This window comes from Ictalurus punctatus, chromosome 11 (assembly GCF_001660625.3).
Source record: "Ictalurus punctatus breed USDA103 chromosome 11, Coco_2.0, whole genome shotgun sequence".
Taxonomy (NCBI): Eukaryota; Metazoa; Chordata; class Actinopteri; order Siluriformes; family Ictaluridae; genus Ictalurus; species Ictalurus punctatus.
In genome coordinates, this window is record NC_030426.2 from 24418958 (window position 1) to 24552553 (window position 133596).

General features: G+C 42.0%; 6 protein-coding genes across 14 annotated transcripts; 3 read left to right on the top strand and 3 right to left on the bottom strand.

The window, feature by feature from the left end:
• Positions 1 to 1200: 1200 nt before the first annotated feature.
• Positions 1201 to 11775, bottom strand: LOC108271648 (GTPase IMAP family member 8). Of its 2 annotated transcripts, XM_017479352.3 has the most exons (5): positions 11715 to 11775; positions 10862 to 10909; positions 7684 to 7731; positions 2766 to 3386; positions 1201 to 2659 (listed from the first exon to the last, which is right to left on the bottom strand). In XM_017479352.3, exons 1-5 carry the CDS (start codon positions 11728 to 11730, stop codon positions 1521 to 1523), a joined length of 1872 nt encoding a protein of 623 aa, XP_017334841.2. In that variant the 5' UTR covers positions 11731 to 11775; the 3' UTR covers positions 1201 to 1520. The 2 variants fall into 2 exon arrangements, with proteins under 2 accessions (XP_017334841.2, XP_047014344.1); XM_047158388.2 differs by lacking the exon at positions 10862 to 10909 and having other exon boundaries at positions 11715 to 11745.
• A 7552-nt stretch (positions 11776 to 19327) lies between these two features.
• slc25a12 (solute carrier family 25 member 12) lies at positions 19328 to 39300 on the top strand. 2 transcript variants are annotated; one of them, XM_017479342.3, is made up of 18 exons: positions 19328 to 19394; positions 20123 to 20176; positions 24348 to 24493; positions 28571 to 28686; positions 29702 to 29841; positions 30661 to 30807; positions 31394 to 31532; positions 31721 to 31814; positions 31976 to 32060; positions 32332 to 32413; positions 32559 to 32717; positions 33188 to 33240; positions 34124 to 34204; positions 35757 to 35897; positions 36036 to 36174; positions 36422 to 36580; positions 36994 to 37084; positions 37279 to 39300. In XM_017479342.3, the coding sequence occupies exons 1-18, from the start codon at positions 19383 to 19385 to the stop codon at positions 37472 to 37474; spliced, it is 2034 nt and encodes a 677-aa protein (XP_017334831.1). In that variant the 5' UTR covers positions 19328 to 19382; the 3' UTR covers positions 37475 to 39300. The 2 variants fall into 2 exon arrangements, with proteins under 2 accessions (XP_017334831.1, XP_047014333.1); XM_047158377.2 differs by lacking the exon at positions 19328 to 19394 and adding an exon at positions 19428 to 19617.
• A 744-nt stretch (positions 39301 to 40044) lies between these two features.
• dync1i2b (dynein, cytoplasmic 1, intermediate chain 2b) lies at positions 40045 to 54094 on the bottom strand. 6 transcript variants are annotated; one of them, XM_053683719.1, is made up of 18 exons: positions 53940 to 54090; positions 53272 to 53374; positions 52616 to 52733; positions 52409 to 52523; positions 51497 to 51587; positions 50465 to 50524; positions 48741 to 48856; positions 48554 to 48646; positions 48304 to 48466; positions 46706 to 46805; positions 45576 to 45701; positions 44166 to 44312; positions 43928 to 44041; positions 43616 to 43749; positions 43238 to 43382; positions 42987 to 43127; positions 42641 to 42766; positions 40045 to 42004 (listed from the first exon to the last, which is right to left on the bottom strand). In XM_053683719.1, exons 3-18 carry the CDS (start codon positions 52721 to 52723, stop codon positions 41891 to 41893), a joined length of 1893 nt encoding a protein of 630 aa, XP_053539694.1. In that variant the 5' UTR covers positions 52724 to 52733; positions 53272 to 53374; positions 53940 to 54090; the 3' UTR covers positions 40045 to 41890. The 6 variants fall into 6 exon arrangements, with proteins under 6 accessions (XP_053539694.1, XP_017334836.1, XP_053539692.1 ...); XM_017479347.3 differs by lacking the exon at positions 53272 to 53374 and having other exon boundaries at positions 53940 to 54094; XM_053683717.1 differs by lacking the exons at positions 53272 to 53374; positions 53940 to 54090 and adding an exon at positions 53028 to 53119 and having other exon boundaries at positions 51497 to 51554.
• Positions 54095 to 59829: 5735 nt separating this feature from the next.
• Positions 59830 to 82284, top strand: tlk1b (tousled-like kinase 1b). Of its 2 annotated transcripts, none has more exons than XM_053683722.1 (22): positions 59830 to 60250; positions 67647 to 67789; positions 68117 to 68188; positions 68319 to 68357; positions 68483 to 68555; positions 69086 to 69129; positions 69446 to 69535; positions 69637 to 69723; positions 71271 to 71363; positions 71577 to 71687; positions 71783 to 71919; positions 72436 to 72624; positions 72731 to 72797; positions 73323 to 73420; positions 74280 to 74361; positions 75065 to 75156; positions 75273 to 75362; positions 75961 to 76130; positions 77082 to 77217; positions 77332 to 77443; positions 79431 to 79538; positions 79657 to 82284. In XM_053683722.1, exons 2-22 carry the CDS (start codon positions 67673 to 67675, stop codon positions 79819 to 79821), a joined length of 2172 nt encoding a protein of 723 aa, XP_053539697.1. In that variant the 5' UTR covers positions 59830 to 60250; positions 67647 to 67672; the 3' UTR covers positions 79822 to 82284. The 2 variants fall into 2 exon arrangements, with proteins under 2 accessions (XP_053539697.1, XP_053539696.1); XM_053683721.1 differs by having other exon boundaries at positions 67671 to 67789.
• Positions 82285 to 83804: 1520 nt separating this feature from the next.
• On the bottom strand, positions 83805 to 93730 carry gorasp2 (golgi reassembly stacking protein 2). The gene is made up of 10 exons (XM_017479370.3): positions 93533 to 93730; positions 92759 to 92839; positions 91805 to 92008; positions 89440 to 89526; positions 89177 to 89307; positions 88813 to 88945; positions 88541 to 88661; positions 88370 to 88456; positions 86493 to 86624; positions 83805 to 85136 (listed from the first exon to the last, which is right to left on the bottom strand). Exons 1-10 carry the CDS (start codon positions 93593 to 93595, stop codon positions 84826 to 84828), a joined length of 1350 nt encoding a protein of 449 aa, XP_017334859.1. The 5' UTR covers positions 93596 to 93730; the 3' UTR covers positions 83805 to 84825.
• An 8287-nt stretch (positions 93731 to 102017) lies between these two features.
• On the top strand, positions 102018 to 105069 carry LOC108271664 (putative uncharacterized protein DDB_G0282133). The gene is made up of 4 exons (XM_017479382.3): positions 102018 to 102351; positions 103186 to 103290; positions 103535 to 103566; positions 103679 to 105069. The coding sequence occupies exons 1-4, from the start codon at positions 102222 to 102224 to the stop codon at positions 104096 to 104098; spliced, it is 687 nt and encodes a 228-aa protein (XP_017334871.2). The 5' UTR covers positions 102018 to 102221; the 3' UTR covers positions 104099 to 105069.
• Positions 105070 to 133596: the final 28527 nt, after the last annotated feature.

Here is a 133596-nt window from a genome sequence, read left to right on the forward strand (position 1 = left end):
GCATTTGTGAAGATTTTTTTGGTTCATGCATTGTAGGGATAATACCAAAAATCTAAAAGGTGCGCGTCATACCTGACACCTAGATGAACATTTAAAAGTTGGGTTTGTGACTGTACATCATTCCCTTCAAATACTATTGAGCTTTAAATAATGGGATAGTTTGTATATGGGCCCATTCTGTAGTGAAATTCATATCAAATGTACATGTGATTTAATAGTTTATTTTGTTAAATATCAGAAATCTAAGAGGTGTGCATCATACCTGACACCTAGATGAACATTTTACAGTTGGTTATATGACTGTAAGTCATTCCCTTCAAATGCTGTTGAAGTTAGAATCGTGTTTAACAATGTCGTATGTAACTTTAGAGACGGTCCCTTAATTTCCGCATATCCGCGAATATCGAACGTCCAAAGTCAAGCCAACCTTATGCCAGTCCTGTAAATTACCTGTAACAGGAAGGTGCCTTCCCTCCCCACAGAGCGAGATGAGTATAAACAAGGGGCGGGGTTAGCTCCAAATGGGTGGGACTTTAGCTACAAGTGGGCTGTACAAACCTCCAGAGGACTTTGATTGGTTACTGTAGTGTCTGTCATGTAGTTTTTTTCCCCTGAGGCAATACGGCGACCTGCCAGAGTTAAAAGGGTAAACTTGCAATTTTTAAATGTTAAATATTGACCTACTGAAATCCCAGATTATGTTGAATCAACAAAATAAATGTATTTTATTTGTTTTATGTTGTTGTTTTTTTTTTAATCCGTTTTATAATGTGCTTTCTGTGCATCCACCAGGTTATGTTGACCTTTCTTGGCCAAAATCCACAGCAGTTCCTATGTGTACAAGGCAAGAAGAAGAAAAGGGCATGATATGATGTTCATATATACAGTAATTATAAATTCCGAAAAAGTTGGGACAGTTTGGAAAAACCGTCAGCTGAAGAAATGCATAATGGATGAATGGGGGAAAATTCCACTCTTAACCAACTGGTGTCTTCACTCAGCAGCCACATGCTTAATAAGTGTTATTAAAAGAAAAGGTTTTGTTAACAGCGGTAAACAGTCAACTGTCCCAACTTTTTTGGAGTGTGTTGCAGTCATCCGATTTGAAATGAGTGTATATTTTAAAAAATAAATTAAATTCACAAAGTAGAAGATCAAATAATGTGTTAATAATGTGTTATCAATATAGTACCGCGTGAATTGAATTTACAAATGATTCTTTTTGTTTGTTTTTTATTGCATTTTAAATACTGTCCCAACTTTTTTGGAATTGGGGTTATACTTAGGAAAGACACTGTGACCTCTCCCATGAACATACAGTACAATCAGTTCTAATTAGCTTTAAATGTAGACAGTATAATCAGACAGTAGTTCAATAATCAGAAGTTCTTCGTTAAATGTGATAAAGGAAAACTGAATGAAAACTGAAAGTAATCAATGTAGTTTTGAAAATGAAGATTAAAAAAAATCTTTTTATCCTGTATTGTGTAAATGTAAACATAAAAAAAATCATCAAGCTTTTAGAGGATAATGCATATTTTTTGTGTATCATTTTGGTGCTTGTCAACCAATTCTTTTATCTCTTTTTTATGCTGAGCTTCCACTTCATCAATTTCCTCAGCTTTTCTTCTAGCCTCATCATCATTTTTGGTCTCTGTTTCTTTCTTTTTCTTCTCACAATCATTTCTCATTTCCACATGATCTCTGTCTTCTTTTTCTTTTCTTTCTTTGTCTTCTTTCTCTCCCTTTTGGATTGCCTCTGGTCTTTTTAATTTCATCTTCCATTTTAGCCTCATTAGAGTCAAAGTGTCTTTTCTTTTTAGATTTTTCATTTCATACAGTATGCGTTTATGCCCTGCAGGTTGTAGTTTTGCCTCTTTTTCTCTACTTTGATTCTCTTTCAATTGTTTCTCTTCTTCTTCTTGTTTTTCTTCTCTGTTCTCATGTCCCTGCTTCAGTGCTTCTTCATTGTCCATAGTCTTCATCTGTTCATGTTCTCCTACATATTTTGCCCCCAGGGCCTCTTTTTCAGTTTGCTTCTCTTTTAGCATCTCCTTTTTCTTCTGCTGTATTTCAAACATCTCATTAGTAAAATAATTGTCCCTGTTGGACTTTATCATTTCTTCAATCATTTGGAGAAGCTCACTGACTTGGGTGGTATCTTCCGTATTGTTATCAAACAAGTGAACTCTTCCACCACAGTCCCTGATTAGCCTGCTCACATGTTTATTATTATTGGTTTTGATATGATCTTCGAGTGTTTTATCTTTCAAGTGATCCCCTCCAGTAAACAGCACTATGCTGTACTTTGCAGCTTCAGCACCAAACATCATCCTAATCAGATTTACAGTTTGCTTCTCTTCCTCACTAAACCTTTGCAGACTCAGCACAATGATGAAGGCATGGGGTCCTGGTGCCGCCATTGAGATGCATTTCTTAATTTCTTCTACAACCTCTTCATTTGATAATGTTGAGTCAAAGAGTCCTGGAGTGTCCACAACAGCTACTGATTTGCCCTGCACTTCTCCAATTCCCTTCTTGCAGATTCTTGTCACAGAATTCAAGCTCAGCTCACTCTCAAATTCTTTTCTTCCTAGAATGGTGTTTCCTGTTGCACTCTTCCCATGTCCTGTTTTCCCAACCAGCAATATTCTCAAAGCTGAAAATGACACAGTAGCTTATTAATTCAGTGTCAGACTGAATATTTAATTCTGATGAAAAATCTAGATGTAAAAATATAAGTAATCTACCAATGTACAACTCACATGTTTTCCATTGTTTTGCTTCAAGTTCATTGACTCTCTTTTTCATTTCAGCCAGTTCTTCATCTAGTGGCTGTTTAACTCCATCATTCTGTGCCTTAATAAACATTGGGAGAGAATAAATCTTGTTCATATTTGTCACTCGGTCTAACAGTTCTGACACCTGCTTACATCTCCTTTTTTCTTCTTTCTCCAAGATCATATATCTGTCCCCAAACAATCTAAGATGTTCTTCCATCTCTGAACTTTGCTTTACAATGTTAACTGCAGCATCTTCATTTAAGTTCTTGTTGGTAAAAAGAACTATACTATGATCACAGACCCTTGAACTAAAGGTCCTTTGAATCTTCTCTATTTCTCTTTTGTTATCATCAGTGAGAGGACCAACAGGAATGATGAACAGAAAAGCATGGACAGGATTATCAACAGAAATACAGTGAAGAATCTCATTCATCACTTCCTCGTCTGAGAGATAAATGTTGTGTAGAGCTGGCATCACCGCCAGCCTGAGAACGCGTCCACAGACTAATCCAGTCTCCACATTTCTCTGGTCCAATATGAGATCTGATATGGAGGCCTTTAGTTCTTCATTGCTTCCACACAGCACCAAGTTCAACACTGGCACTGAAATGGAAAGGAGATAATAAAAAAATGAATATACTGTATTTAGAAATCTCTTTCCATTCAACAGTTAGCATTTATGACTAATGTGCTGTAGAACTTCAGGTTGAATAGTTTTGTCTGCACTGATGTGATACTGCCACTATTATGATTTAAATCCATAATCAGCAATGTCAATTATTTTTAAATAATAATAATAATAATAATAATAATAATAATAATAATAATAATAATACAAGCATGGAAATATCACAGGACTGTACTTTTCTCCTCAAATTCACTGACAGTGAAACATATTGAAAAAGGTAGGTGGTTCTTTTCATCAAATTCAATGAAATCATTGAATCAATGAATTGCAAATAGAATTTAGGCAAAAACCCAAATACTGAAATACATCAAGTACATCAGTAGAAATCTATGGCTATAGGTTGTTAGTGATTAGAGTTGTTAGTTGTTAGAGATTAGTGGACATGATAGTAAAGAAACCAGTCCAAAAACCATGGAGATCAGGGCAAAAGAAAAACATATGGCCAAGATGACAGGGAGAGCCATGGCATTTATCACACTTGTCCTCTACTTCTGGATATATTACAGAAAGTCTTGACTTAGACAAATGGACTCTATGTAAAACTTTGAACTGGATGAGTCCAAGATGAGCAGAAGAAGTGGTAGACTGTATCCTACCTAAAGCACGTTCCCAACACTCTTCACTTATCTGTACTCCTAACTCCATTTCCCACGCATTCTTAATTTTGGTGCTCGCCTCGCTACCTAATGCCAGAATAAAATCATAAATTCTAGAAATCATTCCTCTCTGATGTGAATTGTTTGAAAACAAGCTTTCCCAAGCCTTCAGGAGGCGCAGAGGGGAAATCAGGAAAACATCTAGAAACAAAATTTCGAATTTGAAAATAACGAAACAGATGGATCACAGGGAAGTGACATGTAGATGACAGATTGGCAAAGCTATCAAAGACACCATCGGCATACAGATTTTTTTAATTGTTTAAAACCCTTGTCATACCACACTGAAAATGTAGAGTCCAAACACGATGGAGGAAATAAGTGGTTGTTGCTTAAAGGACCCAAAGAGGATGCACCTACAAACTTAAAGTGCCGTCTAAATTGATACCAAAATATTAAGTGTGTTAAGGATAACTTGATTATCAGTATATAGAGAGAGTTTTGTAGGTAGAGAGGAATAAAGTAAAGTAGGTATAGAGGATTCCCTACAAGATGATCGTTCCAATTTACACCAAGAAGATCCAGGAGATTTAACACAGTAGCAGAGTTTATGGATGTGCATAGCCCAGTAATAGAATTGAAATTTGGGTAATACAAGTCCTCCAATAAGTCTACATTTCTGCAGTAAAGATTTACGAACCTTTGGTGGCTTCCCACCCCAAATAGAAGAACTAATTATTTTTATCCAGTGAATCGAAGAATTGTTTTGGGCAGAAAAAGAAGAACTTGCTGAAATAAGAAAAGAAACTTCAGTAATATATTTATTTTGATGACATTGATCCTGCCAATTGGAGAAAGGGGGAGGTTACCCAAACTTTAAATGTTGGATTTAATCTTTGAAATAACGGGAGTGAAATTAGCTGATACAAGATTAGATAAAGAACATGTCACGTTGATACCTAGGTATTTAAACCCTGACTGACTAAATCGAAAAGGTCGATCTGACTGTTGGAGAGAAAATGCTGCAGGAAACAGGAAAACAGTCGCTTTTCTCCAAATTTAACTTATAACCCGTTTCTCCAAATTTAACTTATAACCCAAGACAAAACTGAAGGTTTCCAGAGCACCTAAGACAGCAGGCATAGAGGCAATAGGGTCAGTTACATACAATAACAAATCAGCATATAGCGACAATTTGTATTCGACACCGTATCGGACTATTCCTTTAAACAAGTGGGAAGATCTTAATACGATAGACAGAGGCTCGATAGCGACAGCAAAAAGCAGAGGGGATAAAGGACAGCCTCGGCAACACCCTCGTCCAAGAGCAAAATTATGATGAGATGCCATCATAAATGAGATGCCATTACTTTCCCAACACCTTTACATCTGCATTAAGCAGAGACAGCGGTCTACAAGAACCACAGGAGATTGGATCCTTACCCTCCTTAAGAAGGAGAGCTGTAGTGGCTTGTGACAGAGTCAGAAGCAAGGATTCGTTGAACACAGATAAAAGCACTGGTGCTAATTTTCCAATAAACGTTTAAAAAAAATTCAATTGGAAACCCATCCGGGCCAGGAGCTTTGTTAGATTGCATAGTTTTAACTGAATTTAAAATTTCTTCAAGAGAGAGTGGGGAATCCAGTTGCTTGGCAATATTCGAATCAATAACAGGGTTACAAAGGTTTTGAAGAAATGCCTTCACTTTAGTATTGTCTGCAGGAAATTCGGATTTTTAATGTGAAAAGTAAAATCATTTAAAGTTAGCATTAATTTCCATGGGATCTGTAATGACAATATTATAAGTGTTTTTAATACTAGGTATGAGACGGGAAGCGGCCTTTTCGACGTAGCTGATGTGCCAGTAAACGACTCGGCTTGTCGCCATGTTCATAGTATGAACCACAAGTACGTAACAACAAGCGTTCCGCCTCTTTAGTCGAAATAAGATAAAATTCTGCCTGGAAGTCGAGACTGTTTTCTAACAATGTCTTTGCAGAGTATTAGTGTTATCACTGTACCAAGCGATTATACCCGGTTCCTCGTTTTGTTTCATGGTTCTTGATCTCGATTCTAGCCTTCCCCTGTTTATGCCTGTTTGCCAATCACCTGACCCTTTGCCTGTTTCTTGACCTCGCTATTGTCTCATGTTTTGGATTTGTCTGCCTGTCTCTCTCTAATAAGTCTTTAACTGCACTCGCATCCGTCGTAACCTCCATTACGTCAATTGCGTGACACACAGGTGGGAAAATAACAGAGAAGTACGGCCATTTTTTCGCCAGATGAGAAATCGCCTCTGTCTCTCTAATCTACACGCTGTAATATTTTTTGTATCAATGTGTTAAGTGTAAGTTTAATAAATATTCTTCATGTGTTTATTTTGCAGCTGTATCTGTGTGATGTTCCCTTATTATCCCAGGTATGCTATAGTGTTATTTTCTGTTGTGTGAGTGTGTAATATATTTTGTTAATTTACTGTTTATTTATTAAAATGCAAAATTGCTGGCAAAGCGTATACTGTAGCAGAGAGTTTTAAAGAGTTTTATCTGTTTGATGTTCCCTTATTTTCCCAGTAAAATCGCCGCATGATTGAATTCACCCGGTCGTTCCGTGTGTTCCTTCCCGAATAAACACCATGAAAGAACAGAGAGTAGTTACGTCACCACCCATCACTACACACATTTCAGTAGTGTCATATTGTTGGAAGGGTTCTTTTAATTTAATAAATACCTCAGTGTGCTCTGAACCCATGTTTGATGTATAATAATAAATACAAAAGTAGAGTATATTCTTTAACTTCTACATGGACAATTAAAACCTCTTCTCTTCTCAACCTCTTTTACTGCCAAAGTGTTTACGTCTGTTGTTTTTGAACACAAAATAGTGACCCCTGACCTACTATTAGAGCCATGGTTAAACACATCTTGTCCCCACTCTGCTTCACTATCACTGTCTGTGTTTGTCTCCTAAAAAGGTTAAACCGATTTCCTTTACTATCTCTCTTTTATTCCTAATCCTGCCCTCATTCATATTTAAGGAGCTCACTCTAAGATTCTCCATGAGAAGATAGGAAATAAGGAAGAACAGGCCCAAGAGAGAAACCCAAGATGCAGAAGACACCCGAAGTGACATGTTTAGTGATATTATCCGTATTTTAGTCAGCATTTTTCTCAGATGAAACTTTTTTCTCTCATGCATGATCATCAGATCATCATTATGCTCTAAGCTCATCACTGAAGCTTCAAATGTTTTGACATCGGGGGGAACAAATCTCTTATAACACAACACACAATACACAAGACATAAACTGTAGGCCAGAAGTTTGGAAGCAGATTTTTGAGACTCCATTCATAAGGACTGTTGCTCAACTTAAATTTCCAATCTGGAGTTTTGGTGGGACGTGCTTTTCTCACTCGCATATTGGCTTTATTGGTGAGAGATCCAGTGATTTAGTGAGTTCGGACCCTTCCTCCTTGAGCGAATGGGAATAAAGTATAGCATTTTTTTTTCTTCAGTGTTGGTTTTTCTTCAGATTGGTTTAATTGTGAAATTTGCAAACACTGCTTGCTTCCATACTTTTGGTCTGTATTTTAAAATTGATGTAACCACACTTACAGTTGAGAGGTTGACCCATACTATTACTCCTCCTGTGCTCTGGTGGATCTGTACAAAAATCAAACAGGCACAGCTTGCTCAAAATATAAGCTGTCTAACTCTCTGTATAACCAGAGTCAGAATTACAGTGAGGGAAAGAAGTATTTGATCCCCTGCTGATTTTGTACGTTTGCCCACTGACAAAGAAATGATCATTCTATAATTTTAATGGTAGATTTATTTGAACAGTGAGAGACAGAATAACAACAAGAAAATCCAGAAAAACGCATGTCAAAAATTTTATAAATTAATTTGCATTTTAATGAGGGAAATAAGTATTTGACCCCCTCTCAATCAGAAAGATTTCTGGCTCCCAGGTGTCTTTTATACAGGTAAAGAGCTGAGATTAGGAGCACACTCTTAAAGGGAGTGCTCCTAATCTCAGTTTGTTACCTGTATAAAAGACACCTGTCCACAGAAGCAATCAATCAATCAGATTCCAAACTGGCCAAGACCAAAGAGCTCTCCAAGGATGTCAGGGACAAGATTGTAGACCTACACAAGTCTGGAATGGGCTACAAGACCATTGCCAAGCAGCTTGGTGAGAAGGTGACAACAGTTGGTGCGATTATTCGCAAATGGAAGAAACACAAAAGAACTCAATCTCCCTCGGCCTGGGGTACCATGCAAGATCTCACCTCGTGGAGTTGCAACGATCATGAGAACAGTGAGAAATCAGCCCAGAACTACACGGGAGGTTCTTGTCAATGATCTCAAGGCAGCTGGGACCATAATCACCAAGAAAACAACTGGTAACACACTACGCCATGAAGGACTGAAATCCTGCAGCGCGCGCAAGGTCCGCTGCTCAAGAAAGCACATATACATGCCCGTCTGAAGTTTGCCAATGAATATCTGAATGATTCAGAGGACAACTGGGTGAAAGTGTTGTGGTCAGATGAGACCAAAATGGAGCTCTTTGGCATCAACTCAACTCGCCGTGTTTGGAGGAGGAGGAATGCTGCCTGTGACCCCTGGAACACCATCCCCACCATCAAACATGGAGGTGGAAACATTATGCTTTGGGGGTGTTTTTCTGCTAAGGGGACAGGACAACTTCACCGCATCAAAGGGACGATGGACGGGGCCATGTACCGTCAAATCTTGGGTGAGAACCTCCTTCCCTCAGCCAGGGCATTGAAAATGGGTCGTGGATGGATATTCCAGCATGACAATGACCCAAAACACACGGCCAAGGCAACTAAGGAGTGGCTCAAGAAGAAGCACATTAAGGTCCTGGAGTGGCCTAGCCCGTCTCCAGACCTTAATCCCATGGAAAATCTGTGGAGGGAGCTGAAGGTTCGAGTTGCCAAACGTCAGCCTCAAAACCTTAATGACTTGGAGAAGATCTGCAAAGAGGAGTGGGACAAAATCCCTCCTGAGATGTGTGCAAACCTGGTGGCCAACTACAAGAAACGTCTGACCTCTGTGATTGCCAACAAGGGTTTTGCCACCAAGTACGAAGTCATGTTTTGCAGAGGGGTCAAATACATATTTCTCTCATTAAAATGCAAATCAATTTATAACATTTTTGACATGCATTTTTCTGGATTTTCTTGTTGTTATTCTGTCTCTCACTGTTCAAATAAATCCACCATTAAAATTATAGACTGATCATTTCTTTGTCAGTGGGCAAACGTACAAAATCAGCAGGGGATCAAATACTTTTTTCCCTCACTGTATATAGCTTTGGGGGAGGGGGGGGGTGTTTCAGTGGACTTTTTGTTTATATAACATAATGTTTAAGCTAAACCAGCTGATTAGCTACATATTACTTAAAAATGGCATTAAGTCATGCCTATACCAGAAAACCTAACTTTGCCCATTTTTTAGCTCTTGATACCTATTTTGTTACATAAACTATATAGTCAATTATTTTATAAAAGAATTAACTAAGCAACATAAAAGGCAAAAAATTTGTCTGTTTTATGAAGATTCTCCCTCTGCCCTTGGACACTTTACAGTTGGTCATGTTACACAATTAGCATTTCAGTGCAATTATTTCCGTGCCACATATATAGCTTTCCTCTATTCTCACTATGTTGTAGCATATAGTGTACTTTGTTATTGTACTTACTTTATGCTCTTGCCTGTGTGTGTGTGTGTGTGTGTGTGTGTGTGTGTGTGTGTGTGTGTGTGTGTGTGTGTGTGTTCTGCTCTGTACTCTACCCTCACCTCAAGCATTTCAATGCATACTCTGCAAATGATAAATAAACTTGCCTTGACTTGGCTGTAGTGTAAGAGTTTTATTGGTTTAAAACACGACACATTAATACAGAATTCAATTATTGTGATATCAAGGATTTACAAAGAAAGCTGTGTTGCACTGTGTTTGGATTTTTTTACTGTGCTGTGCTCTTGGAGACACGCACTGTGTTGTGATTGGCTGTTGGAATTGTAATTTACCTGGGGCAGATTACATAAGTACAGAGACTGCCCAAACACTGTGTACTATACTGAATGATGGCAAAACCATATAATACAAGTTCAATATAGTGCACAAAGTGCATCTGATGCTGTGGTGAAACCAGTGTCTTAAAAATGTAAATGTTCATATGACAGTAAGAGTAATGTACTTTCGTTATTAATCCCCATGTAGTGAATCACCCCACAACTTTGAAATGAAACCTGCACCATAACTCTCGTTAAACCAGTTGCTCTTCATTAAATCATACTTGGTGTTAGCAAATATGATGCTAGCAAGGGGGTTGTTTTTGTTTGTTTGTTCTGAAATATTGATGTAATGCTGAGCTAACTCTAACCCTATAATAAAGCCTACTATTAAATTAAAGCACCACATTTCATGAGAAGATAATCAATAAAATAACACAACACACAACACACAACACACAAGACATAAACGATAGGCCAGAAGTTTGGAAGCAGATTTTTGAGACTCCATTCATAAGGACTGTTGCTCAACTTAACATTCCAATCATTCCACAGAGTTTTGGTGGAACATGTTTTTTTCACTCGCATAGTCCATCCAGTGATTTAGTGAGTTCTGACCCTTCCTCCTTGAGCGAATGGGAAGTATAGCATTTTTTTTTCTTCAAATTGGTTTAATTGTGAAATTTGCAAACACTGCTTGCTTCCATATTTTTGGTCTGTATTTTAAAATTGATGCAACCACACTTACAGTTGAGAGGTAGGGTCATACTATTATTCCTCCTGTGCAATGGTGGATCTGTACAAAAATCAAACAGGCACAGTTTGCTCAGTATATTAACTGTCTAACTCTCTGTCTAACCAGAGTCTGAATTATATAGTTTTGGGGGGAGGGGTGTCCATCCAACCATCCATCCATCCATCCATCCATCTTCTTTACCGCTTATCCTTTTCAGGGTCACGGGGAACCTGGAGCCTATCCCAGGGAGCATCGGGGTACACCCTGGACAGGGTGCCAATGGGGAGGGGGGTGTTTCAGTGAACTTCTTATTTATATGACATAATGTTTAAGCTAGCCCAGCTGATTAGCTACATATTACTTAAAAATGGTCTTAAGTCATTCCTATACCAGAAAAGTTCATTTTGCCCATTTTTAGCTCTTGGGACCTATTTTGTTACATAAACTATACAGACAATTATTTTATAAAAGAATGAACTAAGCAACATAAAAGGCAAAAAATTAGTCTGTTTTATGAAGATTCTCCCTCTGCCCTTGGACACTTTACAGTTGATCATATAGAGATATTGATGTAATGCTGAGCTAGAAGAGTGTTGGTGTTTTGTTTTTTTTAAGACAAAAAAAGAGGATGGGGACAATAGTTGTCAACATTTGCCATCAATAAATAGTCTAAATCTCATCCACCTAAGACTCTTTCCTTTTTACTTAGCACAAAATTACTCTGAAAATCTGTGACAAGTCTCTAAGAAGACTCCTCCCGACACATCACTCAGTTACAGGAGACTTCCGTTGTATCTAGCAACCAAATGCAGATTTATACTGTGTCAAATTACTTAGTTTCATTAAATACAACTTTGATCCTTACCTTTGTTCGATGCCATTTCCTCTCAATCACACAATCTCAAAAATGAAAACAGAAAGTTACCCTTAATAACATGCCTACCTCAACCACAAGACACACCTTACATGCTCAGTGTGTAATTATGCCAGGAATTTACTGTAACAAGTTTATAGTTTGTAAATGTTCATTTCTCTAAGGTTTCTAAAGCAAACTCTCCAACACATGATATATTTCAGAAATCCTCAATGTGCTGACTATTATACACTGCATTAACATTAAAACCACCTGCTTAATATTGTGTAGGTCCCTCTCGTACCACCAAAACAGCTCTGACCCATTGAGGCATGGACTCCACAAGACCTCTGAAGGTGTGCTGTGGTATCTGGCACTGAGACGTTAGAGCAGAACCTTTAAGTCCTGTAAGTTGTGAGGTGGGGCCTCTATGGATCGGACTTGTTTGTCCGGCACATCCAACACATGCTCGATCGGATTGAGATCTGGGGAATTTGGAGGTCGAGTCAACACCTTGAACTCTTTGTCATGTTCCTCAAACCGTTCCTGAACCATTTTTGCAGTGTGTCAGGGCGCATTATCCTGCTGGAAGAGGCCACTGCCGTTAGGGAATACCATTGCCATGAAGGGGTGTACTTGGTCTGCAAAAATGTTTAGGTAGGTGATGTCAAAGTAACATCCACATGAATGCCCGGACCCAGTAGAACATTGCACAGAGCCTCACACTGCCTCCTCTGCCTTGCCTTCTTCCCATAGTGCATCCTTTTGCACCATCTCTTCCCCAAGTAAGCAACACACATGCACCTGACCATCCACATGATGTAAAAGAAAACAATGGCCAAGTGATGCTGACGTAATTATAGCTCAGATTCTGTGTAAAGAACTATTCTTTGTGACTGTATATAGTTCCCAAGTTGGAAAAGACGTTCAGTTCCCACTTTAAATGAACTTGGATGAAAATGCTGACGCTGTAAAACGAGGCCAGACGTACACACATGACAGGATGACTGAAAGTAAGCGTTTTAAAATTTTTACTGTAAGTTCATTCTTATGTGGCACTTTAAAAAATCATTTGGCGCCTGTTTATTTTTTTTTCTTATAGGAGCCAATGTCTCCTTAATAGATTTTTTTTTTTTTTTTTTTATCTGGAGCTCTGCTTTTGACATAACACAATATAGACAGCTGCATTATTATAGTTCTGGTTCTCTCTTGCCAGTTGTGACTCAAATGAGCAACAAATAAATTTATTTTATTAAAACAATTCCGAACATTGAACATGTGTTTAAGCTCTAAAATCAGCTCTAAATAAAAGTATTTTAGATCATACTGCTTTTCTCTTGACTTTATTTACATATGTGACCTTGAAATCATCCAAAAATACTTTGGAATTGTAATACTTTATTATTTTACTTTATTACTTTATCTATATTATTTAAGATTATGTTACTAATAAAAAATTTTTTTTTAAAAATATGAAGTAATTTGCAACTGTAACAGAATACATTTTTAAAGTAACAATCCCGACCCTGGTGATAAATCTATTAGGCCAGGGGTACCCAAACTTTTCCAGGGCAAGGCCCCCCAAATAGCATTAACATTTGGCCGAGGCCCCCCTTTTGCAAGATGTCTTTAAAAACACATTAAAAATACAGACTTCTGAATATATCCCCCTTTTTTTTTTATTAATAATTACATGTTACATCTTTACATTATATTACATTAGGAACTGATTATTTTTTTTTGTGTGTGTGTGTGTGTGTGTGTGTGTGTGTGTGTGTGTGTGTGTGTGTGAGTGTGTGGTTGTCTGAGAGTGAGAAAGAGAAAACATACATTTATTTATTTTTCACACCAAATTGTTGAGGCCCCCCGGGCGCCCCCTGGCGGCCCCCACTTTGAAAACCACTGTATTAGACAATCTATTATTACTGTAGGCATGTGAGAGGGCTGTGTGTCACTGCGCCCCAAACGACTCCAAATAAGCTATAATAATAATAAACTTTATTTAATGGGGTGTATCCTATGCAGAAGTGTTTCTTGTATTAAAAAAATAAATAAAACCTAATGCACATGTAAATTCCCCTCCTTCTTTACATCTGCCACGATTTCAAACAAAAAGTCCTTTGATGATGTGATGGAATTTTGTGTGAAATATAATTAAATAATAATATGCTTACAATGAGTATTGTAATTAATTGTTTGGATATGCAAAGCTGCAATAATTTATATATTGTTCATTAATTCATTGTTGAATAACCCAGACATTTCACATACTATTAGTGCATTTTGCTTTATTAAGAATGTTGATATTAACCAAACTCCAACAACATAATGGTCCCTGAAGCGCAGTGAGATCATCCAGCTGAGCACAGCCATCACTGAGAGAGCGAGGATATTCCATTTGACTTGCTTCGGTTCCTCTCTCCTCGCATCTCATCCTTCTCTTACATCCTGAGGGGGTGGAGCTAAAATGCAAGGAAAGGAAGCGAGGAAAGGAAATGAGGATGCACAAATAAGAAATGAGAAGCACCCAGCCTCTGCATTGCCACACTTTTCTCTTCACTGTCTCTTAACTACAATCAGGGAATTTGACTGCCATCTAGTGGTGCATTAATGTAAAGACATCACATTGTGTATTCTCAGATGTTGTTCTGCTCACCACGTTTGAGGTATCACATCTTTCATGTCAGGTGGTTCTCCTCTGACCTCTCTCTTCAACACTGTGTTTCTACTTACTGAACTAGTGCTCAACTTTTTTTTTTTTTTCTCACCATTCTGTGGAAACTGTAGAACCTGTTGTGCATGAATTTGCAGGTGTAAAGGTCTTCCTAATAAAGACTAATATTAGTGTACTGTTTTTTAACTGCTGCAGGCAGTGTGCAGGCACACACAGTAAGGGCGCACGGTGGTTAGCACGTTCGCCTCACACCTCCATGGTCGGGGGCTCGATTCCCACTGTGGCCCTGTGTGTGCGGAGTTTGCATGTTCTCCCCGTGCTGCGGGGGTTTCCTCCGGGTACTCCAGTTTCCTCCCCCAGTCCAAAGACATGCATGGTAGGCTGATTGGCATGTCCAAAGTGTGTGAATGTGTATGTGATTGTGCCCTGCGATGGATTGGCACCCTTGTGCCCCGCCTTGTGCCCGATGCTCCCTGGGATAGGCTCCAGGTTTCCCCCTGACCCTGAAAAATATTAAGCGGTATAGAAGGTGGATGGATGGATGTTCTCAAGTACAATATTCTTGTTGTCTGTAATTGAATTGAAAGATTTGAAAAAGATCTAGTCTCTGTTATTCTACTAGGGGAGCAAAATGAGGGCATAAACTTCAAGAGCAGCTACAAGATACTCTGAAAGAAACCCAAAAGCTTTCGCCGCTGATCGCACTCGTGTTCCGACTGAGAAAACGCTCGAATATCAGCAAGGGAACAAAAGCTCATGGCTGCATCCAACAATTGGAAAATGGAGGTCCGTAATGCCCGTGAACAACTCGTCAAATTTAGCTGAAACTCAACTAGTCGTTCTTGTGGACACATTAGAGGACGTTATAAACGTTATAAAGATTTACGATGAAAGGAGTCTCGAGACCCTTTACACCTTCAGCTGATATAAGGTGACGGGTAGACGCGTGTCAAACCGTGACTGCAGACATCATCAAGATTGTCCGTGAGAGGATTGCTGCCATTGACGAGTTTGACACTGAGAGAGAGAGAAACCGCCTGCGTGCGCTGCTTGAGTGTAGCTACGCACATTGCATCTATGGGTCTCTCAAATGAGTCGTGAACCTAACAAACACTCCTCCGCGTCTTCTCGCTTAGCAACAAAACGTGCAGACGCAGGGTTTGTCAGAGGTCATGGCAAGGGAAGCTGCCAATGAAGTTCTGCTGGAAGAAAGGAAACAAAGGGATATGGCAGTTAGAATAACAACACAAAAGAGCTCTTGAAACACAAATATCGGAACTAGGAAGGTTACAGACTGAAAGGGACATTAAAGCAGCTCGAGCCAGACTACATGTTTATACACAAGAGTCAGAAAGAGAAAATAATGCCTCACCCTTTGTTAATCCACCACTCTACAATGTTAAAATGGAACCAAAGGTAGAATCAATTACAGCTGAACAAAACCCTTACACTGCAAACACATCAACAGCCGTGGGTGTGTCCTCTCTGACACAAGCCTTTCAAGAGAGCATAGCCCTAAGTAGACTCTCAGCGCCAGAGCCGTCCGTGTTCACTGGTGACTCAATGCAGTTTATAGAGTGGAGATCCTCCTTCATGACATTTATTGATAAAGAGGAGTGTCTCTGCAGCTGACAAACTCTTCTATCTGAACAAATACAGTTGTGCCCAAAAGTTTGCATACCCCTTGCAGAATCTGCTAAATATTAATATTGATAACAAAATAAGAGGAAAAATCCTCCAGAATGGGCAGGACCTGGAGGATTTTTTTTTTCTTCTGAAGAACAGTGGGCATTTTAACTGCTCAGGACAAACAAGGGACTCGTGAACAACTCTCACAACACATAAAAATAGTTGTAGATCATCCAGGTAAAAACACACAGTATTAAGAATCAAGCGTGTGTAAACTTTTGAACGGGGTCATTTTTACAGATTCAGCTATTATCTTGTCTTGTGGACTATATGTAAACATCTGTTATGTGAAATAGCTTATTCAGGACAAAACTAAATATAAAACAGCATGGGATTTTTATGATCCCTCTTATTTTGTTAAGAGTGTTCATATTTAGCAGATTCTGCAAGGGGTATGCAAACTTTTGGGCACAACTATATGTTGATGGTGCAGCATGTAAAGCTCTAGAGGGCGCCTTCTATGGAAAGGATGAAGCGACTTATCAAAGTGTTTGAAGTAGGCTAGGGGTGCAAAACCTGCCCGCCTGGTGATTCCATTTTCTTCTCCAAACATGGTGTGTAGTATGACAGACAAAAAACCAGACTACACTCTCCCAGCATTTCACAGGCATGTCCAAAAGAGTTGTAGCAAACTTTAAACAAGCTTTGACATGCCTTTTCTTTAGTAATGGAGTCTTGTGGGTGAGCGTGAGCAGTGGAGTGCATTGCCTATTGTTTTCTCTGTGACGATGGCACCTGCTGCCTCCAGTGTTTCTGGAGCTCTTTCCGAGTGGCCCTTGGCTCTTGGGCTACTCTTCTGACTACTCTTCTGACTACCTGGCCAGAGATCTTGCAAGGAGCTCCTGTGTGTGGCCGGTTGATGACAAAGTGATGTTGCTTCCACTTGCGGATAATGGCCCCAATGATGCTTACTAGAAGATTCAGAAGTTTTGAAGTATGTCTGTATTCCATCAATATGTTTCGCAACAATAAGGTTGCAAAGGTCCTGGGAGAGCTCTTTGCTTTCATCCATCATGAGATGTTTCTTGTGTGACACCTTGGTAACGAAAAGCCTTTTTATAGACCATCAATTTCCTAACCCAACTGATATTAATTTGCACAGATAGCGGGTGTAATTACTTACGGATTACAGCTGGTTCCTTGCCTTACCTTGCTTTGGAGAACTGCTTTTTCTTAGTGTGTTCAATACTTTTTACCCGTGTCATTCCACTTTATTACACATAACTTTATTTATGGACTTTAATGTTGTGAATTCTTTATATTTCCAGATTTCTTGAGTTAATACTGATGTCTGGTGAAAATTTCATGTGAATAACTCATAGGAGATATATTTACTGAAAAAAATGTTGACACGTCCAATACTTATTTCCCCCGCTGTAAGTTCGCTTCTACTCCATCTTGTACTTTTTCTTCACTTTGTTTACACGCTAAATTTCCCATCACCTCATTCTCCTGATCGCTATCATCTCAGTTTTCTTCCTGCGAGACATGCATAATTCCCTGTGGTTCATCCGGTAAAGAGGCTCCGCTTTCAGCTCTAACGGACGACGGTTCCTCTGCTTTAGCAACTGGCCGGCTCTCGTCTACTCTCTCCGGGCACGACCGAATCACATGCCCTACAGCTCCACACCCAAAACATTTCATCGTTTCTGATGTTACATGCACAGTATAATCAAAATCATCAACTTTAAACTTAAACACCAAGTTCAGTTCTTTGTCTCTCTTTTTTTTAAGAATCGTTTGATCTTGTCTCCTAAAAGACACATGTTTAAGATGAGGACACTTGCAGCTGATGGGAATCATCTTTATCCGAGACTCAGATTTTCCATGTCTCTCCAGCTATTTTTCCAAAAGCTAATTTTTTTAGTAACGGGGTATATTCGAAATAATTACCTTTTTAGCAGGATTTACTAGGGACAAAACTGGTGTGTAGGTACCTTAAATCAGTGGTTTTCAAAGTGGGGGCCGCCAGGGGGCGCCCAGGGGGCCTCAACAATTTGGTGTGAAAAATAAATTCTCACTCTCAGACAACCAGACACATACACGCAATCAAGCCCTAATGTAATGTAATGTAAAGATGTAAGATGTAATTATTAATTTAAAAAAAGGGGGATATATTCAGAAGTCTGTATTTTTAATGTGTTTTAAAGACATCTTGCAAAAGGGGGGCCTTGGTCAAATGTTAATGCCATTTGGGGGGCCTCGCCCTGGAAAAGTTTGGGAACCCCTGCCTTAAATCACTATTCCACTCACAAGTATCTGATTTACTTTGTCTACTTTGTCTAGAATAATCACAACGGCATTATTCATTCTGGAAGCAGATTTAACACTTTCATATCCAATAATCTGACCAAAATGAGCTAAATCAAGTGTGTGAGATATTGTCTTCTGAAGTCATGTTTGCTCTCCTGTCTGTGAAACCATTACTACAGTCGACATGTGTGTGCTCTCGTGGTGTGGCAGAATCATCTAGTGTGTGCATTCGGATGATTATAATCTTAAAAATCGGTTGTCCTTATTATAAAAAAAAAAAACTGTCCTTATTATGTCTGTGGTCTCCTACGGTTTTAAAATCGGTTAAGATGTTTAAAAAATCATCTAGAGTGTGCCAGGCATTACTAGAGGGATTGACAGATGCCAAACTGGAGATTAACAGAGATTAACAGAGATTAACAACTATAAGAATTTCTACATCAACAATATTCGTTCTTAATGTCCATGTGACATGATGTAACATATAAGGCTAAGTCAAAATCAGCCAAGTAAAGCAGTAAGTGGATTCGTGCTTGGAAATGTACTTATGAATTAAACTCTTCTGTTGAGTCTTCGGGTTCGAGTCGTTCGTTCATCACGTTAGGAGCGACTCGTTTCCGGCGAACAGACGTGACAAATTAGCCTAGTTTATTTTTTATTCCAAATGTGATCAACGTTTGCGTAAATTCTAGATGTGTTCGGGGAATTTAACATGTAACATTTTCATTAATATTCTGCTGAAATGAACGAAATGACTCGGAAAACGATTCGTTCATTTTGGTGAACAAGATAAAAAAGATCCGAGTCAGAAAAACGATCCAGAGTAAACTTACCCAGGTACATCGCATAACCTGCGTTCAGTATCGAAAGTATCGATACTTCAGGATCGATCCGCACACCCCTAGCTTTAGCGTTATACGTGACATCACTAGCATCGAGGCTTTTGATTGGTTCCTGGTCCAACAAGCGAGTTTTTTTTTTTTTTTTTTTTTACAGTGCTGGACGCGGAGCGCACTGCGCATGCGTCAATTTGCCAGTTCTGCCCGAGTGACGCCAGAAGCAGCATGGCGGCCAAGGTGACTCCGGCTTTACACACCCGCTTTATCTAGGGAAAAACCACCGCGCTTTTCGTGCAGGCTTGCAAGTTGTTTTAGAGAGGTTCTAGGTGGAGATTGAGAGTGTGAATGCTCCTCTGCTGGTGTTTGGTTTAGGTTGTGCTAGCTAGTTAGCATGTTTTCTTTTTTGCTTTGCTACTCCGTTAGCTGTTAGCACAGTAACACGGAAAATACCTACAATGAGGTAACAGTGTAACTTCAGTGCTGCCAGGCTCTTTAAATTAAGTTTTATTTATTTATTGTTTCGCAGTAAACATGGAGCGTATTCTTTTCTTTTCTTATTTTTTTTTAAGTGTTACAGCAAACATCTCGATTAAACTCTCGTTAACTGGTTTTAGTGGAAATAAATATTGGCACCACCACCACCAGTGCTGTTATTATGGTAGAAAGATGTCTAGTGTGTGATTAGTTTTCTTTGCCATGTTAGATGTTAATCAAGTTACAGCTCCTTAACTATTCAGTTCAAGGTGCTTTATGAAGCTCATTCAGGTGCAGGAAGTGCCCTTGGTGTGTGTGTGTGTGTGTGTGTGTGTGTGTGTGTGTGTGTGAGTGAGAGTTACTGTTAGGATTCCTAGCTTGAAGGTTGAGTGCATGAGGCCTAAGAACTAAGGTGATCACTGAGTCCTTAGAGAGTGTATATTGTTTGACACCAGTTACAGTCTGTGAGGAAATGTCTTTCCTTTTTTCAGGTGCAGTCAACCAAAAGGGCCGACCCCAACGAGCTCAAGCTCATCTTCCAAAAGGTAAGGCTCCACACGTCAACCCCGCATCGCTATGGTTTCCGTTCGATGACGTACACGACGTATCGTCTCTTCCGAATCGAATTGAAAGCGAGAACCGATTCAGGACGTCTAAACGACAGCGATGGACACAAACGACAAACCGAGCGTCAGTTAACAACCTTGCACAGGATCAACGTTTCCATTTGTTAACTGTGAAAGCAAATATATCGGTGTAAAAAAAAAAAAAAAGGTCCAGAATCTTAAATAGTGTCGTGTTAGTGTTTAAAGTTGTAGCGATAATTAAAACACGCTCGTACGGACGACAGGGCTCAGCTGATTCTGAAACAGGTAGCGTGCAGCATTGAAGTTCATGCCCTTAAACAGAGCACTCCTTAGACCAGTATAGACCGGTCTTCTTCGGACAGAGGTTGCTATGGCTACGGAAGCATCCGGGAGGTTTTTCCGCCTCGGTAGAGTCCAAATCCGAGTCATGATCAGCCTCTGAGCCGGTACGAGCCTCTGATCTGATTTGCTATAAATTAGCTAAGTGGGATTGGATTAGGACTAATTATTGCAGTGGTATCTTTTCTCTAACACTTTACCCTAGCAGTCACAAACTTCGATACGTAGCCGCTGGTCTGATGTTGAGATTTTGCGCTCACGCTTTCAAATTGTAATTATATAATAGCAGACACGAACGTTATTCATGTGATTTCGGATTAAAATGCTGCACCGCTGTGTTCCTGGCAGTCAGTTAGCAAACCTTTTATATCATGATTCATGTTGCGTGTCTTAGAAGTATCGTGATATGATACTTTTTTGACACATCGCCCCAGCACTAGGTCGGATAATGGAGTGGGTCTTACCGCTCGCTTTCACACAGCACAATAGAATGAACTCTGCTACAGTGCGAGGATTATTATTATTTTTTTTTTTTCATTTTTATTCAGTGTTAAAGGACAACGAATTTAACTGCAGGGGAAATTCCTACAGGAGCGGGCGGGAGTGGGATTATTACAAAAATAAATACATATGAAGTGATCTTAAAGTGTTATTAAAGTTTCCTAAGTATAGTCTTGTGTTTTTGACTTTATCTAGTGTGAATTATATTTAGCTTGTTTTGTTTATTGCTTTTACTCGTTGTAGCACGGCATACCACTGTGCTATATGAGGCTTAGGAGTCTTGTTCTTTGACTATGCTCCGTTTTGAACTCGTGACCTTTTTCTCACAGGCACAGAAGTTTCACCACTGGCCACTATTTTTGCATTATACACCCCCGATCTTTCACACACGGACATGCAAACACACACTTAGATACAGCATCAGGTATGTGGGTGTTCGTGTGTGTGTATATATATACACACAAACACAACATAGAAGCCATAATTGTACTCCCTGTGCAGTGTTTGAAGGTTACAGTCCAAAATCACACATGGAGTGCATTATGTTGTATGTGGAGTATAAAGATAAATCCCAGATGTGTCTCCTTATGAAACACTGTAGTGCCCTAGGCTGTGTAGTGCACTCCTATGAAATGCACTAGATATTAACCGGAGAGCTGCTGAATATGAAGTGAAAGTTAGTACTCCCTACATTGTGTCTAACGCAGGTTGATGGATAGTTTTTAAAATTGATACTGACGCTCGGATTAAAATATTGCTGAGCTTTATTACAAAATAAACAGTACTGACTGTACCCTGAAAATGTCCTGTACTTCTTTTTAAATGGAATAAATGCTCATATATTAACTATTAATAAATATTAACCTTCCTATGATGTTGGGGGTAAAAAAACAAAAGCTGCATCCATTATGTTATGGGTCAAAATGACTTCCACAGTTTAGATACACACAAAAACAGCAAAGAAACCTTTATCACGGCTTGTCCGAGACAAGTGATGATAAGAAATATTTTGCATATAATTTCATGACCCTAAATGAGGAAAATCAATAAAGTTTCAAAGAGAAAGAATTTAACCCGTGTTTTTCCGACATCTGAAATGTGTAAATGGGACAAATTGACCTGTAACATAATAGGAGTGTTAAAGCAATTAAGATTATAAATCCGAACCAAACCAAAAAGTAACACCCCAAATAACAAATAAAAATAGAGACGTCCAAAACTAATCAAAAAACACTTCAAATAACACTGCAAAATTTGTCAAGTCATGTACGTTTTTATTTCGCCACTAGAGGGCGCTCTGTACTGTAGAATGGCAGTTATACTATATTTATGTAAGATGTTTATAGAGTGTAGAAGTTTAGCTTATACCCTAATATAGTGCTTTTATGTGGGGAAATGAAAGCTAAATACTGATGAAGGATAAATAAAGTTCAATCCCAAAGCCTCTCTGACTGATACATGGGCTGTCTTAATTTAAAAAAAAAAAAAAAAATTACCTTACATTTACCAGAGCGTTACTGTCACAGTGCGATTATATTATTTTAATTCTTTGTATTATTTTCTAAACATGTTTAATTTCTTAATATTTTCTGCACATTTTTTTATGCAATATTTTTTTTACTTTTTATTATCGTTGTCTTTCACTGCGCTTATTTGCTGCATTTTAATTATAATTTTAGTTGTATCTTTATTTATTTATATTTTTACTTTAAACTGTCAATTACTTTGAGATGAATTCTAAATAAATGATGTTAATGATTTTGTTTTTATTATTATTTTTAATACAATTATTTAGTTTAATATAGAGTTGAATTCCAGGAAGTTCCTTGTTATCCCTCCGGTGCACTTGTAGGCGTTGTTTAGAAAGTTCAAAGCGTTGTACATTGTCCTTTTTTTTCTGGGTCAAAGTGAGTGCAAAAAGGCAAAGCCAAGCCCAAAATGGCACAATAGTCAGCTTTTTAATGATCTTAACAGCAAATCATTGCTCTACCATTTGCATGTTTACTTTTGCTGCAGTGAACTGGTAATGTTGCACGGCTTAAAATAGCAGATCAGTTAAAAAAAAAAAAAAGTTTTCAACAAATAAACATTTCAGCTGATTGAAATCCCAAGGGTTGCTATCGGCAGATATATTTATATGTTGAAGAGGTTCAGCTGACAGAAGGGTTGGGAACTCGTGTTGCCTGTCCTTGTGGTGTTGTATGTTGTGATGGCGTTGTGTTATAAGTGTCTTTTGCCAGTGTGTGGCAGAAAAGATTCAAATACAAGGTGTCTTGGTTTCTATGTGTAGGGGAAACATTTTTCAAAGTGTTAACCACGAACATGCCGGCGTTAACTTGTCTGAATGTTGCTCATTTAATGCGCGGCTTCAAACAACGAATACATTGTCGTCGGCGGCGTCTTTGAGATTCAGTGAGCGAGTAAAACCTCTCACAAGTCCTGAAACGGAAATACTGAGGTTTCTGGTGTTTCAGAGGAAGAGTAGAAGACGAAGAATAACTGTAACGAATCCTTGATGAACTAGAAGTATCTGTGTTTATCTCAAGCATTATTTGATGGCTTCACCGTCACCATTTTTGCACACGCACTCTGAACACTCATTAAGAGGTCTTGTTTGGGTCAGACTTTTGAAGTAGGGGCATGCAAACTTTTGCACCCAACCGTAAATTAGTGCATAAACCCCAGCATTGTGGATGTGACGTGTGTGTGTGTGTGTGTGTGGAACCGAGTAGGGCTGAGGCAAGAAAGAACGTCAGTGATGGCATTATATAATCAATAACACATGTATCTCCTGTCTGTGATGTCTGAGGAATTAAATAAAGTTGTGTATAAAAGGAGATTCAGCTGGTGGGGGGGTGGGTGTGTATGGAGCTGTGATTTCCATGCAACGCTTTTGCAGCACAATAACAACAAGCAGCAGAAAGGTCACGCCTTTTCTCTCAGCTGTTCTTTCACACACACACATAGATATGAGAGGATTTATTGGCTTCCTCTTTCTCACACTCTAAGCACTCGAGCGTTTTAATCTGACAGCGGTGTTGTTAGGACTAGTTTTACTCCAGACTACAGCATGTTGAGGCAGCGTTTTAGTCTGTACAGGGGCAGGACTCGTCTCAGGCTGTGGGTCATGAAGGCAGCAGCTTGAATAAATTCCTCATGAAGTGATTTGAATATAAAGAAAAGGCAGGTTATCTTTTTTTTTTCTCCTTTATTCCTATCGCTTTATTTAATAACACTTTATGCTTATATTGTTCGTGTGTGTGTGTGTGTGTGTGTGTGTGTGTGTCAGTATGCCAGCATCGTGGATAAGGATGGCGAGCGCTTTATGACCCCCAGCGACTTTGTGCAGAAGTATTTGGGCCTCCACACACAGATCCATCACAACCCCAAAACTGTGCAGCTGCTCGCCGGGGTGGCAGACACCACCAAGGACGGGTAAGACCAACACACCTCCATCTCAACTCTCTCATCCTGTCTGTGGTCTCACCTCCATCTCATCTCTCCTCTCATCCGGTCTGTGGTTCAATGCAATTCAGTTTTATTTATATAGCGCTTTTTAATGTCCTCATCTGGGTAACAACGGATAGTTGTTTATGGTTTTTATATGAAGTCTGTTTGTTGAACCGGTTCACTGTTCAAAGGAAACCCGAGTGCAAAACTGTACTTGGTAATTGTAGTCCCAGGGCCACAGTAGCAACCGTAGTCCCAGCAACCACAGCGAGAATGTCCATGTGGAATTGGAGTTGATTAGAGAACGGATCACGCAGGTCCGGAGAGCAGAAAGGATCAGGATCACTGGCATCTCCATAAAATCATGTGTGGCTCGACAGAAGGGGAGGGGGAGGTAATGAGAGGGGGAGATTGTTAGGTAAGACTGTGCTTAGCGTAACAGAAAGTCTAGTCAGGGTAGGCTTGAGTAAACAAATACGTTTTAAGCCTGGACTTAAACACTGAGACTGTGTCTGAGTCCCGAACACTAATTGGAAGACTGTTCCATAACTGTGGGGCTCTATAAGAGAAAGCTCTTCCCCCTGCTGTAGGCTTCGCTATTCGAGGTACCGTCAAATAGCCTGCATCTTTTGATCTAAGTAGGCGTGGCGGATCATATAAAACCAAAAGTTTGCTTAGATACTGTGGTGCGAGACCGTTTAGTGCTTTATAGGTTAATAATAGTATTTTATAATCAACGTGTGATTTCACTGGGAGCCAATGCAGTGTGGATAAGATCGGGGTGATGTGGTCATATCTTCTGGTTCTAGTTAGGACTCTAGTAGCTCCATTCTGGACTAACTGGAGTTTGTTCATGCTCCTGCTGGAACATCCAGACAGTAAGGCATCACAATAATCCTACATATAGGTGACAAAAGCATGAACAAATGTTTCTGCATCGTGTAGTGATGTTATTTCTCATCTTAGCAATATTTCTGAGATGAAAGAAGGCTATCCTAGTAATATTATCTACATGAGCATCAAATGAAAGACTGAAGTCAATAATCACTCTAAGGTTACTGCTGCACATGATGAAACAAAGTCCATCCAAAGTTACTATGAGCTTACTTCTAGCTGCATGTGGCCCTAGTACAAGTACTTCTGTCTTATAAGAATTAAGTAAGAGGAAATTAATAAGCATCCACCCTGTAATGTCCTTTACACATTCCTCAACTTTATTAAACTGCTGTCTGTCCTCTGACTTCGCTGAAACATACAGCTGTGTATCATTAGCATAACAGTGGAAGCTAATTCCATATTTACAAATAAACTGACCCAGAGGTAGCATATATAAAGTAAAAAGCAGTGGGCCTAAAACAGAACCTTGTGGAACACCAAATTTAACCTCGGTATGCGTGGAGAAGTCGCCATTTACATCTACGAACCGATAACGATCGATCAAATACGACCCGAGCGAGGAGAGGGCTGTTCCCTTAATGCCAACAACATTTTCTAATCTATCAAGAGAATTGTATGATCTATAGTATCAAAAGCCGCACTAAGGTTAAGTAACACAAGCAGTGAGACACAACCCTGATCAGAGGTCAGTAGTAGGTCATTTACTACTTTAACCAGCACTGTCTCTGTGCTATGATGAGGTCTAAATCCTGACTGATACATTTCATGAATGTTATTCCTATGTAAGTACGAGCATAGCTGCTGTGTTACAACCTTTTCTAATCTCTTGGAGATAAAGGGGAGATTTTATATGGGCCTATAGCTGGACAGTTGAGAGGGGTCACGGTCAGGTTTTTTAATCAGGGGTTTGATAACTGCTAGTTTAAATGATTTAGGTACATAGCCAGTGCTAAGGGAAGAATTGATTATATTTAGAAGTGGTTCAATTACTCCAGGACGAATCTGTTTAAAGAAACATGTAGGTACAGGATCCTCTCTCTGGTCTCCACCTCCGTCTCATCTCTCCTCTCATCAGGCTGAAATAATAGGTTATTATTGTTTAACAAATATTTTATATCGGCACATGATTATTAGTCATGTCACGGTGTGTGTGTGTGTGTGTGTGTGAGAGAGAGAGTGAGTGTGTGTGAGATTCCCCTTTTCTGCAGCTTCACGTTACACTGATTCTTGCAGGGTGTTGCAGCAACATGTAATATTGTCAAACTGTGCAAAAGTAATGTCTCTCTGAGCTCCTTCCTGCCTCCTCCAGCCCACTAAACTTTCTACGTTTACTTTCCCACATCTAAATGATACGTTGTACTGATCTCTCCTCGGTATCATGCACCCTCTTAAACCACGAATCTCCACGTTAGTGCCCTAGATACAGAACAGAAGTTCCCACATTGAGAAGCATTCATTTTCATACAACAGTGACTGAACAATAATTAAATAGGCTAACCTAGCAAGCTAGTATATCTCTGGCTAATATTTGTGATTCTCTGAATGGACAGCACATGAGCAACCTTAGTGACGGTCCTAGTCCTAACGTTCAAGAGCAGGGAAAAGGTTTGCACATGGAACGTCTCGCACTTCCTGATTTTGCCGCGTGACTGCACATTCCGAGTTCCGTCTACTTTGCTTGGAAATACGTTTCCGCTGTGTTAACAGCCAGCTGTTCATTTTAGCGTCAAGAGTGTCTTCAGGGATATATATCACACGTATGGTAGAAACGGTAGAGTTTAAACACCTGAAACACCCGACTTCCTCCTCACAAGCCACAGCTGTATGAACCTGGAATGGTTCAAACTGTAACAGGTGTCATAAACTCTCCTATATTAACCGACATCGTGGAAGCCCCGCCCTCTTCCCTGTATCTAAGATTAGTAATTTCTCACCTTGTGTCTATTTCCCAGTCAGGCAAGAGACAGCTCGGCTATCTTAACAAATAACCAGTACACGGTGATAAACTCCTCAAAGAAAGACGTTTAAATAGTGTTTTTCTGAACGTTTTGTCATACGTCTAAGTAGTATGGCTGGGCGGTACTTCGATATAATCTCAATATCTTGAGAAATGATTACGCGATACGCTTTTCTGAGATATCATTGGTATGGTGATGCATTTTTTTTATTATACGTTTTTTAACGAGTTTCTTTAACTTAATGTTTCGTCTTTGTAAGCATTAAAGAAATGTAAAGGTTTTGTTGTTTATTTTACTCCTGTTAGCTAAATTCTATATGATGAGACACATCATATGACTTAAAACTCATTTTGATCAAGATGCCAGATAAAACCTAATAATCCTGAGATCACAAAATGGCTGCATGATGTCCCCCAAATCGCACGTGACTGCATGTGACCGCCCCGTGTAGTGCGTGTTATCGAGTGAACAGAATTAGCTAGCTTTCTAATTGCGTTTCAGTTTTTCCATGACGAACAGCTGCTTCCCAACGGCTGTAATTAATCATATACGGTATCGTTGTGTTGAATACGTACAATAATGTACTTATGGATATTGAGGAGACGACTCGGGTAAGCAGAGTGTTTTAGGTAGAGACTAAATCTGTCCCTTTTACACTAGTGATAGGGCTGGGAAATATGACGATATAATATCGGTTGCTAGCTTATTGCGCAACACGCTTGTCTTATTGCGCAATACGCTTGATCGTTTACATACGATATTGCCAAAGCATGAATATAGATAAGAAAGGAAAATAATTATAATAAAGTAAAATAAAAATGATAATAGGAATAATAATAAAAAAAAGTAAATAAAGTATAAATAAAAATGAAAAATAAAGTGACAAAATACAAGGTGCCCGTGTAGGACAAAGTATAAAGGTTACAATAATTATGTACGTTAAGGCCATAAAATAAATTACAGTAAGGTGAACGAGAAATAAGTAAATAAGATGCATTTTGAGTGTGAAATGTAATCTCCCTTTCTTGTTCTCTCTCATTCTCTTTCTGTCTCTTTCTCTCTCTCTTTCTCGTGTTCTCTCTCTTTTTTTTTTTTCTAACCCTATTCTAGCAGTCAGCACCAAGTGCCATATATCATTTAATTTTCAGTCCAGCTCATTTAAAGTCCCAATTTTAATGAATTTTTTTTTCTCTCTCTCAACACGAAGGCTGATTTCGTTCCAGGAGTTTCTGGCCTTTGAGTCTATCCTCTGTGTGCCAGATGCTCTTTTCATCGTGGCCTTCCAGCTGTTCGATAAAACCGGGACCGGAGACATCTCTTTCGGTAAGCTTGTACATTTTATGGCTCATGTCGCCAAGTACCAGCACAACGCCTGGCTCTGTTCGCTATTGGGCGTTTCTGTGATAAGTTATTTCTATAACGACACCCTGCCTATAACCGCACTGCCAAAAACCCTGCCTTTGGGCAGATGAACAATCCGACGTGCTGTTTCTATTTCTTTGAACTACTTGATGTTTATATAAAGCTTTCAGTCTTATGTATGTAAATTATGCTGAGTAAGTCCTGTAGCTGATCAGGATCGTGTCTCTCAGACTTGACTGTTTTGTTATATCGTGTGTCGTCTCGCTTCGACACCATGCTCTGTTTCCAGTCACGGGTTGCGTCGCTATACTTGAGCAACTTCTGGTGTTCTTACACACACTGAACAGATCAGAAGTTACAGAGCTGATGTTTTTACTTTCATGCAGTAGGAAGCAGGTTGTTTCCTAACACCGTTTAATTTCACGTGGTCCATCCCCCTCCTCACATTTCCAGCGCACGCAAAAGAATTCAGCCAACCACTAAACTCTAATCATTGATCATTTCACGTTAATGAATGGACTGTGTTTTCAGCAGAGAAATTAGGTTCCCGTTCCATCTGAACACTGTTATTTCTTTCTTCAAACAGAAAAATTGTTTTAAGGGTTTGTAAATGAATAGATTGTTTATCACTGGGAGACTTGCACCAGGTGAATTTAGTAAAAATGTTGACTGTAAATCGTTAGTGGTCCTGTGTACAGCTCCGATATACAGCTGTGCTCCGAAATAACATTTATTTAAATGATCTAATACTGTTATGCTTTCTTACGCTCCATTTATTTCTCTCTCTCTCTCATTCTTTGTCTGTCTCTCACTTCCTTCTTTTCTGTCTCTCTCTTACTCTCCTCTCTCACTCTCTCTCCATCTTTATCTCTGTCTCTCACTCTTTGTCTGTGTGTCTCTCTCCTTCTGTTTCTTCCTCTCTCTGTCTATCTTTGTCTCACCCCCCCCCCCCCCCCCCCCCTCCATCTGTCTGTAGAAAATGTGCGTGATATATTCAGCCAGACGACGGTGCATCACCACATCCCCTTCAACTGGGACTGTGAGTTCATCCGCCTTCACTTTGGCCACGACCGAACCAAACACCTCAGCTACCTGGAGTTCACCCAGTTCCTGCAGGTAGCACATGCGCGCACACACACACACACACACACACACACACACACACGCACACACACACGTGTGCACGCAGACACCACAGAGAACCGCTCACCTGATCTCATCACTCCCATCAGGCAGTGTGACACACCCGGTCATCACCTGGTCCATCGTGTCCTAAATCACATCCTACTGTCCTACATAACCTTTCATAATACCACGGCATACTTTAGCATAGAAGCGTCTGTGACATTTCTCTCTCTCCTACTCTCTCCTACTCTCTCTCTCTCTCTCTCTCTCTCTCTCTCTCTCTCTCTCTCTCTCTCTCCATCTATCTCTGTCTCTCTTTCACTGCATCTGTTATCTGTCAAATCAATTCAACACGCTAGATTGTTAAATTAATTTATTGTTATTAAGCCGTGTTCTCTTTCCCTCTCTGTTGTTTTTGTCCTCTGATCTTTTTGTCGGTTTGTCGTCCCCCCGCTCTCTCTCTCGCATTCCTTCTTCTGTCTCTGTCCTTCAGGTCTGTCTGTCTTTTTCTGTCACTCTCTCTTTCATTTTCTGTTGTTCTGTCTTTATTTTTCTGTCTCTGCCCCCCCCCTCTCTTCCTGTTACTCTTTTTGTTGTCAGTCTTCCTCCAAGTCTGTGTCTATCTCTACCTATTTCTCTTTCTGTCCCCCCCCCCCCCCCCCCCCGTCTCTCTCTCTGTCTTTAATCCTTCACTGTCGTCAGTGAAGAAGCATCACTGTTTCTGCTAAGTTCTTCTCTAACTAGCTAGCAGCGAGCCCACACCTGATTCGTCTGGCGTTGTTATTTTTTGTCCCTTTGTTGTTGCTGTAGGAGCTGCAGTTGGAGCACGCCCGGCAGGCGTTTGCACAGAAGGACAAAGCCAAAACCGGGATGATCTCTGCTATTGACTTCAGTGACATCATGTCCACCATCAGACACCACATGCTGACCGGTTTTGTTGAGGAAAATCTGGTCTCAGTAAGTGTGTGTGTGTTTATATATGAATGTGTATTTTTAGGGCTGTTCTCTGTAATCCGGGTCAATCCATTGAAAGTCATCTTTACAAGAACCAAACACTAAAAAAAAAAATCTACTCATTGTCATTACCCAGGAGACTTCCACAGTGCCTTTTTCTGCCTGTAGCGTTTTTTGTGCCTGTATGAAAAAAGTGGCCCAATTGAGACACACAGTTACCATAACAACGCTCTAACTAACTGAGTCCAGTTGTTGAGTCTTGCTCTTTAGATTAGATTTTTCTTTTTTTTTTTAATGTCACTTGTGTTCTTGTACAAATCCAATGTTCCTCTATGTTCGAACAAAGTGTTCACGGTTGATCGAACTGCGTTACAAATTAATATTTTAAATGATGTTCTAAGAACCTGTATTTCCCTTAATATCATCATCCATCTCTGACTGAAATATCTCATAATCCTTAAAAACTAAATAAATAAATAAAGAATGAGTGTGTCTAAACTTTTGAGCGGTAGTGTAAGTACATGTATTTGTGTACATATTTTTGTTTTTTTAAAAGGTTTTTATTTCTGTGATTGTTTGCCGTCTCCAGGCAGCCGGTAGCGGCACCTCTCACATGGTCAGCTTCTCCTACTTCAACGCCTTCAACTCGCTCCTCAACAACATGGAACTCATCCGCAAAATCTACAGCACGCTCGCCGGCAGCCGCAAAGACACGCTCGTGACTAAAGGTACAGCAGCGTGATGGACGGCGTGTTCGCTGTGTCATAAACATGTCTTGTATATAAATAGTATTTGAGCCTTCGTCTTTTGTGACATGATTTTAGATGCTCTTTATTATTTTGTGTGTGGAGAATGATGTTGGGATTTTGGTGTGAACTAGCCTGAACATTCTTTGTCTCTGTCTCCCTCTCTCTAGAGGAGTTTGTCCATGCTGCAAACAAGTTTGGTCAGATCACTCCTATGGAGATCGATATTCTGTATCAGCTCTCTGGCCTGCACTCCCAAACTGGGTAATATAACTTTGTATATTTACAATAGATTTGGATAGTGGCTTAATTGACTTGTTTTATTATTTATTTATTTATTTTTTGCCCCAAACCCAAGCAGAGACTGTTTGTGGGAACGGGACCTACATTTCTCATCATGTGCTGCACTTTTGTCCCCCCCCCAGGCGTCTGAACCTGGCTGATATTGAGCGGATAGCTCCTCTGGAGGAGGGCGCGTTGCCTTATCACCTAGCAGAGGCGCAGAAACAGGTGAGCTTACCGTGTGACCGGACAGTGCCGTTAAACCTCCTACTACATATCATCACTGTCTGTAAATGAGCTTCCCTGTAGTGTGTGTATCTAATGTGTATACACAGATGTTAGTATGCATTTGTTTGTATAATGTGTACTATAATAACATGATGATTGCTGCATTTTGGTCAGGACGCACTGTTTTTGTTGTGTTTTTGTTTTCTTTAACCTGGAGGAATATAGACAGACGCGTTAATTAGATCTGTCTCTGTCCACCTGTCTGTCTCAGATGCACGGCGATGTGTCTCGTCCCATCTGGCTCCAAGCTGCTGAGTCAGCGTATCGCTTCACCCTGGGCTCTTTAGCTGGAGGTGAAATATTACACACACACACACACACACACACACACACACACACACCATTCAGCTCATATATTGTTTTTTGGTAAAAAAAATTTTTTTGTATCTTACACATGCTGATGTCAGATGAATAATATGAGCTTTTGCCTTCGTGTAGCGACGGGAGCGACAGCGGTGTACCCTATAGACCTGGTGAAGACACGGATGCAGAACCAGCGCTCCACCGGCTCCTTTGTAGGAGAGCTCATGTACAAGAACAGCTTCGACTGCGCCAAGAAAGTCCTGCGTTACGAGGGCTTCTTCGGCTTCTACAGAGGTAACACGTTGTGTGTGTGTGTGTGTGTGTGTGTGTGTGAAAGCTCACTCCTAAAAAGTTCAGTACACACTGCACAGATCTGTAGTATGGACAGAACTCGACTTTTTTTTTTTCTCTTTCAGTGTGGCGTGTGCTGAAGTTCAGGTCGATCAGCCAGTCGATTTATATAAAATCACCACTTGCCCTCTCTCTACACATCTTTAACCTGACGTTGTTCTTAGCATTAAATACCGGGTTTTAATTACATAGCGTGGAGGTGCGGCAACACCAGCTAAGATATCCAGCTGCCTGTAAAGTTAGCTGCATTAGAGTCTCATAGCAGAAACATAATAGCTGGAATCACAGAGACCAGGAAGCTCTGGTATGTGAAAAATGACCCTAGTTCAACTTTGTGAATATGGAAAGAGTTGGTTAATCTGTGCTTGTCCTATTTTTTTTTTTGTGTGTGTGTGTGTGTTCATCCTCTTTAGGTCTTGTTCCTCAGCTCATTGGTGTGGCTCCAGAGAAAGCTATCAAACTCACTGTAAGTGCTTTTCCTGTTCATATAGAATCTTTAAACCTTCCTGTTTGTGTACAATCTTAGAATAATAAAAATAAAGGATGAGTGTGTCTAAACTTTTGACCGGTAGTGTATATGAATTATTTCTATGTGATTAATGAATAGAAATCGCACACATTTTAGGTCAGTTGTCTTGTTTGGTCTTTGCTCGTTACAGTGGTCTTGTGACGTTAGTAAATCTGGGCTGAAATCAGCAGAATTATGTCACAAATCCAAACTTCAAAAGATGTTAAAACTCCATTTCACAACAGAAAAGCTATATAAAAAATCGAACCAGGTCAAATAAAGAAGACAAAGATGCAAATGGTATTCTGTGGAGTCTTCATGTCTGAGGTCGTACAATGGATTGCAGCTTAAGTGCTGAAATAGACTGTGCCAGTAGGGGGCGCTGAAGCAGCAGTTCAGGGACAGTACACACATTTCAGCAAATAAACAAAGCAGTCCGGAAAACGCAGGAATCGCTGTATTTGTAAAAGTATTAGGTAGATATTTTCTTGTGTGCTGCCTTTATAATGACTTCTCTTTCACTTGCTCTCGGAGGAAAAGGTGCACTAAATTGTGTACCGTTCCTTCTTGCTGGGGTTTTACCTTTTTAGTATGTGTCTTTTACCTTGAGAAGCGCATGTAGTATAGCTTTAAAGCTTTACTCTGAGAGGTTATGTACTTTAAAGGTGCAGCATGTCCACATTTCCAGGTGACGGATGCATTTGAGAGTTATAAAAGATGAGGGTATCATCCGAATGACGAGGAGAAGTACAGTTTGTGTTTTTTTGTCCTATGGTGTGTTTCCCAGTGATGAAATGAAATGAATAGACTGAGTTCGATTGTTTTTGTTTTTCTCTTTCAGATGAACGACTTTGTGAGGGATAAATTCTCCGAAAAAGACGGTTCGATCCCTCTGCCTGCTGAGATCCTGGCCGGTGGATGTGTGAGTATCAGGACATGAGGGTGTGCAGATATACAGTGCGCTCAGTTATACGTTACACCTCAGCGTTTAGTCACGGGTGCATGAAAGTACCAGAGGGGTGGAGCTGGACCTGATCCAACTCCTTGTCTGCAATTCAAACCGACACGATGCGGCTCATCAGGAAACAACACACTTATAAAGGATGAAACACGACGAGTTGTCTCCACTCCCTGATCTTTTGGCTTGACTCCGCCCAGGAAGGTGGAGCTAGATCAGGTCCGACTTCATCCCTTGGACGTTTTTGTTCTGCACCGAGATGTGGGTGGGTGTTCGGGCTCCTGAGACTCATCGGATCAGGATGGCTGTCTAGTAAGGGTTAAAATTTTGGACAGAATTTGAAAGCAACTTATTTTTAAAGGCGGCGCAAACGAAGCCTGTTTTAGAGAGGAGATTTTTATACAGGATAAGATTTACTGAAAATGTCTGCGAAGTAACGTTGCTGGAGGACGCTGTAGCAATTATTATCCGTTCACTTCACACCGGAGTTTCCATATATCTTTAATATAAACTTTTGTCCTTTTTATAATAAGTGCTTGTTGTACGGCTTGTGCTTGATCCATTAGTAAGTCACATGACCATAAGTATATACAGGCTGTCTATATGCCAAGAATTCAGTAACCTTTTTCTAAACTCCTGGAAGTGTTGCGTCTCTAACGCGTCATTTTTTTTTTTTTTTTTTTTTTTTTTTTTTTTTTTTTTAAGTCGAGTATTTTTCTGAATATTTTCTGCACCTGTGATTAAAATCCCAGAGATACTCAAGTATTAATTAATTAATTAATTACTCCACTTCTGTAAATGTAAAACCATTAAGTCCATTCAGGGCCATGTTGAATATTTTCTTTACAGCTGTTCAGATGGGATGCGTAATATTGCTGGAGGACGTCTGTAGTAATAACGATCGATTAGCTTAGAGGTGACCGACTAATCGGCCTCGAGGCAGCTGTGAACCGGCTTCTACAAAATGGCGCCATCCGAGGTGCTCGTGCTGTGTTGAGAGCTGTCCGTGGTGCTGAACTATCGGTGCACTGGTACACTTGTATGTGGCATCACATCATGGCAAGGCAAATGCTGGAACATCTGCACACATTTACAACTTAAATTGCAATTGAATATTAATTAATAACTAAAAGTGATGCGTTAGTATCTGTGCTTTTACCATATCGCACAAACCATGACAGGAAGTTATTTGCCTTCGATTAGAAAATTACAAGGCAACATAATTTCATCGTTAACTTATATACTCGTATTTATTTACTCGTCACTGATAACGTTTTAGCCGATACGGATTCTATATATCGTGCTGTTTTGAGTTTGGTCTTACACAGCTTTTAAAGCGCTTTATATTTACTATACATGTCATATTCAGCCATAGAAACGGCTTTTCTTGTTTCGTTTCTGTTTACTTCGAGGATTCGCTTAATGTTTAAAAAAAATTAAAAATTATCTATAAATGGCATGACACAAAATAATGTTTGATATTTTATAACGACCCGTGTTCTTCCCACACCCATAGGCTGGTGCTTCTCAGGTGATTTTCACCAATCCTCTTGAGATCGTGAAGATCCGTCTCCAGGTCGCCGGTGAGATCACCACGGGCCCCCGAGTGAGCGCGCTCAGCGTGATGCGAGACCTCGGCTTCTTCGGGCTCTACAAGGTAACACACAGCCTGCGTATCTCGAAAGCACGATAGCATCCGAAGGGTCAAGAGTGCAAGGCCAAGTTTCAACACTCTTAAAACCTCCACTCTGATTTCAACGTCTAATTACTGATTTAAGTGCGCGTGTGTGTGTAGGGTGCAAAGGCTTGTTTCCTGCGTGATATTCCCTTTTCTGCGATCTACTTCCCTGTGTACGCTCACACTAAAACAGCGTTCGCTGATGAGGACGGAAGACTCGGCGCGCTGCAGCTGCTCACCGCCGGCGCCATCGCAGGTAAACACTCCACCTTTTTTTTTTTTTTTTTTTTTTTACATGGTTATTTCATTCTTAAATAGAAAAGTGCAGAATGCTATCGTGTAAAATGTTTGGGCGGGGGGGGGGGGGGGGGGGGGTAATGAATGAGTGTCTAAACTTTCGACCAGTAGTGTATATTAAACCGCAGCAGTCTTGAATTCTCAAAGCCGATCGGACACGCCTCTAACGCTGTTTCCTGAATATTCTTGACTCTTCGATTGAACAGGAGTCCCGGCTGCCTCGCTGGTCACCCCCGCTGACGTCATAAAAACGCGACTGCAGGTGGCGGCTCGTGCAGGTCAGACCACCTACAACGGGGTTGTGGACTGCTTCCGCAAGATCATGAGAGAGGAGGGCTTCAGAGCTTTCTGGAAAGGAGCTGGAGGTAAAAAAAAAATTAAAAATAATAATAATAAAAATGTCTGGTCTAACTGTAGAGCCCTGTTTATAGATAGTTATTACTAATAATAAGTGGTAAAGAATTAAAACAGCACCTCAGTGTGATAAAATGGCTGCAGGTCAATTACTCTGAGTAAGAGCTGGAGATTTACAGTGACTGTACTTCTGTGATGTCCTTTTTCCATCCCTGTGTTTAGTTAAAAGCCCTGTATGAATTAAACGTTGTTCTAATTAGGCAAATCGAACAGTGTCATGAAGCAGCTTTAAAAATAGAAATCCGATTATAGATTTAGATTTGAGGAGTCTTTACGATTTGAGGTACAAATCTACAGTATCCACGTGAGAGTGCTCCACACCGAACACCTCAAACACTTGTTTATAATCTCTTTCTCCCGCTAGCTCGTGTTTTCCGCTCATCGCCTCAGTTCGCTGTGACCCTGGTTACCTACGAGCTCCTGCAGAGATGGTTCTATGTCGACTTCGGTGGACAGTAAGTACCAGTCTCACGAGTCCTCGTCATCTTGAGGATATTAAACATGCAAACGCATCATCAGTACTAAGTCGCCTGGGATTTAGGTTTCACACGTTTTAAACTCCGTCCCATCTGGACTCTGTTAACCCGGACACCGTTCTTAGCAAAGCGGTGCGGAATATGACCTCTTGACCTTCCTTCTGTCTCCACAGCCGTCCGTCCGGTTCGGAGCCGACGCCGAAGTCCCGTATCTCCGAGCTCCCACCGGTGAACGCCGAGCACGTCGGAGGATACCGGCTCGCCGCCGCTACGTTCGCCGGCGTCGAGAGCAAATTCGGACTCCACCTGCCCAAATTCAAATCGTCCGGCGTGGTCAGCATCCAGCCCGCTAAAGAGGCGGCTTCTTAAGCAGGCCCCGCCCACTCCGGTCCTGTCCTTCTGCGGCTGTGTGTGTGTGCGTGTCCATCATCCAGCCTGCTTTGCTCCTGTTTTTAGTTTCAGTCTGTTGTCGTCGTCGTCGTCGTGTGGTGGAGGGAGACGGTGGGTTTTATTTACTGATAGTTCATCAGTGCCTCCTCAGTTTCGACTGAATGTTTCAGTTAACACATTATAATGAGCTGCGTGAGCCTCTTTATTTTTTATTTTTTTTTAATTAATCTGACTGTTTAAGCCAGGACGTTTTTCGCCGTAAGCGCAGCGCGAACTCTGGTAACTTGGGACAGTTGTGGTTGCCAGATCCTCTTCAATTCCTTACCGTATATATTTTATTGATAAAAATGACCGCTGCGTGTGTATGTAAATACTTCTACATTAGTTACTGATCGCTCTGAGATGATTTAGAGGCGTACGGCAGCTTTTAAACCACCGTCCGATCTGGCAACCCTGTCGATCAGACGAACGCATTTTAAACGGAAGGTACGAAAGTAAACGTACCGAGCGTGAAATTGACACGTCCTGTGAGAAATCAGCAACGTAGTTCTGTTCAGATAAAATCCCATCTAAATTTAAAGACTGAAATAACTGCTATTTTTGACCTTAACACTACAACGCTTTTTCTCGCTCTGTTACATTCCATACCCGCTACCGTTACGATAAATATACCTCCTCTTACTAAATACGAGACCAATAGAGGACCGAGTCGGCTGTTACAGATCGAATACTATTTTGGTGAAGATGTCGAAAAAGGGGTACGAGAGGACGTCTGTTTATTTATTTATTTTTTTATTTGTTTCCAGGTAATAACGAGCACCTAATCTTCTCATTAAGTGAGTGATGCGTAAAAATAATCCCATCACTTTCTTTCACAGCACAAATAAAAACGGACGCAGCAGTGGATCAGATCAGAAAATCTGATTCCAGTCCAATAATTCAGATTAATGGTTATACCACATCAACAAATTTTAAAGAAGTATGGCTGTAATGCTCCCTTTAATCCGAGAGTAAACAATCGTCCAATACGTATTTAGCGTGTGAAGTTTGTTTAGCTTAAAGTCGAACAAAACGTGTGCATGTCCACCACGATGCCTGACGGGGCAAATCTGTGAACGTTTTTATTTATTTTTTTTGACAGAACACTCCTAAATTTACCTTAAAGTATCGAGGCACGTCGACAGGCAGCTATCATCTACACGCTCGCTCTGATGAGATTTAACGCCATCGCCGTGCGTCGCTCCTCTTTACGGTCCTGTTCTCAATCATTTCACGACTTTAGCATTTCAGTACGACTTATTACAATCACGCACAAATAAATTAGTTTTATGATCGATTTTCTCCTCCTGTCCCACTTGACCTGAGTTTCCTGTGTTCGTGTGTGTGTTGCAGCTAATCCTCTCTCTCCATCATCATTATTATTATTATTATTATTATTATTTTGCTGGTGTTTAGGAAGCCCCTCCTCCTCCTTCTGTGTAATTAAAGCATGCTCTCTGTAGAGCCCTTCCTCCTCCTCCCATAATGCTTTGCGTAGCTTGCACAGGCCCTGTACATAGTTGTACATCTCTTTTGCACAGAGGAGCGCGGTGCAGTCGTCTTCATCTGGGCCTCTCACTGACGCGTGTACAGAGGTTCCCCAGCTCCTCTCACTGATCAAAATCAGACAAGAGGCAAATAAAAATAAAGAATAAAATCAGTTATAAGATGGAATAATCCACCTGATGTTTAGGAGATAATTTAAATGCATTTCATTCTTGTATTGTATTTTATGGCAATAAATCATGTACTGTTAAAATTTTAAACCCGGACTGAGCTTTATTTCAATCCATCTTTTATTTGCAATCCATCCCAATTCATTTTTTTTTTAAATTCTGGTTAATTGAGAAAGATAAACACTTACGAGCTGGTCATTTTTACTCAAATGTCCTCCTTTCCTTCTCGTATTGTTTCGAGTAGATACATGAAACTTGTACATAGACAAATTGTTTGAACGTACAGAGTACACACACGTACGTACACACACACACGTGCATGACAGCGCTTCATAGAGTTTAAGTAGAAGCATCATAGAGTAAATGAGGAGTTTTACAATCTCTGGTCATCACTGGGGCAGTTGTAGGATTTTATTTATTTGTTTGTTTGTTTTTCCTCACCATGAGGGGACACCAAAGTTAGCGGGTCTATACATTTCGGAATAAAATGATAAATATACAGCCTGTGTGTTTGAGATTTTTCACCAGTTCTTCCAAATAATCTGTTATAATGTCCAGAGTGTCCTAAACCTCTCTATACATACAGTAGAGGACTGGGACCGCTGCACCTCGCTCGCCACACCCAGCGTTAAAGCCCCTTTTCCCAGTTACGTATTAATGCCTATCGACAAATTGGAGATAAATGAATTGTTGCTGTATGGCAACACCATGCAGAAAAGGGTTCATTTCAGTAGAAAGTGTGTGAACAATCCTTCAAGAGAAAAACTTTACACTGCACTTGTGAATTTATTCAAGTATTTTAATATAGTACAAGAAAGTGTTTTTTTTTAAAAAAAAAAAAAAAACAAACAGTGCAGCATGTTAAACTATACAGGATATAAATACGGCCTATTAGCACGTCCACACCGTGTTAGAATTACAGTAATGTCAGAAATCTCCGTTTTGGAGAGTAAACAAACCTTAACGCTTAAAGCTCTTGTAATCCCTTTAGAGCTTTTTAGCCTGTATCAGTTAGATCTGTCTTAAAAACCACATAGAGAACGCTAAAACACGGTTTAATTAGCGTAACCTCTAACAGTCGTTTCTCTCGTATCCGTTACTCATCTGTCGTAATCGTTAACGTAATTCTGACATTACGTGAGCACGCTACAGGCTAACTCGCCACCAGCCCTTTCGTTTCCTCTATTAATGTATCAACTGTTAAAAGGGAATGCATATAAATATATCAAAATTAGTGGTTAAAAGGAAGCATTAATTAACACGTACACACAAGTATAAACCTTTCAGATCAAAATCATCAATGCTAGTCTTTTCAAAAGGAGCACTAATAATTTAGATTAATAATAATAAAAAAAAAGCTAGAAATTACATATTAACTGCACGGCTCGGTCTCAAATCACGATAATCTTACACTTGACTCTCTAGCACCTGTGTGGGCGTGTAGTTTAACGTTTAGCGTTAAACAGAAATGACTGACCGCTGTGTTACCTCACATCACATCCCAGAGCAGAACAGAACAGAAGAAAACAACTTCCACAGGAACCATTTTGTAACACAAAATGGCCGCCGTAAAGAGTTTTAGCGTGTCGGCCATTTTGAAAAACTGCAGCTGCTACGTATAGAGCACGTCTTCATTTCATTTCTCTGTCGTTTTTAGACATTCGCTGAACATTACTGTGTTAAAGTGTTCCCCAAAGTGAAGATCCAGTGTGTGTGTGTGTGCTTTTCCCTGCAGTGTGCTTTACAACAAACATCAGAAATCCAATGTTATGCTAGGCTAGTTCATAAAAACACTAATACACCTCATAAGAGGGGATTTTCATACAAAAATGGAGCTCAAACAGGCTGAGGAGGATTTCAAATAAATAAATACAGTATCTTCCGGATTATAAGTACCCCCTAAATTCAGTTTAAAAAAGAAATCCATATGCATGTCATTCTTTTGTGTAAATCATATTAACTAGCATTAACTAGCTAGCACACACCAAAATACTTAAGTTAGACCTCTGTTACTTGAAATGTAATTGTGTAAAAAACGCGATGCCTGGTAAGAAATTACAAAATTTTAAAATGTTAGCCTCCTCAGCAACACGTCAGCCATCTTAGCTAACATTACCTCGCTAACGAAACGCTGCAGCTTCCTCGTTTCCGGCTTCTGTTTGTTCCGTGCCTGCGGCTACAATGACGCTAATTTACATAATGCTAATTTAAGGGGTTTTATATTAGCGTCGATCCAACGTCGGTGTTAATTTAACACACGAGACAGCAAATTACCGTAAATATACAAAACAAATGAGCGTATCGTTATTAAACAAAAGCAGAAATTACAACAATTCCTGCTAGAGGGGGAAAAAAAATACGTCTTACAGTCTGGAAAAGAGAGCAGTTAGCCAGTGCGCTGCTTAATATCATGGGTTCTAGTGGATCAGCGTGAGCTTTAGCTCTCGTGATCTTCCCTACTTTCTAAAGACACGTCTCTTGTTTAGATATGATCGAACTAGCCTGGCTTTTTCCATCCTAGCGTTCACGTCTCTGCTCATAACGACGTTGTCCGCGCCAGAGATTAAAGTGGGAGTGTTTCAGTGCGGTGAAGGGAAGCGCGAGATTGTCACACGGTGGAGTTTTTAGCCCCGCTCTACAGAAATATAAGACCTGATTCTGAGCGCGAAGATTGCTGTGATCAGGCAGCAAGGCGCTGGGTTGCCAGATCCTCCGCCTCCTCCTGGTTCTCGCCGAGTTCGCTGAGGGTTTTTAGGAAGCGGGTCCATTCGTCCTGCCGCGGCACGGCGATCTGCTGCAGGAGGAAATCGGTTCAGTTGATATTAATTAATACATCGACAATAAATCCGAGGACATCGGGAAACATCGAGGGTTTAAGCGACCTCGATTTCTTCTTTCACACAATAACGGGCTGTCAAAGACTGTGATCGGGGATTAGCAAAATAATAACTGCTTGTGTTGTATTTTTGTGAATTAAACTATCATTTTACACAAAAAAGCAGCATGACGTCTCAGACGGCTCGGATCCAGAACCGTTCTGGTTTTTTTCCACCATTTAAAAAAAAAAAAAAAAAAACACTGGTTATGATGAGCAACGAAATGCTGCTGTATCCAGAACTAAAAACCGATGACATCACCACTTTACAATTTCCTCTTTTACTATTAATCTCACAAGAATTTCTAATAAGCTTTATGTTCTACCCTATGTAGTGAGCGTATATAGCGAATCGCAAGCCGCTGGGAATTTGGACCTATACCGTACATGCTTATATATTTAAATGCATGACGTGAATGCTCCTTAAACGTCTGTGTAAAATAACAGGAACGGTTTATTTTAAACAGCGTTGAGTTTTAGACCCGGCATGTGAAATCTACACTAAGGTTTGAGCAGCTAAGTGTGTGTGTGTGTGTGTGTGTGCGTGTGTCTCACCTCTCCTACGTCGTAGATGTGTACACGACCCTCAGAATCACCGACGGCAACCTCTCTGCCGGAACTGGCCCAGCGCACGCGGTTTAGCGCCGGGTTCCCCTCGATCGTCACTGAAGCCGAGGGAACCTGACAGAACACACACACACACACACACACACACACACACACACAATACAAAACCTGATATTAAGAACTACACGTGTGTGTGTGTGTGTGTGTGGTCGTGGTTCTCTACATCTTGGTGGCGTTTTTATACTAAGGCTAGGAATATCTGACAGTTTTGACCTTGTGGAGACATTTGGCTGGTCCCCATGAGGAAGGTCCTCAGAAGTGTGTGTGTGTGTACCTCAGTCTCGTTGTTGAGATTCCACAAGTCAAGGTGTCCGACTCCATCGACGCAGGCAAACAGCGCAGGGTGAGCAGGAGACCACATGACGTCATACACGTAGTCGGAGTTATCCTCGAACGAGTACAGCGGCTTAGTGTTCTACAAAGACACACAGACCCAGAGACAAGGAGACATCCTTTTAAAGCACAGTGGAATAGACCACACCTATTCGCTGAGTGTGTGTGTGTGTGTGTGTGTGTGTGTTTTACCCTGGTGCTCCACAGCTTGACGGTCCAGTCGAAGGATGATGTCACAAACAGGTGAGAGAAATCGACAGGTCCGGTGGCTGTGTGACAGTCGAGCCCCGTAACTGGACCATGATGACCTTCGAACATCTCGCTGATCCCTGCTTTACTACACACACACACACACACACACACTATTACATCTCCAGGGCTGGATTAAGTCTTTACACTGTTTATGAATTTAACACTAAGATTTATTAGTCGTTACGCTGTTATTACACAGTAATTACACTGTAATGACTGTTAGTGTGAGCATTACAGGTATTTAATATATACCGTGGTGCAAATTGGCATCACGGTCCAGCTTGTCACACACACACACACACACACACACACACACACCTGCCGTGTCTGCATGCGGTATAGACGGTGCCGTCCTCACTGCCCACCACGAAGTTATTAACATCACCCAGAGGAAACGCCATGGATGTCACCGCAACTGGTTTAGACTGTTTAAACACCAGCTCCAGACTGTCCTGCACACACACACACACACACACACACACACACACACACACACACAACTTACATTCAATACTTTAATGATAATAATTTATAGTGCTTATAAATGCATATCATAGATCTAGGCTTTGTTCATGCATATTCTATCTATCTGTGTGTGTGTGTGTGTGTGTGTGTGTGTGTGTGTGTTACATGAGGTGTGGAGAGCATGTCCAGGCTCCAGGAGCACATTTTGCCGTCAGTAGAGATGCTGATGAGGTTGTGAGCGTTCTGAGTCCCGACTACACTCACACAGTACACCGGGTGCTGTAGGGGGAAGGGGAAGGAGAAGGAGAAGGAGAAGGAGGGGGCGGGGTGTGACGGTTTCATCTAATTTGAATGCTAGATGAAGATGTTGAGGATGGAAGCGTGAGAATAGAGTAGCGAGTACCGTGTGTGCGGAGGCAGAGAGGGGTGTCCTCTGTACGGGTGTCCGCTTGTTACTGCGATTGTCCCACAGGACGATCTGTCCCGAGTACGTCCCACCCACGACCAGGTTCGGATGAAACTGTGCGAAAGCTGCTGACATCACCGCCGACTGAGAGAGAGAGATTTGGAATAGAATAGAATAGAATGGAATAGATTGTTTTGAATAGAGGCGTAAAAGAATACAATACGACAAAATAGAATTTGAATAAAAGATATTTTTTAAAGAATTAGAATCGATTCCATTTTTAACAGAATAATGAAATAGAACGGAGTGAATAGAATTAGAATAGAATTATAATACAATTGTTTTGATGGGAGATAAATGAAATAGAGCAGAAGAGAGAGAGAGAGAGAGAGAGATTTGGAGTGGAAAATAATAGAATAGATTGTTTTGAATAGAGGCTTAAAAGAATAACAATGAAATAGAATTGAATCAAATCATCAAACAGATTCCATTTTGAATACAAGAATAGAATTGAACAGAATCAGAATCATTTTTTTCACAGAAGAGGACGTAATATATTTTTAATGGGCGTCTTAAAGAATAGAACCGAACAGAATAGAATTGTTTTGATGGAATTAAATAGAAGAGTGATATAGAATTAGAATACAATTACAATAAAAGAGCTTTAATAGAGTTTAGACGTCTTTTTAATGGAAGAACACAAACAGATGTTTAAAAGAATAACAGAACAGACACAACGCAACTTTTACAGAATAGATTTTTACGGGGATTGGAAGAATAGAACCGAATAGAATTAGAATACGAGTTATTACGTAAATAAAATAAATTATAAAGTAAATAAGATAAATAAAGTAGTTTGAATCGAATATTTTTTTTAAACAGAGGTTTAAAAGAATAGAACAGGACAAAATAGAATTAGAGTAGATTATTTTTGAATAAAATAGAATAGTTTTTTTTTTAAAGTAGAAACTTCAAAGAATGCAACATGGAATTACAACACGGTAGAATAAAAACCATAGAATTAGAAGTAGAATAAAATTGTTTTCGTAGATTAATCGAAGAGTCTTGAATTAGAATACAATTCAGATGAAAGAGTTTTGATGGAACGGAATGAAATAATAAATAATAAACCGTTGAAATCAAGAGACTTAAACAGAACAGAGTAGAATAATTACTCATAGAGTAGAGCTCTGAATAGAACTAGAATAGAATTAGAATACAGTTAGAATGTAGTTTCAACAGAGGTTTAATGCAATAGAAGTTTCATAGAATAGAATAGAATAGAATCGAATCTTAGCAGTAGTAACGGTAGTGTGATCACAGTAGTGGAGGTGGTAAGTGATGACATCACACACACACACACACACACACACACACACACACACACACACACACACACACACACACCTGACAGTGGAAGACGTACTCCGCTGTTGTTTTCTTGTACTTCATATTCCACACCAGCGCCACACCGTCCGGCTCATGAGGAGCTTCTTCATTACTGCTGTAGGACGCCACCAACAATTCCGGGTACTGAGAGAGAGAGAGAGTGAGAGAGAGAGAGAGAGTGAGAGAGAATGAGAGAGAGAGTGAGAGAGAGTGAGAGAGAGAGAGAGACAGAGTGAGAGAGAATGAGAGAGTGCGAGACAGAGCGAGTGAGAGAGAGAGTGAGAGAATGAGAGAGCGAGAGAGAGAGAGAGTAAGAGAGAGAGAGAGTGCGAGACAGAGAGAGTGACAGAGAGAGAGTGAGAGAGAGTGAGAGAGAGTGAGAGAGAGAGACAGAGTGAGAGAGAGTGAGAGAGAGTGAGAGAGAGTGAGAGAGAGTGAGAGAGAGAGTGAGAGAGAGAGAGAGAGTGAGAGAGAGAGTGAGAGAGAGAGTGCGAGACAGAGAGAGTGCGAGACAGAGAGAGTGAGAGACAGAGAGTGAGAGATAGAGAGTGAGAGATAGAGAGTGAGAGATAGAGAGTGAGAGAGAGTGAGTGCGAGACCGAGAGAGTGAGAGAGAGAGAGTGAGAGATAGAGAGTGAGAGATAGAGAGTGAGAGAGAGTGAGTGCGAGACCGAGAGAGTGAGAGAGAGAGTATGAGACAGAGAGTGAGAGTGAAAGAGCGATTGAGAGAGGGAGTGCAACAAAGAGAGTGAAAGAGCGAGAGAGAGAGAGAGAGAGACAGAGATAGAGAGAGTGAGAGAGAGACAGTGAAAGAGCGAGAGAGTGTGAGAGAGAGAGAGAGAGAGCGAGAGACAGAGATAGAGAGAGTGAGAGAGAGAGACAGTGAAAGAGCGAGAGAGTGTGAGAGAGAGAGAGAGAGAGCGAGAGACAGAGATAGAGAGAGTGAGAGAGAGAGACAGTGAAAGAGCGAGAGAGTGTGAGAGAGAGAGAGAGAGAGCGAGAGACAGAGATAGAGAGAGTGAGAGAGAGAGACAGTGAAAGAGCGAGAGAGTGTGAGAGAGAGAGAGAGAGAGAGAATGATTGACTGATTGTTTAACAAATAATGAATGAATGACGGAGGTGTGTGTGACTGTGATCAGTGAACAGACCTGAGGTGACCAGTCCAGACATGTGACCACTCTGTGTTTGGACCAGCGCTCGTCTATAAACTGCCTGTTCAGAGACAGCTTGGTCCCAGCCTGGGTCTCTCTGCAACACACGCACACACACACACACACACACACACACACACACACAGTGATACATAAGCACACATCCTACACAGGTGAGTTCACTATCAACAACAGTCCCTAGACAGAAGTCCTACATCAAGCGTGTGAAAATGTAACACACTGTCCATCAGTCAGCTCTCCTACTCCGTCTCATGGCTAGGTAAGAAATAATCCGCTTGGGCTTGCGCTGTCGCAGGACAGTAATCCACAACGCTGCAGCCTGATGTGAAACGCAGTTACTGTCACCACCTTGGAGTTGATCCTTTTCCTATAACGCAATGTCTTTCATTCATCTTACACCACAGTAATTTGCCAACGATTTCACTTTTGTCGTTTATTAATTGCAGTGGAACGTCAACAAAACAAGTTAGTTCCTGTTACCGCGTACGTTATAACAGCTATAAATAGTTGTCCTCTTCCCAGCCTGTCTTTTTCTATTATCAGACACTATTGTTCTGACCAATCAGAATTGAGAGCTCGACATCACTATCGTATACGTAATATGAGACCATGAGTCGTCAACTGTTTATAGAAACTTCACATTTTTAATCAAATTTAAACTCAATCGCTTTACTATTTAACTATTACGATACGTTCTGCAGTAGCAGTCATGCTGTTAGGTATTAAAAACGATCAGTACGTTCACACGGACGGCGGTAATCTAATTATTGACCTTATTCTGAATAAGACAATATTCTGATTAAGGTGTTTACATGAGTCGCTGTTAGAATACTCCTTCCATGTTCCTGTTTTACGTGTTATAGAACGTAGAGCGATTAACAGCACACGTCATTACGTCACCGCGTCACGCCGTCCGACGTTCCCTCCAGAATTTCACGTATCGACGTACAGTTGGTCTTCGTTATGGAACCGTATACAGTTTTGGGTGTTTTTATTTTTAATTTTACGAAAGCTTCAAGTCGTTAATTATTAGTCGTGCTGTACGTGCTAATAGACGACTGCTTGAAGCCGTGGGCTGCGTCCCAAACCACGTACTTACCGTCTATATAGTAGCCGAGATACATGTATTTCTCCTACTATATAGTAGGTAAGTACGCGGTTTGGGACGCAGCCGTGCTCTCTTGTTTGCCGTCAAACGGTCGAGCGCTGCCGTGTGTGTACGCGTCCTGTCGCACAATGCGGTGAAAACTCCCACATGATGTTAATAGCGTGATTAAGGTGTGTACACGTCTGTAACGCACGTCAATAATGTGACTAAAACAGGAATGCTCCACACGTCTTAATTTGATCTGTCTTTACATCGAGTATGACTTTAATCGGATTAAGCTAATCAGTAATCTCTGTTTACATGCGAGTTTCTTAATCAGAGTATCGTCTTAATCGGGTTCATATCAGATTATTGTTGTCTGTGTAAACGTACTGATTGTACAGGGTGTAAAGTATTGCTTTTCTAAAACAGATCTGGCAACCCTGTCAAACAGTGTTTGCTCTTAAGTGTGTTTCGTAAGCCTCACCCCTCTTTGTCCTGGAGGTCTCGTCCGCTGTAGTCGAAGCAGACGTCCACCTGCTCGGAGAGAGCGCGCTCCATGATGCGAGAGCTGTGATCGAAAAACGTCTGGAAGTCATCCGAGTGCAGGATCTGCTGCTTCTCCTCCTCCGTCAGCTCGTGAGGTGGCGCTAGAGAGCCGGAACAAGACGAGGATGAGAGAAACGAACAACGCAGGCCCAACACACGCACATACTAGCGAAGACAGAATCCTTTACCTTCCTCTTCCTCAGAGTGAGGTTCGTTTTCTTTCGGAGACTCGAGAGCGGTCGAATCCACCGCCAGATCCTCCTCCTCGTTTTCCTCTTCCGCTGTAGAACGGCACAGAGGTCATTACGACATAAACACCGCGTGCAGGATGAGTCCATTTTGACTGCCGTGTAGGGGGAGGGGTGTGAGACCTACCGTCTTTAGGCTGAGTGGTGACGGGTGTCTGAGTCTCTTTAGAGTACGACACGAGCTCTCGAGGAGGAAAGTCCACCTGGGTCACTTTAGCCATGCCGAGCCTGAGAGGACCTCGTCTGAGAACGAACACACACACACACACACACACACACACACACACACACACACGATTACACTAAAATACTGTAGATTACACAAACTATAAAAAAGGCTAGTATACTGCGGAAATCTGTTCATTTACTCGTTGTTTTCATAGCGACGCACGCACGACACCAAAACAACATCTAGCAAGCAAACATTTTAGCGTCTCTGAATTGTTTGAGGTGGAGAGGAACGTCAGGTTCAATCCTGCTGGTTCAAATTTGACAGGTTTCAACTTATCCTCCTTACGTATGATCGCCTTTCTGACATTATGTCGATACTTCATCGCATAAATCGGTAACTTATTCATGTTTTTACTTCTTTTTATGCCTAATATGGAGGTTTCATCAGTTAATAAGGGAGCGTATCTGTGTTCCCCAGATTTATACGGCGCGTAATGAACACACGGTGATTTCATCTGGAGTTAGGCTTCAGTATAAGTGAGAGCTGGGACATGTTCATCATACTTAATGTTGTGTTCCTTTTATGAACGTTTCCTGTGTTTTATAGGCTACGGTACGGCATTTCTTCAGTTTAGTGAACACATTTCACTAGTGTTCCTGAACTGTATGAATGCAAACGAGTTCATTTTCAAAGTTCATAACTTTCAGAAGGGTGGAGGAAGGATGCGTGTCTTTGGTGTTTAAAGTTAAAAGGTAATAAACTTAATAGGGCCCTACATAAAAGCTTTGGGAAGGTTCACTTAACGTGTGTTAACAGACTATTGAACTGGGGGAACGTAGGACCCTGGGAACATATGAAGGACCCATTAAACAAGCTAGCAGTTGGCTCCTGTGGTAAATGCTAGCTAGCTACAGTAGTTAGCACTGGTAGTGAACTAAACGGCTGACTGTTAACTGTTACTGATTCACTTCCTGCTTATTCAAATTACAAGCTCACACAAGTCACTTAACCTTTAGCGACCTGCATCGAGGCTCGTGAACGGTGTTTGTTTTGGTAGCTAATTTGGAATGATTCGTTTTAGTCTAGATTTAGCTTACAAAAAATATCATCGTTATTAGCCAAGTCATTAACTAAACTTCAACAGTTTCGGTCAAAGAAAGCAAGTGAGTTCTTTCTAGGAGTTTCCATGAGCAAATTTTAAACTCTGCACACACTTTATAAAATTCATTATATTTTAAATTCTATTCATAAACCATTTAATGGCAATATTATATTATTTTGCTTCTGTCCAGTCGATTGTTCGTGACATATTCATCTCTACTGGTTGAGGAAGAGTCACTACGTTACCAGATTTTACGCAGATATTTCGGTGAATTAGACCTCTATTGCTGCGAAACTGAAGAAGCAAGACATCAGACATGCTTTAGCTGATCAACTATACATGGAAAATGAACAGGAAACATTTGAACATCTTTTCTGGCTGAAGAATACTGATGTGACAGTAGCGCTTCCTGCAGTGCAACACAGAGACACATCTCGCTGCTTATGGTGTTATGTTGTACTGTGATGAGTGAGGATTAACAGATGTGTGTGATGAAGAGTCTGCTGATTGGCAGGTGTGTTTTAGGAAAGCAGAGAGTGAGGAACAGAGAATTACACAGACAAACAGAGATCAGTACCCATGCTGAGAGTCTGAATGCAGCAGGAGAGTAGAGGGGTCAGAATCCCAGTGCAGAGTCCTGTTACACACACACACACACACACACACACACAGAAAACACACAATACACACACACACAGACATAAGCATGCAGTCAAAAAGGAAATGTGTTAGTAGAACATACAGTGTTTAGTACAAACACACAGACGTTATTTTAGTCACACAGTCAGTAACATGCACTTAGCTATTATGTTATGAATTAGTGTTTACAGGTTAATAAACATGACAGTTGTTAATGCGTATCTCTTTTTTACAGAGACAATGCACAATCAAAAATCTCATGTAGAAAAAGATCCTTTAAAGCAGCCAGCGACAAAACAATGTGATTCAGGATTGTACAATCCGATGAAAGAAAAGTGCTGAGGAGTGTGAGGCCACGCCTCCTTCACTGGGACTGACAGGTATAGAGGCCACTCGTCCTTCACTGGGACTGACAGGTATAGAGGCCACTCGTCCTTCACTGGGACTGACAGGTATAGAGGCCACTCGTCCTTCACTGGGACTGGCAGGTACAGAGGCCAGGTTGCACATGCGCATTTAATTCTTTTGTACTATTATTTGTTCCACAAGGTGGCAGCAGTGACCCAGGGCCATTGATTCTCAAGGTAGTCGAAGAAAAAACGGAATAAACGGAAGAAGCGGAAACGAGTGCAGGTTAGAAAGTATATGGAAAGGATTTGTATATGGTTGTTAATCGTGGCGAGAGATTGTCCAAGCCCTGTTCTTCGTGGTGTTGTGATTCTTCTTTGTTGCCATCCTTCACACCAAAAAGACCTGCTTTACTGCTCTGTACTGACTCTTGTAGGCCAGGAGGGGTAGTGCAAGTTGTCGTAATGCGCATGCGTCGACCGCCTGTGTACGTGTACATGTCAGACAGTATCAGTGTTACGGAGTGTACCTGATAATAATGCTATGAGTATAGTGTTGAGTGTTACGGAGTGTTCCTGAACGATAATGATATGAGTATAATGTTGAGTGTTATGGAGTGTACCTGACTCCGGTGGCACCGTCTGCGGAGTCCTGGCTGCCGGTTTCACTCGGAGTGCCCACTGATTTGGCAGAGGGAGACATGGGAGGGGGGACTAAATAATGAAACAGACACGTATCCTCTGTTACTATTCGCAGAGGCTGAACTACACACACGCACACACGCACGCGCGCAATGATTTGGAGTGCAAAAGAAAACACAAAGCCAGACATTCATAAAAAACAACAAAGGAGGCACAGGAGAGAAACAATATGGCAAGGTCCAGGATGTGAAAGAAAAGACAAAGAATTGGGGAATAAAAAGAGAGAAGACAAAAAGAAGCACTGGTTAAAAGTCATGCGGGATAAACATGAGGTTAACATGAGCTCATTCCACACAGAAGTCCACAGCACTCAAACACAGAGTAGCAGTGATGGGGTTACATGCTAACAACACTTTAAATCTTTAGACTATATGTATAAACTTTTATGAAATCACAACTACTACTACTAGTACTACTACTACTACTACTACTACTAATAATAATAATAATAATAATAATAAGACAAGCTTTCATAGAGGTGTCCATGTTTTTTTCCCACTTTAAAAAAAAAGGCGTAATTCCGAACTCCGAACAACTCTCCACTTCCGAGTTAACTCAAACACAGCATATGACCAAGGATGCAATAATGCCCCTTTCTTCATCCCTAACATGACACTGATATCCGAGCTCTAAATATTGGCCAAAGCTGATCTGCTGGCCAGAGCTGACGTTCTCACCACAGACCCGAGCTCACTCTCTGCAAGCTTCAATGTATCATATGTAATAATCCAATCCAAGACCAATTGAGCACTTCTCTAGTGGCAGTTCCAGTGAGATCCCTGAGCCTCAGGTCATGATGCTACATTTCCCAGAATGCTCTCGTGGAGTCGTACCCATGGCAGGATCGGTGATGCCCATGCTCTGCAGCAGAGCCTCCGTCTCCCTCCTCTTCCTCTCCAGATCAGAGTCATCGTTTGGCGGAGAGGCGCCTTCTCCACGCCCTTCAGTCTACGGCAAGAACAGGAAGGTCAGTGTCAGTGTATGTCACTCACGCACACACACACACACACACACGCACAAACACGTAAAGAATAGCTCACTTCTTTTTTCTTGCGTTCCTCCTCTTTTCTCTTCTTCTCTTCCCTGATCTGAGCGAGGCGCTGTTTCTTCCTCTCCAGCTCTGCCTTCAGCTCGCTTTTTTCCGACATTATGTCCAGACTAAGAACACACACACACACACACACACACACACACACACACATACATACACAGCTTATTATTTCAGTATCAACAAGCAGCATTTCGTAAATGTACATATGCAGTATGGACCACACGGCAGAGCAGACAGAGGACGTCTGACTTGGCATTTATCACAATTATTTGTTTTTATAAACAATTATGTACAATTATGTACTTAGCATTTTGCGCTGAAGTTTCTATTTCTCTGCACAGCCCCAAAACAATACTACAAATTATTTAATTAACGTTAAATTATCTTTTCACTCCTCTAACCATAAACTTGCATAGCCTTGTAAGCGACTTCCGCCCCTTCCAAAATGGCGGATGTTTTGCCGCATCCCAGTAGCTAGCAACAGCTGAATCTACTCTTTTCCTTCTAAAAAATGTATATAACATAAGCGGGATATAGATTACCACTCCAACCAAGATTATAGTGCAAGCCTAAAATCGTTGAGAAAACGTTTTAAAGTGGGCTGTGAAAATCAAAAAGTGGAATAAAACCAACGGAGAAATTTACTTCCGGGATTCTTGCGGCGTGACGTAGTCACGTCAGCGTTGCTGGGCTGCGTGCAGCCGGTCCGCGCCCTGCTGATGATGTAAACCGGCTGACACAATGGACACTGGGACGTGGCAACAAACAAATACTATTTTATAAAACCGTTTTGTTTGTGTTTTTTCTTGACATGAAACAACGTGAACCAATTTTAAGGTGGATAAAAAGTATCCATAATAGTCTATTTTCAGCCTGGCAGCGGTGTCCACATCATTCAGTTCATCACAATAACACACATTAATCTCTAATATTAATCCTAAAATGCATACACAGACAGATATACTCTTGATAATGTTATAAGATGTTTACACGTTATAAACACACCCACCGCCTATATTTCACTTTAATATAGGCGAGTGTCCACACTTAAACAAAACAAAAAACAACTTCTTTGAGTAAATACAGATATTTCATTTGAATGCAACACAAATAATATCAGTTTAGTTGAATAAAACACAAAGTACAAATTATTTCAGGTGCAACGAGACCGGTAATATAATCTCTAAAGGATTATGTCAACAACAGGAAGCGTTCACATCCATCTTTTACACCCCGGACACCATCCCGGATTAAAACTCCATTTACTGCATCTCTGAAATGCTCCGCGTTGCTATAGTAACGATTAGACTTACTAGAGAAGAGTCGTTATAATCGCGTACAGAGTCCTGTTTTGGAGGATTGTTCTTCAGGGATTATAATTTATTTATCCTCTTTCCCTGGTTTTGTAACAGGATCCTGGACTGCTATGGCCGCTGGGTGGATTTTTTACAACAGAGCATTAGCGCATGTCAGACATTAGAGGTCGCTGTTTCACGTTTCCCCAGGACCGGAGTCCTGAGGAATGACTTAGCATCATGGCTAATGTTTTCTTTTAAATTAACATGTGCAGTACATTATGGCCAAAAGCAGCGCATGAGGACACCTGACACCATCACACCTATACATGGTTCTTCCCAAACTGTTCCCGCAATTGTATATAATGCCTTTGTATAGAATAGAATATAGAATAATAGAATTCTATATTCGATAGAATTGTATAGAATGCCAAAGAAATACTATAGAATTTTATAGAACGCCAAAGTACACAATTGTATAGAATGCCTTTGTTTGCTGTAGCTTTACAGTTTCCTTTCACTGGAGCTAAAGTTGCTATCAAAATGATTCAACCCGCATTGTAAATCAGGTTTATTGTCAAAATGTGCAGACTTTCAGCTGTTTGCGATGAACAAATCAAACAAAAGCATTGAAATAGTTCAACACAATGAATGCTTCAAGTGGTTTCCTCAAATTCAACTGAAAATGCAAGTTATAATGATTTCTCCAGTTCCAAAATTATTCAACATGGCAAGCGTCTTTAGTACTTAGTAGAGCACCCTTTTGCTTTTATGACCTGGTGCAAAAACCTGCTGCAGGTCATTGGAATCCTGTATGATAAGAAGATGCCAGTCCACCTCAAGGCCAAAGGTTTACAATGTTGGCCGATGACGACGAACCACGAGCAGGCGCTCTGCGTCATGGAAATGAAGATGTTGCGATGGTCGCTCGGAATCTCGCAACTCGATCGGGTCATGAGCGAAGATGTAAGGAAGACATTGGGAGTGGCGCCCATCGCGAACGAGATGCGTGAAGCGTGACTGCGATGGTTCAGTCATGTTATGCATAGTGACGAACACTCCATCTCCAAGACTGCACTCAGATTCGACCCTGGAGAACACCAACCATGCAGGAGATCCAAAAAGTGCTGGATGGACTGCATCAAAGAAGATATGAAAGCGGTGAACATTACTCTTGATGATATCCTGGACCGAAAGAAATGGAGAGCACTGTTCAAGCATGCGGACCCAGCACCAAGGTGGGATAGTCGCTAGCAAAGAGAGAGCACTTCCTGAAATGTTTTATTCCACTTATACCACAGCAACTTGCCAACAATTCACTTTTTTAATTTTGTTATTAGGAACATCCATCCATCCATTTTCTATACCGCTTATCCTTTTCAGGGTCACGGGGAACAAGGAGACTATTCCAGGGAGCATGGGGTACAAGGCGGGGTACACCCTAGACAGGGTGCCAATCCATCACAGGGTACAATCACATACACATTCACATACCCATTCATACACTACGGACACTTTAGACATGCCAATCAGCCTACCATGCATGTCTTTGGACTGGGGGAGGAAACCGGAGTACCCGGAGGAAACCCCCACAGCACGGGGAGAACATGCAAACTCCGCACACACAGAGTGGAGGTGTGTTATAGAGGAGTTAGAGAGGAGTTAGTACAATGAGAAAATACAGCAGGAAATACAATATGTACAAGTCAAGTTTTTAATTTAATACTTATTTTAGCGCTGAGCAAAGAGTGCTTAGTCTTTATTTGAAGAAAAAAATAAAAGTTTTAGGTCAAGAACGTTTATTTTGTTGATAAATCCGATAGCACATGAAGGCAGCATTATTGTCATTATCTAAATACTGTACAACAATATTGATCTGCTGTAGATGAAAATGTGTGTTAAGCATCATTAATATTGAGATGAGATCATTGTGATGTGTGTGTATATATATAAATTAATGTGTGTGTGTGTGTGTGTGTGTGTGTGTGTGTGTGTGTGTGTGCATGTGTATACATGAGAGGACTTTCAGTGGCAGTTTATTTATTTATTTTTAATAAATGAGTTTTCAGTGTTATAGAAATGCAGCAATGTTTGAGCATCTCTGTGTGTGTGTGTGTGTGTGAGAGAGAGAGAGAGAGAGAGAGAGAGAGAGAGAGAGAGAGAGAGGGAGGGAGTTGGCACTGTGACCTATAACACACTATATAGCATTATGCGGATGAGATCAAATGGCTGCTGAAGTTACCATGGAAAGTTGTGTACTGTGTATGATTTCAATTCAGGTTAAGTATGCAGGTGTGTGTGTGTGTGTGTATGTGTATGTTTGTGTGTGTGTGTGTGTGTGTGTGTGTGTGTGTGTGTGTGTGTGTGTACGTGTGTCTGTGCATCCAGCTGTTAAGTGTGCTGCTAAAGTTGTCTTTCTGTTAACCACACAGAGCCCAAAATACAACAAATAACAGTTGTAAACACACACACACACACACACACACACACACACACACACCTGCATACTCTCTCTCTTTCATGTACATACTATATATACAGGTGAAGTTTAATTCTGATATGAATAAAGTTAAATATATATATATATATATATATATATATATATATATATATATATATATATATATATATATTCATATAATACAGAATTTTTGAGACTTTCTCTTTATTATAATACATTAATAACTTAGTAATGCACAAGATTAAGTTGTTTGTATATTATGAATATATTTGGGGTTTTGAGCTTGGAGTTTATTATCAGATAAACTTATCAGAGCTGGAAATATGAGATGACACATGTTTTCTAGAGATATTTATCACCCCATGAGTTGCTCTTTAGACTGCACAGACCTGTCAGGACTCGATCAGTCGTGATTCAATTCAGTTTTATTCGTAAAGCTCTTTTATCAACAGACGAGTCACAACGCACCTTCACAGAAATCCAAGTGTAGATTTAAAACCCCTAAAGAACAATGCAGAGGTGACAGCGATGACAGTGGTGAGGAAAAGCTCTCTGAGACGACACGAGGAAGAAACCATGAGAGACTCAAAAGGGAACCGATTCTCGTCTGGGTGACACTGAATAGTGGGATTATAATCCTTACAGCATACAGCTGTAGAAGAGTAAAGACAAACAGTACTAAGTGTGTTTGGCATGAGCATCATTCTTATAATTCCCAAGAGCTTTGTCGAGGAGGAAAAGCAGCGAGGGATGGAAAAAATAGTTTTCCACTCTGCACCATCCTCCATATATTGAGGTTCTGGAAATTTCCATTAACTCACAGTCTAAGATAAGAAGCTGCGATTCCCAGGTGTTGAATTAGTAGTGAACTGAGCTGTGAAGGAATAGACAACGAAGACGTATAAATACATACAAATCCTTCTGTGTGAAATTGATCTAGTTGTTAAACATGCACTGTTCATTGTACATAATAATGTTTTAAACGTGTGTGATAATAATAATAATAATAATAATAATAATAATAATAATAATAAGAATAAAAGTTCTCAGGTTTGACTCTCAGTCTAAGGATGAATGGATGCATAAAATATGATTAGACTACCGGTGTGGGTGACATAAAACATACTACACCTCTCATTTTAACAGTTTCAAATAACTTTGTTACTCCTTCAGGACTTAAACGCAGGAAATGTAATGAAATGTACAGTTTTGCTCTTACTCCAGATTTAGTCAATCGGCTGAGACATGTTCGGCGTCTGAGGATTGTTTCTTTAGTTTTGCCCCGGAGCTTTCTGTAGTCACTGAAAAACTGGATGTGGTTTGAAGCAGATATTCATGAAAAAGATTTGGGCTGAGATAGACATCATTACTTGTTAGTCTTCTAGCGCTGGTGCAAAACTAAAAAACAAAAACAAAACTAAGGAGAAAAGGGTTTTTTTTGAAAAATGTGATGTAAATGTATAGATTTGTTTTTGCTGAACCACTCCTTTAACTAAAACATAGCTATTGTATGTCTGTCCATCACATACTGTTACTGTAAATCACACACACAGGCAGAGAGAGAAAGAGAGAATGCAGAGTGAGAGAGTGAGAGAGAGAGAGAGAGAGAGACGTAGCTTCCAGATTTGATTGAATAGAAAAATATGACAGATGTGTTGTTTTTCTACACATCTGGACTAAATGAATCGCACAATAGCCATCTGTGCACATCTCTATGCACGTAATCAACAGAACATTCCTGAAATACACATCCGCTCTGCTGTAACTTTACCGTCAATTAAAATATGCGTATGCTCTTTTATATAAAAAGAGATTGAATGTTTTAATGTTTACTCATCATATCAGTTACGTATACAACAGAATATTCTTTAGCAGAATGAATACGGAGGAATGCGATCGTTAACCGTGTCCAAGATTTATTCTGTAATGAAACTTTTTTAGTTCAAACTTCTTGCAGCAAAATGCTGGTATGTTTTCACTTTGGTTATCTGTTTTCTACACAGTGGGATTCAACCCTCGCTTCATCTCTGTCTAAAGAGTGTGATGCAGCGGCGCTTTAGTCCTTTAGGATGTTCAGCTCTCTCACATCATCATCTGTACACTCTGTTCAAACAGATCAAAGTTGAAACATTCACCGGCATCGACGCCATTGTGCTCGTTATCACTTAGATCACTGACTGGACAAGCTCCCGAAACTCTGCCATAACCCAGAGCAATTGCGAATGCAATGTATAGCTACATGTATAGCTACATTGCATTCTGGGATGTTGAGTCAAGCACCGGCTCTTCTGCTTCTATGCTGGATTTCTCATCCGTATAAATGGTGAGAGAGAAAAGAAGCTCTTGCTCTTTTGTTTTTTTTTTTGAAACCAACAGCAAAATCTGACTGTTTTCCCTTATGTTTGAACTCACTGAAAAATGTTCTGCTATTAAACATCACTGTAACTCTTCTAACTGCTAACTACTCACTAACAAAAATACAACACCAGCCAAGTGATTATCACCGGATTTTTACTAAGCAAATCAAAAATGTTTTGGTGTAAACATATATAATGTGTTTCCTTCAATATCATTACTTAAAAACTTTTACTCTTTGGTTTTTAATGTTTGCGAAAGATTTTGACACAATATACGGTATGTACTTACGCTTAAGTGTAAGTAATTTAGCGTTAGTAATTAGTAATTTATGATCCCTGTTCTTTTCAATTAAACAAAAACAAACAAACAAACAAGCAAAACAGTAAGAGGGGACATATATGTTGAGTGACATTTATAGGAAGCCAGTTTTTGTCTGGATAATTTTTTTTTGAGAAATGATTGGTTTTCCATTTCTGCTCATCAACAAATAAACACCTAATAAACAAACAAACAAAACAGGATGTAGGTTGGGCCATTGATGAGTGACATCTAATAGGCAGTCAGGTTTTGATACATTTTTGTGACATGATCAATTTTCCTTTCCTGCTCTTTATCAACAAACAAACAAACAAACAAAACCAGAAGTAGGCGGGACCATCAATGTTTTCCCTGAATCCCAAATATAGGCTAGTTGATCAGCCATGACATTTGTGACTGAGGCTAAAAAGTCACCTAAAAAGTGGCTTAAAAACTCCCAGTTTAACTGCATCACACACTCACACACTTAAGACACCTTTTAGATCTTTAATACGATTTTATTCTGCTGGGTCTTTCAGATTTTCCTTGCATGAAAACCCGGAAGTGGGCGGGAACATTCATTTTGAGTGACGTTTATAATTGGCAGGCTGTTAGCCGATTTTTGTGTCTGGATAAATCTATTTTTTTGATAAACGACCGGTTTTTCATTTCTTCTCTTCATCGGTAAATCCGAAAATACGTAAATAAACAAACAAAGTAAATCAAACCGGAAGTCATCAGAGTCCACGGGCGCTCCATACACAGTGCGCATGCGTGAATCAAGCTGCCGCGCATGCGCAGTGCTAATGGAGCAGGGACTCGGCTCGGGTTGTGACAGTGGGGTTTATTTGAGAGTGCATGAACCTGTGGCTATAGCGGATGTGTGCAGTGTCAAAGCGATGCGTTATAACCGAGACATAAACGCTTCATAGCGCACTGCGGAAGGGAAAGCAAGGAAAAGAGATGTGAGCAGTCATCATTCGGAATAGCGACGCAGGAGATGTCGGAGGTTGGATTGGTTTGGGATTGACTGTCTGGTTTGTTTGTTTTTTTTTCTCCCCACCCCGCACTTCTGGGCTTAATGAGTGTCCAAAGTGAGAGGATCCTCACTGGAAGTTTGGACGCAGCGCCATCTTTGGTCCCAGTTCTCCATCTGCGACCCCGGGCCTGGCTTTAAACACACACATCTCAACCCCCGGGATCCGTGACAGAGGTAATCTCAGCGTATTTGTGGTATTTAAAGTTCATTTTCCCTCGAAAGTGTCCTTAATTCTCGGATTTGGTCGAGGGAATAATTTATTTAAAATTTTGACCCCAGACGTGAAAAGGCCGCGGACTATGTGCTCCAATCTCCCCCGATGGCGCACGCGCTGGTGCATTTTATTCTTCATGGTTGTCGCGAGCTGGTTTTTTTTTCGCTTCAAAACCCGAGTTTCGCTTTCAGAAGTTTTTTCACCCTCATTAGTGCTTTAAAATGATTTTATTTATCGATTACTGACAGCTTAACATGTTCTATATTGCGATGTCAAGCTGGTTAGCCTAGCCCGGTGTCAGTAATGCCCTTAAACCAGCATAATTAACACATAATTAGCAGCCGAGCTAGTTAGGCAGTGTGACGTCATTTTAACGGGCATTTTTTTCACGTATTGCTGTGGAGATTAAACGGAGCTCGTGCGTTTTTAAACATTACACAACGCGAGTAAATATTACACAAATGAATAAAAAAAATAGCCAAGGTTTAAACAAGGGGGTTAATCTTTTTCTTGCTTTGCATTGTCATGCCTCAGCACGTCCATCACACTGTTTCACCACAACTCAGGGCTCAGAGGCTTCTTAAAGTTCAAAACAACAACAGAATTAATCTTTGACAGCTTGTTGTAGATGTTTATTACGGTTAGAGATCCGAGTATGATAGTATATCTTCAATAAATACGTACAATATAATAAAAGAATAGTTTTGGAGATGAAAAATGGTTCTTTTTTTTTTTGATGTTTTTGACGACTCATCCTGTACTAGTCTTGCGTTCGTCCAATTAAACGCTCTCTAGAACATAGAAGTCCCGCCCTCTGGGGTGGGAGCTTGCCCTCCGTGACTGTGGGTCGTTCGGATCGTTTTACTGACTTGGATCTTTGAATGTTGTTCAGCAAAACGAACAAATCTTTATTTATTTCGTTTCGTTCATTTTGAACTGATTTTTAATTAAAATGTTACAATTTCATTAGCCAGGTTTCCCCCAACACTACTATTGCTACTACTTATGCAACCTGTGATCATATATAAGGAATAAGGAAAAAAATTATAATGTATCCAAGGACAAATTATGAGAAACAGAAATGATTGATTCACCACGCAACCAGGTCTTCAGGTGCGAGTCGTTCGTTCTTATGTCATGTGACGGACGCATACGCTGAAGCTCTGAAAAGTTTAAATCATTAACTAACTCTTTATTACTAGATTTTGCTGTTATAGTATAGCCTTTGTCCATTACGTGTTTTCTAGCTAAGCTCCAGTGACGCATAGGCCTGTCATGATAACTACTAATAATTGCCATAAACAATATTATTGTCATTTTAAGATCATTTTACACTGCCCTCCACTAATATTGGCACCCTTGGTAAATCTGAGCAAAGAAGGCTGTGAAAAGTTGTCTTTATTGTTTAACCTTTTGATCTTTTTTAGTACACCTGGGTGACTAGGAACAGGAAATTGTTCAACCATGTCTTCCTGTTTCACGGGGGTATAAATATGAGGTAACACACAGACCAAATTCCCTTAGTCATTCATAACAATGGGTAAGAGTAAGGAACATAGCTGTGATGCGCGGCAAAAGGTTGTTGAGCTTCACAAAATGGGGCGTGGCTATAAGAAAATAGCACAAGCATTGAAAATGCCCATTTCCACCATCAGGGCAATAATTAAGACGTTCCAGTCAACTGGAAATGTTATGAATCAGCCTGGAATTGGACGTGTGTCTGTATCGTCTCAACGCACTGTGAAGAGGACGGTTCGAGTGGACAAAAAATCTCCAAGGATCACAGCTGGAGAATTGCAGAAATTAGTTACATCTTGGGGTCAGAAAGTCTCCAAAACTACAATCTGAAGTCACCTACATCACCACAAGTTGTTTGGAAGGGTTTCAAGAAAAAAGCCTCTTCTCTCATCCAAAAACAAACTCGAGCGTCTTCAGATTGCCAGACACTACTGGAACTTCAAATGGGATCGGGTTCTATGGTCAGATGAAACCAAAATAGAGCTTTTTGGTAATAAACACCAGAGGTTGTTTTGGTGCACACAGAGAGGTAGCCGTATGGATCCAAAACATACATCAAAATAAACACAAAAATGGTTTACTGACCACAAAATCAAGGTCCTGCCATGACCATCCCAGTCCCCTGACCTGAACCCCAAAGAAAACCTGTGGGGTGAACTGAAGAGGAGAGTCCACCAGCGTGGACCTCGAAATGTGAAGGATCTGGAGAGATTCTGTATGGAGGAACGCTCTCAGATCCCTTACCATGTATTCTCCAACCTTTTGAGAAACCTGTGTTGTGTTTTGCAAGTGTTTGATATCCATAAGAGCGGAGTATTTTTGTGAATTTTTTTGAACAAAAGATCAAAAGTTTAAACAATAAAGACAAATTCTCACAGCCTTCTTTGCTCATATTTACCACGGGTGCCAATATTAATGGAGGGCAGTGTATGCCGCTGATGTAATGATACTGTAACAGCATACTAATAATAATAACTGCAAGTACAGACTTTCAAAGCACAGTGAACTTTTAATACTTAAGGATATTCAGATATTGGGATTGGAATGTCAGAAAATATTTTTTTTGTCTTCTGACGGTGAATATCATTTAAATTTAGTCAATATTTCATCGTGTCACAATTATTCATTTTACACACAGTATTTGTGTTCGAACGTGCGTTTTCATCATCTTAAATTCGACAAATATAGAGCAGATGAGAGGACAGAAGCAGCGTGAACGGGAAAAATGTTGCTGATATTCGCTCTTATGTAAACACAATGGGCGATATCGAGGTCAGGAAAAAAATGCTCGAGGTCACGTCCGTATATCGTACGATAAACCGATCACTTAATTATCGTGAAAGGCTCGAAGACGCAGATAATTATTTGATCCGTCGTTGGACGTATCGAGACGCTTTTGTGTTCACGCTGCAAACGTTAACGTGATTGGACCACCAGATGTCTTCGAGACACACTGGACGCCGTTCAACACCTGTACTTAGCGCCGCTCATGTCTGATTGGACCGCGCAGATGACCCTGTGGCTCTCCATCGTCCTCGGCGTTACTGATATTCGACCACGAATAGCGTTAGAGCGCGTACGGGATATGTGGAGCTGATACGGATGACAACGTGCCAAAGATTACTCACCGAAGTGAAGTATTCGCCCATGAAGCAGAAGTGTGCAGGTCAGGACAAGACGCTTACGCCCGCTTTAATTTTTTCTCTCTCCTGAATTGTGTAATAATATCCCTGCTTGGATTGCGTTTAGATGACGGACTTATAAATCGTGACTAAAACATGTCTTTTCGTCATGTCTAGACAGTTGGAAGACTTGAGCCACGTGTTACGACGCTGGAAGCCGTTTTACGTTCGGGGTGCTGGAGGTTTGAGCAGCATGCGTGCGACGTGCTCGATGACGTGACGATCTAAATCATTTTACTTTGAACACCGAGCGCGTGATGATTAAAGCGATACGTTGCAAAGTCACAGCTTTGTACAAAGCGGTACAGAAAACGGACGGAGGGGTTTGGTCTCTAACGGTTCGGTCGGTTCGACTTTTACATGTCCCCACCCATGTTCACGAAGCTCCGCCCCCAGGATCTTTACTGGCCTGTAGAGTGTCTATAAAATAATTTCTCTCAATAGGCGCGTACAAACACGGACAAACCTTCCAGACAGGAAGTGTGTTTTCCAAACGGGTTTTTTTTTTCTGTGACATAACTAACTATTGCATTTAAAAAAAAAAACATACTCTGAATATCATCCAGGTTATTTGTACAACCTTTAAATCGGTTCATTTAAAAAAAAAAAAAGGCAGTCCCTCCAGGATCTCGCGGATTTTGCGATCGCAGGAAATGACGTGAAATGAAGGAAACGCCGCAAAACTCTGAGGAGCTTGGTATTTTCCAGCATTACCCCGGATTTTCCCTCAGATTCGGGCCGAGACGCGTCACGTGACGTCATCACGACGCGCATTCAACTGAAGCCCTGTTCGATTCACGAGTACGGCTAAAAGGTCTCGTTTACCGACAGACTTAACTGTGAAAGAGCGTGCAAAACTATTTCGTGCGCTTTACGATTTCGAGTGTTTTTGGCCGTGACATTCACAAACAACTCTGCGGGAAAACCTGTAAAGACTGAATATTATTATCTATGTTGTTGTTTTTTATTTATTTTTACGATTATTATTATTATTATTATTATTTTAGCAGTCGGAGCTAAAGGAAGCCGTTAAGACAGTGGGAGCTCAGTGGTTAAGGCACTGAGCTACTGTGAGGGAAAGGAAGTCCTCCTCGCCGTGACGTCGCCAGAAACTCGGGCGATTTAAAAAAAAAAAAAAAAAGAAAAGAAAATAATTTAGTTTTTTTTTTTGTATAAAAGCAGCACTAAAAACCTCAGAAAGAAGTTCACGAGTTTACAGCTCACTCTTGGCTGAATGCGTGCTAATTTTATTCGTCTTTATTAAATTCATAATTAACTGCGGAACGTTCTAAACTCGGACGACGTTTCCTCTTTATCCTTAAAGGCACGTTTGGGGTAATGAGGCTAATGTCGCAAAACCTACATTACACACTCGCCTCAGACGCCGTTTGGATCATTAACGAGGCAAAACTCCAGCCTTGCTGGAATGAAAAATAAAGAAACAAAACTCCGTCAGAAATATTCCACTGTATCTGGATGAGTTTTATGGTGACAGTTTTTCCTTCCGTCGATGATTTGTTTATTCCGCAAAAATATTTTCAGTCCCTTTCACGTTACGTTCATGAAGAACGTCTTTTCCCCGACCCTGAGTGTGACGTGGACGCAGTGACCCGGCGTCAAAGAGGAGCGTGCGACTGTTTTTAGCTCTGTGACGTCCTTCCCTCTGTCCGTGTTTATACGTGAACCGTGTGTCATGCAGCGTCACAAACCACACGAAGACGTCTGAGTCGGCCAGCAGCTCCACTGCGTGGTCGAGAGCCAGCGGGAGGGTTTAGGACGGGGTTCTTACATCACAGAGCACGATCAGGTTATCGATAACGTAACGGATCTAACAGACTGGCGTTCGTGCTGCAGCGCGTTCTCCAGCGTGACAAAATGGCCGCAGTGTGCTGACTGACTGATGAACGAACAGGACTGGTTCTGTGTAAACGTGTGTTCAGTCGGACATCTTACACCCCGACGCCTCCTGTTTTTCACCCAGACACTCGTGTGTGTGTGTGTGTGTGTGTGTGTGTGTGTGTGTGTGTGTGTGTGTGTGTGTCTCTGTCTCTCTCTCTCTCACGCACACACACACACACACAGCAGCCATGGCCCAACTTCATGCCAAAAAGTGCTCGCAGCCGAATTGCTCCCAAGATGGAGGAAGGGTGGCAGTGTGGCACACATGAAGGTCAAAAAGAGAGAGAGAGAGACTGATGGATAGAGTGCTGGAGACAGACAGATGGGGGAGAGAGGGAGAGACAGATGTGGGAGAGAGACAGATGGGGGAGAGAGAGAGACAGAGGGCGGAGAGAGAGAGACAGAAGGGGAGACAGAGAGAGAGACAGATCGGGAGACAGAAAGAGAGACGGATGGGGAGAGAGAGATGGGGAGACAGAGAGAGACAGATGGGGGAGAGAGAGAGATGGGGAGACAGAGAGACAGACAGATGAGGCAGAGAGAGAGACAGATGGGGCAGAGAGAGACAGAGAGAGGGACAGACATACAGAGAGAGATAGATACAGTGAGAGACAGACAGATACAGAGAGAGACATACAGGGAGAGAAACAGATACAGCGACAGACAGACACAAAGAGATACAGATACAGCGAGAGAGACAGACAGAGAGCGAGAGAGAGACAGACATGCAGACAGCGATAGACAGATACAGAGACAGACCGAGAGAGATACAGACAGATTCAGGAAGAGAGAGACAGACAGACAGAGAGAGACAGACCGAAAGACAGCGACAGACAGATTCAGAGACCGAGAGAGAAAGACAGAGACAGACAGCGAGAGAGACACAAATACAGATACTGAGAGACAGACAGACAGAGACACAGAGAGAAAGACAGATACAGAGAGAGACAGACATACAGAGAGAGATATAGAGAGAGAGATACAGATACAGAGAGAGACAGACATACAGAGAGAGATATAGAGAGAGACATACAGATACAGAGAGAGACAGCTAGAGAGAGAGATACAGATACAGCAAGAGAGACAGACAAAGAGAGAGACAAATACAGATACAGAGAGAGGGACAGATACAGAGAGAGACAGACAGATACAGAGAGGGAAAGAGAGAGACAAATACAGATACAGACAGACAGACAGAGAAAGATACAGATACAGAGAGAGACAGATGGACAGAGACAGACAGACAACGACAGACAGATTCAGAGACAGAGAGAGACCGACAGAGAGAGAGAGAGAGAAATACAGAGACAGACAGACAGATTCAGAGACACAGAGAGAGAGACAGACAGACTGATTTAGACACAGACCGGGAGAGAGACAGACAGCGACAAAGAGAGAGAGACAAATGAAGATACAGAGACAGACAGACATACAGAGAGAGATACAGATTCAGAGAGACAGACAGATTCTGACACAAACAGAGAGAGAGACAGACATACAGATACAGAGAAAGAGACAGACAGATTGAGACACAGTGAGAGACAGACAGAGAGAGACAGACAGAAACAGAGAGAGACAGACAGACACTGAGAGAGATACAGACAGAAAAGAGAGAGACAGACAGACAAAGACAGACAGTAACAGAGCGAGAGACTGAGAGATTCAGACAGATACAGACAAAGAGCGAGACAGACAGATGCAGACACAGAGAGAGCGACAGCATAGGGCAGTGGTAGCTCAGTGGTTAAGGTGTGGGATTACTGATGGGCAGGTTGTGAGTTCAAATCCCAGGACTGCCGAGCTGCTGCCCTTGAGCAAGGCCCTTAACCCTCAACTGCTCAGATGTGAGATAAATGTAAGTCGCTCTGGATAAGTGCATCTGCCAAATACCGTGAATGTAATGAGACAGAGAGTGAGACAGACAGGGGACACAATGACTGAAACGCTCTGTGGCAATTTTTATTTATTTAAAAGAGACAATTAGCCAAACATGCTAATGCAGTTAATGTCCCTGACACACCCGTCTGACTGTCTGCTGCTGTTCTGTGTGTGTGTGTGTATGTGTGTGTGTGTGTGTGTGTGTGTGTGTTAAAAGGTCTATCCATTTGATCCTCTTACTCTTACAGTAACCCTGTATCAGGTACACAGTGTGTGTAGTCCGTGTGCTGCGTGAATGAACACGGAGCAACACTCACTGTCAGTGTCACTGTGTGTTCTAATAGGTTTCATGTTTGTGTATTAGTTAAATGTGTAATAGTGTGTGTGTGTTTGTGTGTGTTAGGGATGGAGGAGCTGCAGTCTCTGGACCCACGCAGACAGGAGCTGCTCGAGGCTCGGTTCATGGGGGCGGTAAGCGGCAGCACCGGGGGCAGCACAGGCAGCGCCAGCGGAGGAGCCAAGGTGTGTGAGGACCTGTGTTGTAGCTCACACACACACACACACATACACACACACACACACACCCACGATGATCAAAGGCCATGTCCCAAACTGTCCTGTTTGCAGTACCAGTACACTGTGTGTTTTAGCTAGAAGCTATGGCGAACTTTTATGGTTACCATGACAATTGGCTAGTCCCTGGGGTTATGTCCGAACAGTCATACTGCTACCATAGTTTAGCACAGATAATGCATTTAATAATTACATAAAACATGATTTGTGTTATTACCTGCACTGATGTGTGTGTGTGTGTGTGTGTGTGTGTGTGTGTGTGTGTGTGTGTTTTAGGGCTTGATCAATAATGAATGCTCCAACCACAGCTTTGGCAGTCTGGGATCATCAAGTGACAAGGAGTCTGAGGTAACCGCACGTACACACACACACACACACACACACACACACACACACACATACACACACACACACACACACACAGAGCATTTGTTAGTGATTAACAAAATCTTGACCTCGTTCCTTCTCTTCACTGCAGAACTCCGATCTGAAGAGAGGCGGCTCTCCGGCGTATTCCGTAAGCCAACCTTCTCAGCTGTTTAAAAATAATAGCACCCACTAATCCCCCTGCACAGACACCATGGCTGTCACGCAGTATATCACGCAGTATATTTGATATATTTTGTTTTGTTTTGTTTTTAGACACCCGAGAAGAAGCACTCCGAGACGACTAGGAGGAAGAGGAAAGCCGACAACCAATCAGAGAGCAGCCAAGGTGTGGCCTACTTCCTGTTTTTTTTTTTCCCCCTACAAATGTCCTATTCTACTTCCAGAGCCACCTGTAGTGTATACTATCTATGTAGCATAGTGATATTCATTTGGAAACTAGCTAGCTAAACTAGAAGCCGCACGGAAGCTGACAAACCATGACGACTGACCGCTACATGTGGCAACGTCCCAAACCGCAATAATAAAAAAAGCCGTCAATCACTGTCAATTACTGTCGATGACGTGTACGCCATCAGATGGCCGCCGCACACGTCCGATACCATAAACATATCTTACACTATACACTACACCAGCTGTATCACGATACCACGTAATACTGTGTTCATTCATCGTTCAAATCTACGAAGCAAACCAAATTTACACACACACTACCGGTCAAAAGTTTATGGACACTTGACTGAAATGTTTCCCATGAGCTTTAAAAACAGGGACGTTTTGGTGGCTCTGATGTTAGCGGTCTTATTCGTCTCCGCTAGAGACGCCGTAACACCATGTCTTTCTTTTGAACCTTTCCAGGGAAGTCATCCGGTCGAGGAGCGAAGATCAGCGATTACTTCGACGTAAGTGTCGTTAAACGTGTGCGTCGGTCTAATTAGGGTTAAGGTTCCAGTGTTGGGGTCTACGACTCACACCCTCGCATCCAACACACAGCCTAGTGTTCAAGAGGTTTTATCGAACCTTCGTATTTATTTATTTAATTATTTAATTATTTATTTACGCTACACTGTAGCTTCCGTCTTCTTATAGAAAGACACTGCTAACACTGTAGCTGCTCTCTAGGTTACGCTCGGTAGACTTGTATTTCCTAGTTGCCCAGCAACAGTGTTTAATCAAATACATTTTGGAAAAATAATCCGGGAAATCCTCACGCCGCAGTTTCAGGCAGGAAACGGCTCCAGCCCTGTCAGAGGAATGCCGCCTGGTCTTCGTGCCCCTCACGGCTCTCATTCTGCCCCCGGCTCCATCGTAAGTGTCTGAACGAGTCTGTTCATGAGTTATCATGAGTTATGTGATTCATCCTCATTTATTTATTTATTTATTAATGATTTTTTTCGTCTGCGTGTCAGGTGCGACAGAACAGTTCCTCGCCCACCAGCCTGTGTTTCACCGATCACATGATGCAGCCAAAACAGCTCGGTATCAGAAGTGTGCAGGTAACACACACTCCATCGCCTCAATATTTCCCATCCCACACAGAAGAGGATTAGGTTCCCTTTCGAGTCTCTGAGGTTCCTCGGAGAGTACCCCCCCCCCTCCACCCCTTCGCCCACTCCCCCCACCCCCTCGCCCACTCTGTCGCCTCTGGATTGTTCATTAGGGATCCAAATCTACATCCGGACTTCTGTTAAGCTGCTTTGTGGACCGCGTCGGCTGTTACAAGTGCTGTACAAATTCCAACGGTCGTTAGCGTCGGCTCGTGTTCGTTTCAGCGGTGTTTGCTCACCGGTGTGTTCTCGCCGAGAAAATACAGCTCCTGGGTTTCTGCCACGTTTGAGCTCACGAACCAACATCCAAACGTTTCCCGAGACATCGGTTCTGCACAGTCCCACTGTCGTCTCATTGGTCAGAGCGCGCCTGTTTGTGTTCTGGAATTCGTCTTGTAGCGGTCATCCGTCAAGACGGACGGACAGCAGCTCCACGAGCTCGTCGCAGCTTTCTTTTTAGCCGTAGATATTATAATTAATCAGTTTAAACAGGAAATCGCATCATATTTTGCACTCCCTACAATTTGCACACCTCGTTTGCACGTGTAGTTTTTCTTCTCTGTTTAATATATTATAATTGTCAATTTTTCCTTTTGAGTTTTTTAATTTTTACAATTATATATAATTGTAATTTTTGTATTCTAAGTTGTACATTTTTTCCTAAAATTTTCTTTATATATATATATATATATATATATATATATATATATATATATATATATATATATATATATATTTTCTGTATATTATATTCTTATTATATTTTTGTCTTTATTATTTGTCCTTTTTTTATTCTCTCTTACATATCATTGCGGTTGTAAAAAAACCCCCAAAAACATTTCACTGCGTGTCATACCGTGTATGGTTATGTATGTGATAAATAAGATTCGATTCGATTCGATTTGAAATGGACGTTTTCACAGCGCCGTCTCCTCGAGACGCTCGCCGAACACCTCGTAAACCCCGGGCGCCGTCGTGCGTTTTCGAAAGTCGTTCAGAAATGCGTTCGTCGGACCAAAAGCTTTCTCAACGAGGTGCTTTTTTTTTTTACCTCGTCTTCGGTCCGGGTTAAACGGCAATTCGTGCTGTTAGCAAAGCAAACGCGCTTCCCATCACGCAATCACTGTACAAGGTTCGGATCGCTTTCTCACCGCAAGCGAACCACGAATCCAGGGTTCGTTTCGGTGCGGATCTGAGCGCTCGTGTAGCGAGGCACAAAACGTACCAGGTTCCGAAACAAGCGCGAGCCAGACGTGGACACGCCCTAAGTCGACAGCAAAAAGGCAAATTTGAGTAAAAACACCGCCAAAAAAAACGATTTGTCAATCAGTATCGTCGGCTTATTCGATTTGCAGCTTTACAGAAATCCGGATATAGATATAAATTCATAGATATATATATATACAGTAGACATAGATCACAACTCTTAATACATCCCTATATCTCCAGTGACAGCGCTATGTGCATGCACAGACCTTTTGTGTGTGTGTTTCCAGACTGATCTGACTCTGTTAAAGCTCGCTGCCCTTGAGAGCAATAAGAATCTGGACCTGGAGAAAAAGGAGGGCAGAATAGATGATCTGCTCAGGGTAAGAATGCAAAAGGAGCGACTACATCTGCCTCGATGTCGTAGTTGTGTCATCGTTTGGCCGAGTAAATTGATTTACACGCCTCTACATTCTGTATTCCGGTCTATTCCTAATAATCGTTTGTTGCCGTGTTAAGCCTGGTGCGCAGAATGAAACCGTCGGTTGTGTCAGTGGCGTCCTCCCAGAAATCCGCTGTCTGTGTGGTCTCCTCAGGCTAACTGTGACCTGCGGAGACAGATCGAGGAACAGCAGAAGCTGCTGGAACGGTATAAAGAGCGGCTGAACAAGTGCACCACCATGAGCAAGAAACTGCTCATCGAGAAGGTAAGACCGTTAACACATGAACCGTCGATTTGTTTGCACACGATCAGGGTTCGTTCGCTGTAATCGTGTGTGTGTGTGTGTGTGTGTTCGATCAGAGCACCCAGGAGAAGCAGTCGTGTCGGGAGAAGAGCATGCAGGATCGTCTACGGCTCGGCCACTTCACCACGGTGCGACACGGAGCATCCTACACGGAGCAGTGGACCGACGGATACGCCTTCCAGAACCTGGTCAAGTAAGAAGCACGCGAAGAATAATTATGGAAGAACTGAAAGCGGGCTGTTGAATTATTAGAAAATATCGCGCACCCCGATGTGGAAATGTGGCAGTGCAACCCGTGAATAAAACCGTCTAATAAATAATAATAATAATAATAAAGAAGAGCGATCACAACAGTTATATGAAACGCAAGGGCGAGGCAGATCACTCGCTGTTCCTAATATTGTGGCAGGCTGAGACATATTGTACTGCTATTACACAGCAGTCTTTATCTTCTCCTAGCAGGAGGGGCAGTTTTTCCACTGTTTGGTGTGAAAATTGTCAAATGTTTGGTGGTGTGTGTGTTATCTCTATAACCGCACACCTCAGAACGTCTCAGCCAATCAGAATGGAGAATTCAGCAGCGCTGTGGTGTCATTTTATAATAATCAGCACTGGTATTGGTAACAGTTCTGCAGTATTAATTTAAGCAAGTGTCACCAATGGAAATTTGGTGTATAATGGGAAAGTGTGTGTGTGTGTGTGTGTGTAGGCAGCAGGAGTGGGTGAACCAACAGAGGGAAGATATCGAAAGGCAGCGGAAGCTTCTCGCAAAGCGCAAACCTCCGAACACGGCGCCGTCTCAGAGCCTGGCGCCTTACAACGAGTCCAAACCCAGAAAGACCAAAGCCGTGAACGGAGCGGACAACGACCCCTTCCTCAAACCCAGCCTACCTTCACTGTACGCAGCGCTCAGCGTGTCACGGGGAAACGACGTGGGAGTACGAGCGCACAGAGCGCCGAACGTTGTTCTAACGCCCTTTCACCCTTTTTCTTTTCTTTCACAGGTTAACTTTAGCAGAGTATCACGAACAGGAGGAGATCTTCAAACTCCGACTGGGCCATCTCAAAAAGGTCTCTCTCTCTCACTCACACACACACACAACCACACACTCTCACTCACACACTCTCACTCACACACACACTCACACTCTCTCACACACACTCTCTCACACACTCACACACACTCTCACACTCACTCTCACACACACGCATATAGGTGTAGTTCTGGGGACTTACCATTACCATGAATTTACATTCACGGCATTCGGCAGATACCCCTTGTACACAGAGACTTACAACCCCAGTTCCAAAAAAGTTGGGACGCTGTGTGAAATCTCATAAACCTGTATGTTATTCACTATAGTGCATAGAAAACATATAAAATGTTTAAACCGAGGAAATGTACCATTTAAAAAAAAAAAAAAAAAAAAAAACGGTCATTTTGAATTCAATGGCGGCAACATGTCTCAAATTTGGAGATGGGGCAACAAAAGGCTGGAAATGTAAGTGTTGGTAAAAAGAAATAGCTGGAGGTTGATTGGCAACTGTTTACATGTGTGTTTAACCCCATGCGGGTGTGTGTGTGTGTGTGTGTAGGAGGAAGCGGAGATTCAGGCCGAGCTGGAGCGTCTGGAGCGAGTGAGGAATCTGCACATCCGTGAACTGAAGAGGATCAGTAACGAGGACAGCTCCCAGTCAGTCCTCTCTCTCTCTCTCTCTCTCTCTCTCTCTTTTTTTCTAACCCTATTCTAGCAGTCATATATCATTTAATTTTCAATCTATCTCATTTAAAGTCCCAATTTTAATGAATTTTTTTGTCTGAGAATGGATGGATGAATTATCAAGAACTGTTTAGAAAAAAAATTTTTTTGTTTGTTTGTTTTTTTTTTTTTTTTTTTTTTTACTGTGAACTCAAACAAAACCTCCTGAAGTTTGGATTATCTTTAGAGAGTTATACCTGGATGTTTTAGACTTCCGAATTAAATTTTGTCTTCATCTAACATTCCCTTAGCAAGTTCTAGCCATTGATTACGATGTAATTCTAGGCGTTTTTCAATGGGGAAAAAGATATTTTATTTACTGACGATGTAGACGTGTCCTTAAAAGAGATGAGGAATTTCCCTCCCCCCTGCCCAAAAGAAACATGTTGATTGGTGGATTAGATGATGGTTTGAACCAGTCTGGGCATGGAGAGGGGGTGGGACTAAACAGCAACAGCCATTTCCTGTTTGGTTCAGGAACAAACTGCATGGGTTTCCTTGACAAATTAACGCTGCAGAACGTGATAGCGTAACCACGACGTATCCTCGTTCGCTACCGAGCGTCCGAACGTCCACCTGAGACTGAAAAGCTGAGAATCTGCACTTTACGGGACTTTTTTAAAGTATTAGGAAATGAGACTTAACCAGCAAGGGTTTGGACACACCTTTATACAGACTGGACGTTTTTACGGCAGCTTTTATTAAACTGGCTCCTCACATCATCTTCATCATCATCATCATCTCTGTAGAAAGAAAGTCTACAAAGTTTGTGTGTTTTGTTCGTTTCTTCTAGGTTTAAAGATCACCCAACTCTCAACGACCGATACCTGCTCCTGCACCTGCTGGGCCGCGGAGGATTCAGCGAGGTTTATAAGGTAATTCACGTCATCGGAATCCGAATCGTTTTTTTTTTTTTTTAAACTCTCATAGGCTAGTGAGATTGGGATCTACTACTCGAGGATGATGATGACGACGACGACGACGACGACGCTCCGTACCGCTCCTGAGAGCTCATCTCGAAAAAAATTGTCGTATTAGACTCGCATTTTAACCTCACATATTAATTAAGAACTAATATACTAGCTTAAGTAAGTAAGTAAGTAAGTGATTTCCACTATAACACTATAATTACACAGAGAACCGCATCCAGAACGCTCTCCAAAATTCACACCACTGAAGTCTCTACTTCCTGGTCAGGGAGCTGTCCATCCAAATCTCACTATCCAATGGGAGTCAAACGCTTTTAAGCCCCGCCCACACGAGAGGTTTGTGCCAGAACAGCGAACGTAAACTTGCTAACGAAAAGCGTAAATGAAAACTCAGGGGGGAAATCTTTCTTCCTTTTTCTATAATGTTTTATGATTTATGATTAATTATAATTAATTTCCTGTTAAATACATAAAAAAACTGTTAAAATAAATCTTCTCACCTGATCCAAACACCTTTTATCCATCCGCCCGCCCATCCACTCGTCTGCCTGCTATTGATAAAAAAAAAAATTCACAAATGGTCACATGACTCACTCGCATACTCAAACCGATGGATTTTTTTTTCTTTCTTTCTTTTTGTTTGTTTCAGGCCTTCGACCTGTTTGAGCAACGTTACGCAGCAGTGAAGATCCACCAACTCAACAAGAACTGGAGAGAGGAGAAGAAGGAGAACTACCACAAGTACGTACCCTTTCAGAACCGCCGTCTCTGCTGCACACACCGGCGGTGTTGATGACGCAGGCCCCGCTGCTGCAACCGGTACGTTCTTAACCTTCGCGTTTGTGCTCTTTCCTCAGACATGCGTGCAGAGAATACCGAATCCACAAGCAGCTGGACCATCCCAGAATAGTCAAACTGTACGACTACTTCTCCCTGGACACGGACACGTGAGTCACAGGAGCATTTCCTAAAACGATCGGTGGAGGAAACTGTGCTTTAGAGTCCGTGCCAAATCCAGCAAGCGTTACAAAAATCCAGACACGTCCAGGTTTACTGTGGGAACGATCGGAACCGAGTACCAAACTATTAAAGAACCAGCTGTTTTAAAAAAAAATATCCCATAATGTCTGTTCTGCCTCTGAAACAGCACTGTAGTGCCCTCTACTGGTGCTGTAGTTTAGTTTAGTGTTTGTCCCACTGGTGTTGCTTTTAATCCCTCTGTCAGACCTGGAACACGCGTCTCTAAAGTCTGTCCTTATCCTTCCTTTATAAGCAGCTTTTGAGTCCGGTGTTTCGATCTCAACAATTTTTTTTTGTTGCTATGGGATTTTCTGTATTACGTTAACACCAAGATAACAACAGTGCTCATTTACAACACGGGGCTCCTGCCGGAGTAGGACACCAGGTATCCGGGAACCTTTAGATATAGACTAGCTATAGATTGTAGTGTAAATAGTACAGTGGAGTAAAGTAAGAACAGACACAAGCTAGAGTAAAGATATAACACGAGCTGAGTTGTGTCCTGATGTGCGGCGATGGTTCCAGGTTCTGCACGGTGCTGGAGTTCTGCGAGGGGAACGATCTGGACTTCTACCTGAAGCAGCACAAGCTGATGTCTGAGAAGGAAGCTCGTTCCATCGTCATGCAGATCGCCAACGCCCTCCGATACCTCAACGAGATCAAACCGCCAATCATTCACTACGACCTCAAACCAGGTGAAGCACATGCTACTGTCAGGGACCAGGCGAGCTCCGATACGCGCTCTTCTCTCTGACACCATCGTACCTTTTTATTTTATCACCCATGTCTGTCTATAGAAAGACTTTTCCTAGATGTTTGGGCCAAATGAGTAGGTCTGTCACAGACCGTGCGTTCAGGTCCTCCTAGGAAGTTCGTATTTTACGAGTCGGGAAGTGGTAATTACGATGTCAGGTCCGTTCGAGTCAACTTCTGTCGGAGCACGACGGCGGCGTACCTTCCCTTAATTAATTATTAAAACGATACAACAAGGTTTTTAAAACAATTTCTAGAAAATTAAGAACAAACAATGCGCATTGCGTTTTTAACTATGTTTTTGAATCAATTCACAAAGCCGGCGTAAACTTTGACGTTTCGTGTCATATCGGAATCGAATAATCCTGCCGTATTTTTCTGCAGGAAATTAGCTTGTTTTATTCTAAATCTAAATAACTGAAATCAGCTTCTGAGGCGAGCAAGTAAACGTTCAGTCCCCCCCAGGACACGGAAATTCCTCGAAGAAAATCCAGAGTTTCCCCCCACTCGTAATTCCGACTTTGCGGTAGCGTCCGTGCGCGTTCAGCTGGTAAATACGATCTTTCCGACGCAACTCGAGCGCACCATCACCATGATTTTTCCTGTTCGTGCTCTAAATCAAAAACGTGATGGCGTCGTATGTCTCGAAACTAGTTCAATGTCTGTTTAAAATGTATTTATTTGTTTATTTTTTAATAAATGTCCAGTTTTCCTCTTTTTTCCCCTCCATGTTGTTTTTTTTTTTTTTTATTCCAATACAGAAGTGAGTTCTCGCTTGTTTTGATGCCAGTATAAAATCCACACTAAGTCCATATACGTAATTAATAAACGAAGGCAGTGGAATGGAAACGTTTAAAGCTGTCTGGCGTGTAACAAGCGAAACGTGCTCCCAGGTAACATCCTGCTGGTGGACGGTACCGCGTGCGGAGAGATAAAGATCACCGACTTCGGCCTGTCGAAGATCATGGATGACGATAACTACGGTGTGGACGGTATGGACCTGACCTCGCAGGGAGCCGGGACCTACTGGTGAGCCATCAGGATGGTTTTCACTCCGAAATGAACCTAACTCTAAAGAGCTGTGGAATGAAAGGATTTCGCCGTTTAACCACGTTTGCGTTTTTTTGTTTTCGACGTGTTTAGGTATTTACCACCGGAGTGCTTCGTCGTCGGAAAAGAGCCGCCAAAGATCTCAAATAAAGTGGACGTCTGGTCTGTGGGCGTCATCTTCTTCCAGTGTCTCTATGGACGCAAGGTAATAAACACACACACACACACACACACACACACACACACACACACACTAAATGCTCAACTCCAAACACGTCAGAAAGGTCAGTTAAGGGTAAAGGAGACATGCAGAAGATGCAGATTTGCTTCCAGTACTTTAACTTTGTCTAGGTGAACCTTTACCTTTGAAGTCTTGAGCCAATAGAAAGCAAGAGGGCGGGACTGTGGTCTTGATTTTCGGTTTTAAAAAAATAAAGTAAAAATAAACATCGAGTTACCGTTGCTCGGTGTTTACACGCGTTAGGGTTTTTCTGATAAAATGACATTTTTGTTCTTTTTGGGTTTTTTTCTTCTCCTTTCTGCCTTCGCAATGTTGAGAGCTCTTTCCGTAACCTCCTCTAACCTCTCACCTTCAACCTCTCACCTCTTAACGTTTCACACGAATACTGCTGCTTTTAAAAAGCGTTGCCGTCTGTAGCGCTTTTTAAAAGTTGAGGAAGTTATATAATATATATATATTAATATATGTTAATATATATATATATATTATTATTAAAGAAAACCAAGCCCTGAGCAGTCTGGTTACAGTCTGAGAGGCAAGTGAGAAAATCCAACATGGAGGACGGACGCTGCGTTCGACTTTGTCCGCACACTGATTGATCGATCGAACGCGAATACTTGTATGAACTGTACATAAAAATAAGAAGTGCTGCCATGTTGATTTCATCCAGTTCCTGAACTCGGGGTCCTGCGTGTGTGACTCGGAATTCCGAGTCAAGGTCGGAAACGACGAGTCGGAGTTTACATACACCACCAGTCAAAAGTTTGTGGACACACGACTGAAAAGTTTCTCATGATCGTTAAAAACCTTTTGATCTGAAGATGTATGATTGAAATGTTTCAAATCGGTGTCGTAGACAAAAATATAATCGTTCCAGCGTATTCGTTTCTTTCATTAGAAAACCCGGAGCGAAATATTTCCCAAAAAGCAGGTGGTAAGAGTCCGGCGTCGGTGTGAACTCCTTTAATGCTTAAAGGAGTTAAAAAGCATCTCGGGGAAATTCCTCAAGAAATCGCTCGAGAAAACGCCACGAATACATTTCTGGAAATTCTAGGCGAAAAGGGCGTCGACTCTGAAGATGCTGAAATATTAAATTATTTTGATCTATTTTGGATTTTTTTAATCACAACATAATCCCCATCGTTCCATCTGTGTTACTCCAGAGTTTTGATAACTTTTGATATTATTATTATTCTAAAATGTGGAAAAATAAATGTAAATAAAGAAGGAGTGTGTCTAAACTTGGCAGTCGTGTATTCGGCGCTCTGTATTCACGTGACGTGTTCCGATTGGTTCCTGACTTTTCGGACATCCTGTAGATCCGGGACGTTTAGCCGGTACGGTTGGCTGAAGTCGTAACAGTGTTGTTCGGGATAGAAGTCGCTCCGGTTAGCACTTTTTCTGTAGGGAAGAAAAATAAATACGCCCAATCGGTCCGTCCGGGATTCCGCGATCCTCGTTTCGATCGCAGAGTCAAGCGAATTCCGCAGTATTCCGAGGAGCCCGCGTTTTCTTTTCCTAAATCACCGCAGATTTTGCGCGGATTCGGGGCCGAGACGCGTCACGCGACGTCATCGCACCGGTCAAAGCTGCCTTCGAGTCGAGTCGAGCACGAGTGCAGCGGAAAGGTCTCGTTCAGCGACAGACATCGCTGCGATAGAGCGCTCCAAACGATTTTACGAGATTGCGATTCCGCCAGTTCGAGTATTTTTCTGGAAAGTCTCATCGCAGGTGTTTGGGGGGGAGCCGCCGCAAAATCGCGCGTTTTTGGCCGCAACACAATCGCAGAAATACTCGCTGCTGTTTCTCACACGCTTTTATATCGTATCTTATCTTCTCTGGTGTGAAAAAAGTTATTTGAGTGTCATATAATACAATATTCTTTTTTTTGCCATGTTTACCCCTGTGTGCGTGTGTGTGTGTGTGTGTGTGCGTGCGCGCTATTCTGCAGCCGTTTGGCCATAACCAGTCTCAGCAGGACATCCTCCAGGAGAACACCATCCTCAAAGCCACTGACGTCCAGTTCCCTCCCAAACCTGTGGTCAGCAACGAAGCCAAGGTATACACACACACACACACACACCACCGTCCACTCACGGCAGCTCCTCGCCTCGCTCTTCTCCGTCGAGTAATTTGTTGACTCCTCCCTCTCCCTCTTTCTCGTTGTGTCTGCGTAGGCGTTTATTCGGCGCTGTCTGGCGTACAGGAAGGAGGACCGCTACGACGTCCACCAGCTCTGTAGCGACTCGTACCTGCTCCCTCACATCCGGCGAACCAATTCGTCCGGAAACCTGCAGGCCATGCCCACTAGCCCCGCCTCCTCCTCGATCATCTCATACTGATCTCATGTTGATCTGTCTGGCTTGAAAAGTGATTGAGTTTGTTTTGTTTTGTTTGTTTGTTTGTTTTGAGCGAGTGCCCTTGTGTGTAGGTGGGGGAAAGTGTGGGAGGGGTTTACGGGTCAGGACGTGGGCCTAAACACACACCGGGCTGAAGTTGCCATGGCGAAAGTGCACTTGATGATGGGATGCTGAGCACAGGTGGGAGAGTGGGGAGGAAAAAAAAAACTTGAATACTAATGCCACAAGGTGGCTGGGTTAAACATGAGTGTACAGGAGGTGTGCGTGTGTGTGTGCGTGTGCGTGCGTGCGTGTGTGTGTGTGTGTTGGGGGAGGGCATTACACTTCACACTTTTCATTATTTCTTTGTCTTATGTCCCCTGCTGTGTGTGTGTGTGAGTGTGTGTGAGTGTGAGAGTGTATCAGGTGCTGTTGGGGTATGTCGTGTGTGTGTGTGTGTGTGAGAGAGCAGGTCCAGGGTAAACTTGATTTCTTCAAATAGATATTTCTGGATCAACATTTTTTTTCCCAACCAATCATCGACCTCTGATGTCATCAGCGTGCGCCTCGGAAAACTCACATCGGATTTTTTTTAAACATTCTTTTTAACGCCGCACTATTTTGAAGGACCGGTGTCCGAGACCACAGTACCCATAATGCACTGCGTCATTTTGGTTCGATTAGTCCACACCTTCGCTGAGGAATACAGCGGGTTACTATGGAAACGGCTCTAACGTCGAATGCGAGTGTTTTTTTTATGAAGTAATCGTGCGTGTTTACGGAGACGGTCCTCACTGTAGAAAAACAAGGCCAGGGGGCGGAGCCGTCCGGATTTCTGATCCCGTACGCCTAACCCTAACCTACACGACACCGTACGAGACATTAAACGCACTCACACAGCCTGAAACACGTCGCACTCGCTGGATGTTTGGCTCGACTCCGCACAGGTAGTCGGCGCCGGATCAGGTCCGACTCCACCTTGTGGACTCTGTGACTCTGTCTTTAATGCAGCAAGGCGTTCATTTCGCGCTCTCAGTGCCATCTAGAAGACGAGGCACGATCTTACCGAAGCTGTTCTCACGGAGGCTTATCCGGTTTTCCAGCACTGAAACGATACAGTAAAGAGCTTTTGTGCCCGTGTGCCATCGGACCTACACCATCTACACCTCATAACCTTCTGGTTCTAGCTCTCTACAACGTTTGAAGGATTGCAGCGAGCTTCAATTATCACTCTTTTAGTAACGTTAAAGTGTTTGCGTACGACGAACCGAGCTAAAATTTTCCTCAACTTCCGCAATCGCCCGTAACGTACGAAGCCGGTTCCAGACACAGCTCGTTTGCATATAGCGACGCCCACAAACTCCATACAAGGTGAAGTGCACAGAGAGCTGGGAGCATGAAATGAGCAATCAGGGTAAAGGGTGAAAGGCAGATGTGGAGCTTATTTCGACTCACTATTGTGCCAAAAAAAGGAATCTGATTTATTTGGGAGTGTCGGCTTGTTTTCTTTAGTCTTTGTATTCGTTCATTAATTTAACGCCACATGATACGACAGGGCTGGATTTCACAACACGTTCCCGATTGTACTCTTCGTCCCTGATCCCAGCGAACTAGCACGAGGACGTGATTTTGATCGAGACGCCAAAGCTCTTCTCTAAATCGCTCTGGATAAATGTCTGTGAAACGCCGTAAACCAAGCGATTTAAGGTCGACCGTTATACTCCACGTATAAAAGGGCAATCACGATACAAGTCGAGGTTTACTTCAGTGTGGAAGTTAACACGCACAGGAGCGTAAATGCTTACACACACACACACACACACACACACTGTCTAGATGATCATGATGGAAAACGGAGTATTTCTTTAGCTTTATGAACACAGGAGTGGGAGGAGTATGTCTCTCATGCTGATGACATCACATGGCAGTGATTGGTGGAAATAAACTTCATGTTTAATAACGAATCATGTTCACGGCCGGTCCAGGATCGGTGTTGGACTGTCCCACATCGCCCCCTGAAGCAATGTTCACGTTGCTGCTACTCAGTGTTGCTTTTTAGTTTTCAGTTAGGCTTGTGTATTTGTTTTTGTATACTGTACAATTTAAAAAGAGATGTCATATATGAGAAGTTTATTTGCCAGGAATTTGCAGCATGTTCATTCAGTACCTTTTTGTCAGGTGTGTGTGTGTGTGTGTGTTGAGGGGGGTGTGTGTGTGTGTGTGTGTGTAACAACTTCTAAGCTAACAGACAGAAAGTGGGCCTGACCCCGCCCCCAAATCACAGATCACGCCGTGCGACCAACCAGGAGCCGGAATCAGCAGTGCTCCGTCTGCTTTCTTCTTCCCCTCCTCCTCCCCGTCTCTCCCTCTCTCAGCCCTTCGTCTGTGATCGGTCTCTGAAATGCTGCTGCCGTTGTAGGGAATGTAGCCAAAAGAGAAATAAAAATTCCTAAAGCTATTTTAATACACCTGCTTTGGATGCTGTTATTGGCCGATGGAAATCCGAGACCACACCCATGCAAAGCTGCCTGGGTAAAAAGGCAAAACAGTTTCTCACCGGAAAGACTCGAGTTTCAAGGTGCAATGGGTAAAATTAGTCTTAATAAGATGGTGGATTAGACATTTGAGTTATTTCTCTTCTTTTTTATTCATCAAACCCCTGTCCCATGTTCACCAAACTCCGCCCCCAGGGTCTACCGTGGCCCTTAAAAAGCAAAAAGTGTAGCCTCTACTAAATGATTAACCCTTTCATGCATACTGTCCACACACACACACACACACGATATACAGTACAACTCATCTTTCAAATATTTTAGAAAAAAAATATCAAATGTAAATCATCTCCAAATCACTCGAGAGCGTTATTTAATTTAACATAAACGTCTGTAGCTGCGTAGGATTATTTACCATTCTCCATCTGTATTAACCTGGTATTAAAACCACATTAAATAACTAAATAAAAATCCTAATCAAATTTTAATTGAAATATTTTTTGTTCAAGACAGCTTAGATTAAAAAAAAAAAGTTTTATTTTGATAATTAGTTCTAAACTGTAAATTATGTATTTCTGAAAGTTTAATTTTAGAATTGAATGTTATTGCTGATTTTCTCTATTTTTTTAAATATTTATAATTTATTATGCTCATAAATAAATTCATGCATGAAAGGGTTAATCTACTGCTGAGGCCATGGTTGAAACTATTATTTTATCCCCCCCCCTGTTCTATACATCTTTCAGGTTATTTTACAACTAAGGAATAAAAATAAATTGATAAATAAACAATCACTTATTGCTACTTTAAGCAATCGCCGCTGATGTATACTACCAGTCAAAATTGTAGACATGCATTCTTTATTAGTCCCTGCCAACATTTTATAAATAATAATAAAATCATCAAAGCTCTGGAGTAACACAAATGGAACGATGGGGATTATGTTGTGATTAAAAAATCCTAAATAAATCAAAATAATTTCATATTTTATCTTCTTCAAAGTCGACGTCCTTTTCACCTAGAATTTCCAGAAATGTATTTGTGGCGTTTTCTCGAGCGATTTCTTGAGGAATTTCCCCGAGATGCTTTTTAAACAGTATTAAAAGGAGTTCACACCGACACCGGACTCTTATCGGCTGCTTTTCGGAAAATATTTCGCTTTTGAGTCGTCCGTTTAAAAAAAAGATTATTTTATAAATAAAATGTTCGTTTTAGTCTAATGAAAGAAATTGATACGTCGGCACGATTATATTTTTGCCTACGACACCGATTTCACACGTTTAATCACACACCTTCAGATCAAAGGGTTTTTAACAATCGTGAGAAACAGTTCAGTCGGGTGTCCACGAACTTTTGAGCGGTGGTGTGTATTTATACATAAAATGCTCCGTCCTACACGGTGCCATTGTTTTGCAGTGCCAGTAAGACTGGTGCATGGGATTGTGGGATATCTATTCTACAAGGTTCAGCAACACAGCACACACACACGCACACTACTGTAAAACCTCAGGTACTTTATTGCTTGTGTGCTTTTGTCACAAGTTTTCAATTCTGCACAAGCTCAAATAATTCCCCTTCTTCACTGTTCTATATAGTGTGTATGAGTTTCTGTACGTGTTAATCTAATCAGCAGAAAGAGCTCACTGAGAGAGAGAGGACACAATTTCGCTCTCTTCCCCTCACACACGCACACAATCCCGCTTTAACTCAAATAAAAAGTCTAAATCACAACAAGGGAAACATACGATCCGTACATGTAATGGACAATAACGTGGACTTTAGTGATACCATAACTTTAGTAACCTTCCTGTTAGAGAAAAAAAAAACAAAAAAAAAAACAATAAAAATATAAAGAAAGAAACAAATCTCCAAAAGGAAAAAAAAAACCCAGATGGAATAGAAAGACGATCCAGAGAGGCTACGTGTGTGTATACGTGTGTATATGTATATATAAATCGTCACTACAGTGTCACTGACAAGTTCTTAAAATCCATGATTTATCACTGGATCATTTTTTAAGCTGATAAAAGCACAAGTGTATGCTTTGTATCCTTAAACCTTGTAGATTCTCGTTTTATAAACGTAGCAGGACGGTAAAAGAAAAAAAGAAAAGTAGTGCTGCATATAGAATACTGTGAAATGATGCCTAAAGCCTAATCTCACGCAGATTTATTCTAGTGGAATATAAGCAACTCTCATTTTCAACCGATTAATATTAACCCCCAGGCCTCTCTGGATGTGTCTGGATTTAAAACCCCGTCCTTTTACCCGCATGCACCCGGTCCTACTGTCCGTCCTCGTCCTTCTCGGTGTGTCTTCGTGAGCGATTCGAGTTTCGTTCTGCTCGCTGGATCTTTATAGACTGAATAAATACATTTTCTGAGACAGGATCATAGTGAGGGAGTGAGAGATATATAGCTTTTTATATGGGGGAGGGAGAGAGAGAGAGAGAGGGGGGGAGAGAGGGAGAGAGAGAGACAGGCCTGTTTTAGGATGCAGATAAAAAGCCTGGTTGTTATGACGACTCTGTGGCGACGTGGACATGCGTGCTCGTCGCCGTGATGATGGGCGTCTCTGCGGGGGTCTCGGTCACGGTGGCGGCATTCGGCGTAGCGTCAAGTATGAGCGCTGGCGTCTGATTGGGCGTCAGGGATGAGGTTGCCGGGGTGACGTGCGGAACGAGGTCAGAGGGAAGGGACATGCTAGACATTGTGGGTAGAGTAGAGGGAAGAGTGGAGGGCAAAACGCCAGGCATGCTGGGAATCGGGGCCATGCCAGGCAAGTTGAGTGGAGGGAGGGGGGCGTGAGGAGGCAAAGACGGTAAACCTGCAGAGAAGAAAACACACGAAGCAAGACAAGTTCAGGTCCAGATCGATGTACTGACGACATACAGGACATAAACACCATACGCTTTCCGCATCATCCTTTTACAAACCACTTCCCTACTGTAAGAGCTGGAGCACGCGCGCACACACATACACGCGGTTATACAGCAAGCACCAGGCGCTTGGCGTGCGGAAAGCTGCCGTTTTTGTCCAACTGAACTTTTTCAAATCAACTCCCTGATAATACAGTCAACTGATGTTTACTATAAACTTTTCTAACCTCTTAAAGTTTCACAGATTTTTCTTATAATTATCACATAACCAGCAATCGACAAAATGTACATTTATGTCTTCTCATATGTATGTTCATAATTGAAACCTTTGCGCAGTTTTACACACTTCTTGTGCCTTGGTTTACACAGCTTTACGCAGGGACTTTTAAATTGAAGTGTTGAAACTCAGCTGTGAAGCAAGATATCATTCCATCAATTTTCACTTGGGAAAGGGTGAAGGAGCTTCTCTTCAGCACACACCCTCATTGGCTATTGAAGGCTATAGGCTGGACATGGAGCCTCCTATTGGTTCGAATGACGTGTCATTCGATAGGTCACAGCCCGGCGGCCATTTTGAAATCTACCGATAAAAGCTTTTCACTCGCGCTGAACAGATGAGAAAAAACCTGACCTTCTGAGATCATTTGGAACGACGTGGCAGCAGTTCGTGCGGATTTATTGATGTAAAATCTGTATTAGACTAAATATTTTTTACATAATTGGAACTTTTGGACCTTTGCCAGCGTAACAAGACTGCTTTTGTTTGTTTTGTTTGTCAGGATGTTATGGATCAGTAGACTACTATGATGCTTCAAGTGTGAGTCATAAGTGTGTTTGTATGCTGGTAGTCTGAAAAGGCGTTGATTGTAGCTGCTGTTGTGATTGCATATTTAAATGGTTTATATCAAATCGAAATCACAAGATTCTTAGCTTTCCAACGGAATATTGCAGGAGTACACGTACTTACATACAGTTGCGTAAATGGCAAAGCTCTCCTAATAACATTGCACACAAAAAAAAGCGTTAAAATTCACTAGGAGGCTAATGTTAGCCAAGTTAAACATACACTGAGCACAAAACATTTTCTATTCTCCCTGCTAGAGAGAGAAACTGAGCACCGGTTGAACAATTGCTACCGTGAGTTAGAAGGAAGGGGGCGGGGCTTCCGATAAGACCAGAGAAATTGAAACACCTAGGTAACTGTCCAGATTCAAGATTCATAAGTCGACCGTCTCATCTGCCGTTTGTTTGGGAAGACGTTTGGTGTACCTGGTATGAAAAATGTGTAAAAGTGGGGTGTGTACCAGTGGTGGAAGAAGGAAGGCCAGGGATTCCCGTTAACGATACCCCGCTGAGGTCTGGGAGAGGGATGTTCAGGTTGGGGAGGTTAGGCAGGTTGGGCAGCGGGGGAAGGCCAGCAGGTAACGCCATTAACCCTGAAACACAACCACGTTTGAAATTCATTTACTTACAGTAAATGGGGGTCACTGCAGGTCAGAACATACACTCAAGAGGTACGACAGCAAAGCTGGCTTTTAAAAATCACCAATGGTGTGTGTGTGTGGCGTTATACACAAGAGTTTCAGTGACCACAAAATGGCGGTCACGGTATGGCGGCCTTAGCCAATGAGCTGAATGTATTTAATAATACGGAGGCAATTATTTAAAAGCTCTATGTTCAGAAAAAACTAAACTCCTTTCGTGTCCAAAGATCCATATATTGAAAGCTTTTATTGAGAGTATCTTGTGTTTTTCCATTTATTTATATGTTGGTTTTCATCACTTTCTCTCTGGAGAGTAAGAATCGTCTACAAACACAGTTCAAAATCAACTGGTGTGCCTCTGCGGAGTTTAACTAGTGATTATGAGCAGCAGGTTATAACGAAGGCCTGGAGTATTGTGGGTAATTATACACACCCCCTGCACACACATTTTAAAACAATGCCTCCAGGCAGGCGGCTCTGGAGTATCAGGTGTCTGACCGACTCGATTTACCTTTGTACCAGAGACTATCCATCTATTCAAATTGAAATTTAAGTGATTCTTAATTGATGTAATTTATTAGGTACTTATGAGTAACTGAATTTATACTGAAGCATGCTGCATTATGTTTTAACCCTTAAAGTCCTAGATGGATTTTTGGGAAATCGGACTGTGCTGTATTTCTTTGGGGTTTTTTTTTCAGCATCGAGTGTCATATATCATTTTAAACCGGAGAACTTTAATTTTCAATGTAGATCATACATAGTACTGAGTTTATTTTTTTTTTGTCTGAGAATGGATGGATGAATTATCAAGAATTATTTCGAAAAATGGCAGAAACAATTTGGTGGTTTTTTTTTTACTGTGAACTCAAACAAAACCTCCTGAAGTTTGGATTTTTTCTTTAGAGAGTTATACCTGGATATTTTAGACTTACGAATGAAATTTTGTCTTCATCCAACATTCCCTTAGCAAGTTCTAGCCATTTATTACGATGTAATTCTAGGTGTTTTTCAATTGAAAAAAAAAAGGTATTTTATTTACTGACTACTAATGTAGATGTGTACATAAAAGAGATGAGGAATTTCCCTCTCCCTCCTTTTTCCCCCGCCCAAAAGAAAACATGTTGATTGGTGGAGTAGATGACGGTTTGAACCAATCTGGGCATGGAGAGGGGGTGGGATTAAGCAGCAACAACCATTTCCTGTTTGGTTCAGGAACAAACTGCATGGGTTTCCTTGGCAAATCAATGCTGCAGAATGTGATAACGTAACCATGACGTATCCTCATTCGCTACGGAGCGTCCGAACGTCCACCTGAGACTGAAAAGCTGGACTTTTTTTAAAGCGTACAGATTGGATTAGCAGTTTTGGTCTTTGAGGGTTAAACGTGTTTTAGTATGTGTTTACAAGTTTAGACATGTATTTGAACGTGTTGGTAGTGTGATGTATTAAGTTCTATGCTAATCACCTCTTGTGGGATTAATAAAGTTGTAAACGAAGTGTCTTATTTAGTGCTGCTAATTAAGCCACGCCTTCTCTGACACAGAATACGGGACTAAACGTAACAGACTAAACCGCGATACCAAGATACCGTTACTGAATATTGGCCGGTACTGTGTAAGGAGTTTATATCAAATTCTGATTACGTTTGTTTAACTTCCAAAATCAAATCTTAGACAGTGTGTTGTGTGTGTTACCTGGTACCGTAGTGGCGGGGTTGACCGAGGGCAGAGTGCCCATGGCCGGGGTGACCTGAGTGGGCAGCAGGGGGACTGTAGGCATACCTGAAACAACAACAACAAATTAGTCAACCAAATACAGAAAGGAACAGGAGGTGCAGTATTTAGTAGAAAAGGAGGACTCGGCACCTGTCTGAAGCTCAGTGGGTATAGTGGGAGGAGCCGAACTGATTGACAGCCCAGACAGGCTATCCTCAAGTCCGGTGGGGGCGGGCGGTGTAACAGGAGGTGTTACTGCAGAGAGCTGAACCTGAGACCCGAAAGACAAAATACAGATTAGGAGAATCACGAGTGTGTATATTTTACACACACACACACAGCAGTAACGTGACCTTTCTCTACACAGCAGAGCTATTTATAAAATAAATAAAAATGGCACGTGTGAGAAACTAAGGTTGAACCTCGGTGAAGCCGTCCTTCAGCGGGCTCGCTGGCGCACAGGGAGTGTGTGTGGGGAAGCTGATCTTCTTCCCCTCCTCGAACGGCCGAGTGGGAATCCTGTGCAGGTAACCGTAGCCGATACCACAACCCAGACTGAGACAGAGAAAAAAAAGAAAGAAAAAACAAAGCATGACTTCATTGCATAGCATCTCGGACTGTGAGAGGATGTGTGTGAGAGTGACAGTGTTCCACTTCCATCCCAAACACACTGTGCACACACTCTTAACTACAGTGCAATCTTTACAACAGCTATGTTTATTACTTACACCTGATGTACTACACATCCTCTCTGGAACACACACACACACACACACACACACACACCTGCCCTCTCCACCCCAGGCGCTGTTGGGAGTTATGATGACTTCTCTGCAGCTGTCCGTATCCGTGTTATAAACATACAGCTTCAGTCCTTTACCTTCATGAGTCTCTATCAATGAGAACAAGTCCTCAGACTGAGGAGAGAACACACACACACACACGATTAAACTGAAGAGCTCATAATACTCACCAAACATCAGCTACGCAAAGTAGTTAATAGCTTCAGTGTTACAAATGGACATTTAACAACACACAAACACACACACCTCGTTCATGACAGTGTCGGCCCCGATGATGTAGTCTGTGTGCGGCCTCAGTCCTGCCAGAGCAGCTGGAGAGTTCGGTTCTATTTCCTGAGGAGGAGAGAGTGAGACATTGTTAGAGTGAGACAGGGAGCAAGCGTGGGCAAGGAGAGAACAGGAAAAGGATGAAGACAAAGAGAGAGAAAGGCAGGGAATGAATAAAAGTACCAGAGAAACAGACAGGAAAGAACAATTAAGAGAGAGAGAGATGAGACAGAAACAAGCCAGGTGAGAGACAGACAGACAGACAGCACGAGAGAGAGAGACATACAGACAGGGTGGGCAGCTAAGGGCGGGCGGGCGAGCGAGGGACACAGACGGGGCGGTGCGAGCGAGCCAAGGACACAGACGGGGCGGGGCGAGCCAAGGACACAGACGGGGCGGGGCGAGCCAAGGACACAGACGGGGCGGGGCGAGCCAAGGACACAGACGGGGCGGGGCGAGCCAAGGACACAGACGGGGCGGGGCGAGCTAAGCAGACAGACAGGGCGGGGCGAGCGACAGACAGACAGGGCGGGCGAGCGACAGACAGACAGGGCGGGCGAGCGACAGACAGACAGGGCGGGCGAGCGACAGACAGACAGGGCGGGCGAGCGACAGACAGACAGGGCGGGCGAGCGACAGACAGACAGGGCGAGCGACAGACAGACGGGCGGGGCGGGCGAGCGACAGACAGACGGGCGGGGCGGGCGAGCGACAGACAGACAGACAGACAGGGCGGGCGAGCGAGCGACAGACAGACAGACAGGGCGGGCGAGCGACAGACAGGGCGGGCGAGCGAGCGACAGACAGGGCGGGCGAGCGAGCGACAGACAGGGCGGGCGAGCGAGCGACAGACAGGGCGGGCGAGCGACAGACAGACAGGGCGGGCGAGCGACAGACAGACAGGGCGGGCGAGCGACAGACAGACAGGGCGGGCGAGCGACAGACAGACAGACAGACAGGGCGGGCGAGCGACAGACAGACAGACAGACAGGGCGGGGCGAGCGACCGACAGACAGACAGGGCGGGGCGAGCGACCGACAGACAGACAGGGCGGGGCGAGCGACCGACAGACAGACAGGGCGGGGCGAGCGACCGACAGACAGACAGGGCGGGGCGAGCGACCGACAGACAGACAGGGCGGGGCGAGCGACCGACAGACAGACAGGGCGGGGCGAGCGACCGACAGACAGACAGGGCGGGGCGAGCGACCGACAGACAGACAGGGCGGGGCGAGCGACCGACAGACAGACAGGGCGGGGCGAGCGACAGACAGACAGACAGGGCGGGCGAGCGACAGACAGACAGGGCGGGCGAGCGACAGACAGGGCGGGCGAGCGACAGACAGACAGACAGGGCGAGCGACAGACAGACAGACAGGGCGAGCGACAGACAGGGCAGGCGAGCGACAGACAGGGCAGGCGAGCGTCAGACAGGGCAGGCGAGCGACAGACAGACAGGGCGGGCGAGCGACAGACAGACAGGGCGGGCGAGCGACAGGGCAGGCGAGCGACAGACAGACAGGGCGGGCGAGCGACAGACAGACAGGGCGGGCGACAGACAGGGCAGGCGAGCGACAGACAGACAGGGCGGGCGAGCGACAGACAGACAGGGCGGGCGAGCGACAGACAGACAGGGCGGGCGAGCGACAGACAGACAGGGCGGGCGAGCGACAGACAGACAGACAGGGCGCGCGAGCGACAAACAGGGTGGGCGAGCTAGCGAGCGAGACACAGACAGACAGGGTGGGCGAGCGAGCGAGAGAGAGAGACAGACAGACAGGCAAGGTGAGCGAAAGAGAAACAGACAGTAAGCGAGAGACAGACAGGCAGGCTGAAGGGCAAACAGACAATCACGGCAGATGACTGACATACAGAAGGAAAGAGTGAGTGAGAGACAGGCCAGTTGAGAGACAGACAGGTAAGGTGAGTGATAGAAAGGCAGGGCAAGCAAGAAGCAGACAGATAGGATGAGAAGCAGACAAACCAAACAACAGGGTGCACAAGACAGACAGACAGACAGAGACAGAGCAGCTAACAGTGAGACCAAAAGACAGGGCAGGTCAGAGACAGCCAGACAGGCAGAGTGAAAGAATATGAGAAAGAATAAGAGGGACAGAAGGATAGGCAGACAGACGGCGAGACAGGCACAGCGTTTAAGTGAATGTAGTAACCCAGATGTTTACTAAAGTCCTGTTAAACCAGTCTGATGGCAGAAGTCTCCGAAAGCCCTATCCCAAACCTCACTCAGCTTCACTTCTCCTCCCACAGGACTGAGTATCTTACATCAGTGTTAAACTTACACCGTCAGAGAGTTATTCTGACTGACACACAGTTCGTTTGCTCACCAGGACATGCCACACGTTCTCGTTGGCTCCCTCGAAGCTGCAGAAGCGGATGCTGACCCCCAGGAGCCCCTGACCGCCCCACATGTTGCTGGGTGTGACCGTGGCCTCACGCAGCTCCAGAGTCTTACTGCTGTACACTAGCATCTTCACCGGCTTCTCCACGTTGGCCTTCAGCAGATCCTTCAGTGTGTCATTGTCCTTGTTCTAAAACAAACGAACAAAAACAAACCAACAACACACACACACACAGGAGTGAGTTTACACAGTCGTTACTGACACAGTGTTTATGGAGGGCAGGGGCGGCTCGGAGGTTGGAGTTCAGCACCAGCGACTGGAAGGTTGCGAGATGAAATTCCGACCTGCCGCTGATTAAAGGCTTTTAAACGCTTCATCTCTAACGTTTCCTGGGGTTTAGGAAAAAATTTATTAAATTAAACGGGTCGTGGCCAAAATTCAGCGTTCCTGCCTATAACGTACGATCACACTTCAACTACAGGAACCCATAAAAACATCAAAATGACGTGGAAAGACTTATTTACTTAAAATAAAAACGTAGACCTGAATCTATTTAACAAATACACTGATACAAACAAACAAACACTCATTCTGATTACTGATGTCTAAAACCTTGCTAGATATGTGCGATTTCCTCGCACCGTGAACGTCCCGGTTTGATCTCAGCGACGCTGACCGTGCCAGACGAGACACCGGTAATGCAAATAAGCACTCGGTACAACCGTGGGGAGCAGAAACACACCTCGAAGAGGATCGGGCTACGAGGGCTGATGATTTCCGCTCGTCAGCCAGAAAGAGGGACGTGAGGTTATAAAGTGGAGGACGGTCAAAGACATGCAGGTGTTCCTATTTAAGTAGCCATCATTCTTTTTAATACAATACCACGATGAAAGAGTCGATCTGCGTTCAAGCGGCCGGACGCGAGCTCCGTAAACGTACCAGTCTGGTGTTATTGATGGACACGATGAAGTCGAAGAACGGCTCGAGTCCGGCCCGGTGTCCAGGCGAGTTCTCCTGCACCTGAGAGATTAAAAAGTGAGGAGATCATGGAGCTGCAACGCTTCGCACACAAAAGACATTCAGGAAAAATTCTAACTCTCCATCTGTTCTAATAATAATAATAATAATAATAATAATCACATATCTCACTTGGAATCATTGATGTAAGCCCTGCAGCTACACACCCTGAATCAACAGTAACTGCGTGTGTGTCCTCTTCTGTCCACATTCACAGTGATTACAAAACCTTGCATCAATCATCTGAAAGACTAACCTAACTCAACAAATCAATTCAGCTTCATCTAATAAAGATTAAAGTGCTATAGCTCTGAACAATGTTATTTAATTAAACACCTGACGTTGTTTACATAGTGCCTTAAAAACATGGCTAAAGTGGGAACGCGCGAGTAACGATATATTAATACATTAAATAAAAATAAAACAAATAAAAAATATGCTAAAATAATACTCTATATTATATTTATGAAGTTGTAATATTTAAACACTAATGAGAACTGTATGTGAAAACGTGTGGCTCTTTTCTACATGCAACGTTAGCATTAGCCACGTCGAGCAGGCCGCGTCAAACATCCCCGGTCTCGAGTTCCTCCTCCCGCCGCCACGTACGCGCTCGTTAGCCGCATTAGCATCTTGACAGGACCCGCTAACGCAGCTTAGCCGCATGCAAAATACGTATCGGTACCAAATACCTACCCTGAGGACATGATAGCCTTCCGAGCCTCCTCCAGGAATCTCCACGCTCTGTGTTCCCCCCATGACTCCCCCGTGTCCGAGTAAGCGGTATGAATCTTATTCCTGTCCCCGGGTTTGGGTGAACCGAGCCGGGTAGGAAGTTCAACAAGGATGCGCCGCTTGCGTAGCCTTAGCTATTACGTGGCAGTCGGGGAAGAAGAGAATTGTGGGTAAGCGTAATGCTTTCACACCTGTATTTAGACAAGCTCCGCCTACTGTGCTAGGATCTGCAAGACGGAGACTGTTTCCTGAGCTGTGATTGGCTAGAAACTCATGCACACGAAGGATCTTCTGGTTGGACGGTCGTCACGTCACCATAGCAACCAGAGACAAACGCGGAAGCTTAATAAACGTTACCCAGAATGTATTAAAAGTAAAATTATATTGTGTAAATTTTATATATTGAGCCTGTTATAACAGAATATTGTTACTAACAGAACTTTGTTACATTATAAATATAACATGGTTATACTTAAAAAAAAAAATAAAAGAAAAAGTGTACAGCTTTGTAGAGTTCTCGAATCTGATTTGTTAGGAGGGGTTGATTAATTTCTTATAACCAATCAGATTCGAGAATTCGCTCCGCAAACAAGAATTCTATAGAAACAACTTACAAACAAGGAATTTTATACAGAAAGCTTCGCTGTTTGTTAGTACCATTTGTTAGTACTGTCATTTTTATCTTATATATTTCGTATTGTTTCTATAGGAACACCTTACAGAGGGAATTGTATAGAGGACTCGTCACATAAACAGATTAAAAATGTGATTCTCGTTGATATGGTGAAATTCTGTGTAAGGAGTTGTTTATTTATCAGTTATAGAAGGAGTCTCCAGTTTCAGTTTGCAGAAGAGTTTACACTTCATAGTGTCTTGCTTGATTACACGACGAGCCATTTGTAGGTGTTATAACAGAAGCGATAACAGTAACTAAATTGTTTTAGTACATGAAATGTAGCTATAAACGGATAAACCGTATGACATGCTGTTCTTTAATAAATAAATTTGGCCAACTGCTGTGGTACAAGAGGAATAAAACACTTCAGGAAGTGCTGTTATAGCAAAAGAATCAGCTTCAAGGTGGTAAGAGTCACTCCGTTTAATCCTGTTGTTGATTATTTTCCTATCTTAAATTAAGTTTTATTCCTTACTTAATGTATACTTACTTGAGATTATTCTCTGTTATAAATTAATTCAGTTTTACCAGACAGCATGTGACGTAATACCTCATGAGCGGCTGAAATATTAACCAATCACAGAGAGGAGGCGGGAAAATAACTAACCAATCGTAACACAGGAGGCAGCGTTTGTTGATTACGGGTGGGATAAAAAGATTTACGCTGGCTGGGAACGAAAGAAAAAATCTCCAAGTAATAAAGAGGTCAATACATTATAATAAATATAATAATACAGAGATTTAAATAGTTTATATGATTAAAAATTCTGTTTCGTATTTGAAATATGATTTTGTTCTCCCATAAGTGTTTATTTATTTTAAGAGCTGAAGTGCTGCCGTCTTGTGGTAGAAGGGAGTTACTACTACTAATACACAAAAAGTAATTAGAAAATAATAATAATAATAATAATAATAATAATAAGAAGAAGAAGAAGAAGAAGAAGAAGAAAATTAAGTTTATACACTATACGTTTAAATAGTATGTTAAATATTATTTAAATAAATAAAAAATAAATGGCATAAATCAAGGCAATAAAATAACAAATAGAAACAGTACAAAATAAGCGATAAAATAACATCCCATTGCATAAAACAAATATTCTTTAAGATAAAGAAGAAAAAAAATATTTTTAATATGTGAATTTGTACATTTTTAATAAATAGGCATTGAATTGTTGTTTATTCGTCATTAATGCAATAAATCCCCAACAAAAACCCCACAATTATGGCCCTTTAGATGTACATAAACACGAGTCTGGACCCTGTATTATAGCTACTGCCACTAAAACTCTAAGCAAAAATATATTTAAAAAGAATTAAATCAATTTTTTAAAATAGTTAAATAAATAAAGACAAACAAACACATGAATATAACATTAAATAAGACTTAGGAACATAATATACTTTATAACATAGATAATGCATAAAAATCTCCTAACAGTCAGTTGCTAAAAAAATTGATAAATGAGATGCATTATGAGCGAGCAAGCCAGTGGAGTGGAAACTTCAGGAAAAAAACCCAAGAAGAAAACTCTGGAGCTGGAGCCAGGACTCAGCAGGGGACTTCATCTTCTCATCTTCCTCTGCTCAGTCTCATGGGGAATTCCTCCTCCCACTTGCTCACTGAGGGGTTAAAAGCATCTGCAAATCTGCTCTGAGACAATCTGTACTGTGGAAAGCGTCTAAAAATAAGATTTATCCGACTTGGATCCGACTATGACTGAGATTTTTCATTTCAACATTGTTTTATTTATTTATTTATTAGTAAAGTATTCTGGACTGCACACTGGAACACAGCACATTAAATCTACTCTGTTATACAGTTGAGGTCATGGGTGCACATACGACTTCAATCTAGAAAATGTTAATCATATAAATTAAAAAAAATAAGAAAGACCATAAAAATTGCATACATTAAAAATATGTAGAGTCGTCCTCAGTGTGAAAAGATGGATCTCGGCATCATACAGCCGCTGTTGGAAAGAGGGTCAAATATGCAGAAGATGCTGGAAAAGTAAAGAATGAGCAGGACCTGGAGGTTTTTTCTGAAGAACAGTGGGCAGTTTAACTGCTCAGGACAAACAAGGGACTCGTGAAGAACTATCACAAAACATAAAAACAGTATATGGTTGATCATCCAGGTAACGACACGCAGTGTTAATAATCGAGCATGTGTAAACTTTTGATCTGGTTCATTTGTGTAAATTCAGTTATTGTGTCTTGTGGACTATAATTTAAACATCTGTTATGTGAAATAGCTTAATCAGGGCAGAACTAAATAAAACACAAAACAATTTTTATAATCCGTCTTATTTAAAAAAAAAAAAATTAACATCTTGCAGATTCTGCAAGGCTTATGTAAACTAATGACTGCAACAACAACAAAAAAAAACAACCCAAAAAACTAGATGAACAACTATTATGTTTCCCATGTAATGAAGGTTAGGACGGATGCAAGTGCAGAAAATAGTTTTTAATAAAGAGAGACAGGCAGACAAATCCAAATCATGGGACAATAGTGAAGTCAAGAAAGAGGCAATGAGTCAGGCGATTGTCAAACAGGTATAAACTGGGCAAGGCTAGACTTGAGAACGAGAAACAAGATCAAAGAACATGAAACACAACGAGGAACAGGGTACAAACGCTTGGTACGGTGATAACACTCAATACTTCATGAAGGGCAAAGAGACACGAGGAGTTTAAATGACAAATGTTATCAGAGGTGAAACACAAGAAAGCTGAGAACAATGAACACACTCACAGAACACACTCCCCTCCCCTGGCGGTCCTGGCCCTCTGGGCAAAATGTCTTCAGCTGAACCGGGAGACTGAGCGGCATCCTCAGCTGAGCAAGAAGGCAGATCAGCACCCTCCACGGGGCAGGAAGGCAGATTGGCGTCCTCCGCAGGGCAGGAAGGCAGAGCGACGTCCTCCGCAGAGCAGGAAAGCGGCGCGTCGTCCTCCGTGGGGCATGAAGGCAGAGCGGCGTCCTCCGCAAAGTAGGAAAGTGGAGCGTCGTCCTCCATTGACTCTGCAGGCTGAACTTGGTTTTCTGTGTCAGAACTTGGTTGTCCATATCAAGGACCTTGGACAGGAACTTGGCGTGGAAGGTCGCCTCGTCGATCTCAGACTGGAACTGGGCATCGGAGATTGCCTTGTCGATCTCAGACAGGAACTGGGCGTGGAACGTCACCTCGTCGACCTCACCTCGTCGACCTCGGACAGGAACTTGGCTTGAGAGGCTGTCTCTTAGACCTCGGATACGAGTTGACGCAAGTCAACACACACTTACAAATTTACAAAATCAAGCGTGACAGTTTGAATCCATTTGAAAGTGTCTCTGCTGCATTTTGCTCACACACTTCACACATATGTTTGGTGTGAACAATTTCCTCACAGACACAAGGCAAGGCAAGTTTATTTATATTGCACAGTTCATACACAATGGTAATTCAAAGTGCTTTACATAAAAAATTATGAAGAAAATACAAGGCATTAAAAAAATATATAAGAACAAAAAATAAAAGTAAGAAATAAAAACTTGAAAAATGAATTAAAATGAGCAAGTGATAAAAAAGAATAAAAAAAATTAATGGGTAAAAAGGGGAAAAACTGAAATGATATAGATCAATCAGTAAAGTGCAGCATAGTGTTCAGTCAGTAAATGCAAGGCTAAATAGATGTGTTTTCAGTCTGGTTTTAAATGTGACCAGCATTTGACCCATCTTACTTCTTCTGGAAGCTGGTTCAGAAGGGGAAGTAGACGTTGCTTAAATTTCTGGTTAAGACAGATCTGGGTGTGTCAGAGACTGTGACAGACTTTTAAGCGAACCTTTGAAAGAACAGGAGCTTTAATATCTTTCTGAAGTGGAGTTGGTGTGGAGATCTGGGAGTGTGAACTCAGGATGAAGATCCTCCTCATCTTCACCCTCTGTCTGATCTCAGGTAAAGAAATGCACTTCAGAATAATCCTCACTATCAGCAGCAGTGTTACAGGAAGGAAGGTTTTGCTCAGATGGATGTTTGGTGTTTTGTTAGATGGAGGAGCCTCCAAGGAAGTAACAGGATATTCAGGAGGAGGAGTCCTTATCAAATGCAAGTATGATACAGAATACACAGAAAAAAGAAAATTTTACTGTAAGCGTTCATGGACACACTGTTCTGACCAATAAAGTCAGGAGATAAAAACGAGTGGATGAATTCAGGAAGATTCTCACTGTTTGATGATACCAAATCAGCAGAGTTCAGTGTGATGATCAGAGAGCTCACTGTAGAGGACACTGGGACGTACTACTGTAGAGTTGATTTACCCAGGGAAAAAGACATTTACACACCGGTGAAACTGAAAGTAAAGGAAGGTGAGTCTCCCACCGCTGCCTTCTGTTTATCTTCCTGAACATTTAGCATCATTAGCATTATCTACACTGAAAGTACAAACAGTAGGATTTTCTATATGCTATATAATGCTTATTTATAATTATATTACAGTGGTGTTGAATGCTCAGTACTGATTGGTGTTGATTCATTTTCTATAACAGCAGCTCTGACATTAGTGCTGACTGAAAATCTCAGGTTTATGCGAATGAGCTCAATCTAGTACATTATTGTTTCTATAGTAACAGCTACTTCACAGGGACTTTTACCACATAATGTACCACATTAATAGATGTGAAAACACATTATTTAATAACAAAAATATATTTTCCTTGATATGGTTAGTTTTTTTTTTTTTTTTTTTTAGAAAGGCTGAATGTTTAATTGTTACGAAACAGACTGGAGGCGGATGCAGGTGCAGGTCACAGTCTATTACTTAAACCAGAAACAAATAAATAAACAAACACAGGGAGCGCAGTCTCTACTGACTCTACACACTCTGGTCCCCTAGCTACAACCGCTAGCATGCTACACATTAGCACATACTGGTATACTTCCTTCACTTGGTGAACTAAACCAACTATAATACTGCGCGATGTGCGCAGTCACACGGGGGGGGGTTTAACTAACAAACCTAATTAATTCAAAACATGGGCACCTGTGGCAAATCAGAGACATAAACTTAACTCAGTGTCCAAGCGGGAAGTGAACGAAAACAAGAGTCACGTGACCAGTCAGCGTCCGTACCGCAGTGCCCTCTGCTGGCCGTGGCGTAACAGAACCCCCCTCCAAAGGGTGCTCCTCCCGGAGCACCAAGAACAGCCCTCCAACGGGGGTCCCGGGCCCCTGTGCGAACTGTCTTTCGCTGCGACAGAAAGCGAAGCAGCCTCCGTCGGGCAGCGAGGAGCAGAGCAGCATCCCCACCGGGGTTGAAAGTCAGAGCACCGCCCCTGGCGGCACTGGGACACACGACACCGCCCCTGGGATGCTGGGCACCACCCCCGGCAGCTCTGGAACTCTGGGTGCCACCCTCGGCGGCACTGGAGGGCTGGGCAGCCTCCTCGGCCGGGCGGGGCAGCGGGACGGCCTCCTCGGCCGGGCGGGGCAGCGGGACGGCCTCCTCGGCCGGGCGGGGCAGCGGGACGGCCTCCTCGGCCGGGCGGGGCAGCGGGACGGCCTCCTCGGCCGGGCGGGGCAGCGGGACGGCCTCCTCGGCCGGGCGGGGCAGCGGGACGGCCTCCTCGGCCGGGCGGGGCAGCCGGACGGCCTCCTCGGCCGGGCGGGGCAGCCGGACGGCCTCCTCGGCCGGACTGGCCAGCGGGACGGCCTCCTCAGCTGGACTGGCCAGCGGGACGGCCTCCTCAGCCGTGCAGGGTAGCGGGACGGCCTCCTCAGCTGGGCTGGGCAGCAGGACGGCCTCCTCAGCCGTGCAGGGTAGCGGGACGGCCTCCTCTGCTGGGCTGGGCAGCAGGACGGCCTCCTCAGCCGTGCAGGGTAGCGGGACGGCCTCCTCAGCTGGGCTGGGCAGCAGGACGGCCTCCTCAGCCGTGCAGGGTAGCGGGACGGCCTCCTCAGCTGGGCTGGGAAGCAGGACAGCTTCCTCGGCCGTGCAGGGCAGCGGGGCGGCCTCCTCAGCTGGGCTGGGCAGCAGGACTGCTTCCTCGGCCGTGCAGGGTAGCGGGACGGCCTCCTCAGCTGGGCTGGGCAGCAGGACTGCTTCCTCGGCCGTGCAGGGCAGCAGGACGGCCTCCTCAGCCGTGCAGGATAGCGGGACGGCCTCCTCAGCTGGACTGGGCAGCAGGACGGCTTCCTCAGCCGTGCAGGGTAGCAGGACGGCCTCCTCAGCTGGACTGGGCAGCAGGACAGCTTCCTCGGCCGTGCAGGGCCACGGGACAGCCTCCTCGGCTGGGCTGGACAGCAGGACAGCTTCCTCTGCCTGTCCTTCTGAGGTCGCCATGTTGACCTCAGGTGGGAGCTCCACAGTTGAGACCTCCCCGTAGGCCTCAGGCTGGAGCTCTGTTGTCCTCATTGCCCCCCCCCAAAAAACATTTCTGGGCCAGCCTTCACCTCTGGACTGCGCAGCAAGGTGTACCTCCCCTGCAGTGGAAAGCCCCAGATGCTCAGGCTACTTTGCTGGCTGTGTTGCGAGGCGTCGCTCCTTGGCGGCGGGGACGGGGTATATGGCGCGAGGGACGACGCGGCGCGCAGCTCGGCTTTGCACTGAGCCATTTCCTCTTCGAGCTGTTTGCTCAACTCCAGGGACGAACGGAGGAGCGCCCAAATCCTGGCCTCTTCAGCGGCGCTCATGGCGACCTGCTGCTTCCGCATTTTGGGCGCAGTATTCTGTTACGAAACAGACTGGAGGCGGATGCAGGTGCAGGTCACAGTCTTTATTACTTAAACCAGAAACAAATAAACAAACACAGGGAGCGCGGTCTCTACTGACTCTACAAACTCTGGTCCCCTAGCTACGACCGCTAGCATGCTACACATTAGCACATACTGGTATACTTCCTTCACTTGGCGAACTAAACCAACTATAATACTGCGCGATGTGCGCAGTCACACGGGGGGGTTTAACTAACAAACCTAATTAATTCAAAACATGGGCACCTGTGGCAAATCAGAGACATAAACTTAACTCAGTGTCCAAGCGGGAAGTGAACGAAAACAAAAGAGTCACATGACCAGTCAGCGTCCGTACCGCAGTGCCCTCTGCTGGCCGTGGCGTAACATTAATGAATGTTTATTCAACAGTTAAACAGAGCAGATTGAACTCTTCACTTTTTCAGTAACATGACGAGCTGCATTATGATGTCAGGTCCACCATGGACAATCTCCCCAGAGGGCACGCGTGTTTTTGAACTTCTTATTTAGTTTTATTTCCTGTGTTTGTGCTCACCTCAGGTGTATTTCTCCTGATTAGTTTATTTAAGTTCTGTGTTTTCTCTCCTTAGTTGCTTGGCATTTATGTTTTCCCCTGTCATAGCCTTGTCTTAATTTTGGTCGGTTTTGCTAGGGCTTGGTTCTTTTTCTTTCTTCTGGTTATTTTTTAGTTGTTTATTTAATAACGCTAATCTGCACTCGCATCAGTCTTCCTGGATTTGTTACATATGTATTTTGGGTTTGTTTTGTTTTGTTTTGGGGCAGAAAATAAGAAGCTGGTAATGGAACGACTGTTTATCTCATAAATTTAATAATTGGTCTCTAGAGAAGTGAGTGCATATGCAGGGCGAGGAATCAACATCAAGTGCAGATATGATGATGAATATATCAGAAGAAACATCAGATTTATATGTAAATTTACTGTATAACTGTCTAAGTGTTGTTAATCAGCGCTAGGACACATATACACATATAAACTGATCTGATTGGTTGTGATTTGCAGATCTGTCCTATGAGAAGTCCATCAGTAAGACTGTCTATGTAGGAGGAGATTTGAATATCAGCTGTAAATACCCAGAATCCCTCAGGAGTGACCCCAAGTTTCTCTGCAAGAGGCTTCTAACTGCTGCTTGTTCTTATAAAGCATCTGTTAAAGAAAGTAGAAAATATGTAAATGAGGGGAAATTCTCCTTGTATGATGACGGAGAAACACAAATGTTGACTGTGAGTATTAGAAGTGTAACTGAGCAGGACTCTGGTGAATACTGGTGTGGAGCTGAAGTAGACTGGAAATCTGATCATGGATACAGGGTTTATTTCACACAGATCGACCTGACAGTTACTGGTGAGTTTGTATGAGTAAAGCTGCTTTTCTGTAATTTCAGACCATTCTGACAGCTTGATTTATCTTAGAATGTATTTTATATTCTTGCTCTATTGGAAGAGAGGTTTTGCTTCTTACTGAAATACATTTGCTTACTTCAAGCATTTATTCATCAACAGAAAAAGAAAATGAATTCATTCATCTTCACAGAGTCACATCCTCATTGACACTTAACAGTAATGTAGTGTAGCCATTCCACTTCTCAGCATGTTTGTGGGAGTGGGAGAAAACCAGAGAACCCGGAGGAATCACAGAACAGAACATGTAAAAACTTCATGTAGATAGTAACCTGAGCTGTAGACTTACTGAAAAACATCTGCTGTACTCACAGAGACCAGGATGCTCATAATGAATCCCACTATCAGGCTACACCCAGAGGTGGAGGGTTCTCTTATGAGTCTGGTTCCTCTCAATGTCCTCATTACTTATAATATTTTGTCCCTTAACACCAAATTTTTACTCTCAACACTTTTATACATAAGAGCCCTGTACTGCTTTCAGGCATATGCTGGATCTACATACGACTCCTTTATCACCCAAACTATCTATATGTTTCTGTGCTTTAAATCCACGTGTCCCTGTTTCAACATCAGTGCCAACAATATATTCATTATCATCTTTACCATCATTATTGTCTATGCCAACTTCTCTTAAAGGAGGTGATTATACTTTCATGCACCTCACGCCCACAGTCTAACTACATGACTATGATGTGACTATGATGATCAGGTTTTTCTGAATGATCAGTGTGTAGTTTAATGTGATCGTCTGACTGATCTCGTATTTCTCTTCCAGGATTTCCAGCTTTCACTGTGATCACTGTGTCTGTAATTCTGCTGCTGCTTCTGACTGGAGTCATATTCCTCATTGTGATTCTACATAAGAGACGCAGGACACAAAGTACACAAACACACACACACACACACACACACACACACACACACACACACCACCACCACCACCACCACCATAGAAAATGATGTTGGACTGCTACATGACTGATTCTCCTCCCAGTTAGTGTTATAGTCATATAATCAATAACACGTCAAACTCACGTCAAAAGGGTTTCAGTCATACATGTGGTGTCTGTACTTATAAAGATTAAACTAACACTTGTTCTTTTTCTTTCCTCATCTTCCTGAAGGCCCAGGAATAATGACACCAACTTACAGAGAGGTGAGTACAAATTAACAGTAAAACAACTCATTTACTTCATTAAGTAATTTGACAAAACATTTCAAGTTTTTACAACTTCTAAAACTTCTCTTTTTTATTATTATAATTTCAGGCAAATGAAAATGATTATGAAAATGACCCAAATGTGCTTCATTTCCAGTCAAGACAAATGACCAACCAATCAGATTCAGTCTACCAAAGTCTGAACTCCAACACCAACCAATCAGATTCAGTCTACCAAAGTCTGAACCCCAACACCAACCAATCAGATTCAGTCTACCAAAGTCTGAACCCCAACACCAACCAATCAGATTCAGTCTACCAAAGTCTGAACCCCAACACCAACCAATCAGATTCAGTCTACCAAAGTCTGAACCCCAACAACAACCAATCAGATTCAGTCTACCAAAGTCTGAACCCCACCACCAACCAATCAGATTCAGTCTACCAAAGTCTGAATCCCAACACCAACCAATCAGATTCGGTCTACCAAAGTCTGAACCCCAACACCAACCAATCAGATTCGGTCTAACAAAGTCTCAAGTGTTAAACGGGCCAGTTGGACACAGTTGGAGTCAGAAATTGTCCTCTAACCAATGAGATTGTTGCTGCCAGATTCTCTATTAAACTGGACTGGCCTCTCATTTGAAAATTATTCCAGTTTCAAACTAAATTGTGGAATAACCTGTCAAGATCAGATAATGTAAATTAATAGTTTTTCAAAAAGCCAGTTTATCGCTGTTCAGAAGTTTGCTATATGCTTGGAAACCAGCACATGGAAGTGCTGAGAGCCTTCATCCTCATCCTGAAATGTGGTCAAATAAAGTGTATAAAAGATGCCATTTCATATGTTAGATATCATGTGTTCTGTGATTACTTGATGCTGAAAGTTTGTGCTTCTAGGTTTGTTTTACAATTCTCTGTCTTTCTTATTTTCACTTTGATTATTAAACATTTAATTAATCCTAAAGGGGAGTGTAGAATATTATGTATTTTAAACTCCACTCAATGCTTCCTGTGTGTTGTACGTTTACTCCTTTACATTTTGAGTACTGCATTGACAATGGACTGTGGTTGCTATGCGTTACTTGGTAGGTTCTATTTTCTAGACTTAGGTCACTTTGAGTTTCCAGCCACAGAGTGTTTGTAAGAAAGGGAGTCAAAGGTTACAGGTGTTTTGGATGATGAGACCATGAAGTTGTCACATGAATAAATGAATAAATTCTGTTTCCATCCCTCCACTTTTGTGGCTGCCTGCATCTCTTTATGAAGAAAAAAATACACTATGAAATTCTGTGCTTCAGGTCTTTCTCCTGGTCAAAATAACACACTTCCAAAAACTTGACAAATGAAACAAAAGCAGCAGCAGCTGGAATGGGAAATGTTATGTGATCATGGACTTTGTAATGTTGTAATTCTGTTCTTATTCCCTTCACATTAAGAACAAAAAGCAGTTAGACAGATTCAGGGATATTTCTGGAGGATATAAGAACATATTCTGATACAGTTTCATTGTAATTGTTAGATCCTTGGCTACACACCCTTCTACTCTTCAGTACTCACAGACAATGGTCTACTTACCCCTGGCTCTGCCCACTTACAGGCTTCTTAACATGACATGAACCTGGACTATTTCAGTACTGACCTGAACAATTGCTGCTCCGAAGCACTTATAGTGGTCATGCACGTTACACACCACAATGTGATTCGAGCCTTCTCTTGAGTTTTGGTCACATTTTTATTCTTACATGGATGTAGTGCTTCCCTCCTGTGTGTCTCACATTATCCTCTAGATGGCAGCAGCAGCATCAGACCAACTCACAATAAACACTTTAACTCTATTGATTACTGCTGTAACTCTCCACCTGTGGACTCAGAGCTGTGTTTTAAATGAAGATAAATCAGATAAGCAAGAAATAAATTTAAAAGATCAATACTGAAATGGAAAATCAGTGATGGGGAGATGCCATGTGACCCTATGCAATGCAGAGTTACTCTTACCACACCCACATTGATTATTTCTTGTTTAATTGCTCTCATACCACAACAAAAGAACAACACATTATACTTTTTATAGATGCATTTCATGCTGTAGTTAATATTATCACTTATGATACAGTAGCTATAAACAGTTGCTCCCTCACCAGCCTCTCTTTTTTCTCTCACTTGAAGTTAATAAGACAGAAATACAGGAGAGACTGGAGCGCTAAGTCCTATTTCCTGTAAACAATCTGGTGGAGGTAAACACACTGACTATTACAAAGTGCTGACACTGAAGACTCTGCCTTTAAATGTTATAAAACATTAATCACCATCTTAATGACCATCTTCAGAATCAATAATTCAGCAAAGCTTTGATATATTAGTCACTGGTGTATTATTAATTCTTTTAAACAAGCACACTGTGGGCCATCTACAGCACATTATAATCAAGTTTTGTGTTTTTGATGTTCACTTGTTATATTTTGGACCTAAATTATTCAACCATGTTTTGAAAAGAACAAAAATTTATTTTATGTGGTGTCCCAACATATAATATATAACTTAAAGTATATTCACTCATTCATCAGTATTCTCTTTGTTTTTCTCAGTATTCTCTTTCTTCTGGTCAGAGTCATGGTGGATCTGGATCCTACCAGAGAACAGTAACATATGATGGGTGGATGGATGGATGGTAAATGGTCTGCACTTATATAGCACTTTTATCCAAAGCACTTTACACTGTGTCTCATTCACCAATTCACACACACACTCTCACACACCAATGGGAGCAGAGCTGCCATGCAAGGTGCTAACTTGCCATTGGAGCAACTTGGGGTTCAGTGCCTTGCCCAAGGATACTTCGGCATGTGGAGTCACGTGGGCCGGGAATCAAACTACCAACCCTACGATTAATGGACAACCCGCTCTACCACCTGGGCCACAGCTGCTCATGTGGATGGATGGGTGGATGGATGGACAATGGATGGACGGGTGGATGGATAGATGGACGGATGGACGCGTGGATGGATGGATGGATGGGTGGGTGGATGAATGGGTGGGTGGATGGGTGGACAGATGGATGGACGGGTGGATGGGTGGATAGACAGGAGGGCAGATGGATGGATGGATGGGTGGATGGATTAAACATGCTGCTTATACATGGTGCCTGTCACAAATGACTGGTAGAACATATGTAGCTATGACAAGTTGAAATGTGATATGCTCTATGTTCACTGATGTTATCTCGCAGCATCTGGCCTACTTCCTCCTCTATAGCCGGGCGGCGGGCCTCCGGGACCCGTTAGGGCCACTGCCTCACCACCACTCCTGGCGGGGTCTTGATTTCGTGGTGTACCAACTTGATCATTCCTGGGGAAGTAGAAAATACATCAGTGAACTGCCCTACTAGCTCTGATAATTCCTGCCTTTGCCCGGGAGTGAGGTCTTCACCCAGCTGGACAAAGGTACCTTCCTCCTGGCTTGTCTCTATGGTCACGAATGCCGACACCACTGGGGCTGGCTCTACCCATTTCTTTAGCAGGTTTATGTGGTAAGTTTGTGGGTCTGCTCGCTTACCGGGCTGTTGCAGGCGATAGTTCATGGCCCCTTTTTCTCAAGGACGGTGTATGGCCCTTACCACCGGGCCAGGAACTTTCAGCCACTGTTCAGTACCAGGAAGAGCACCTGATCGCCAGGTTGAAACTCCCAGGATTTTACTGGGCGGTCGTACACTCGCTTCTGTTGCTCTTGGGCAGCTCTTAGGTGCTCCTGAATGATCGGGGCTACTCGGTCGATCCTCTTCTGCATTTCCTGTACGTATTCGATGACTGAGTGGAATGGGGAGGGCTGCTCCTGCCAGGCCTCCCGGGCCACGTCCGGGAGTCCGCGAGGCTGCCGCCCAAAGAGGTGCTCGAAAGGGGTAAAGCCTGTGGAAGCCTGGAGGCACTCCTGGATGGCGAAGAGGACGTCGGGCAGGAGGAGGTCCCAATTTCTCCCTTCTTCATTTACCACCCTCTGTATCAGCTGTTTTAGGGTCTGATTAAACCTCTCGACAAGCCCATTGGTCTGGGATGTGGTAGATGGACACCTTTAGGTGTTTTACCTGCAACAGCCGAGACAGATCAGACATTTGCTTAGAAACAAAGGGCGTACCTTGGTCAGTCAGGATGTCCTTAGGTATCCCTACCTGGCTGAAGAGAAGCAGCAGCTCTTTTGCAATATTGCGGGAGGTGGCTTTGCGGAGGGGTACCACCTCGGGGTATCGGGTGGCATAGTCCAGGATGATGAGTATGTACTCGTGACCCTGGGCGGATTTGGGAAGTGGCCCCACGAGGTCCATGCTATGATGGGCAGAGGAATGAGAGGCGCTGGTTGGGGCCTCCATGGGGCGGTACACTGGCACTGAGGGCATTGCTGACAGAAGCCCCGGACCTCCGCTTCCATTCCTGGCCAAACAAAATGATCCCTCAGTTTCTCCAGGGTGTTTCCGCCCCCAAGTGCCTGCCGAGTGGAAGGGTGTGGGCCAGGTGCATCACTGTTTGGGTTTTTGACTTTGGCACTACGAGGATATCCACCTGCTCCCCTCGGTGGCAGGCCCGTTGGTAGAGGAGGCCACCCCAGACGCGGAAGCAGGAGGAGGGAAGCCTCAGGTTAGGGTCCTGGTCGATTCCCTCTATCACTCGCACCTGGGCCCAGCAGTGTTTCAGGCGGTCGTCCTCCTTCTGCTCCTGTCCAAAATTTCCCTGCCGGTTCACCTGGTGAAATACAGACGACATTGGGTTAGAGTGTGTGTGCAACTTACCTTCCGTGGTGGCGTCTCACCTTCCCCGGCCAGTCTCTTCCGAGGAGCAGGGGCACCGGGAGATCAGGAATAACGCCAACTTGGAGGGGCCAGACCCCAGCTTTACTCCGGATCTGGACCTTTGCCACAGGGACTCCCCGGCTACCCCCATGGATGCAGTTTACGGTGATGGCCCCGCTCCGGACGAGTTCTTTGGCAGGATCATCGGTTGGGCGAGGGTCACGGTGCTCCCGGTGTCCAGCAGGGTGGTGACCGGGTTCCACTCGACCCACACCGTCAGGGTAGGGGCTTTTAGTGGGTGCGGTGAATGGAGGGCGCACCCCACCAACCATGGCTTGGACCTTCTTGGTTGGCCCTAGTGCCGACTCCCTGTCTCACGGACAGGTGAACTCTGGAGGGTCCTCCAGGTGCCTGGACAGTGCTGGTGGTCAGGCGGTTAGGAGCTCCTGGGGTGTCTCTGGCGCATGCACACCCACAGCCTGGTGCTCCATTGGAGGTAAAGCCCTTAGGAACCAGTCCATGGCCACTTTTTCTGCCACCTCGGTGAAGATGTGTATGTCTGGTTGGAGCCACCTCTTGGCTGTGCAGATGAGGATGTTCAGCTGTCCACGTGGTCTGGACCCCAGCCGATAAGCCCATTGATGGAATTCCGCTGCGGCCTGGTGGGGAGTTCGCCCACACCACGCCAGGACTCCCTTTTTCATTTCTCCGTAATCAGCTGCTTCCTCCGGCATGAGGGCTTAATAGGCTGTGCGCGCCTCCCCCGAGAGCAGCGGGCCGAGGATGCGGGGCCAATCGTCGTGGTCCCACTCTTCACGGCAGGCGATAGCTTCAAAGGTTTTGAAGTAGGCCTCGGATCTTCCTCAGGGGTTAGAGGGTGAAGCAGGTGGCGGACCTTGTGGCCCGGATCCGGGAGAGGCGTGGCGGCGGCTGGAGTCGCTGTCCTCAGGTCCACTAGCTCCTCGGCTGTGGCTTGTAGGCTGTGGGTGAGCTGCTGTGTGATGGTCTGTTGCTGGATGCTGACCTCCAGAAAGCGTTGTAGCACGGGATCCATGTTTCCCAATGACCGTAAGTGGGATGGGAAGAATAGTGGAAGAGGGGAAAAAAAGGGGAAATTTAAAAAAAAAAAAAAATCTTCCCCTCCTTTTTTTTTTCTTTTCTCAGGTGGGTGGGTCTGTGCTCATGCCCACATCCTCCATCAATGTAGGGAAATAGCCCGTGAGGGGCAGAGCACAGACACACAGGAGGCCATTTGTCAGGTGGTCAGGGAAGTTTGCTTTTATTTTCTTTCCTTTTTCTTTTAGGGTTGAGGAGGTGTGTGTGTGTGTGTGTGTGTGTGTGTGTGTGTGTGAGTGGGTGTGGCTGGCATTGCACAGTTCTTCCGGGGTCGTGTCAGAGCTTCCCAGAAGCGTGCGGGCTTTCTTGTGCTCTCAGGCAATGCCGCGTGTGTGTTCAGAGAGCAGAGGCCTCCTCTGGATCCGAGTCGCCTGGAAGAGAGGAGGAAAAAAAAGAACAGACACACACACAGCGAGAACGAGAGAGAGAGAGAGAGAGAGGGCGATTAGTAAATGCCAAAGTCAAACTAATGACGAGTATTGGGAGAAGCTACGCGCACATGTCACAAGAGATACTTCTCTCCAAACGAGCGAAAGCGGGGCCTCTTATACTCTTCCCTCGTCTGCTGGATGGTGGATTTTTTCCGATCGGCACACCAGTCACCGGCCGGAGGTGTGTCGGTGGCTCCCCCCCCATTGTCGCATGCTTTCTGGTTGCCGTCGGTTTTGACGCAGGGCTGTCCCTTCCGGGCTAGCGCGGTAGTCGGGGAAGGAGCGATTTTAATACCTTGCGCGCCGGCTGTCGGTCTGTCGAGACAAGATCAACATTACACACACAATGTGTTGGAGACTTTTCTTGAGTTTTGATAACCAGGGGCATAACCTGGCCTGGGCATTGGGGGCTGTAGCCAATGTGAGAATTATACATTGATGTCGTGGGGGTCAGCTTTTTTCAGTTTTCCCAGATTAACTAGTTCGTGTAATGCAGTTGTGTGCTTCAGTGAACCACTGTGCTGTATCCTTAACACAGCACATGAACACAACACTTTAAATGCTATAATGCATGCGTGCCATGAACACCTTAAAAAAGTAGTATGTACTTTCCCACCAGAACACGCCCTCCTCAGCCCAACTGAGTGGCAAAACATCCAGCAAAATGGCTGTTATTAGGGGAAGCTGTGAAAACGCTAGTATAACTAACGATTATCATCTTAAATTATAGGCAGTTGGACTCATCAGTGGCCTTACAACTTGCCCAAATGCTGTGGTCCATGGACATTGGCATGTGGCCAGAAATCGGTTTTCCTGACATTTATATGCACTTGATTTTGAAGCTGGGGAAATACTCTAAGCAAAGCTTGAAGGCATACAAAAGCCTTGACGTTCGGTCCTACTTCAAGGTGGGATTTGTTTGAGAAATTAAAGAGACAAGAACACCAAGAAACATTCTGGTTGTATGTAATCAAGGATGTACAAATATTTTTAATTTATTATATAATTTCATCTGGTAAACCATAAGCTAGCTAGTCCTAGTTTGTTTGTAGCGAACACTGCATCCACATACTAACGTTAACCTATATATTTCTGAAGGTAAAACAGTCAGAGTTTGAATTAGCCCCCGTTATTCATCAATGGAAATAGGCAGCATGGAAAAATAAATATGTCACAAATTATTCATCATTGTACAACATGAATGCCACGTGCCAAAAGAACTTACACTTACAATGCTCCACTACGGTGAGTTCCGGCTACCGTGACATCACGTGCGTACCCTCTTTATAAGCTGCTAACCATCGCCTGCATCACGATCCACAGAGACGGAGATGTTGAGATGTCAACGTCGTATGTTGTGTGTCAATTTGTCAATGCGGAATTAATTTTAATAAATAAATGAAAGTACATGAATAATTACATACGACGAAATGAAGTTTAAATAAATAAATAAATAAATAAATAAAACACCTGCAAACATAATAATAAAGAATACATTTCCAAAGACCATCTGACTTCTAAATGATTGTCACTGAGAAACTCCCTGTTTATACAGAACCATTTCAATTCAGAACCTCAGCGTGTCAGTTACAATTCTGAACCTCAGAGTGTCAGAGTGTCAGTTATCTCAAGGCAGTCTGATGTTCAGCTTCTAAATTACAGCCCTATAAAATATCATTTACATGTTGTGTTTTCTATAAATACAGATAGATATTAAAAGGAAACTAACTGTTTTCACAGTATCACGTTATGGAGTTGAGGACAGAGGCAAGTGCAGATAAGAGCTTTTATTAAAAGAGAGGCAGGCAGACAACTCCAAATCATGAGATGATCGTGTGGTCAAAAAACAGTCAATGGGTCAGGCGATCGGCAAACGAGCATAAACCCAGCAAAACAGGAATCGAAAACGAGTGCGAGAACAAGATGAAAACTATAACACCTGAACCGAGAAACAAACACTTCGTATAAGTGAACGCACATAATATTTCGCAAAGACTTAGTGTTAAAACAGCCTCTGTTATGTGTGGTGTGATTGTGTGTGAGATTGGATGCAGGTGTGGGTGATTAGAATGAAAGTGAGTGCTCTGGGAATTGCAGTCCATGGTGGCCATGTTTGTATGCCGCAGTGCAGGATGGGAAAGGCAGTCACTGATTTGCTATGATATGACAGAAAGCCCCCCCCGGGCACCAAAATACATTTGCCTCCCCTGGCGGTCCTGTCCCTCTGGGCAAAATGTCTTCACAGCCCCTCAGGTTCCAATGCAGGCATTGTCTGACAAGTAGCAGGTTCCTCAAGGAGCTGAGGGGCAGACATGAGGCTGGGGCTGGTTTGCCGGGGTCATTAGGCAAAACCCAGGCTTGGGAGGTTGTGTCATCAGCTTTAGAAAGGTGCTTGACTTGGTGGACCGTCTCGTCGGCCTTTCTTGAGTGTGGAGCAACATTCTCAGTGGAGCATGAAGGCGGAGTGACGTCCTCAGCGGAGCAGGAAGGTCGGGCGACGTCCTCAGCGGAGCAGGAAGGCAGAGCGAGGTCTGTAGAGAAGCCTGGCATAGTGTCTTCCAAGGCAGAGTAGGGAAGCAAAACGGAGCTCTTGGCTGCAACGGGAGGTGGAGAAACTTCCTCAGCTGAACAAGGTGGTTGAGTGGCGTCCCCAGTCCTGCAGAGAGGCTGAGCGTCATTCTCTATCGACTCTGCAGGCTAAACTTGGTTGGCTGTGACAGCAGACTCAGGTGTACGCAGACTTTGGTTGGCCGTGATGTCGGCTACAGGCGTGAGCAGAACTTGGTTGGTCGTAACGTCAATCTCAAGCATAAGCAGAACTTGGTTGGCCATGTCAGCAGACTCGGGCATGAGCAGAACTTGGTTTTCCGTGTCAGCAGACTCAGGTGTAAGCAGAACTTGGTTGTCCATATCAGCGACCTTGGACTGGAACTTGGCGTGGGAGGTCGCCTTGTCGATCTCAGACTGGAACTTGGCGTGGGAAGTCGCCTCATCGATCTCAGACTGAAACTTGGCATGGGAGGTCGCCTCGTCGATCTCAGACTGGAACTTGTCGTGGAAGGTCGCCTCGTCGATCTCAGACTGGAACTTGGCATGGGAGGTCACCACGTCGACCTCGGACAGGAACTTGGCTTGAGTGGCTGTCTCTTTGACCTCAGACACGAGTTGATGCAAGTCAGCAAACACTTACAAATTTACAAAGTCAAGCGTGACAGTTTGAGTTCATTTGAAAGTGTCTCTGCTGCATTTTGCTCACACACTTCACACATATGTTTGGTGTGAACAGTTACCTCACAGAGACAAGGCAAGGCAAGTTTATTTATATTGCACAGTTCATACACAATGTTAATTCAAAGTGCTTTACATTAAAATTATGAAGAAAATACAAGGCATTAAAAAATATATAAGAACAAAAAATATAAGTAAGAAATAAAAATTAGAAAAATGAATTAAAATTAGCTGGAGATAAAAAAGAAAAAAAATATGGGTGAAAAGGGGAAAAACTGAAATGATATAGCTCAATCAGTAAAGAGCAACATAGTGTTCAGTCAGTAAATGCAAGGCTAAATAGATGTGTTTTCAGTCTATTTTTAAATGTGACCAGCGTTTGACCCATCTTACTTCGTCTAGAAGCTGGTTCAGAAGGGGAAGTAGACGTTGCTTAAATTTCTGGTTAAGACAGATCTGGGTGTGTCAGAGATTGTGGCAGACTTTTAGGTGAGTGTTTGTAAGAACAGGAGCTTTAATATCTTTCTGAAGTGGAGTTGGTGTGGAGATCTGGGAGTGTGAACTCAGGATGAAGATCCTCCTCATCTTCACCCTCTGTCTGATCTCAGGTAAAGAAATGCACTTCAGAATAATCCTCACTATCAGCAGCAGTGTTACATGAAGGAAGGTTTTGCTCAGATGGATGTTTGGTGTTTTGTTAGATGGAGGAGCCTCCAAGGAAGTAACAGGATATTCAGGAGAAGGAGTCCTGATCAAGTGCAAGTATCATACAGAATACAGAGAAAACCAAAAATATTTCTGTAAGGGTTCAGTACCAGGCTGTTCTGACCAAATAAAGTCAGGAGATAAAAACGAGTGGATGAATTCAGGAAGATTCTCACTGTTTGATGACACCAAATCAGCAGAGTTCAGTGTGATGATCAGAGAGCTCACTGTAGAGGACACTGGGACGTATCATTATGGAGTTGATAAATTGGGAAAAGACATTTACACACGGGTGGAACTGAAGGTAAAGGAAGGTGAGTCTCCCACCGCTGCCTTCTGTTTATCTTCCTGAACATTTAGCATCATTAGCATTACCTACACTGAAAGTACAAACAGTAGGATTTTCTATATGCTATATAATGCTTATTTATAATTATATTACAGTGGTGTTGAATGCTCAGTACTGATTGGTGTTTATTCATTTTCTATAACAGCAGCTCTGACATTAGTGCTGACTGAAAATCTTCATCTTCTCATCTTCCTCTGCTCAGTCTCATGGGGAATTCCTCCTCCCACTTGCTCACTGAGGGGTTAAAAGCATCTGCAAATCTGCTCTGAGACAATCTGTGCTGTGGACAGCGACTAAGAATAAGATCTATACGACTTGGCTCCGACTACGACTGAGATTTTTCATTTCAACATTGTTTTATTTATTTATTTATTAGTAAAGTATTCTGGACTACACACTGGAACACAGCACATCTACTCTGTTATACAGTTGAGGTCATGAGTGTACATACGACCGCTCAGGACAAACAAGGGATTCGGGAACAACTCTCACAAAACATTATATCGTTGACCATACAGGTAACGACACGCAGTGTTAATAATCGAGCGTGTGTAAACTTTTGATCTGGTTCATTTGTGTAAATTCAGTTATTATTGTGTCTTGTGGACTATAATGTAAACATCTGTTATGTGAAATAGCTTAATCATACAATTTTTATAATCCATCTTTTTTTTAAAAAAATTACATTTTGCAGATTCTGCAAGGCGTATGTAAAGTAATTTGTTGCAGTCGCAAAAAAAAACAAAACAAAAAAACCCCAAAAACTAGATGAACAACATTTTCCACGGTTGTAATTCCTGAAAAGAGCTTTTAATAAAGAGAGACAGGCAGACAAATCCAAATCATGAGACAATAGTGAGGTCAAGAAACAGGCAATGAGTCAGGCGATTGTCAAACAGATATAAACTGGGCAAGGCTAAACTTGAGAACGAGAAACAAGATCAAAGAACATGAAACAAAACGAGGAACAGGGTACAAACACTTGGTACGGTGATAACACTCAATACGAAGTTCAAAAAGACACGAGGGGTTTAAATGACAAACGTAATCGTAAAGTGTGCAAACGCTAAGAGCTCGCGCATTGAACTCGCGCTTCGAGCTTGTACAACGAGCTCGCAGTTCAGGTCTCCGTGCACGCTGCATGCTACAGCGCTGGGGGGAGGGGAATCGTGACAGACCCCCACCCAAGAGCACACCCTTCTCCCCTGCCGTTCCTGGCCCAAAATGTTTTCAGCTGAACTGGGAGACTGAGCGGCGTCCTCGGTTGAGCAGGAAGGCAGAGAGGCTTCCTCAGCAGAGCAGGAAATAGTAGCGTCATGCTCCATTGACTCTGCTGGATGAACTTGCTTTTCCGTGTCAGAAAACTCGGGTGTGAGCGGAACTTGGTTTTCTGTGTCAGAAGACTTGGGTGTGAGCAGAACTTGGTTTTCTGTGTCAGAAGACTTGGGTGTGAGCAGAACTCGGTTTTCTGTGTCAGAAGACTTGGGTGTGAGCAGAACTTGGTTTTCTGTGTCAGAAGACTTGGGTGTGAGCAGAACTTGGTTGTCCTTATCAGCGACCTCAGACAGGAACTTGGCATGGAAGGTCGCCTCGTCGAGCTAAATCTGGAATTGGTGTGGGAGGTCACCTCGTCGACCTCAGACAGGAACTTGGCTTGAGAGGCTGTGTCTTTCACCTCGGACACGAGTCGACACAAATGAACACACACTCACAGATTTACAAAGTCAAGCGTGACAGTTTGAATCCATTTGAAAGTGTCTCTGCTGCATTTTGCTCACACACTTCACACATATGTTTGGTGTGAACAATTTCCCTACAGAGACAAGGCAAGGCAAGTTTATTTATATTGCACAGTTCATACACAATGTTAATTCAAAGTGCTTTACATAAAAATTATGTAGAAAATACAAGGCATTAAAAAATATATAAGAACAAAAAATAAAAGTAAGAAATAAAAACTTGAAAAATGAATTAAAACGAGCAAGTGATAAAAAAGAATAAAAAAAATTAATGGGTAAAAAGGGGAAAAACTGAAATGATATAGATCAATCAGTAAAGAGCAGCATAGTGTTCAGTCAGTAAATGCAAGGCTAAATAGATGTGTTTTCAGTCTGGTTTTAAATGTGACCAGCGTTTGTCCACATCTTACATCTTCTGGAAGCTGGTTCAGAAGGGGCAATGGAAAAAGAGTCAGGGGAACTGGACATTGTTTCACTTTCTTTTTAAGACAAAAATCTGGGTGGGTCAGAGATTGTGACAGACCTTTAAGGAGCATTTGAAAGAACAGGAGCTTTAATATCTTTCTGAAGTGGAGTTGGTGTGGAGATCTGGGAGTGTGAACTCAGGATGAAGATCGTCCTCATCTTCACCCTCTGTCTGATCTCAGGTAAAGAAATGCACTTCAGAATAATCCTCACTATCAGCAGCAGTGTTACAGGAAGGAAGGTTTTGCTCAGATGGATTTTTGGTGTTTTGTTAGATGGAGGAGCCTCCAACGAAGTAACAGGATATTCAGGAGGAGGAGTCCTTATCAAGTGCAAGTATGATACAGAATACACAGAAAACAAAAAATATTTCTGTAAGGGTCCAATGACATCCTGTTCTTACCAAATAAAGTCAGGAGATAAAAACGAGTGGATAAATTCAGGAAGATTCTCACTGTTTGATGACACCAAATCAGCAGAGTTCAGTGTGATGATCAGAGAGCTCACTGTAGAGGACACTGGGACGTACCAGTGTGCAGTTTATTTACTCAGCGGAAATAACACTTACACACCGGTGGAACTGAAGGTAAAGGAAGGTGAGTCTCCCACCGCTGCCTTCTGTTTATCTTCCTGAACATTTAGCATCATTAGCATTATCTACACTGAAAGTACAAACAGTAGGATTTTCTATATGCTATATAATGCTTATTTATAATTATATTACAGTGGTGTTGAATGCTCAGTACTGATTGGTGTCAATTCATTTTCTATAACGGCAGCTCTGACATTAGTGCTGACTGAAAATCTCAGGTTTATGCGAATGAGCTCAATCTAATACATTATTGTTTCTATAGTAACAGCTACTTCACAGGGACTTTTACCACATAATGTACCACTTTAATAGATGTGAAAACACATTATTTAATACCAAAAATATATTTTTCTTGATATGGTTAGTTTTTCTGCGAAAGGCTGAATGTTTAATGAATGTTTATTCAACAGTTAAACAGAGCAGATTGAACTCTTCACTTTTTCAGTAACATGACGAGCTGCATTATGATGTCAGGTCCACCATGGACAATCTCCCCAGAGGGCACGCGTGTTTTTGAACTTCTTATTTAGTTTTAGTTCCTGTGTTTGTGCTCATCTCAGGTGTATTTCTCCTGATTAGTTTCTCTATTTAAGTTCTGTGTTTTCTCTCCTTAGTTGCTTGGCGTTTATGTTTTCCCCTGTCATAGCCTTGTCTTAATTTTGGTTGGTTTTGCAAGGTCTTGGTTCTTTTTCTTTCTTCTGGTTATTTATTAGTTGTTTATTTAAGAAAGCTCATCTGCGCTCCCATCTGTTTCCCACGATTTGGGTGTGTTTTGTTTATGCAGTGAAAATAAGAGTAGATTTAATTATGTGTTTTATCAGAAGAATCATCAGATTTATTTGTAAATTTACTGTATAACTGTCTAAGTGTTGTTAATCAGAGCTAGGACACATATACACATATAAACTGATCTGATTGGTTGTGATTTGCAGATCTGTCCTATGAGAAGTCCATCAGTAAGACTGTCCATGTAGGAGGAGATTTGAATATCAGCTGTAAATACCCAGAATCCCTCAGGAGTGACCCCAAGTTTCTCTGCAAGACGAGGCTGAAAGATTCTGCTTGTTTTTATAAAGAATCTGTTAAAGAAAGTAGAAAATATGTAAATGAGGGGAAATTCTCCTTGTATGATGACGGAGAAACACAAATGTTGACTGTGAGTATTAGAAATGTAACTGAGCAGGACTCTGGTGAATACTGGTGTGGAGCTGAAGCAGCCTGGACATCTGATCATGGATACAAGGTTTATTTCACACAGATCAACCTGACAGTTGCTGGTGAGTTTGTATGAGTAAAGCTGCTATTCTGTAATTTCAGACCATTCTGACAGCTTGATTTATCTTAGAATGTATTTTATATTCTTGCTCTATTGGAAGAGAGGTTTTGCTTCTTACTGAAATACATTTGCTTACTTCAAGCATTTATTCATCAACAGAAAAAGAAAATGAATTCATTCATCTTCACAGAGTCACATCCTCATTGACACTTAACAGTAATGTAGTGTAGCCATTCCACTTCTCAGCATGTTTGTGGGAGTGGGAGAAAACCAGAGAACCCGGAGGAATCACAGTGTCACAATCGCGTGTTTTTGAACTTCTTATTTAGTTCTATTTCCTGTGTTTGTGCTCACCTCAGGTGTATTTCTCCTGATTAGGTTCTCTATTCAAGTTCTGTGTTTTCTCTCCTTAGTTGCTTGGCGTTTATGTTTTCCCCTGTCATAGCCTTGTCTTAATTTTGGTTGGTTTTGCTAGGTCTTGGTTCGTTTTCTGTCTTCTGGTTGTTTGTTAGTTGTTTATTTAATAACGCTCATCTGCACTCACATCAGTCTCCCTGGATTTCGTACATATGTATTTCGGGTTTGTTTTGGGGGAGAAAATAAGAGGCTGGTGATGGAACGACTGTTTATCTCATAAATTTAACAATAACAATAATAATAATAATAATAATAGAACACTTAGTGGTGTTGTTGGCAAATAGTTAGCTCCAATGGTGATTATTTTCATTAAAAACACGCCCCCATGTGTTTTATTTCTTACTTATGTATGTTGTAACCATGATATGAACTTGCTTTTAACAGGGGGTTCGGTCTCTAGAGAAGTGAGTGCATATGCAGGGGGAGGAATCAACATCAAGTGCAGATATGAGGATGAATATAAAGACAAACCCAAATCTTTCTGTAAGATGGGAACACATCAGTGGTGTTTTAATCAAATAACAACAAAACTACACAGTGAATGGTCACATGATGGCAGATTCTCAATTCAGGACAGCAGAAGTGCAGGATTCTTCAGTGTGTTTATCAGAAAGCTGATTACGGAGGACACTGGAACATACGCGTGTGCTGTTGTTGTGTCTGATGAAACGGAGATCTACACTGTAGTAAAGCTGAAAGTAACAGAAGGTGAGGAGATTTAATTATGTGTTTTATCAGAAGAAACATCATATTTATATGTAAATTTACTGTATAACTGTCTAAGTGTTGTTAATCAGAGCTAGGACACATATACACATATAAACTGATCTGATTGGTTGTGATTTGCAGATCTGTCCTATGAGAAGTCCATCAGTAAGACTGCCCATGTAGGAGGAGATTTGAATATCAGCTGTAAATACCCAGAATCCCTCAGGAGTGACCCCAAGTTTCTCTGCAAGACGAGGCTGAAAGATTCTGCTTGTTCTTATGAAGAATCTCTTAAAGAAAGTAGAAAATATGTAAATTATGGGAAATTCTCCTTGTATGATGACGGAGAAACACAAATGTTCACTGTGAGTATTAGAAATGTAACTGAGCAGGACTCTGGTGAATACTGGTGTGGAGCTGAAGCAGCCTGGACATCTGATCATGGATACAGGGTTTATTTCACACAGATCGACCTGACAGTTACTGGTGAGTTTGTATGAGTAAAGTTGCTATTCTGTAATTTCAGACCATTCTGACAGCTTGATTTATCTTAGAATGTATTTTATATTCTTGCTCTATTGGAAGAGAGGTTTTGCTTCTTATTGAAATACATTTGCTTATGTCAAGCATTTATTCATCAACAGAAAAAGAAAATGAATTCATTCATCTTCACAGAGTCACATCCTCATTGACACTTAACAGTAATGTAGTGTAGCCATTCCACTTCTCAGCATGTTTGTGGGAGTGGGAGAAAACCAGAGAACCCGGAGGAATCACAGTGTCACAATCGCGTGTTTTTGAACTTCTTATTTAGTTCTATTTCCTGTGTTTGTGCTCACCTCAGGTGTATTAATCCTGATTAGGTTCTCTATTCAAGTTCTGTGTTTTCTCTCCTTAGTTGCTTGGCGTTTATGTTTTCCCCTGTCATAGCCTTGTCTTAATTTTGGTTGGTTTTGCTAGGTCTTGGTTCGTTTTCTGTCTTCTGGTTGTTTGTTAGTTGTTTATTTAATAACGCTCATCTGCACTCACATCAGTCTCCCTGGATTTCGTACATATGTATTTCGGGTTTGTTTTGGGGGAGAAAATAAGAGGCTGGTGATGGAACGACTGTTTATCTCATAAATTTAACAATAACAATAATAATAATAATAATAATAGAACACTTAGTGGTGTTGTTAGCAAATAGTTAGCTCCAATGGTGATTATTTTCATTAAAAACACGCCCCCATGTGTTTTATTTCTTACTTATGTATGTTGTAACCATGATATGAACTTGCTTTTAACAGGGGGCTCGGTCTCTAGAGAAGTGAGTGCATATGCAGGGGGAGGAATCAACATCAAGTGTAGATATGAGGATGAATATAAAGACAAACCCAAATCTTTCTGTAAGATGGGAACACATCAGTGGTGTTTTAATCAAATAACAACAAAACTACACAGTGAACGGTCACATGATGGCAGATTCTCAATTCAGGACAGCAGAAGTGCAGGATTCTTCAGTGTGTTTATCAGAGAGCTGATTACGGAGGACACTGGAACATACGCGTGTGCTGTTGTTGTGTCTGATGAAACGGAGATCTACACTGTAGTGAAGCTGAAAGTAACAGAAGGTGAGGAGATTTAATTATGTGTTTTATCAGAAGAAACATCAGATTTATATGTAAATTTACTGTATAACTGTCTAAGTGTTGTTAATCAGAGCTAGGACACATATACACATATAAACTGATCTGATTGGTTGTGATTTGCAGATCTGTCCTATGAGAAGTCCATCAGTAAGACTGTCCATGTAGGAGGAGATTTGATTGTCAGCTGTAAATACCCAAAATCCCTCAGGAGTGACCCCAAGTTTCTCTGCAAGAGGCTTCAAACTGCTGCTTGTTCTTATAAAGCATCTGTTAAAGAAAGTAGAAAATATGTAAATGAGGGGAAATTCTCCTTGTATGATGACGGAGAAACACAAATGTTGACTGTGAGTATTAGAAATGTAACTGAGCAGGACTCTGGTGAATACTGGTGTGGAGCTGAAGCAGCCTGGAAATCTGATCATGGATACAAGGTTTATTTCACACAGATCGACCTGACAGTTGCTGGTGAGTTTGTATGAGTAAAGCTGCTATTCTGTAATTTCAGACCATTCTGACAGCTTGATTTATCTTAGAATGTATTTTATATTCTTGCTCTATTGGAAGAGAGGTTTTGCTTCTTATTGAAATACATTTGCTTATGTCAAGCATTTATTCATCAACAGAAAAAGAAAATGAATTCATTCATCTTCACAGAGTCACATCCTCATTGACACTTAACAGTAATGTAGTGTAGCCATTCCACTTCTCAGCATGTTTGTGGGAGTGGGAGAAAACCAGAGAACCCGGAGGAATCACAGAACAGAACGTGTAAAAACTTCATGTATACAGTAACCTGAGCTGTAGACTTACTGAAAAACATCTGCTGTACTCACAGAGACCAGGATGCTCATAATGAATCCCACTATCAGGCTACACCCAGAGGTGGAGGGTTCTCTTATGAGTCTGGTTCCTCTCAATGTCCTCATTACTTATAATATTTTTTCACTTAACACCAAATTTTTACTCTCAACACTTTTATACATCCAAACTATCTATATGTTTCTGTGCTTTAAATCTACGTGTCCCTGTTTCAGCATCAGTGCCAACAAAATATTCATTAACATCTTTACCAACATTATCATCATTATTGTCTATGCCAACTTCTCTTGAAAGAGGTTGCTTTCTTGCACCTCACCCCCACAGTCTAACTACATGACTATGATGTGACTATGATGATCAGGTTTTTCTGAATGATCAGTGTGTAGTTTAATGTGATCGTCTGACTGATCTCGTATTTCTCTTCCAGGATTTCCAGCTTTCACTGTGATCACTGTGTCTGTAATTCTGCTGCTGCTTCTGTTGCTTCTGATTGGAGTCATATTCCTCATTGTGATTCTACATAGGAGACACAGGACGCAAAGTACACACACACACACACACACACACACACACACACACACACACACACACACACACTCCACCACTATAGAAAATAATGGTGGACTGCTACATGATTGATTCTCCTCCCAGTTAGTGTTATAGTCATATAATCAATAACACGTCAGACTCACATCAAAAGGGTTTCAGTCATACATGTGGTGTCTGTACTTATAAAGATTAAAGTAACACTTGTTCTTTTTCTTTCCTCATCTTCCTGCAGGCCCAGGAATAATGACACTCACTTACAGAGAGGTGAGTACAAATTAACAGTAAAACAACTCATTTACTTCATTAAGTAATTTGACAACATTTCAAGTTTTTACAACTTCTAAAACTTCTCTTTTTTATTATTATAATTTCAGACAAATGGAGATTATGAAAATGACCCAAATGTGCTCCATTTCCAGTCAAGACAAATGACCAAGCAATCAGATTCAGTCTACCAAAGGCTGAACCCAACACCAACCAATCAGATTCAGTCTACCAAAGTCTGAACCCCACACCAACCAATCAGATTCGGTCTACCAAAGTCTGAACCCAACACCAACCAATCAGATTCAGTCTACCAAAGTCTGAACCCAACACCAACCAATCAGATTCGGTCTACCAAAGTCTGAACCCCAACACCAACCAATCAGATTCGGTCTACCAAAGTCTGAACCCAACACCAACCAATCAGATTCAGTCTACCAAAGTCTGAACCCCAACACCAACCAATCAGATTCAGTCTACCACAGTCTGAACCCCAACACCAACCAATCAGATTCAGTCTACCAAACTCTGAACCCCAACAGCAACCAATCAGATTCGGTCTACCAAACTCTGAACCCCAACACCAACCAATCAGATTCGGTCTACCAAAGTCTGAACCCCAACACCAACCAATCAGATTCGGTCTACCAAAGTCTGAACCCCAACACCAACCAATCAGATTCAGTCTACCAAAGTCTCAAGTGTTAAACTGACCAGTTGGACACAGTTGGAGTCAGAAATTGCCCTCTAACCAATGAGATTGTTGCTGCCAGATTCTCTATTAAACTGGACAGGCGTCTTACTTGAATATTATTCTAGTTTCAAACTAAACTGTGGAATAACCTGTCAAGATCAGATAATGTAAATGAATAGTTTTTCAAAAAGCCAGTTTATCGCTGTTCAGAAGTTTACTATATGCTTGGAAACCAGCACATGGAAGTGCTGAGAGCCTTCATCCTCATCCTGAAATGTGGTCAAATAAAGTGTATAAAAGATGCCATTTCATATGTTAGATATCATGTGTTCTGTGATTAACTGATGCTGAAAGTTTGTGGTTGTGAGTTTGTTTTGAGAGTCAGGATTTGAGTTGTTCACAAAATTACACACACCTCCTTCAAGTTACATTTCTGATGTGTAATGATTTTCATAACCTCCATGACACAGGGTTAGAGGTTAGTTAGAAGTTTCAGCTCAATAGCCACGCTCAACAATCAACAGTGAACATTTATTATTATTTATTGTTATTTTTATCATGAATCATCATTTATCATTCCCTACTTTAATCACTTTTAATCATTTTATATAATGATTTATATAATCCATATTAATAATTTGAATCCATATTAATGCTGTAATGATGCATTTGCCTCCTAATATTTTTGGAACTTTGGGATGAGTAAGCTTAGCCACACACTGATTTTTACTGATGTACTGATTTACTTGTAATTTCATGATTATAATGACTATTCTCTGTCTTTTTTATTTTCACTTTGATTATTAAATATTTAATTAATCAACAAGGGGAGTGTAGAATATTATGTATTTTAAACTCCACTCAATGCTTCCTATGTGTTGTACGTTTACTCCTTTACATTTTGAGTACTGCATCGATAATGGACTGTGGTTGCTATGCGTTACTTGGTAGGTTCTATTTTCTAGACTTAGGTCACTTTGAGTTTCCAGCCTTGTAAGAAAGAGAGCCAAAAGTTACAGGTGTTTTGGATGATGAGACCATGAAGGGGTCAAATGAATAAATGAATAAATTCTGTCTCCATCCCTCCACTTTTGTGGCTGCCTGCATCTCTTTATGAAGAAAAAACTTCACTATGAAATTCTGTGCTTCAGGTCTTTCTCCTGGTCAAAATAACACACTTCCAAAAACTTGACAAATATGAAACAAAAGCAGCAGCAGCTGGAATGGGAAATGTTATGCGATCATGGACTTTGTAATGTTGTAATTCTGTTCTTATTCCCTTCACATTAAGAACAAAAAGCAGTTAGACAGATTCAGGGATATTTCTGGGGGATATAAGAACATATTCTGATACAGTTTCATTGTAATTGTTAGATCCTTGGCTACACACCCTTCTACTCTTCAGTACTCACAGACAATGGTCTACTTACCCCTGGCTCCGCCCACTTACAGGCTTCTTAACATGACATGAACCTGGACTATTTCAGTATTGACCTGAACAATTGCTGCTCCAAAGCACTTATAGTGGTCATGCACGTTACACACGCACAATGTGATTCGAGCCTTCTCTTGAGTTTTGGTCGCATTTTTATTCTTACATGGATGTAGTGCTTCCCTCCTGTGTGTCTCACATTATCCTCTAGATGGCAGCAGCAGCATCAGACCAACTCACAATAAACACTTTAACTCTATTGATCACTGCTGTAACTCTCCACCTGTGGACTCAGAGCTGTGTTTTAAATGAAGATAAATCAGATAAGCAAGAAATAAATTTAAAAGATCAATAATGAAAAGGAAAATAAATGATGGGGAGATGTCATGTGACCCTATGCAATGCAGAGTTACTCTTACTACACCCACATTGATTATTTCTTGTTTAATTGCTCTCATACTACAACAAAAGTACATTATACAAAACACATTATACTTTTTATCTGTTTATAGGTGCATTTCATGCTGTAGTTAATATTATCACTTATGATAATAAGTGTTAACAAGAATTCAGCAACGCTTTGATATATTACTCACTAGTGTATTATTAATTCTTTTAAACAAGCACACTGTGGGCCATCTACAGCACATTATAATCAAGTTTTGTGTTTTTGATGTTCACTTGTTATATTTTGGACCTAAATTATTTAACCATGTTCTGATAAAAAAGCTTTTTATATATCAGTTTATTTCTTTGATGTGGTGTCCCGACATATAATATATCATTTAAAGTATATTCATTCATTCATCTTCAGTATTCTCTTTATTCTGGTCAGAGTCATCTGGATTCTAACCAGAGAACAGTAGCATTGGATGGATGGGTGGGTGGATGTGTGGATAGACAGGTGGGCGGATGGATGTGTGTATGGCTGGAAGGATGGACGGGCCGGTGGGTGGACAGAAGGGTGGGTGGATGGATGAGTGGATGGATGGATGGATTAAACATGCTGCTTAAACATGGTGCCTGTCACAAATGACTGGTGGAACATATGTAGCATCCTGTTGTATTTGTTTTTTTTCTCAATAAGTAGAGTCTGCTCTGTCCCTTCTTGTAAACAGCATCTTGCATAGTCTTAATGTGTTCTGATTCACCAGTGGTTGTATGTCATGAATGAAATTTTCTGAGCAAGGAATGAGTAGAACATTGAGTAGAAACCTTTTGAAAGTTCTGATCAGATTCTACTAGGGGTTTAAAAAAAACAAAACACTTCAAATCCTAAAATCGTAAAATCAGTCCAACAGTCTATGATATGGCACATATCACACTTTACAACATAAAATGAATAACTGAAACGAATCATATTAGATCAAACCTGAACTGAATTGTTGGTGCTGAACCGAGTCATATTGAATCAGCAGGGAATTGAAGTGTATGCAATTGTTACTGTATTGTTTGGTTATATAGAATAGCATAGAATAGAATAGAAACCTTTATTGTCTTTGCATAGAAATACAATGAAATTGCGCATTTTAATTGCCCTGTATCGCCTTCCCGAGGGCAGGAGGGCAATCAGGTAGTGACCAGGGTGGGAAGAGTCCTTAACAATGTTTTTTGCTCTGGATAGGTAGCAGGTGTTTGTAATGTCTTGTAGTGAGGGGAGAGGGCAGCCAATGATGTTCTGCACTGTGTTGATGACCCTGTAGAGCTTTTTTGTCAGCTACTGCGCAGCCCCCATACCACACTGTGAGGCAGTATGTTAAAACACTCTCTATAACAGAGTGTTGGTGCTGCTGTGCCTTTTTAACACCAGCTGTCGTGTTTTCACTCCAGGAGAGACTGTCCGATATGTGGATTCCCAGGAATTTAAAACTGTGAACTGTTTCCACACAGTCTCCATTTATAAATATGAAAGTCTTTGATGTTTTGGTGTTAAGTTGTTTTCAGAGCACCATGATGTCAGCTTTCAGACCTCTTCATAATAGTCAGATTCCTCTCCTCCAGAAATGAGTCAGGCAATGTAAAACACATCAGTTTGTGTATATTCTGCCAAGTCCTTGAACAAATCCCATTCAGTCTTTACAAAGCAGCCTTGTAGTTGGAAAGTTGGAATAGTGCACCCTCAGGCCAAGTTATAATAGTTATACTGTATATATATATATTGTGTGGCCACCATTATTTTCCAGCACTGCCTTAACCCTCTTGGGCATGGAGTTCACCAGAGCTTCACAGGTTGCCACTGGAGTCCTCTTCCACTCCTCCATGACGACATCACGGAGCTGGTGGATGTTAGAGACCTTGTGCTCCTCCACCTTCCGTTTGAGGATGCCCCACAGATGCTCAAGAGGGTTTAGGTCTGGAGACATGCTTGGCCAGTCCATCACCTTCACCCTCAGCTTCTTTAGCAAGGCAGTGGTTGTCTTGGAGGTGTGTCTGGGGTCGTTATCATGCTGGAATACTGCCCTGCGGCCCAGTCTCTGAAGGGAGGGGATCATGCTCTGCATCAGTACGTCACAGTACATGTTGGCATTCATGGTTCCCTCAATGAACTGTAGCTCCCCAGTGCCAGCAGCACTCATGCAGCCCCAGACCATGACACTCCCACCACCATGCTTGACTGTAGACAAGACACACTTTCCACCCCTTCAACCTCTGCAGCAATGCTGGCAGCAGTCATACGTCTATTTCCCAAAGACAACCTCTGGATATGATGCTGAGCACGTGCACTCAACTTCTTTGGTCGACCATGGCGAGGCCTGTTCTGAGTGGAACCTGTCCTGTTAAACCGCTGTATGGTCTTGGCCACCGTGCTGCAGCTCAGTGTCAGGGTCTTGGCAATCTTCTTACAGCCTAGGCCATCTTTATGTAGAGCAACAATTCTTTTTTCAGATCCTCAGAGAGTTCTTTGCCATGAGGTGCCATGTTGAACTTCCAGTGACCAGTATGAGGGAGTGTGAGAGCGATGACACCAAATTTAACACACCTGCTCCCCATTCACACCTGAGACCTTGTAACACTAACAAGTCACATGACACCGTAGAGGGAAAATTACTAATTGGGCCCAATTTGGACATTTTCACTTAGGGGTGTACTCACTTTTGTTGCCAGCGGTTTAGACATTAATGGCTGTGTGTTGAGTTATTTTGAGGGGACAGCAAATTTACACTGTTACACAAGCTGTACACTCGCTACTTTACATTGTAGCAAAGTGTCATTTCTTCAGTGTTGTCACATGAAAAGATATAATCAAATATTTACAAAAATGTGAGGGGTGTACTCACTTTTGTGAGATACTGTATATATCTGTTAAAGAAAGTAGAAAATATGTAAATGAGGGGAAATTCTCCTTGTATGATGACAGAGAAACACAAATGATGACTGTGAGTATTAGAAATGTAACTGAGCAGGACTCTGGTGAATACTGGTGTGGAGCTGAAGCAGCCTGGACATCTGATCATGGATACAAGGTTTATTTCACACAGATCGACCTGACAGTTACTGGTGAGTTTGTATGAGTAAAGCTGCTATTCTGTAATTTCTTACACACATTACATTAAAGGGACACTCCATCCATAATGCAAAATTTAACCATCGATACAGCTATTGTAAACATGTCTACTTGAGTCTTACAGTGATGACACAGCGGGCTCTGTAGCAAGATTTGCTTTAAAACGTCCTGATTATATATCTTGGTGATGGGCACCAAATTTTAAAGACTGCAATGCTTGTGGTGGATATTTGGGTTGGAGTGGAATGGTAGCAATGCTCACTAGATAATAGTATGTTTAGGAAAGCAAGATTGCTAGCTGGCAACTGCTAACAACAACAACTCTGCTTTGTATGTCAATTATTGCAGTTGAGGAGATCACTTACTCAAGTGACATGACTCAGTGGGTGAGGATTTATTTTGCAACACAAGTAGCTACCATAATGTTAGTCAGCCCTGTTACATTATTATTGACCTTTGTGTTAATGACCTTACTATCCATCTCACTAGTAGTTAACATGATTAAGCTGATTAAGCAGGTGGAATCAGGTGTTGGGTTGGAATGAAAACTTGCATCCAAACACACACACACACACACAAACACACACACACACACACACACACACACACACACACACACACACACACACACACACGCACACACACACACACGCACGCACGCACGCACGCGCGCGCACGCACGCACACACACACACAGCCCTGATGCTCTTTTGCACTAATTTAAAAAAATAAATAAATCAAATAATGACACGACATTATGAAAGAAAATCAAATTTGTTGATTGTGTAGAAATACATTTTAAGGTGGAAAACTATGAAGAAAACTGTGAAAGGCCTTTCAACACCATTCTGTTGTATTAATTAATTAATTAATTAATTAATTAATTAATTAAATGCAGTATTATGTAACTTACAAATCTGTCTTTTTGGACAAATTATTAATGCTATATGATCAGTGCTGCATTAAGTGTTTGCGGGCCCGGGGATAATGCATTCCTTGGGGCCTCAATTATATGCCAGTTAAATTCCATCAACTGGTAAATCAAATGGGCAAACTTATTATTATTATTATTATTATTATTATTATTATTATTATTATTATTATTATTATTATTATTATTTCATTCAGCCTAGCTAAATATATTGTAGTTGATATTGTAGTTGATGTAGTAAAATTAGCCTCATTATTGTTTATCAACGTCTAGGAGTTCTATATATTTTTTAAAAGAAAGTTTTAAGCTTAGGTATTTTGCTTAGAGTTTCTTAATTTCTGTTTCTTCTGTTGCTGCTCTTTTCTCTTTTTAAAGAGAAACTCTCCTTAGTTTAGAAGTCCTGGAAAATTCTACAGCGCCATCACAGTCATCTAACATGAACTCCATGGAAAATCTCCGGTGGGATTTGAAGAAGATGGTTGCAGCATGAAAAACCCAAGAATATTACTGAACTGGAGGCCATTGCTTTGAACTATTTCAACTGCTGTTGTTTCATTGGTTCATCGCAAACAGCTGAAAGTCTGTACATTTCAACAACAAACCTGATTTGCAATGGGGTTGAATCATTTTGATAGAAACTGTATGATTGTTTGATTAATGAATGTTTTTTTTGCATTCCAGTTTTTAATGCAGGACTGGACTGAAAAAGGAAAGTTTCCTTAAAGCCTCAATTTGCTGACAGTTAATATAGTGAGTATAGGATTGTATTAATAATACAATCTAGCAAAATGAGCGTTTTTTTAAAAATTTTTTTTTAGAACTTATCATTTTTTTTGTATATGCCCGCAGGTTGCTGTTAAATTTATCATCAGAGATGAGTACCATGGAATGATGACCACTGTAAGTATTTTAAGTCTGCGATTCAGAGAATCAGTACAGTGCAAATAACAACCACGTTATAGACCAGATATTAACTACAATTGTGTGTCCATTTGCTCAAACCTGCTCATTTAGACCACAGCAATTCTTCTCCCAATCATTTTCCAAATTCAGATTTTATAAGCTATAATTTAGAATATATATATATATATATATATATATATATATATATATATATATATATATATATATATATATATAAATGAAAGATTGCTGAAACCTTTCTATCTCGGCTATTTACAGATTCAGTGTATTTACTCTGACCTCATGCTAACTATGTAGCCCGACAACACATCACTCTCTACAGAGGTGTTATTGATGCAGATATTGTCCAAGCCGATTCCCAATCCGAATGTGCTGGTGCTGCTGGAATGGTTTGAGATACCCGATTTCTTTGTCTTGATCCTGGAGCGACCCAGTCCCTGCATGGACCTCCAACAATTCTGTGATACTCTTCACAATGGTAAACTGTCTGAACCCCTGGCTCGAGACATCATGCTACAGTTGGTTAAGGCTGCTCTTCACTGCTATGACTGTGGAGTTTATCATACTGACATCAAGACTGCGAATGTCCTCATCAACACAGAGACGCTACAAATTAAGTTGATAGATTTCGGCAGTGGCTTTTTGCTTAAGGACACCCCTTGCAGGGAATGCCTAGGTAAGGCCATAATACTATGGGATAGAACGTAACAGAATGCAGTGGAGAACCAGTTTTGTGATGGTGCTGATGGTTGTTGCTCGTTCTTGTACACTCAGGCAGTATGCGCTACGTCCCTTGAGCACTTTCCTCAACCTGCTACTGTCTGGACTCTGGGCAAAATCCTTTATGAGCTAATGCATGGAGACCCACCCTTTCAGTCAACTGAGAGTTTACATGGTTATACTTAAAAAGAAAAAAGTGTACAGCTTTGTAGAGTTCTCGAATCTGATTGGTTAGAAGGTGTTGATTAATTTCTTATAACCAAACAGATTCGAGAATTCACTCCGGAAGCAAGAATTCTATAGAAACAACTTACAAACAAGGAATTTTATACAGAAAGCTTCGCTGTTTGTTTCTACCATTTGTCAGTACTTATTAAATTCAACATTACACCAAAACCACGTCATAAAAGTACGATTCTTCAGCTTCATGTTAATGTGCTCGTTCTACTACCGTCTTGTTTCTATAGGAACACCTGACAGAGGGGATTGTATAGAGGACTCGTCACATAAACAGATTAAAAATGTGATTCTCATTGATATGGTGAAATTCTGTGTAAGGAGTTGTTTATTTATCATTTATAGAAGGAGTCTCCAGTTTCAGTTTGCAGAAGAGTTTACACTTCATGGTGTCTTGCTTGATTACATGACGAGCCGTTTGTAGGTGTCATAACAGAAGCGATAACAGTAAGTAAATTGTTTTAGTACATGAAATGTAGCTATAAACGGATAAACTGTATGACGTGCTGTTCTTTAATAAATGAATTTGGCCAACTTCTGTGGTACAAGAGGAATAAAACACTTCAGGAAGTGCTGTTATAGCAAAAGAATCAGCTTCAAGGTGGTAAGAGTCACTCCGTTTAATCCTGTTGTTGATTATTTTCCTATCTTAAATTAAGTTTTATTCCTTACTTAATGTATACTTACTTGAGATTATTCTCTGTTGTAAATTAATTCAGTTTTACCAGACAGCATGTGACGTAATACTTCATGAGCGGCTGAAATATTAACCAATCACAAAAAGGAGGCGGGAAAATAACTTACCAATCGTAACGCAGGAGGCAGCATTTGTTGATTACGGGTGGGATAAAAAGATTTACGCTGGTTGGGAACGAAAGAAAAAATCTCCAAGTAATAAAGAGGTTAATACATTATAATAAATATAACAATACAGAGATTTAAATAGTTTATTTGATTAAAAATTTTGTTTTGTATTTGAAATATGATTTCGTTCTCCCATAAAGCGACACAGTGTTTATTTATTTTAAGAGCTGAAGTGCTGCCATCTTGTGGTAGAAGGGAGTTACTACTAATAAATAAATGGTAAATGGCGCACTTATATAGCACTTTTTATCCAAAGCGCTTTACACACTGTGTCTCATTCACACACACACACTCACACACTCACACACCAATGGTAGCAGGAGCTGCCATGCAAGGCGCTAGCTTACCATCGGGAGCAACTTGGGGTTCAGTGTCTTGCCCAAGGACACGTCGACATGTATAGTCACCCGGGCCGGGAATCGAACCCAACCCTACGATTATTTATTTATTTATTTATTTATTTATTAGTAAAGTATTCTGGACTGCACACTGGAACACAGCACATTAAATCTACTCTGTTACACAGTGGAGGTCATGAGTGTACATACAACTTCAATCTAGAAAATGTTAATCATATAAATTTAAAAAATAAGAAAAATAAGAAAAAATGCATACATAAAAAAAAAGCTTACACATCCCCGGTCTCTTAATGTATTGTGTTGCCTTCTTGAGCATCAGTGAACGTTTGCACCTTTTGTAATAGTCGTGTACGAGTCCCTCAGTCATCCTCAGTGTGACAAGATGGATCTCAGCATCATACAGCCGCTGTTAGAAAGAGGGTCAAATATGCAGAAGATGCTGGAAAAGTAAAGAATGTGCAGGACCTGGAGGATTTTATCTGAAGAACAGTGGGCGGTTTAACTGCTCAGGACAAACAAGGGACTCGTGAACAACTCTCACAAAACATTATATCGTTGACCATCCAGGTAACGACACGCAGTGTTAATAATCGAGCGTGTGTAAACTTTTGATCTGGTTCATTTGTGTAAATTCAGTTATTATTGTGTCTTGTGGACTATAATGTAAACATCTGTTATGTGAAATAGCTCATTCATACAATTTTTATAATCCGTCTTATTAAAAAAAATGACATTTTGCAGATTCTGCAACGCGTATGTAAACTAATTTGTTGCAGTCGCAAAAAAAAAATAAAAAAATAAAAAAAAAACAACCCAAAAAACTAGATGAACAACTAATATGTTTTCCACGTAATGAAGGATGGGACGGATGCAATTCCTGAAAAGAGCTTTCAATAAAGAGAGATAGGCAGACAAATCCAAATCATTACAATAGTGAGGTCAAGAAAGAGGCAATGAGTCAGGCGATTGTCAAACAGGTATAAACTGGGCAAGGCTAGACTTGAGAACGAGAAACAAGATCAAAGAACATGAAACAAAACGAGGAACAGGGTACAAACTCTTGGTACGGTGATAACACTCAATACGAAGTTCAAAAAGACACGAGGGGTTTAAATGACAAACGTAATCGTAAAGTGTGCAAACGCTAAGAGATCGCGCATCGAACTCACGCTTCGAGCTTGCACAACGAGCTCGCAGTTCAGGTCTCCGTGCACGCTGCACGCTACAGTGCTGGGGGGAGGGGAATCGTGACAGACCCCCTCCCAAGAGCACACTCTTCTCCCCTGCCGGTCCTG

Coding starts and splice junctions, on each gene's coding strand:
- LOC108271648 (XM_017479352.3), bottom strand. Junction 7,732..10,861: donor TATGACCCTACCTCTCAACT/GTAAGTGTGGTT, acceptor ATTTTTGTACAG/ATCCACCAGAGCACAGGAGG. Junction 3,387..7,683: donor TATGGGTCAACCTCTCAACT/GTAAGTGTGGTT, acceptor TTTCCATTTCAG/TGCCAGTGTTGAACTTGGTG.
- slc25a12 (XM_017479342.3), top strand. Junction 28,687..29,701: donor GACCGGAGACATCTCTTTCG/GTAAGCTTGTAC, acceptor ATCTGTCTGTAG/AAAATGTGCGTGATATATTC. Junction 29,842..30,660: donor AGTTCACCCAGTTCCTGCAG/GTAGCACATGCG, acceptor TTGTTGCTGTAG/GAGCTGCAGTTGGAGCACGC.
- dync1i2b (XM_053683716.1), bottom strand. CDS start 53,092: ATGCGGCAAAACATCCGCCATTTTGGAAGGGGCGGAAGTCGCTTACAA. Junction 52,524..52,615: donor AGGAACGCAAGAAAAAAGAA/GTGAGCTATTCT, acceptor TTCTTGCCGTAG/ACTGAAGGGCGTGGAGAAGG. Junction 43,383..43,615: donor ACCGCATGCAGACACGGCAG/GTGTGTGTGTGT, acceptor GTGTGTGTGTAG/TAAAGCAGGGATCAGCGAGA.
- tlk1b (XM_053683722.1), top strand. CDS start 67,673: ATGGAGGAGCTGCAGTCTCTGGACCCACGCAGACAGGAGCTGCTCGAG. Junction 71,920..72,435: donor GCCTTCCAGAACCTGGTCAA/GTAAGAAGCACG, acceptor GTGTGTGTGTAG/GCAGCAGGAGTGGGTGAACC. Junction 72,798..73,322: donor GACTGGGCCATCTCAAAAAG/GTCTCTCTCTCT, acceptor GTGTGTGTGTAG/GAGGAAGCGGAGATTCAGGC.
- gorasp2 (XM_017479370.3), bottom strand. CDS start 93,595: ATGGGGGGAACACAGAGCGTGGAGATTCCTGGAGGAGGCTCGGAAGGC. Junction 92,009..92,758: donor CCATCAATAACACCAGACTG/GTACGTTTACGG, acceptor CGTTTGTTTTAG/AACAAGGACAATGACACACT. Junction 88,457..88,540: donor ACCCACTGAGCTTCAGACAG/GTGCCGAGTCCT, acceptor TTGTTGTTTCAG/GTATGCCTACAGTCCCCCTG.
- LOC108271664 (XM_017479382.3), top strand. CDS start 102,222: ATGTTGACTGTGAGTATTAGAAGTGTAACTGAGCAGGACTCTGGTGAA. Junction 103,291..103,534: donor TAAGAGACGCAGGACACAAA/GTACACAAACAC, acceptor ATCTTCCTGAAG/GCCCAGGAATAATGACACCA. Junction 103,567..103,678: donor TGACACCAACTTACAGAGAG/GTGAGTACAAAT, acceptor TTATAATTTCAG/GCAAATGAAAATGATTATGA.